This window comes from Balaenoptera ricei, chromosome 5, assembly GCF_028023285.1.
Source record: "Balaenoptera ricei isolate mBalRic1 chromosome 5, mBalRic1.hap2, whole genome shotgun sequence".
Lineage (NCBI taxonomy): Eukaryota > Metazoa > Chordata > Mammalia > Artiodactyla > Balaenopteridae > Balaenoptera > Balaenoptera ricei.
In genome coordinates, this window is record NC_082643.1 from 137,493,668 (window position 1) to 137,637,846 (window position 144,179).

Below are 144,179 nucleotides of genomic sequence, written 5' to 3' on the forward strand. Positions count from 1 at the left end.
TGGTCTTGCATCTATTTCCTTTAACAAGCCTTGCTTTCTGTGGTTCAGGGTCTTTATCACACAGTCCGCTTTGCCTATAACACTCCTCATCCAACTTTCCCTTTACCTGGTTAATGAGCACCCATCCTTCAATATCAATTCATATCACATCCTTAGGAATGCCTTCCCCAACCCCCTAGACCAGATCACATTGGGGTATACTGCCTTCTAGCACTTGAGATTTACCCTAATTCTTAATAAGACATTTGAGCAATCAAGAAAAAGTATCTATGTCTTCAACTTCGTGAAGCACAGGCAATACCAAATGTTAAGTATTGTATTTCTAGCACCCATCTCTTTGCTTGGCATGGGGAGGTTCTTGTGGAATTTTTCTTGAATCAATAAACAAATAAACTTTGACTTTAATGCCTTGAGTAACAAATTCTTAAAGGAACATGGCAATGTGGGAGTGAGAAGTAAGCATAAGTTTAAGGTGGAATTCAGAACATGAAAAAAAATTTTTACGGGATATTTAGATTTTAGGAAATGGAATACATAAAGATAATAATGACATATTGTTATATAATTACAATGTTAATTACTATGAGAAAAGTAAGATCAGTTTCTCTTATTTTTAAGAGAAGTTAGAATAAGAGGAAAACAACTGGCTTGCTCATACATTTCTTAGGGTTATACTCATTTATACTTATTAATTTAGTTTATTACAGCTAGAGGGGATTTCAATTTTTATAGTAATTTAACCTGAATTAACACCTTTGAAATCCTGTTTCATATCTTTTTTTCAGAGATTAATAAATCTTCAAAGCTAAAAACTTAAAGGGTACTGAATCCTAATTATATTTTTATTTCTAAATTCTTTCAAACACGAAACATTTTAAGAGCATAGTTTTTAGTCAATGTCTGCTGGTGACCAGGTGTTCTTAGGCTTAATACTATAAAAACAGTAAAATCACTATGAAGACCTGACCTTCTAAGTCAGATTCCTAGAAAGTCTGCACATATAATTTTTAGGGCATGTGGAGGCAAAAGCAACAGTACAGTTATCCATGACCTGCCCACCCATCCCAGGAAACATCATCATCTCAAATTTTTATAAATTAGACACAGCCTAAAAATTCCAGTAGAAAATTATTAGAAGTAGTTCAGCTGCAAAAGTCATTGTGAACCTAAACCAGCATGTTTAAGAGCCTAATGAAAGTTTAAAAAAATTATTAGCCATACATATTATCTAATTTTTCCTACACATTTTTGTTACATTTCCATTCATATTCATTAATTTTAAAATAAGTATATCTACATATCACATGGTTTGTATTTCTTTTCAAAAGCGTTTAAATTTAACAGGTGCAAAAGTTACGTTTCCTTTTTTATTGTTCTCCCAAAATATGTCATCAGGAAAAAGTGCTACTTAATCTCCTGTGTCTACCTCAAAGAGAAGTTTGGTCATCAGAAATATAGATTTTCTTCTGCTCTCCATTTCAGACCATTATTTGTTTTCAAGTTAGTATTATGAAAAAAGATACCTTATCAATAACATAGGAGCCCAAATACATTTTCATGGGAAGAGATCATAGTAGGTCATTTGCTCATTTCCTCTATTCAAGACCCACCTACCAACATGAACTGGGGATGTAGAAGTGGGGAGAAAGAGAGAACGAACAGGAGAGAAGAGAGTCTGAAACTCTCCAGTTTTCTTATATTCTGAAAGTAAGACATTTCACAGAATTTCACAGAAGCTAATGGATTGCTTAAATTTAAAGGTACTGTAAACTACTTCGAAAAAAAGCTTATCATGAAACCTAATGAATAAAAGTCATTTGTTCATTTAGTGAATGTATGAACCTAAACCACTGAGCACCTATTATGCTTTAGTCAGTAAAAGACAACAAAAATTTGCAAATCCAGGCAGAGAAAGGAATCGAGCATCTCGATTACAATGGTGTACAGTGAGTTCTACAAAAGAAGTGCATCCCAGAAGATGAAGATGGTCAGGGCTCAGGTCCTGAACCAGCTTGGGGAAAGTTTCTGGAAAAAGTGACTTTTGAATCTCAAACTTGAATGTTGGGTAGAAGTATGCTATGCTGGGTATAGGAGATAGGAATGGTAGAAGAAAATATAATTCCTGTAGGAATCCGCAGTATGTCAAATGAAATGATGGCATATTTTCTTTGTTAGACTACTAAAAAGACATTTAATGTTGTGGCAGAGAACGTGGAAGTGGTCACTTGTACCTGGAGAAAGAAACATGGCAGATTATGGAAAGCCCAGTATGCTATACAGAAGTATGGATTTTACCCACCCAGAAAAAAATATTAATAATTACTAGATGTGAAATCATAGAGGGCTTTTTTTAAACATGTACAAATCTTTTTTTTAATAAATTTATTTAATTTATTTATTTATTTTACTTACTTATTTTTGGCTGCATTGCGTCTTCGTTGCTGCGTGGGTTTTCTTTAGTTGCGGAGAGTGGGGGCTGCTCTTCATTGCGGTGCGCGGGCTTCTCATCGCGGTGGCTTCTCTTGTTGCGGAGCACAGGCTCTAGGTGCGTGGGCTCAGTAATTGTGGCTCACGGGCTCTAGAGCACAGGCTCAGTAGTTGTGGTGCACGGGCTTAGTTGCTCCGCGGCATGTGGGATCTTCCCGGACCAGGGCTCGAACCTGTGTCCCCTGCATTGGCAGGCAGATTCTTAACCACTGTGCCACCAGGGAAGTCCCCATAGAGGGTTTTTACCATATTTGTGTTTCAGAAAGAACATTCTGGGGAAACATGTGAAAGCTGAACTATAGAGAGACAAGAAATGAGACTTTTGTTAAGAGGCGGGAAATAAGAAGACCGAATTAGGACAGGTGAAAAGAGAAAAGAGAAGTTGCTAGATATTTCAGAGCAGAGGACAGATGGATGTAGGCCATGAGGAAGAAGAATGTCTACAGTGTTTGCTGAATCCGCCACCACTTTCAGTTTTTAGTATAGGACATTGTTGTGAAGTGGGATACTCCAACAAATTCACATAATGAGTGACAGATAAATCCAATCATTAAAACCAAAGCCTTCAATTTAATGGAACGGACACTGCTAAAAAAAAAAAAAACACAAAACAAACAAAAAACAAAAACAACAACAAAAAACACAGCATGATTTTTACTAGGTAAACTATCAAATGTTTATTTAACTTCCATTTCAAATGTTTTCTACTAAAAATATGTACAAAAATATATATACAAAGGTTGAAGCAACTAGAAGCATGACAGGTATACATATACATAAATACAATTGAAATTAAATTCAATGCAACATTGAGTGACATCATATTGCACCAAAACCTATTCCATACAAAAACACATGCATCAAGAGTTTCCATCCGATGAAATCACACTTATTTCATAGTATCCTACCACTTACACAAATAGCCTGTAAACACCATCTGGCAGTGTGATTGCTGTACCAGAACTCTCCCCGGAGGGAAATCATTAAGCTGTAGAAAAATCCATTTTATTTCACATATCACATGCTGGTATAAGCATCAGTGTCACAGAACCCTAAGAAACAGCACAATCCACAGATGAAAGTCCCTTTGCACCATTTATATTTTCATAGTTAAATATCTTAGTACTTCTAATATGGTTGGAATGCAGATACAGAAAAGAAATTTTGCTCTTTAAGAATTTATCAATATAAGATATTGTGCAAAATTTGTATAAAACAGACAATCCCATTTACTGAGTTTCATTATCACAATGCTAAGATGAAGAAACCCCACCAACCACAGATGAGGACCATGTAGGATGTCGGGCCTCCCTCTCTCTCAGCTGAACTTCTTGTTCCTGTATTTTAGAGCACCAGCCCAAACGCACCTCCCCCTACTCACAATGAATGGTCCAAGGTCATGATGAACCTGTTCCAGATCCAAGTTAATGGATATATCTGGTCTATAAATTACAATCTAAGCACAGATCAAAGAGACAGCTGCCAGCACAGCCCTTCAGAATAACCGGACTACTTTCCCACTGGGCTAAATTGATTGCGTTGGCGCATATTATTGATGCTTACCATAGGCTATGAAAAGCATTGAAATACATTCATATATAGTACCTAGTAATATGTTAATGAACATTACAATACATATGGATTTTTCTGCCCCTTGATAGTTGAAAAAGAAATTATTGCTACCAGGTCAAATTTTAACACAAAGCTCACTAAACCCATGTTAATAAAGTCAATACAGATATACAGACAATAAAACAACATGAAAGATTCATCATGAGATGAATTCTGAGTCAATAACTAAAAACCATCTCTACCAGTACATCACTACCATCTAATCTGCTCTATGATAAGTAAAAACCAAGCTCTTTGAAACCCAGAGTCAGATCTTTGTCAGAAAATTAGGACAAATTAAGTTCTCGAAGCATTCAGTACAAGAGGCCATTTGTCTTGCCTCTTTGTGACTTGCACTTATTATAAAACTGCAGGTAGTCAACATTTAGCATCAGTGAAAGAATTCTATCAATACATGTTTGTTCACCAGTTTGGCGTAAAGAGAAGACACTGCATTACAGGGTAATAAGCAATTTTTGTTTGTTTTTTTTACAACACATCTGATGCTTATGTTCGCAAAGTTTCCCAAATGCTGAAAGGTACCACTGAAAATTCATTACTATTGTGCTGCAGTCCATCTACAAAAAGACAGAAATTTGGGGCAAATGTCTGTGTCCACAGTAAGCAAGAGTAAGGTGATATGCCACTCTCTGAACACAGATGGATACCGTCAAAAGATGAACCCTGTTTTCAAGATAATAAGTGTCAATAGTTAAGTTCTAGATTTAAAGCAGTAGTAACAACATTCACAAGGAAAAACCATAAAGTAAAAAATTTCTCCAAAAAGAGGATCAAAATAATCCCAGACTTAAAAAAAAGAAGAAAAAAAAAAAGAATCCCAGACTAGTTAAAATCTTTGCAGGGGTCTTGTGGTTTGTGTGCTAACCATAGTTATATATACTGTTTTTGCTTCCAGAGCAATTTAAAAGTGCTATGTGGTAGTGTCTGAAGTAATTAGCATACACAGTAGTTTAACGTAGATCATTTCTATTCTGTTATAAGCATACACTCATTTGAAACAATCTGTGTTTTACTTCTCCAAAGTATTTTTACTTTATATTCCATTAGTCAGTAAGTGAAAGTTTGGAATGAAGGAGAAATGCTAGGGAAAACAATAATTCAGACATGCTTTAAAATAAGACAGCTCAAACCTCGGACCAGGGAACCACATTGCATCGCCTCCTGGTGCGCTACGAATGTGCTTCAGAGCATGCGCAGGAGAATGTTAATCAGTAGGAATAAGCGGGCTCTAACTTCACAATCCTCATTTCAGTCAGGCCCATCACAACCCAACCAGTTATACAGCTGTAACATCCAAAGGCCTAATCTGTTTTCCCACAAGATGCTGTACAAAATACCCTGTTGCACAAAGTACTCAAAATACAGTCACTGCTGCAAAAGAGATTAACTGTGCATGTCTTTTTTTTTTTTTTTTTTTTTCCTCTCCAGTTTTCAACATGGCCTTTAGAGGCTTCAACAAGAGGTAATAAGGATTCAGGAGGCAAGTCTTTCAACCAAGAAATTAATTCATTTGAAAGTCATACTTTTAAAAATAAAATCAGTAGTGTATATGTTGAGGGAAAAAAAGTATGCTCACTTTCAAAACAGTGCACCCATCTGTATGGGTCCTAGATACCTAATGCTCCACAGTTTCTTGAGAGATTATCTATAAAACTGTTAAGGCACTTATTGATACTATAAATGTACCCTTGATCCAAGTAGCCAAAATACACACATGTAACAGGTAACTATTTGGAGACCGTAACCATCCTCCACTGATATTTTAAAGCCAACGGTAACAGAGAGAAGAGAGCAGGGACGCACAAGGGCATAACCGAAGTGGTAGTTTCAGGCTAAGAATATCAAGTAATTGTATAAAATTAAGACTCACTCCTATCTTGAAAATATCATGTCAAAAAAATAAGACATAAAGGGAACCATTTGATTAACTCAGAGGAGACAGAGAACTGGTTCAAAAAGATCAAGTTATTATCCTGACGCGATCGTAGGGAAGGGCAATTATCTCACAACATACGGAAAACTGGTGAACTTTCTCTGAGACCATGACGTACACCTCTGTGAATTTGTATCAGACCTAAAAATAGACCAAGCATTTATTTTGAGACTCCAACTAATTTGAAAATGCGACAAAAAGAAGGATTATCTCCCAAAATTGGCTATTAAAATATCTTTTTAAGTACAGTACTAATAATACCTAGAGGTTACACTTTCAGGTATTATATATATTGAGATAAATTAAAAATACTGTTTATGGGAAAATTAGCCTAAAATACATTTATAGGTAATAATTCTTTTACCTATATATAAATAATGTAAACAGAAGCTGCCAAGATGACTCTATCTACTCTAATTTATATCCACCATGATCTTCTTGTCAGTCACACAATGCCATGCTTTAATTCCTGACTTTGAATGGTTACGAAAGTAAATGTAGCTCTGTAAACATTATCAGCACCAACATACAGTATATCACGTAGGGTGAAATGAAACAAGGTTTTATTTAACTAAAATCAAATTTCTTGACTTCTCTGCATTCAAATTTCAAATCTCTATATATTTCTTTCCAAACTAAGAAAAGGAGCTACAATTAAAATCCCATTCATTATTTTTCTATCATTCAGAATTGACACATAAAATATGTCCAAAGCGAAACTCTCTCCTTATATATCACATATAATATGTACTATGAGAAAGCCACTTAGTTATATAGAGATATTTCAATTAACTCGCAACTTTATTACTTAAAAATATATCCTACAAATACCCCATGCCTATTTCTAATAGATAAAGTAATGGGAGTACTTTGACCTTTCTCACAGGGACAGATGCAGATTTTTTTAGGGCCAGAAGTATATATAATTTTGCTAACCTTCTTCAAGAAACATAATACAAAATTCCTAATGCAAAATTAGGTACAGGACCTAGGAAAGGGCATGTCTAAGTAAGGGGCACTGAAGCTTACATTTCATTAGCTTTTAGGGGATTCACAAGGGCATAACCGAAGTCCCTGTGTACAGCAGACAGTTAATTTTTAATATTTCTCTGATTATATTGCATAATAAGTTAGACCAAAATATCGTTCCCTCCAATCACATACTACCTTTCATTTCCTGCTACTCTGACCTTTAGTCTTCTATCTTTTCATAACCCACTCCTCAATTATAAGAAATCAGCTATAGGTCAAAGATGCTCCCTTTCTCAGTTAGCATTACATTCATCTCAAATAGAGATAATAAGTTTCCTGAAGACTGATTCAGTTCAACATAGAATTCTATTGAGTTATGTAATTATACTCATGTTAACCATCTGTTGATATATCAAACAGCAATTGGGGAAACAACTGTACCAGACACATAAAACAATGTAGAAACTTGTTTCAACTTGCATACCTTAGTGTTAGAGAAACTGCCATGAATTGGAAATGTAATTTAATAATCTGCCCTAACTTTGTGCCAGCAGAGGCAGGGGAGATACGGTATAAGCACGTACGCAAATGTGTGCATACAGACATCTAACGTTTATGTTTGGCACTGGAGTCAGCCATCTTTTCTAGGGCAAATCTTTAATCTCCTAAAGAAAGATAAGAAGAGGGTCTACTCCTAGCTGACCAAGACACCAGTTATAATAGTCAGTTTTCTTCATTCAATCTTAGAAAAATCTCAGAAAACTAGTCTAATATTTTTTAAAAGGGGTCAAAAACGTTTACTGAAATATTCATAATTGTGTAAGGAGAATCATTCCATTTCTCCTAGCAAATTGTTTTAGCTTTGGACGTCTTTACTAGATCTACTAAATTCATATTTAAATACTTGAGAATCTATGTACCAAAAGAGCAGAACATTTGAAAATAGTATATTAGCCATCGTAAACTATATTGGCTACTTTTATAAGTTTTTTTTTTTATAATAAACTGATAAAATGTATTTAAACATTTGAACATGCACACTGGTACAAATGTATCACATCTAATAGTTCGATATATGAGAAAAATATATATGAGAAAAAATTTTCCTAAATATATGAGATAAAATTACTTAGCATAAAAATATATATACATATAAAAGTGTTTAGGAGAGTTTTCAAACTAGAATCTGCTTGACATAATATCATTCCAAATAAATGTTACGACTATTGAATGGATGATTACAGAAGCCCTGTATCTTGTCATGATGTATCCTAAGGATAAGTAGAAATACAACTTAATCATCATCGCTTTAAAAAAAAAAAAATTACTGACTGACGTTCCATCTGGTTAAAATGGTATTACAATGGCATTAGAAATTTAACAATGCAAAAATCATTTTTTAAAATGATGAAAATAATAATGAATATGTAATCTAGTTAGCTTGTATAATGACATATTTAAAGAGAAATTAGAACCAAAACTAAAATAACTAAAATGAGGAGACCTATCTTCCACTTTTGATATAAGCACATTAACCTCAGGAATAATCAGTAACTATACAAACTTCTCCATGAGACTTCACCATTTTTTTTTTTCATTAGGGGAAAAAAACAATTCCAGGAGAGTTTGCTGGTTTAGATTACATGGGCCTAGACTGTAAAAAAGAGTATAAAGGAAATCTGTTTTCACCTATAGCAACAATTTAGTGGGGACAGATGTAGACAAATGGATATAAGATGTACAGACTACAGATCAAATTCTGAAAATCCACGGTAAGAGAAAAAGGCAGGAATTTTTATAAATTCACTTAAAGACCCAAACACTACGTTTGGCTCAAAAAATTTCAATCTCAGATATATATTAAATTGAAATTTAATTAACTGAAATTTAATTAACTGAATTAAATTTTGAAATTGAAATTAATGAATTGAAAATTAATTAATTGAAATTGACTCAAATTATCATCATTTCTACTTTGATCAACTGTCTATGAACTCTATATTTCTGCTCTTAATGATTTTAATCAGTGTAATTCTTCCAAAAATCCTTCTTTTCAAATGGACAAAAATTACAGAATGAAAAAATTCTGGCCATGACTATTTACTCTGAGACTTAAGTAAATAATGGTTAACAAATTTCATCATTATATTATTCTTTGAAAATTCCACAGTATTTTCTAAACCCAGCATAGTAATACCTGTCTGAATATATACATTTCATGTACAGTTTCTTTCAGTGAATTTGTTATCAGTTATCTCTTTTACTTTGTCAGGAAATTACTGATAAAGCCTAGAGAGAGAAATGGAAACATTCTTAGAAACATGAGTTGTAAATCTTATTTAGCAGTGACATTTCTTCCTTAATTTTTATGTAAATATATGTCTTTTCCTAATTGATCTGGACAGTTTTGTCCAAAGAGATATTTTAACAATATAAAATGTATAAAGAAAACGTAAAACTGTCAAAATTCATCACCATGTAAAAACAGCTATGAGATTTTTAAAAAATGTTCAGAAACACTAACAATGTATGTAGAACTATAGAGTTGGGCATAATATTTTGGGCATTTTCTTTCTTGGTGATTTCCGTCTTCTGTTGATATTGTAACTTGAAGATTTAAAAATGCACATATTTAGATATATTTATCAAAGAGTAAATTATTAGTGAAACACATGATCATGCTTAAGAGGATTTAATACCAAACTGACTATTGCTTTGCTCTAAGAAAGGCGTTACACCCTTTCCTGATCAATTAGGCTGCCATGAAAACAAATGGCACGTAACTACGGAGCTTCCTGATAATGAGTGAAAAAAATCCTAACATAATAAATTCTCAAGCATTTTTTTTACTTAAACATAATTCCTGGATTTGCCTCATAAACAATAGCCCCTAGAAACTCTTCTTTAATGTATTCATCAAAATTCGGCATACCCCTAATTTTTTTTTTCTTTTTCAAAATGCTCTGGGTATAATCCATTAAAACATGAATGATATCTAAGTTGATATCTGTGGGAAGCAATGCAATGCCAATGTAAAATAAATTTCTTTCTTTCCTCTGTCCATAATGATGACATACACTTTTTTTTTCCCCAGAAGAGTAGAAAACAATTTTCACAGTACAGTTATCTATAGTATATAAAAATTGTTTTTACAAAACCCATATTAAAGAAAACATCTCAGTTTTCAGTCTGAAGGTTCTTAGCCATAAGATATGTTATAGAGAAAGACCACTAAAGTAATTGCCGTTCTGTAGTCTTTTTCCCTAACCTCAACAGGTAGGTATCAGGGACTCAATGATCATGTGAACTTACGGTATAATTGCATATCAGCGTTCTACAACTACATGGAGTAATAACTAAATTTCTTAGAAACCAGTTTGAATACACTGGAAGACTAAACAGAAATAACCGATTCCTTTAGTCCATCTCCAAAGTTGCAATCCTCTGGATTTTTATAAAAGGAGTGAAGATCCATTTTTTGTTTCAGCCCTTTGGGCAGAAACAAAGCCAAGGATAGATTGCCAAGACTTCAAATGCATTAATTTATAATTTATGACAATCTTCTTCTGGTACAACTTCCAGTATTATTTGTAATGTTCTGGTTGTAATGTCTACAAAGAAATAAAGAAGAGAAATTTAAAATGCACAGAAATCAGAAATGCATAAAAACAGCAAAATGCAAATTATTTGGGATTGAATATTGAAAACTCACAATCGCCTATCTCATAGAGCACTTTCAAGAATTATTTATTTCATTAGAATCCTATCATGCTCAATTAATTTATTAGTCACCTCTGTAACTTCCCATGATGGCTTCTCAGCAAGAATACATTAATACCGGGGCTTCCCTGGTGGCGCAGTGGTTAAGAATCTGCCTGCCAATGCAGGGGACACGGGTTCGAGCCCTGGTCTGGGAAGATCCCACATGCTGCAAAGCAACTAAGCCTGTGCACCACAACTACTGAGCCTGCGCTCTAGAGCCCGCGAGCCACAACTACTGAGGCCACGTACTGCAACTACTAAAGCCTGTGTGCCTAGAGCCCGTGCTCCGCAACAAGAGAAGCCACAGCAATGAGAAGCCCGCGCACCGCAACGAAGAGTAGGCCCCGCTCGCCACAACTAGAGAAAGCCTGAGTGCAACAACGAAGACCCAATACAGCCAAAAATAAAAATAAATAAATAAATAAAATTTATTTAAAAAAAATAATACATTAATATTTTGCGTTCAAGTAAGGACTTTTATTCCTGAACCAGGAGGCTGAAAATATTTTGAGACAATAGGACCAAGATATAAATAAATGTTCAAAAATACACTTCATACTGAGTCTAAAATTGGTTTGTTGTTTTTGCACCTATGAGAGTACATCCAACTCCTCAGCAAAATCAGAAGAATCAGAATATAATTTCCAGTCTCAAACTTGTAGTGTATTATTGAGCAAAACATTTTATCTCCTAGGGCCTCATTTGCCTCCTCTATAGAATGGCGGACTTGGGAGTGACGTCAGCAAGACGGAGGGCCGGGAGGTCCCCCACCCCCCAAAACAAGCAAACAAAAAAGAAAACCAAGAACAATAAACAGTTACAAATGGAAGAAAACAGCTCAGGGAAAGCTCTAGACAACGAAGAAGCAGCAGCAAAAAAGCTGGCAGAGCTCAAACATCAAGGATGGCCACATACAAAAGCAAAGGAAGCATTTTGCCCCCATCACCCCATCACCCCATCCCCCAGTCGGGAGCTGCTGGGCACCAGGAGGAGTCGTCTCAGGAAGGTCACCACGTGGGGAGAAGGAGAGCAGAAGGGCCACAGCAAGCCTCGCCACTGTGGATGTCTGCAGCTTTTGGTGCAAGAGTCTCTCGGTCTTCAATGATGTTGACCCTGGCTGATGGAGCAGCCTGTAGTGCCCCCTCTTCTGGATCTACTCCCAGAGGCTGGAGACGTTGCTGAGGTGAGACCTGCCCTCAGGGGTCCCAGCTGTCGCTGTGCCCCACTCTCACACATTGGGTACCACAGCACATCTCCATATAGGACACCAGAGCGGCCATTGCTCTTTGCCCACCCCAGCCCCAGGTTGGGGCCTTGCTCCACCATTACCAAGGCAATCGCCCTGACCTGAGCCGTGCCTCCTGGGTCCCAAGTCATGCTTTGGCTGCCTGAATTGGCTGTTGCCCTGGGCCTCACCCCCCTGCCCCATCCCAGGTCAAGACTCTGAACTGTCATTGCTGAGATGAGTTCTTACTGCCTCCCAGGTTCCAGGTTCTGGCTCTGACTCATCATTGCTAAGGGCAATGCCACTATCCTGAGTCTCACCCCCATGGCAGGTCTGGTCAAGGCTGAGACCCTTCATTGCTGCTGCCTCTACCCTGAGCTCCACCTCTATCCCAGATTGAGGCTCTTGAACCATCTTTGCCAGGGGTGCTACCACTGCCCTGAGCCCCGCCCCTCAGATTTCAGGTCAGGACTCTGACCCATGGTGGCTGGGACCAGGCTACCACTGCCCTGAACTTCACCCCCCATTCCAGGTTGCGGCTCTGAACTGTCATTGCCAGGGCCTTGCTGCCACTACCCTGTACCCAGTTCCCTGAGTCCCAACACACAGCTTTAACAAACAACTACCGGAGTTGTACTATTGCTATCCTGTGAGCGCTCCCAGCGGGCGGGGGGAGGGCTGGGGCAGAGGTCAGTCTTTGACCTACCATTCCCAGGCTGTGCTACTACTGCACTCTGCCTTTTCTGCCCAAGCCACCACTGCACCTTGTCACCCCAGGGCCCTCGTCACTGCCGTATTCCCTCTCACCAGCACAAGTCACAGTAGTGAGCCCTTGAGACCCAAGTACCAGTTCCACAGGATATCTGCACATGTCCATGCCCTAGACACCTGTGTCACAGCCACAGCACGTGTGCCTCTGCTCCAGGACCCTGGCACTGCGGTAGTTCCATGTGTGCCTGGTCCCCGGACCTCAGTTCCAATACTGCTCTGAGAACTCTGAGTGTCAGCACATCAGACCAGGCACCAAGAGGGGTCTCCTCAACTAGAGGCTCCTCCCAAGAGCAAAAAAGTAGAGGAGAGCAGGAAGATGTCAGCAGCCTTAGCCTCTGAAGATACCAATAGCCCTACCTGCCACCTATAGGTCCTCTGCAGCCTTAGCCATATAAGAACCCCACAGTCTGGCCAATTTCAGCCTCAGCCAGTGGAGTGGCATGGAGACTACATCACTGTGCCTTCTCGGGAACCAAAGACACTGCATCTCGGTCAGCAGGAGCTCTAACAGCCACCTCCAGGGGAAAGTCTTTCCCTACTGAAGCCAGTCTGAAAAGACCGGAAGAGGTGACTTCATCCTCAAATGCACAGATATCAACACAAACCCATCAGAAACATGAAAAAGCAAGGAAACATGACACCACCAAAGGAATGCAATACTACTCCATTAACTGCCCCTAAGGAAATAAACATCTGTGACTGATCTGAAAAAGAATTCAAAATAATGATTTGAAGGAAGCTGAGTGATATGTGAGAGAACACAGACAGATCAATGAACTCTGGAATAGTATATGAACAAAATGAGAAATTCAAAAAAGAAATAGAACTCATTAAAAAAAAATCAGAAATTTTGGAGAAGAATACAATGAATGAAATGAAAAATGTAATAGCTTTGACAAGTAGGCTCAATCAGGCAAAAGAAAGAATCTTGGAGCTTCAAGACAGACCTCTTGATATTATCCACTCAGAGGAGAATAAAGAAACTAGAATAAAAAAGAAGAAAGGCTGCATGAACTGTGGAACATGATCAAAAGAAAAATTATCCATATTATGGGAGTCCCAGAAGGAGAAGAGAAGGAGAAAGATACATAAAACTTATTTAAAAATATAATGGCTGAAAACTTTCAAATCTGGGGAGAGATACAGCCATCAAGTTACAAGAAACTCAAAGATCCCCAAACAGATTCAACCCAAAGAGGTCTTCACTGAGACACATTATAATCAAGCTCTCAAAAATCAAAGACAAAAAGGGAATCTTGAAAGCAGCAAGAGATAAAAGAATCATCACATATGAGGGAATCTTGATAAGGCTATCAGCAAATGTCTCAGCAGAAATCTTACAGACCAGGAGAGAATGGGATGATATATTCAAAACACTCAAAGAAAAAAAACTACCACCAAGAATACTTCACCCAGAAAAGCTGTCATATAGAAATGAAGGAGAGAAAGACTTTCCCAGGTCGACAAAAGCTAAAGGAATTTGTAATCATTAGACCTGCCCTACAAGAAATGCTAAATGGAGTTCTTTAAGCTGAAACAAAAATATGCTAATTAGTAGCATGAAAATATATGAAAGTATGAAGAAGAGGGAACACTTCCAAACTCATTTTATGAGGCCAGCATTACGCTGATACTAAGTCCAGACAAAGACACTATAAGAAAAGAATATTACTGACCAATATCCCTGATGAATACAGATGCAAAAATTCTCAACAAAATTTTAGGGACCCAAATTCAACAACACATTAAACGGATCATTCACCATGACCAAGTGGGTTTTATCTCTGGAATGCAAGGATGCATTCAACATAGTACTAAGCCAGAGCAATTAGGCAGAAAAATAAATAAAAGGTACCCATATCAAAAAGGAAGAAGTAAAGTGATCTCTGTTCACAGATGACATGATCTTATATAGAAAATCCCAAAGACCCCTAAAAAACTGTTAAAAATAATAAATAAATTCAGTAAAATTGCAGGATACAAAACTGACACACAAAATCAGTTGTATTACTATACATTAACAATGAATTATCTGAAAAAGAAATTAGAAAGCAATCTCATTGACAATAGCATCAAAAAAATTAAAATACCTAGGAATAAATTTAACCAAGGAGGTGAAAGACCTGTATACTAAAAACTATAAGACTTTAAGGAAAGAAACTGAAGAAGACACAAACCAATGGAAAGATACCCCATGTTCCTAGACTGAAAGAAGTAATATTGTGAAAATGTTCATATGACCCAAAGTGATCTACAGATTCAATGCAATCCTGATCACAATTCCACTGACATTTTTCACAGAAATAGAAAAAAACTATCCTAAAATTTATTTAGAGCCACAAAGTCATCCTAAGAGAGAAGGACAGAGCTGGAGGCACTATAATACCTGATTTCAAGCTATATTATAAAGTTATAGTGATCAAAACATTATGGGGACTTCCCTGGTGGTCCAGTGGTAAAGAATCCACCTATGATGCAGGGGACGCGGGTTCGATCCCTGGTCAGGGAACTAAGATCCCACATGCAGTGGGGCAACTAAGCCCACGCGCCCCCAACTACTGAGCTCGCGCGCCTCAAGGAGAGAGCCCGAGTGCTGCAAACTACAGAGCCCACGCGCTCTGGAGTCTGCGTGCCACAACTAGAGAAGAGAAAACCCGTACGCCACAACTAGAGAGAAGCCTGTGCACAACAGTGAAGAGCCTGCGTGCCGCAACTAAGACCTGATGCAGCCAAAAATAAATAAATAAATAATAAATAAATCTTAAAAAAAAAACCCAGTATGGTATTATCATAAAAACAGGCACATAGATCAGTGGAACAGAATGGAGAGCACAGAGGTAAACTCCCACATATATAGTCAACTAATTTTTGCCAAGGGTGCCAAGAACACACCATAGAGAAAGGACAGTTTCTTCAATAAATGGTATTTGGGACAACTAGATATCCATATGCAAAAGAATGAAACTGAACCCCTACCTCATGCCAATCACAAAAATTAACTTGAAATGGATCAAAGATTTAAATGTAAGATCTGAAACTATAAAACTCCTAGAAGAAAACATAGGGGAAAAGATCGTTGATATTGGTCTAGGCAATGATTTCTTGGATAAGCCACCAAAAGCACAGGCAACAGAAACCAAAATAAATAAGTGTAATTGCATTAAACTAAAGAGCTTCTGCACAGCAAAGGTAACAATCAATAAACTGAAAAGACAACCTACAGAATGGGAGAAAACATTTGCAAACTACACATCTGATAAGGGACTACTCTCCAAAATATAAAAAGAACTCACAACTTAATAGCAAAAAAGAAAATAATCCAATTTAAAAATTGGCAAAGGACCTGAATAGATATTTTTCCAAAGAAGCTATACAAATGGCCAAGAGGTATATGCAAAGGTGTTCAACATCACTATTCATCATGGAAATGAAAATCAAAATCACGATATCACCTTCACCTTAGCAAAAGGATGGCTTTTATCAAAAAGACAAGAGATAACAAATGGTGAGGATGTGGAGGAAAAGGAACCCTTATACACTGTTAATGGGAATGTAAATTAGTATAGCCAGTGTGCAAAACAGTATGGCGGTTCCTCAAAAAATTGAAAATTGAACTACGGTATGATCCAGCAATTCTGCTCCTGGGTATGTACTCAAAGGAATTCAAATCAGTATCTCAAAGGTATGTCTGTACACCCATGTTCACTGCAGCATTATTCACAGTAGCCAAGATAAGGAATTAACTTAAGTGTCCATCAACAGATGAATGGATAAAGAAGATGTGGTATATATATCACATCTGGAATATTATTCAGCCATAAGAAAAAAGGAAATCCTGCATTTGCAACAACATGGGTGGACTTGGAAGACATATGCTAGGTGACATAAGTCAGACAGATAAAAACAATACTGTATGATATCACTTATATGTGGAATCTAAAAAAAATGAACTTGTGAAAGCAGAGAGTGCTTACCATAGGCTGGAGGGTGGGGAAATTAAAGAGATGTTGTTTAAGGGTACAAACGTACAACTAGTAAATATATAAGTTCTGGAGATTATAGTCAATAATACTGCATTATAAAAGTTGCTAAGAGACTAAATCTTAACTGTTCTCAACAACAACAAACGATAAAGATGTTTACCATGATAAAGACATTGTAAAGGTGCTAGCTAATGCTACTGTTTTATCTACTGCAATATATAAATATATCAAAATCAACACTTCCTACACCTTAAACTAACACAATGTTATAGGTCAATTTTATCTTAGTTTAAAAATTAATTAATAAATAAAGAAGAATGAGGGTCTTGGACTAGACCAGTGGTTCTCAAAGTGTAATCCCCAGACCAGCAACATTAGAATCACCTGAGATATTAGAAATACAACTTTTGAAGCCTCATCCTAGACCTACTGAATCAGAAACTGAAGGTAGGGCCCATAAACCTGTGATTCTGATAGACGCTAAAGTGCAGGGGTCACTGGGCTAGGTGATTTCTACGGTCATTTTATCTCGACAGTCTTAGAACTCTGTGACTCCACTTTCCTGAGATATTAGTTCTTGTCTACCTCTTATCTCTGTAATTGGTCTCCACAAAACCTCTTCAAACTGCTACTGGTCCTGAAGCCCCTGGTGCCTATTGTCTTGATGGTTTTCAGAGCCACGTCATCTCTCACCCAGACAGGCCATCTTTCTCCTCTTTTATGACTTGTCACCGGTAAGAGTCCCTTCCAAGCAATATTTAATGCCACTAAAAAAGGTACGTTTTTTCATCCTTTATTTTCTAACAGTGTTCCCCAAAGTTGTTTTCCTCAGCACACTGATTTTTATAATATACATTCATTACAAAGGGTCCAGCATCATTCTGGCAAATGGTAAACTCTACGTAAACGTTTCTCAAACGAATTCTATTTTGTCACAGCCTACTCTTGACATTGAGATGTACATGGAGCACAGGGGGCGCTCAAGAGCAACTGAAGTTCATGTCTACAGAAAAGGGAAATGATAGAATTATCCTAGAAAAATAGACTGTGGAAAAGTAGATATCAGTCAATAGTAAGGGCGTTGTGGCTTCTGCAGGCAGAGATGGAGCTAGGACTAACTGATAGCTTTAAATAACAGGAGTTCTGCCACGGTCAAATGCAAAGCAGTGGGGTTAAGGGGACAAGCTCTGCAGCCCTTCCTTTCTGGAGAAGTCCTGCAGTCGCTACTCAAACTAGTCTCCATAACGACAGCCTTTCTTGAGTGTGTGTGCGTATGCACACGCGTGTGTGTGAGTGACTATTTACGCATGTCTACTGAGATTTTTTTTTTAACTTTTTTTTTTTTTTTATGCAGCATCTTCTCCGCCATGCCCCAAACAAAAGCCTTTTCCAAAAGTGTGTCTCTGTATTCTGGAGCCCCCAGCCCTCGGCTTTCTTAGACATCTTACTGACCCATGTCACAACACTGCATGGGTTCCAGACAAAGAGAGAGCAACTTAAGAGATCCTGTTGCTTCGCTCGTGTGACATTCTCCTTCCTGAAAGCTCCATTTGGATCTTCTATTCAGTAGCACTTTTGGGGCCAAAGAACCTCTCTCCCGGTTCTACACACCCAGTAGAACCTCCACGCTCAGTCAGCCCTGTTGACAGTCCCTTGTGTGGCTTTCTTATGCTCTCTCTTGGGATCTCGAGATTTAAATAATTTTCATCGTGATGGAGGTTTGAGCAGAGTGACTGATTTGGGCTCTGAGTGGCTTTTGGAGTCCTACCAACTTTTCCCACCAGGTCATCTACAGCCATGGGGGTCACGGAGCGGTACTCAGCGGACCCAAGTAAGCCTCTGAGGAAGCTTCCTGCTTGCCCAAAAAAGCTGCAGAGCATGTGGTCTCCAACTACATCCCTACCCATATAGGGCCTTTGGCTTTGGGGGTAATCACCCCCTGATAATATTTCTTTAAATAAAGTCGAGCCATTGAGCCTGCATTTGGTGTTTTTAGTTATGTATGCTATAAGGCCAAATAGCAATTGAAATATTTTTAGCTTTGTCTTCCATGTTCAGTAGTTGTTTTTGAAATCCGCTGAAACAACTACTGCCCTTGCAAAATCTGATTTACCCAATCATACCTGGTACAAGCGTGGGAACTACAGCCAAAATGGAATAAGCCTATGAAACATTAGCACAAAACCAAGCTTCCCCAGAAATCATAATAACAGTATCTATGCTTTTCCTTTTTTTTTTTTTGAAAAGCCTTCGAAACCTTTTCACATGCATGGCCCCATTTTACCCTTACAGTGAAGATGGTTTGGTAAGAAACGCAGGCAAGCTTAACTCATGTAAAACATCGCACCTCAGTCTTCGTGAAGAGTCTGTCAAATGCATGCGGCAGCTTTTAGTGAAGCATCATAAGCAAACTGATCACAGCACACTGTATGCAGAACATGCTTTTAGAATTCTGGTTTTGCAAAATCCGTGTCCACCACGATGGACAACAGTCATTTTGCTGGTGCTGCCCGGTATGATTCTTTATAACTAAAGATTCTGTTTAAATACAGCTGTCCTCCACATCTCGCCCAGAGCCAGAGGGACCGACTTCCAGACACCCACTCACTCCCAGCTGTGATGGGGTTGGACGGATAAAGAGAGGCAGCCGAGGAAAACGGCTGCGGGGAGCCCTGGCTGGGGTTTGCCGGCTCCAGCATCCCCATGAATTTGAGTATGTCAGTGGGGTATCGGTCCCCTCTTCCTTGGGTGAGAAGCTTGTGTTTCTATAAATAAATAGATCCAGACGAACTAAGCACTCCATCACACATGGGGGAAAAAAGCTCTCTGCACATCCGACTATTCCCTTAAGAGCACATTTTCTTTTCATCCCAGGAATGCTATCAAATGAAGCGTGGTTCAATACTGGCATCCTGTGGCCAGAGAAATTCATCAAATCTCTGAAACTCTCAGCTCCTCGGGTTCTGAACGTTCTCTGGCTATCTAAACTCAGCAGCCTGTCTCCGTTTTCTGAACGCTGTTCCGTGACCTTTTTTAATGGATGCCCCCCTGAGAAGATGTATTTTGATAAACTTATCATTTCACAGGGATGATCTGTTCAGGGATAATCGGGTGAAAATAAGCGATCAGACCAAGGCTAAAGAACGTTCCCCAGCAGAACAATTTGATGTTAACTCTAGACACTGCTCCATGCAGGGGCTCTCTGGCTCCAAGTTTACAGAGTTTCTCCCTAACAACAAGGAGGCAACTGGGAGAAGAGGACCCTGCTGTGTTGTGTGTCTGTGTGTGAGTGCTTTGTTTTGGCCAAAGGCTAGGAAAATACTTGCTACGGCCGCAATAAATATTATGAATTTTCTCTATTTTACTATAAGAATGATGCCTAAGAGGAAAATCAAACAAAATTACAGAGGATTGTTGCTTTTCGCAAACTCCCTCGAAAGGCAGCTATAAAGATAAAGGGTTACAATGATCGCGGTTTAAAGGCAGAATTGCCACGCTCCCCGGTAAGACTCAAGGGCGTTGTTGAGAACCAAATAACCATTATGGGACTGCTACTTGCTGCTACTTTCACGAATGGCTAACACTACGTTTAGAGTCCTTGGAGTTGTTCAAAACGCCATTGGAGACAGAAAAATAACAGAAAACTTCAAAACTACGTGAGCATGGAAAAACATCAAGGAAGGAGCAAGCATGAAACCCAGTAGTTGATATGTACCGGCAAAGAAATGGAAGGAAATATGCACATGTTAGCAGAAGGAAAGCATTTTTAGAGTTGGCTGACTGCAAACAGGAAGGACAAAATGCCTACTAAGTGGGAAAGAACAAGGAATGTATTCTTTCATCATGGTCTCTCTCACACTATAGTCCAACTCTAGGGCTACCCACTCTTTCTTCCCAAATTCTCATGGTTTTCCATGCATTCAGGGGTTTTAATTGTCTCTAGCCAGGATCTGAGATGGACACAGACACCCCCCCACCCCAGTGGTGAGTACTAATCTACCCTTAACATTGGTAACGAGCAATCCTAATGGTAAATACTGTTTAACAAGACTTGGATTTGTTTTTCAGCAAAGGCTCTCTATGTATTGCCTACAACAGAGAAAACGTAACTAAAAATATTCTACCGAAAACCAGTGTGATCTAACAAGACACAGAGATTAAATACCCTGCTAGGCAATCCGTGTGCCTGTGTAAGCCTTGAAGAACCTAACTTTTATAGTAACACTTCTTCTGGGAATAGTGTTGCCAGCTAGGAAACAAAATGCAGGTATAAATAGTAGTATAAGGTCTAAAGATGTCAAACACCAATTAAAAGCTAATAGAGAGTAGTAGCAGAAGGCTATTTTAAATGACTAGCTTCTAAATGAGTTTGTGTAGCACACTAGAGATGCAATATGTACACAAAGTTGTTTGTTTTTTATTTTTAGTAACACTGACATTATATATTAATAATTTTACCAGCAATCTCCCTGAACTTTTTACTGGGCTTTAAAAAATTAATGATGGTAAAGTAAGTAAATTAAAATGAATGAGAAGAAAAAAAGTGGATTTCTAATCTCACCAACCTCACCAGCAAGAACCTATCTGCTCCTCTGGATAAAGTTCTCCCTCCCTCTCTTCCCACAGGTACTCAACCTAAAAAGAGCATGAATTTGAAGTCCAGCATAGGTGGGTTCAAATCCCAGCTCAATGGTTTAAAATCTATACACTTAAATTCTCCATCTCCCTGCACCCTGGTTTTCCCATCTGGGTATAGAAATCAACCAGTTCACACGTGGGTCTTGTGGACGATTGAATGAGATGATGCGAGGAAAAGAGCTTCACTGGCAGAGCCCCTGACAGAGGCTGTTCCTAAGCACCCTTCCTACCTACTGATTTTACTGTATTTTCCTCTCCCCCAACTCACCTGGTCACCAAGCTCTGTTGGTTTTTCTCCTTTAATATCTTTCACTTCCTCTTGGACCCTGCCAACATCACCTGCGCTCAGACCCTCCTCAGTTCTGTCAGGATTACTGCGATAACCACCAACCTCTATTTTTGAGAATGTCTTCAGCCTCACGCTCTCTAATCCATCCTCACTGCCCGCAGCCCCCCACCAGGATGTACTTTTATAAAGTACAAAACCGCCTGATTTGGAATTCTAGGTCTTCTACTTAATATCTGCATGACTTGGAACATGGGATTCTCCCATACCATAACTCAAAATCTGTAAAATGGGGATAATTTTTCCTGCCTCACAAAGTTGTTATAAGAATTAAACAAGGTTATATATGTGCTAACACGTAGAAATCACTCAGTAATTATCAAGTTTCTTCTCTTGATTCTTTTTTTTTTTTTTTAATATTTACTTATTTATTTATTTGGCTGCACCGGGTCTTAGTTGCGGCATGCGGGATCTTAGTTGCCTGACCAGGGATCTAACCTGGGCCCCCTGCATTGGGAACACGGAGTCTTAACCACTGGACCACCAGGGAAGGCCCCTCTTGATCATTCTTGCTGTTCTTATGACCCTCCATGATTCACCAATAGGGTGGTGTTATAATAATGATATTTAAGCCCTTGGCAGGCTCTACCTAACTCCCCACCAAATCTCATATCACTCATTAAGTAGTATGTTATCATACAGAATCAGTAAACTATGCTCAACCCAGGATAAAAACAATTAAGTTAGTAAGGGATTCGGAAGAACAATTAGGTCGTTTACAGAACTGCTGATAAAATTCTATCGAAAAATTTGTTCTCCTAAGAAGTGATTAAAGCAACTGAAACTCAATATCCTGAAAGGATTCAGTGGCTCTACCCTAAACATCCTTCCCGCCTTTTCTTCTACCATTTCTCATTAGAATACAGTAATGTATTCAAACTAGCAATTTCCCCACTTATATTTTCAAACTTTAAGGTATGCATGTTACATATGTACACATAGATGGGTTTTCTACAACATGGTCTCTCAAAAGGTCCCGAAACTGCTTAAAAGTCTTACCTGACATTCTTCTAAACCACCTGGGTTTCTTGTCCCATATAATAAAGAGATAGTAGGCAGGGACCCCGGTCAGAGTGATGGTGAAGCCAATCCCTGTACTAAATGGGTCTGAATAAAGGGAAAGGGCGACCATGAAGAGACACGTGAAGGAAAACAAAGCTGGGATGAAGAGCGGCACCTGGAACACAGCACAGAAGAAAATCACTTCAAAGGTGGTTCAAGAGACAGCAGGTGGATTCAAGATGAGCACATCAGTCATGTGATCAGGTGATAACACCTTGATCACGTGACCAAGTGACAGGCACCATCCTACCATACCTTCGTACCAAAATCTCTTGCATAGGGCACAGAGACTATATTAAACACACTCCTTTAAATTAAAAAAAAAAAAACAAAAAACTTTGGGTAGAACAAAATCTAAGGATAAATAAGTGTGTTTCATTAGAGATGTTCTGTTTGAATTATTTTACTAGTAAGCACTATGTTTTACGATTTATGGTTTTGATTGTAAAAGATTGGTTCTTTGATAATTATGATTAGAATCCACTTTAATGTAGAGCCAAGAGCACGGGCTGCTTGTTACATGTTAAAGCTCTTCCGTGCATATTGATTTTCTGTTGGAGATTCACAATAAGAACTGACAGGGATAAAACAGGCCAACTCCTATTCAACCACTAATAAAGATGTTGCCGGCATTAGGCAATGAATATAATTAGAAACGAATTCTGACAACATGACGGGCAACATTATCTGTGTTATTTCTTAAAAGCAAATACATAGTACGGACGAATCAGTCCATGAACTTTCAAGGCTAGAGGCGATGAGAAGCATATGTGTCAGCCCTCCCAAAAGGAAGCACTTAGCTATGGTAAATGGACCTTCTATTAAGTGGTATATTCACACATCTTCGCTTTCGCTATGTATTTCACATTTCTACTCCTTCTGGAGTGTACAATGCAGAAAAGGGGCAATATAACAAGTCATAACATTTAAGAACACTTAAAATGCCTTTTTGTAAAGCAGCATCCTTTTTAAAGTTTTAATTAGTGATGATTTCATACATATCTGCCTCACCCTTTCTCAGTATGGTTGTCCACAACTGTTCACCATTAAAAAAAAGAAGCAGTCTCTATTTTGAACATATCAGGTCATTAGACACATTCATGAAAAATCAATATAACAAACATTGTATATTAATAGCCCCACTTTTCAACAATGTGACCTACAAAGTTCAGTACATCACAAACAAGCCGATGAGCTATTTTTCCAAAGTAAAATAAATCCCATATGAAGGCATGACCTGCAAGAGTTAAACATTTTATTCCAGAGGATTCTGCCCTCTGCCCAAGCTCCTCCTCATCAACTTATGACAAAGGGAGGACCAGGTATTAGGAGGAAGATTTATGTAAACCCATCAAGATTGCTGAGGTTACCTTGAAAGGACGATGCATATCTGGGTGTTTGTATCGAAGATAAATCAGCCCAGCAACCGCCAGCCCAATAAAAAGCCACCTGGCAAAACTGAGGAAATTCAAAAGACTGTAGAGGTCCCCAGAGAAGAGCATTATCATTGTCAAAGGGTGCTGGTGGGGGGGTGGGGAAAGGAGAGAAAAATCATGCACAGTGAGTTAAAAGAGAACACACGTGATAACAAGCAACACCATCACTGCACATTATTATTATCTTTTCCAAACAATTCTTTCTACTGATAAACGACCATTGCGATTAACACCTATACTCAACTAACCTCCTAGCTATATATCTAGCTTTGCTACTCCCTCTTTACACACACATATGGATGCATTATTTTTAGCTGTTTTTCATTTGAGTTAAGAGAACGTGCTTTCAAAGAGCAAAACACAGGACACTCAGTGACTCAAAATTTACAGACCCAGAGACTGAGATGGTCGGTAAATAACTAACAATAAAAGTCAAAAGCGCATCCAATACACACATTTGCAGAAAGCTCTGCGAATGGTGTCTGATGAGCCCCTGGCCATGCACACACAGGAAAGACAGCCACCTCTAGAGACTGTGTCCTCTCCTGAGTGCAAAACGTTGACCTTTCCTTCCTCCACACTTCCTCTCCCTGGGTGCTTGCCACATGTGACCCTCAAGACCGCAGAAAAGAATGAAGCGCGGAGATCAGCATAGCAAGTCTCTACAGCTGCACAGACCAAGGACAGCCTGACTGATAGCGCAGGCTTAAAATGAAAGCCCTCTTCACCAATAATACATTCTGTTCCCACAAAATAATACATTCTGTTCCCACAAGTGAAGTAAATTTCCAGATTCCACACAGAGTACCCCTCCCGCCCACCGGACTTACAAAGAAATTTCAAGGAAACATTCTGAAACAAATGAAACCCATGGGGGGGTGGAGATGGGGTGGCGGTGGGGGAACAAAAGTGTTCAGTGCATTCTGTGGTGCTCCTGACAGCAGGAGATTGGGAAAAAAAGTTACAAAATAGTAGGTAAAAAGGAATATAACATTGCCAACGGGGATCTGAGGACTTTTACACCTTACACAGTCTTTCACATCCCACGTTTCACAAATACTTTTCTCTGCATAAAGAATCGTACAGCTCAAACTTAAGTTTTGGTGCTTTTATTTCTCCCATTTAGGGTTGCTCTCAAAATTCTCACTTTTGAGCACAGAATCCCTGCACTGTCTAGGATTCTGTCGACTTTTTCTATAATTTTGTATGCATTTCATTATAAGGGGCCTCTGATGAGACATCTGGGCGTTTTGGGACTGTAGCTTTTAGCTCCACTTTCAATAAGTAGAATTGGGACTTATTACTCGACCTCCTTTTCTGCGAGGCTCTCTTGTCAGTGACAGGAGCCCAGGCAATCATTTCCCTTTGATCTCACAAATTTCTACAAAGATGAAAAAGAAGTGACGTGTTATTGCTCCAAAGCCTCAAATATGCATCAGATATACTGGAGGAAGGGAAGCGATGGAAAAGATCCTGTCTCTGCAAATCCACCAGGATACACATAGAGCCAATTTAGCAATGAATGAGAACAGAAAGCACGAGCTAAAATCAAGTCTGAAATCCCCTTTGCTAAGCTGTTCTTTGAGGTTACATCTAGATACACATGTTACTAGGCATTACCAAAACAATAACAGCTGGTACAGGAGTGTGCTTGCGGATGTGAATCATGGAGAGGATTTCCGGAAGGTGACCCTCCCGAGATGCAACATAGAATAACCTGACAGGAGAAAAACGTAGAATTAATCATTTCCAAGGGAGAAAAATCCAGAAATCGAAGAGAAAGCTTGCATCTTCTTCATACCAAATGGTTTGCCATTTCTTAGGCGATTACTTCCAATTTTATAAAATCTGCCAAAATGTTAACGTTCCTTTGAGAAGAAGCAATAGCAACATCTGACTCGGCATAGCTCACCCCACATATAAACAGCTGGTGGTGAATTCAGTTCTAGATTTCTAATACTGCACGCGTGTTATCAATCCAGTCCAACTCAACACACACACAACATTCACATTTATCTGATTGGGTTTTCATCAAATTAAAACAAAAGGGACTTCTGCATCAAACAAAAGGGACACAGATAGATGGTGGGATGGTGATGTCTGGTGTCTCTTGCTTTACTTTTTTGCTTGTCACCTTTAGAGAAACAAAAATTTTATTGCCAGAAATAAAATGCTGTTGTTAAACTCTGTAGACATGTGTTAAAACAGCAACAACAAAATACCCCTTCATCCCTGGCTTCAGAGTAGGCTATGAGTAGACAAGCAGTGCCCTCTAATGGACAGAATATGACATGCTGTTGATACTTGGAGGAAGATTTCAATCTTGCGTTTCCCTTTAAAAACAGCAGGTTTAGCAACCGCATAGCACAGGGAGATCAGCTCGGTGCTTTGTGACCACCTAGAGGGGTGGGATAGGGAGGGTGGGAGGGAGGGAGACGCAAGAGGGAAGAGATATGGGGACATATGTATATGTATAGCTGATTCACTTTGTTATAAAGCAGAAACTAACACACCATTGTAAAGCAATTATACTCCAATAAAGATGTTAAAAAAAACCCAGGTTTAGAGGCACTATTTCTTTTCTTTTTAAACTTATCCTTATCACATCCCACCTCAAACACAGAAATGCGTTTCTAGAAATGCTTGAACTCACTCACCTGGAGACAGCAAACACACCACCATTCATGGAACCAAAGCAGGAGAGGGCAACAAAGACTGGAACTGCTACTGAGAAATTTCCCAGGAGCCGCTCAGAAAAAGTCTAGTGAAAGACAGAAGGAAGCAAATTAATGCTTTGCCAGAAAGTGGAATAAAATGAAACAATTTAGGCCAAACTCGCTCTACGACTTTCTGTTCACCTGGTGATATGTGTGTGTTTTATAATCCTTTTTTTGGGTTAGGGTCAGACTAACACCTTAGAACAATAATCAAAGGCAGGTACCATGTCCTTGCTTGTTGCAGAACTATGGGCAATGGTCTAAACAAGCACCTTCCCTCTACTTCCAAAGAGCAATGATCCATTGATCAAATCTTTATCAACTATGATATCTACTGTCTCTGACTCTGGTAAATAAAAAAAAACTCAGTACAGAAGTTCTCCTTTTGGAGACAGAAATCCTTCTGTATAATACCTTCTCTTTCGTCTGGAAAGCCACATTTTTACAGCAAAGTACCAAGGTACACTGAGAAGTGTTGCAGATACCTGTTTCATATACCAATCCCACTGTTATGACTTAAAAGCGTGGCAAAAAATAATTGAGGACTTAATCGTGTATATTATGGATATGAACAGTTCTGAAAACCTTTTGCCCAGAATAATCACATCAGCTGAATCTCTGTTTACGAAGTCAATCCCGCCCTCTCAGGTATCTGCCAATTCGTTCTGTAGTTTCCTATTAAAAGGCTAGAACAGCAACACAAGTCCAAGGAAATCAAGCTACAGAAAATATAAAAGTTAAACAAAACTTCCGACATTTCCTTTTGTTCCATGGCATGTGCAACATTGCAAATTTTCATGAAGGATATATTTTCAAAAAAAAAAAAAATATATGTGGGATTCTTTACTTGTCCTTGATGCAGCCGGTGCTATGTAATTAATGGACCACATTACGCTCAAAGACTAAGTGCTGCCCTTTGTCTAGTAAGATGAGATGACGACCTGACATCAGGAAGCTCTGTGCATTTGGTTGTCTGGTAGAAGTTACAGCAGTGGGCAGAGTCTTTTTTAATACAGTGAACTCGTACATAGGTTCAAATGAAATGAGATAATTTGTTCCCTGTGGACGTTGCTTATATGAGGTAATAGTGACTATTTTAGAAGGAACTGACATCTAGTGATGGGAAGTTCTTTTTTTTTTCACCCTTCATTGTTATAAGGTCATGAATGAGTGCTCTCTTACTAGCTAAGTTTTTATACCAAAAAGTCTGTGTCACAGAATAGCAGTCCCATAACATGACCTTTGAAAGCAAAAGATGATCCTGAAGTCAAATAAATTTTGGAAAATGCTGTAAAATTATGAGTATCCACGTCTTAGGGAGTTAAAATGCACATTAGCTTCTCTAATATTCTGAGAAGTACTCTAGCAATGACATCTGTTTAACTTTGAATAACTCAGTATTTCCTCAAATTAATAATATCCTAGAACTTGTATTCAAAATGATATATATACTAGAAAAAAAAATGTTATGTGGTCCATTTGGAAATTCTAAAGTGGTACTTTGGGAAAAAGATTTTAAGTTAGCATTTGAAAAGCGTCTAAACAGGGAGGAGTACAGAATAAATTGCAATTTGCATACCCCCAAAATGCATTCATTTAAACTCAGTAACTGCCCACCTGCCTTTAAAGACATGTTGGAAGAATAATGACTTCTATTCAACATGTATGTGTGGAAATATGTTTTCAAGCAGGCATATGTGGAAATGTTTTACATGAAATTAACAGTACAGAGAAATCACATAGGAGTGTAGCTCTATCAGTTAAATGGAATATGCTAAGGTATGTTCTAAATTTTTAAAATATTCATTATCATTCAGTTAAAAAAAAAATTACTGGATTTCGAAACACTTTCTGCTGGAGGGAACTACTATAAAATTGCATCATTTCATTAACCTAAATTCAAACTGGCATTTCCCCAACTCAGACTTACCACTGCCACTGCCTTTGAAAGCAACAGCTCCTGGGCACTAATGGTCGTAAAGTAGGCCACATTTGTTAGCACATAGCCAACTGTGACGACCGCCATGGATATACATATGGCAAGGGGGATGGTTCTGAAATGCACAAAGGAATCGCTTATCAGTCATCTTTTGTTAGTCATTTCTCTGCAAGCAAAGAAGATAACAGCCTCATTCAAACAAAGAACAAAATCGTATGGATAACTACAGGCTCTGTTGGGTATGTATAAACATTTCATCAGGGTGAAGTACCACATATTCCTTTGTAATTTAATAAAGTCCATAAGGGGAGGTACTACATTTGTCTTGTCTACTGCTCTACCCCAGAACATATGGGTCTGTCCAATTCTTGTGTTCCGTAAGTCCTAGAGCAGGGTTTCACAAACTTGATCATGCATCACCCGGAAGGCTTGTTAAAACACAGATTGCTGAGCCCACCTCAGGAGTTTCTGATTCAGGAGGATTTGCATCTTTAGCAAGTTCCTGGGTGATTCTGATGCTGCTGGCCAGGGGACCACACTTTGAGATCCACTGTCCTATATATATATGCCTTTCAAATACGAATTCACTTGCCTTGACACCTTTCTAATACTAGTTTCCCAAAAGATCTTTCGCATTCAGTGTTTTCCCCTTCAGTAATTCCCCTTGCCATCAAATACGTGCACACTTTTGGAAGCATGACAGCAACATATATCTACCTTTCTAAATGACAGTAATAATAATTTTGTACATAACACAAAAAGCGCAGAAGTGCTCCCAATAATGCCTTTGCACTGCCCTGCTGTGAGTTCAAAGGAAGCTCAAGATCATGAGTATCTATTAAAGCAACAGCACAGATAATCCCATGAAATTAGAGGTGACATGCTGGGAAGTACATATGACTGGACAGTGCCGACACTATGTGGCATCAAGAAGTACCCGGCACAAATACAATGTTATGTCTTCATTTAATGCACTGGGAAAGCCAGGAAGTTACTGACCCGCATAATTTGATTCCATGTTACTGATACACATTACTTGCTTAACATAATCACTTCTTCAGACTGTTTCCAGTTCAAGCAACTTAAACCTTCGGCTCCCTGCTCAAAGGCTGATGGGTTTTGTGTTTTGTTTTGTTTTTTAGCCATAGAGCTTATCAGCCTTCATGAAGCCTTAACCCTGCTGGGTGCCACTAATGAAGACCTCCATATAATTTCTTCCCAGATGAAAATGCAGGTCCGAACCAGGAAAAAAAAAAAAAAAAAAAAAAAGGCACATCCTGCCTCACTCCCCAAGCTGGGTGTGTTGAGCACCAGCTCATTACGTTGAATTCTCTATCCCCTGTTGAGAACAGGCAAACCCAGCCAGTCAGCAACTGCCATTCATTATGCTGCTTGGAGCCTGACACTTCCCCTGGTCCCCAAAGCCTTAAGCCTTGATGGGGAAACACATTGACCTCTAAAATCCTGGCATCCTACTAGAAAAGGAGCAGATGTTCCCCTTCCCCAGTGTGAAGAGGGTCCTGTGGAATTTTCTGTTCACGCCGTACCACGCATTGCTCCTTGTGATTGATAAATGCTAAACGTAAGCAAAGGAAATCACTGGGCCAATTAAGTACAGAGGGGTAAGTGGCATAAGGCATATGAAAGATGAATTGATGAATTCTGTTTCTTTGAAAGAGAGGTGATAGATCAGTGCAAAGGGGTAAGAAGGGGAACACAAAAGTATATAGGCAGCTTTTCAACCGCTCACTGTATTATCAATATTTTAAACTTGAATCCTTTAGCTCTAATAACATGCCAAATGGGGTTTTGAGTTCTTTCTATGGAGGAGAGAAGCAGAGAGAAAGAGAGGGAGAAAGACACTCTCTAGAGATCTCCTCGCAAGAGTAGGATTAAGAAATGCAAAGGCTCTGCTAATAAAAAGTGAGGTGATTTATCGTTCAGTGCAGTGAAGTCACCTAACCTGTCCAGGACAGGTAGTATTGTCACGTCGCATGATACTGTCAAAGAGCACAGAGAAGTCACTCTGAAATTTGACTGTGGCCCTGCCAGCAGAGAATCTAGCCTCCCAGCCCAGCTCTTTTAAGGCAGCCTGTGTTTCCTGCCCGGAGATTATGGTCTCTCTGAGGGAGGATTTCTAAACTGACTTTAGCAGAAGGGACCTTTACAAAATTTGAAACTTCCAGGTTAGTTTTCCTTTTGTTCTTCCTCAGCTTGTCGATAACAAAAAACAGCAGCAGCAGATGCTGCTATGTACCCACCCTTTTATTAGCTGCTTTACATATTTGCCTCATTTTATCCTTGGAAAATCCTGTGAGTTTGCAGCACAATCACCATTTTATAGATGAGGAAATGAAGTCTTAGTTCAAAAAACTGTTCAAGGATACACAGCTGGTAAGTGGAAACCCAGAATTCAGCTGCGGATCTAGCGGATCTTCTTCAGCGGATCGACCCTGAAGTCGAAGCATTTACACCACTGAAGTGTATTCTCGCTCATGCATGTGGGTCCTCAAACTCTTAACTATTCATTTTCAGAGAAATTATAATTATTGAATAGAATCTTTATTGGAAAGCTCTTAGCAAGGCTGTATTCCTCATGTATTCACTGAAAACACAGTTTTGTGTAGTATGAAGGAGGGGGAAAGACGTATTCCATGATTTTCATAATTTTTCTGTGTGATATGAACTATCATGTCAAGTGAATGCTTTCAAAAGTTTCAATATTTTGGAAATACTAGTTTATTTTGAATTTACAAAACCACAGAGGCACACTGAATAAACTTCCCTAGACAACTGTTACAGAAAAGGAGGAAAGGTAAGCATACGTATCAGACAATATGAAACAGATTATTAACAGTTTTACTATCAGCCAAGTATACTATATAGATACTAGAGGGAAAAAAAAATCAAAGGAGCTTAAAATATAGGATAAAAGAGAAAAGGGGGTCTAACCTTGAAATTCACAGCAAGCCCAGTAATTCCTCTCTAGGTAAAATTAAGCCACGGGAATTGAAGAGGATGTGGCCAGATGGCCAGTAGAGTAGCTTCTGTCCTTAAGGTTCCATTTCACTTTAACAAAGGGAAGGAGAAGGGCTTGTGGCTGCCTTGGCATAAACAGCAATCATTTACCGAGGAAATCAGTTGACTTGTTCAGAAGGGCTTGGCACTGTGTGGGTAACTCCTGGATTTCAAGCAGCAAAGCTTAAGAGCCACTGGGTGAGCTGATAAGAGCTATTAGGGCATGCCAGAGCAATCTTTCCGGAGGCTTTAGATGCACAGGGCAGATAAACACGGTTGGTAATCCAAGATTAAGGCAAATGGCACATGATAATAAAAGGAATTACGGGAACTGGTAGGCCACTGACATTTCAAAGCCCCTGTGTAATTTCGAGGTATCCACCAATTCTAAGTGCAACAAAAGCATTGTCTTTAAGCTGAATAAAAATGACTCACACCTAGGAGTTGTAATCTTTCTCAAATGTTGTGTATACTTTTTTTTATGATTAACAAGATACCCATGTATTGGGAAAAGTTACTTAATCCTTAAGAGCTTTTTGTCATTATACATAGTCTTTTCAATTATGTATTGATGAGAAATAAGCATTAAGTAAGTGAGAATCTGATATTTTTCTTAATTGCAAATGGTCTTCAATCAAAAGGTCTTGGATAGTCTTCTTTCCTTCTAGGTTTATTTTAAATTGGCATCTGTAAGCAGTCTATGCAACACATGGATAAGTATTTGTTTTATTGGAAATTATTAAATGGAAGTCTCTGGAACATCTGCTTAGAAGCACTCTCATTCTAAGGATAGAGCTCCCCAGGAATTTAAATGGTCCCAACAGTAATGGCAGGTAGCTTATATTTGTATAATCTACAAAGCACTGGCAAACGCATTTTATCTCCAAATATACACATTTCATTTCAAATCCTTTGTGGAATAAGATAGAATATGAACAAAGGACAAAATCCACAACAACCCACTGAAATAGGAGGTAATACCACCATTTTCAAACAATGGAACCAAGGCTCAGAGAGGTTAAGTGACTGGCCAAGGTCACAAAAGTAGTTAAGTGAGAGAGCTGGGTCTTGAATTCAAATCCTCCATCGCTAAGTCCCACATTCCTGAAATATCCTGTCTGTGATATCATGGCTGTTTTGTGCCTACTTTAACTCTAGGTACAAAGTTCCTAGGATCCTTACATGCTGACAAACATGTACTCTATTTTATATATATGATACAAATATCAGAAGGCTGATTGTTACAATGTGACACATTTTAAGCCAAGTACGTTTTACTATGCACTTAATAGTCATCATAAATAATCTTGCAAATGATGGAGCATGGGATGCATTTTTAATATACTTTGCAACTATATGGTAGAGCATCAGCAATGATCATTGTTTCCAGTGCTTTATGTTGGCTAAAAAGGCTCCTGCCATGAAAACAGAATGAGTAAACCTAGCTTCAGAGAGCTGAGGACACATGAAGGTCACAAGGATTTCTGATATTCAGGCCATCCGAGTAATTCTGTAGTCACTTGTATTTAGGACATTCCTAAAATTGTTTTATAACTGGCGCAAAGTCTTCTGAGATTTATGTGAATCAAAATAAGTTTCATACATTCCCCGGTGTGGATACATCCACTGGAGACCACAGAAATCATTGATCCTGGGGCATCCAAAATTGTCTTTGAGCCATGGGACTGGGCATGATGCCAGTTCTGCTAAAACCTTCACTTGTGTGTTCTGGAATCTTCTAAGAGAAGTGCTTGATACTTCACATTTTCTATTTAAAAATCATTAATGTTTTAACACATGTATTTTGCATTCAAGAAAAAGGAGGGAGGGGAGAAAAGAGGAATTAAGAAGGGCAAGAAAATGACAAACTTCTTAATGTGTGAGATGCAAATAAAAAGGAAAACAGGGTTTTTCAAAGAACTTTTAAATTTTTTAGTAAATTGTTTATACATAATTGAAACAAAGCCATGATTCATCTCAACATAAAGTATTTAAAATTATAAATGAGTATTTCTTGATTCTGAGTATTTATTTTAGAATCATACCTATTTCACATTTTCTTTATAATGACCCTGTAGAGACCTCGAAAGCTTTTCTCTAGATCTGACCCAGAACTGACACAAGTATCTCTTACTTCTCTCTTTTTGATCTACCAATTTATTTTTGCAGGATTATCCAGTTTACTTTATTACCACTGCTGTTAATTTTATTGTACTCCTCAAACTTCAGTCATGTGTTACAAACCAAAAGATAAATACTAGTATATCTCAAAGAAAATCTATCTATATTTTTCACTCACGTGATTTTTTTCTTCCATACATTTTTACATAATTTCCCTGATTCTTGCTCATCTCAAACTTTCCAGAGACACCCCCCTGCCCCCGGGCAGGCATGAAACTGTACTATCTGGCTATGTGATTTCTGATATTTCTAGCAGGGACTGAATTATAAATAAGGGTTCTTGATTGTTTTCCGGACTTGAAACAATTAGATTACAGATGACTGGAACCCTATGAACTGCCTTGTATGTTTTCGGTGATTTTGTCCCCTTGTCATTTAGTGCTATCACTGTATCTCTAGTTGTACATCGTGAGTGGGAACTGGACTGTTAATAACACTATAAGAGAAATGCACTTGAGGAGACACGGCAAATTGGGGGGGAAGGTGTGGGTTGTCACTGAAAGAAGAAAATGTAGCAAGAGGAAGAGTACATTCAATAAACCTATTCAGAAACATTCTTAAAGGTCCATGGTTCATGTTCTAACTTAATGACAATTTCTGGGCCAAGGCTGAACACAGTGATGTGACAAGCAGATTGTCACATAAAGGTACACAGTGATCCCACTGATTTCAAGCACTAAACACCTGCCCTCCGCTTCTTACTATACCGTGGCAAGACTATGGGTGTTTTCACTGAGATGTTTTAAATTTCAATACCACTGATGTCTAATCTAAATCTCACCATTCTCCATTGTCCACAGATGAAGAACTCCATAAACAAAAAGAGAAGACAGAGGGACCTGTAGGGAGATGTAAGAAATGAACAGACACAGATTAAAAGACTGCAGCCTGAAGGAGGCTCATGGAAAAAACATACACAGTTGCATGAAGGAGATAGAAAAGTGCAGCAAAACCACGTAGAAAAATGAACTGAAATGGAAACTTATAATTCAGAAACATAGGGTCATAAGCAATCAGAAGCATGAGTCTAAGCGTTTTCAGCCCTAATAATACTTTATTTTTTCATCCAACTAGCAGAATAAATTCCTGCCTAAATAAAATTATTCAGCAAAATGTAGCTTGGGGGTAAATTTTCATTTGCTTGAATTTCATACCAATAAAAAATCTGCATTGTCTGCATCTCATTTGTTCTCATTTTCTCAAGATTTAGAGTGTGTCTCCCAGATATATAACAGTTATCCATATTTATCATGGATGAACGTAAAGAAATTAGTAGGCAACTTTGAGTGCACAAAAATAGAAACAAAATTGGTTTTTGATAAAATGTTACCAAGTAAATAACTAAGAAAACAAAATATTTTAATAACAATAAATTACATTTCACACTAATGTTCAGCTCTTATTTTTGTTATATTGTTTTTACAGTATACTTTTTAAAATGCTATCATTTCCCTCAGGATTTTGTCTAAAGGACTCTAAGGTGATGCAACATCTCAGTGAACCTTTTATTGCTTTTTTTTTTATAACAGAGTTCCTGAGATTCAGATATGCATGGCTGAGAGAATGAAGTACTCACCACAGTTTTGTGTTCCTCTTTCCAAAGTATCAGTCATTTCTGAGAAGAAGCTACCCAGATAGACCACATTCTTCCAGACTCTCTGGTATCTAGGTGGGAGTGTGACTCATTCTTATGTGTCAACTGATGTGGCAGTTTCAGGCCAAGGGGGTTAAGAAGTGGGTTGCCTTGTCTGCCCCCGACCCTTTCCCTAGTTGCATAGAGGATCTACAGAGAGGCAGAGCCACAATGTGGAAGGAATCTGGGTCACAGAATCCACATGAGGAAGAAAGTCCACCACTCAGCCAGGGACACCAACAGTGGACTACAACATGACCTAAAAGCTAAACTTTCGATTGTTTAAAGCCATTGAAAATTTGTGGTTTGCTTGGAGCAGCTGGCATTACCCTAACTAATAAAAGAATGAAGGGCCTCATTATATCAAGACTTTTTGTAGATCTCAGTGAATTAGTTTACATGAGACAAAACGGGTCCTCATTAATTTTTATTTCATATTTTTTTTGTTTCGTAAGAGATCGGTATATGATATAAAGTCTTTAAAATAATGTCCCAAATGAGATCAAATTGAAACACTTACATTTGCTAAAGTTAGAACAGTGAAAATTCTATTATTCAAACTTCCCAGAAACAGAGCAAACATAGACCCCATCGTTCACTATTTTGAAATATAAAATCTCCTGCACATTTGACAATTGCCTCCGATCCAACAAAGATCAAAGTATAATCGCCTCTTGTTTTGGCCAAAGACACATAATAAAACAATGCAATGTTAAATAAATATACTCTTATGCTAAGAACAAGGCAAGGTAAAATAAATATACCCACTTTCGTATAATAAGTGGGAATTAGAGTCAAAATTCCCTCAGGCCATAAACACGTGTCTTAGAAGGAACTGATAACACTTCTCCTACTATAAACCCATAAATCAAAACCAGTCACATTTCTGACCAGCTGCACGGTAAGAAATGGAACAGGTACACATGGCGACATTCAACCCTGACAAATGAACTACTGCTTCTACCACCAAAAACTGCCTTCAATATTTGTGACCAACAATGACAAGTCTAATTATTAGTAATCATTTTACTTTGAAATCTGGTAGTCAAGGAGACACCAGGGTAATATGGGAATCAGAATAGAAGGTGGACAATTGATAAGATTAGCGGCTAACCTGTTCTCACTCACTTGCACCAGATCAGTCCTCTTTTCCTTGTTTTATGTATTGATATACAACTGAAGGGATCCAGTGCTTTCAAACAGTTTTAACATCACTCCTCTAGATGCTACAAGTCAAATTATGTCTTTAAATACTTTTTCTGGACTCAGTGCTGGCTTCCTAAAGTATGGTTTTCAAACTCTATGAACTGGTTTCATAAAATGCCTATCTATGAATGATTATACAGGTATGTATGTATGTATGTATATATATATTTGATCCTACAAAGTTGAAAATAATTTTTCACTGCAACAAATCCTATGTATAGGTAATTGAGGGAAACATTCATAGTAGGAAAGGTATAAGGTTGATAGGGGAGCCAACAGCTATGTCCTGGCTTTAATCAAAGTGGTAAATCCACATGGCTAGGCCCCAGAGAACAAGACACAGGAGCTTAATGGAGCTGCAGAGAAAGGTGAAGATGAAAAGAAATTGAACTGATGGGTTAAATACCTTTCCAGTTGAGAGAGATGATATGTCATTGTCAAGAAAGTGATGATGGTGACTCCTGCTTGGAACAGTTGACAGCTCCCTGCAAAGGTCACAGAGGCCCCCAGAATGGCAGAACTTCCTGTACGCTCCCCTCTCCTCTCCTCGGGCTGTCCATTTACAAAGATTCATATTCCCAGCAGAAATGGAAATTTCATTATCTTTTATCTTTCGGCTCAAAAGTTAAACCTTTCAAAAAATAAGGTTTTGTGCTTCATTTTATATTTGCTAATGCCTTTTCTTAGACTACAAGGATTCATAGGCAAACTTCTCCCTAAGGATACTTTTGCAAAGTCAAACACAACATGCAATGGTTGAGGGACTACCTGTCCCAGAAAGAGAAGTGATCCCCGCATTCACCCACCCTGTAATTTCCCTTCTCTTTCATATTTTCCCTCAGCCCCATCCCCAAATTCCTATAACCAAGAGAAAAATGTATATGTACCATCCCAAGTGTAAGTTTTCTTTATGCAACATCTTGTCTCTGACGTTTTGCCTTCAGTGTTTGTTTTCATTTCATAGAATTATGAACATTCTCTGGACTCCAATCTGAAAGCTGGGTCCAGTAATGTTCCAGTCACTGGCAGGAACCCAGGAGATCACTAGACCTCTCTAGGCATAAACTTCCTCCTTAGTTAAAGAGGGTGCTGAATTAATGAAATCTAACGTCCATTTCTCTTGGAAGTTCATTATTCAATCACTTTAGCAAAGAAGGCTGATCTTTAAAGACTGTTTAACAGAATACTTTTAAAACTTAGTTAAGTCCTTACTCATGTAACAGAGCATCCTAAGGAAGTGCCTGCCTCTGTCTTGTTCTGTCGCTCAGAGGAAAAAAATAGAACACAGATTTTACCAACTCTTCTCCTGGGTCTTGAGGTTATGATCCTATCCTCAATCACGAATACCAGTACATCATAGTACCTTCATAGTATCAGCCTGGCTGAAAACAGTGATCATTACAGAAGAGCATTTAAAGGACAAGTGGTGAGAGACCTTCAGAAAGGCAGAGGAGTAAGACGTGCAGATCAGCTTCCTCCCCACAAATACATCAGAAATACATTTACATGTGGAACAACTCCTACAGAACACCTACTGAACGCTGGCAGAAGACTTCAGACTTCTCAAAAGGCAAGAAATTCCCCACGTACCTGGCCGTGTGGCTGACAGGGTCTTGGTGCTCTGGCCAGGTATCAGACCTGTGCCTCGGAGATGGGAGGGCTGAGTTGAGGACATTGGTACGCCAGAGACCTCCTGGCTCCACGTAATATCAAACGGTGAAAGTTCTCCCAGAGATCTCCATCTCAATGCTAAGACCCAGCTCCACTCAACGACCAGCAAGCTACAGGCCTGGACACCCTATGTCAAACAACTAGCAAGACAGGAACACAGCCCCAACCATTAGTAGAGAGGCTGCCTAAAATCATAATAAGGTCACAGACACCCCAAAACACACCACGGGATGCAGTCCTGCCCACCAGAAAGATGAGATCCAGCCTCATCTACCAGACACAGGCACTATTCCCCTCCACCAGGAAGCCTACACAACCCACTGAACCAACCTTAGCCACTGAGGGCAGATACCAAAAACAACAGGAACTACGAACCTGCAGCCTTTGAAAAGGAGACCCCAAACACAGTAAGATAAGCAAAAGGAGAAGAAGAAAAACACATACAGATGAAGGAGCAAGGCAAAAACCCACCAAACCAAACAAATGAAGAGGAAATAGGCAGTCTACCGGAAAAGGAATTCAGAGTAATGATAGTAAAGATGATCCAAAATCTTGGAAATAGACTGAGAAAATACAAGAAACGTTTAACAAGGACCTAGAAGAACTAAAGAGCAAACCAACAATGATGAACAACACAATAAATGAAATTAAAAATTCTCTAGAAGGAATCAATAGCAGAATAACTGAGGCAGAAGAACGGATAAGTGACCTGGAAGATAAAATGGTGGAAATAACTGTCAGGGAGCAGAATAAAGAAAAAAGAATGAAAAGAATTGAGTACAGTCTCAGAGACCTCTGGGACAACATTAAACACACCAACATTCAAATTATAGGGGTCCCAGAAGAAGAAGAGAAAAGAAAGGGACTGAGAAAATATTTGAAGAGACTATAGTTGAAAACTTCCCTAATATGGGAAAGGAATCAGTCAATCAAGTCCAGGAAGAGCAGAGAGTGCCATACAGGATAAATCCAAGGAGAAACATGCAAAGACACATATTAATCCAGCTATCAAAAATTAAATACAAAGAAAAAATGTTAAAAGCAGCAAGGGAAAAACAACAAATAACATACAAGGGAATCCCCATAAGGTTAACAGCCGATCTTTCAGCAGAAACTCTACAAGTCAGAAGGGGGTGGCAGCACATATTTAAAGTGATGAAAGGGAAAAACCTACAACCAAGATTACTCTACCCAGAAAGGATCTCATTCATATTCGACGGAGAAATTAAAACCTTTACAGACAAGCAAAAGCTAAGAGAACTCAACACCACCAAACCAGCTTTACAACAAATGCTAAAGAAACTTCTCTAGGCAGGAAACACAAGAGGAGGGAAAGACCTACAATAACAAAACCCAAACAATTAAGAAAATGGTAATAGGAACATACATATCGATAACTACCTTAAATGTAAATGGATTAAATGTTCCAACCAAAAGACACAGACTGGCTGAATGGATACAAAAACAAGACCCGTATATATGTTGTCTATAAGAGACCCACTTCAGACCTAGGGACACATACAGACTGAAAGTGAGGGGATGGAAAAAGATATTCCATGCAAATGGAAATCAAAAGAAAGCTGGAGTAGCAATACTCATATCAGATAAAATAGACTTTAAAATAAAGAATGTTACAAGAGACAAGGAAGGACACTATATAATGATCAAGGGATCAATCCAAGAAGATATAACAATTGCAACTATTTATGCATCCAACATAGGAGCACCTCAATACATAAGACAAATGCTAACAGCCATAAAAGGGGAAATCGAGAGTAACACAATCATAGTAGGAGACTTTAACACCCCACTTTCACCAATGGACAGATCATCCAAAATGAAAAATAAATAAGGAGACACAAGCTTTAAATGATACATTAAACAAGATGGACTTAATTGATATTTATAGGACATTCCATCCAAACACAACAGAATACACTTTCTTCTCAAGCGCTCATGGAACATTCTCCAGGATAGATCATATATTGGGTCACAAATCAAGCCTTAGTACATTTAAGAAAATTGACATCGTATCAAGTATCTTTTCCGACCACAACGCTATGAGACTAGATATCAATTACAGGAAAAAATCTGTAAAAAATGAAACACATGGAGGCTAAACAATACACTACTTAATAACCAAGAGATCACTGAAGAAATCAAAGAGGAAATCAAAAAAATACCTAGAAACAAATGACAATGAAAACATGACGACCCAAAACCTATGGGATGCAGCAAAAGCAGTTCTAAGAGGGAAGTTTATAGCAATACAATCCTACCTCAAGAAACAAGAAACATCTCAAATAAACAACCTAACCTTACACCTAAAGCAATTAGAGAAAGAAGAACAAAAGAACCCCAAAGTTAGCAGAAGAAAAGAAATCATAAAGATCAGATCAGAAATAAATGAAAAAGAAATGAAGAAAACAATAACAAAGATCAATAAAACTAAAAGCTGGTTCTTTGAGAAGATAACCAAAATTGATAAACCATTAGCCAGACTCATCAAGAAAGAAAGGGAGAAGACTCACATCAATAGAATTGGAAATGAAAAAGGAGAAATACCAACTGATACTACAGAAATACAAAGGATTCTGAGAGATTACTACAAGCAACTATATGCCAATGAAATGGACAACCTGGAAGAAGTGGACAAGTTCTTAGAAAAGCATAACCTTCCGAGACTGAACCAGGAAGAAATAGAAAATATAAACAGACCAATCGCAAGCACTGAAATTGAGACTGTGATTAAAAATCTTCCAATAAACAAAAGCCCAGGACCAGAAGGCTTCACAGGTGAATTCTATCAAACATTTAGAGAAGAGCTAACACCTATCCTTCTCAAACTCTTCCAAAATATAGCAGAGGGAGGAACACTCCCAAACTCATTCTACGAGGCCACCATCACCCTGATACCAAAATCAGACAAAGATGTCACAAAGAAAGAAAACTACAGGCTAATATCATTGATGAACATAGATGCAAATATCCTCAGCAAAATACTAGCAAACAGAATCCAACAGCACATTAAAAGGATCATACACCATGATCAAGTGGGGCTTATCCCAGGAATGCAAAGATTCTTCAATATACGGACATCAATCAATGTGATAAACCATATTAACAAACTGAAGGAGAAAAACCATATGATCATCTCAATAGATGCAGAAAGAGCTTTCAACAAAATTCAACACCCATTTATGATAAAAACCCTCCAGAAAGTAGGCATAGAGGGAACTTACCTCAACATAATAAAGGCCATATATGACAAACCCACAGCCAACATCGTTCTCAATGGGGAAAAACTGAAACCATTTCCACTAAGATCAGGAACAAGACAAGGTTGCCCACTCTCACCACTATTATTCAACATAGTTTTGGAAGTTTCAGCCACAGCAATCAGAGAAGAAAAAGAAAAAAAAGGAATCTAAATTAAAAAAGAAGAAGTAAAACTGTCACTGTTTGCAGATGACACGATACTATACATAGAGAATCCTAAAGATGCTACCAGAGAACTACTAGAGCCAATCAATGAATTTGGTAAAGTAGCAGGATACAAAATTAATACACAGAAGTCTCTTGCATTCCTACACACTAATGACGAAAAATCTGAAAGAGAAATTAAGGAAACACTCCCATTTACCACTGCAACAAAAAGAATAAAATACCTAGGAATAAACCTACCTAAGGAGACAAAAGACCTGTATGCAGAAATCTATAAGACACTGATGAAAGAAATTAAAGATGATACAAACAGATGGAGAGATATACCATGTTTTTGGATTGGAAGAATCAACATTGTGAAAATGACTATATACTACCCAAAGCAATCTACAGATTCAATGCCATCCCTATCAAACTACCAATGGCATTTTTCACAGAATTAGAACAAAAAATTTCACAATTTGTATGGAAACACAAAAGACACCAAATAGCCAAAACAGTTTTGAGAAAGAAAAACGGAGCTGGAGGAATCAGGCTCCTGAACTTCAGACTATACTACAGTAATCAAGACAGTATGGTACTGGCTTAAGAACAGAAATATAGATCAATGGAACAGGATAGAAAGCCCAGAATAAACCCATGCACATATGGTCACCTTATTTTTGATAAAGGAGGCAAGGACATACAAGGGAGAAAAGACAGCCTCTTCAATAAGTGGTGCTGGGAAAACTGGACAGCTACATGTAAAAGAATGAAATTAGAACACTCCCTAACACCACACACAAAAATAAACTCAAAATGGATTAAAGACCTAAATGTAAGGCCAGACACTATAAAACTCTTAGAGGAAAACAGGCAGAACACTCTATGACATAAATCGCAGCAAGATCCTTTTTGACCCACCTCCTAGAGAAATGGAAATAAAAGCAAAAATACACAAATGGGACCTAATGAAACTTAAAAGCTTTTGCACAGCAAAGGAAACCATAAACAAGACGAAAAGACAACCCTCAGAATGGGAGAAAATATTTGTAAATGAAGCAACTGACAAAGGATTAATCTCCAAAATACACAAGCAGCTCATGCAGCTCAATATCACAAAAACAAACAACCCAATCCAAAAATGGGTGGAAGACCTAAATAGACATTTCTCCAAAGAAGACAGACAGATGCCCAACAAATACATGAAAAGATGCTCAACATCACTAATCATTAGAGAAATGCAAATCAAAACCACAATGAGGTATCAGCTCACACTGGTCCAAATGGCCATCATCAAAAAATCTACAAACAATAAATGCTGGAGAGGGTGTGGAGAAAAGGGAACCCTCTTGCACTGTTGGTGGGAATGTAAATTGATACAGCCACTATGGAGAACAGTATGGAGGTTCCTTAAAAAACTAAAAACAGAACTACCATACAACCCAGCAATCCCACTACTGGGCATATACCCTGAGAAAACCATAATTCAAAAAGAGTCAGGTACCACAATGTTCACTGCAGCTCTATTTACAATAGCCAGGACATGGAAGCAACCTAAGTGTCCATCGACAGATGAATGGATAAAGAAGATGTGGCACATATATACAATGGAATATTACTCAGCCATAAAAAGAAATGAAATTGAGTTATTTGTAGTGAGGTGGATGGACCTAGAGTCTGTCATACAGAGTGAAGTGAGTCAGAAAGAGAAAAACAAATACTGTATGCTAACACATATATATGGAATGTAAAAAAAAAAATGGTTATGAAGAACCTAGGAGCAGGACAGGAATGAAGATGCAGACATAGAGAATGGACTTGAGGACATGGGGAGTGGGAAAGGTAAGCTGGGATGAAGTGAGAGAGTGGCATGGACATATATACACTACCAAATGTAAAATAGCTAGCTAGTGGGAAGCAGCCGCATAGCACAGGGAGATCAGCTCGGTGCTTTGTGACCACCTAGAGGGGTGGGATAGGGAGGGTGGGAGGGAGATGCAAGAGGGGAGAGATATGGGGATATATGTATATGTATAGCTGATTCACTTTGTTATAAAGCAGAAACTAACACACCATTGTAAAGCAAATATACTCCAATAAAGATGTTTAAAAAAAAAATAAAAAAATAAAGGACACGTGGTCTGTCCATCCTTCCAGATTCTAAAACAATGTCTGTAGATCAGTTCAGACCTCCGGATGCCATATTACATGGACCATATTATCACAGACACTCATATTTTATGCCTTTAGTTTTTATCAAAACTGTATTGCAAATATATTTTTAAAAATCATATGAATTTTAGGAGGACATCTGTAGTAATATTATTAAGGATATTGTCCTTTATCAGAGTCCTTCATAAAAAGTTCACTTCACCACTGTTTATCAAATATCTTCTTTATGCTAGACATTATTATAAGTAAAGTGATAAAGACATCAGCTACAATCAAAAACTCACTCTCTCGTGGAATCTAAAATTCAAACAGGATCAGACACGGAGCTCTCTGCTCTTGTTCTTCACGTGATCATCTCATTCCTGTCACTTAGGCTCAAATCAAAAGTCTCCTCCTCAGAGAAATCTCCCCTCCTTCTCTAAGTATGCCCCCCGACCCCTGTACTCCTCATTCTCTACTATTTTTAATGTGAGGAAAACAAAACCAAACATTTTCTAACTTCAACAGTCTTCTCAAATATCTTTACATATTCATGCTCACCAAATTCTATGGAGAAATTAAGGCTATTCAACTGAGCACGTAATGTGGCCTGAAAGTATTTCCTCTAAATCTCTAGGGCAAATATTTTTGAGGGGAGTTGTCAGGACAGTTTGCCACCCTTAAGGATAATTTCTGCTTTTTATTAGCTTGTAATCACACATGGAAAGAGTTCCTGACCTCTTCGGCCTCTGTTATTTATTTATCTATTTATCTTTTGCTTTTTTATCAACGCTTTATTTGTAGGACATGTTTTATTTTATTTGTAGGACATGTTCTAAAAGAAATAGTTCATTAAAACAGGGAAAGAAGATAACTACTTTGGAAAATATAACTTGGGATTAAAATAATTAAAATAGAAGTGTGTTTATAATAGCGGTGAAAAGACTCACAAAACTTACCAAATTTAAATTACTTCAACCAAACTAAGCTATCGTCGTTTTGACTCTTCCTTTTACATTATTTTCACAGCTTTGAGATAAATCTGCACAAACCTCCCAAAAGAAGACTTTAAAAAAATAAATAAATGGAAGCAGTGAAGAGGAAAAAGGAAATAAAAGGTTAAGAGGCAGCTTTAACAGAGAAAAGGAATGTTTATTCCACCAAAACCTCATGTGAATTCTAAATTATTAAATCTCTGAGAACACCTGATTTATGAACAGAATAACACGGCCCCTAGCCAAAATCATTTTTAATAAAAAGCAGGAAACCTCCTGAAGTTCATCTCAGATTTAATATCAAACACAGCAGCCATACATGAACATCTCCCCATAAAACACGAACAAACACAGCACGGCACAGTCAGCTGGCAGCCAGCGGCAGGGAATCAACAGTACAAACAAACAGGGTGTCGGAACCATGGAAGGGATCAGGCTTCCCAACCTGGGGGGAGAAGCCAGTGGAAATGGAAAACAGAGTAAAATGATGTCACTGAGGAAGGAAAAGGGCACAAGGGAGACTCATTTCTAAACACACAATAGCAGCTGACTCACTCTTGGTCAAAGCACTGAGGTTCTTGATTGACTATTAGGTTGAGAGAGCAACGCAATTGTGTCTTGAGTTGATTTCTGTGCATACATTTGGAATATACCAGATGAATTGGAACCAGCATGAGAAAACAAATGCTAGAAATGACATAATCCAATACTGCCATTCTCATTTTGTAAGAAAAGTAGCAAATGTCTAAGAGATGCATAAAATATGATTTAAATATTTTCCAACAGATGTTTGGTTCAATCATAAGAAGGATATCAAGGAAAAAACTTATTCCGTCTAATGTATGTTGCTTAGGAATTGTGTTTATTACCATGTTAATAATCTATGTGGCAAAGGATTATTTCTCAGGAATATAAACTCAACTATTTGGATACATACATGATAATTAAATTCATTCATGTTTAATCTCTTACAGGGCAGTTTCAACAATTACAAGGATCATAAAGAAATAATTTTTTGCATGTTTCCATTGATATTTCTACTAATATTTTGGCATTTGGTATTTTGTTTAAAAATATTCAGGAAAATAGAAAATCATTATAAAAGGTGCTTCATTAGTAGAGCTCAGAGGTTAAAAAAGAAAGGCTGAAAGGGGAAAAAAGTAAGACTAATATTATCGGAAGATACCTTGTAGGTTACTTTAATTAGTTAGTATTTTTAAAATCTGACAGAAGTAAAAGAAGAAACCAATTAACCATAATATAACCAATATACAGAAGTCAACAATTAACCATAGTACACAGCAAAAGAAGTTTCTGGACTACAAAGGATTTAGTCATATATGCAGAATATATCTTTACACGGTACAGATTATATTATGAGATAATACTACCAAGATAATTTGAAAAAACTATGAGCTTTACATTTCAAAGCACTGTATAGATTCTCTTCCTATGCATGAAAAGCTGAGAGTAAAAACTGTCTTCATACAAATATGTTATACTCAACGTTGATTTATTTAGAGAAAAAGAATAATACTTAAGGCCACCTTTCCCTCCAGATTAAAAAGAGTATTAAAACTTTTAATAATAAAAATTTTATAGTAATTGGCTGATATATCAATAGAAAGATAAGTGGAGCAGAATAGATTATCTTGAAATAAAATCTAGTATATGACATAAAAACTTAATACATAATATGATAAGTTTAGTAAGTATTATAAACTAAGTAAATACCATAAGCTAAGTGGTATTATGACTGTTAATAAATGATGGGATATTGGGAAATTTAGGGGGAAAATCAAGAGCTTACACTGGATGCATCACACTCAAAGAAATCCATTCCGGATAAGATTAAAAGTTTAATGGGAAAAGAAATCAGGGGAAAACAAACAAATAAAATATGAGTGAGATTTAAATGATCTAGGGATATAGAAAGATTTATGGTATAAAAGCAATATATAGAAAAATTTTTAAATGGTTACATTTAAATGTAGTAGTTAAATTTAAATATCTTACTTATTAATTACTATATTTAAATTCAAAGTTCTATAAGCTGAATCATAAAGAAAAATGTAGTTACATGAAAAACTGATGAAATGTTTACAAAAAAATATAGGATATAAAGAATAAGTGCCCATAATATACAAAGAATTCTGCTGAATCGTGAATATTCATGCCCCCAAATGGCATCCACACACAGCTACTAGACACGGGAAGAGTATTAAGCCTCATAGGTGATCAAAAACTGCAAATGAGGTACAATTTTTGCTTTCAGTTAACAAAGATTCTTGTTAATAATGACACAGACTGATTAAATATTCTTAATTATCACTATTGGCAGAGGAAACTGATATACCCATTTTGTAAAGCAACTTGGTAATACAAAAAGAGACTTTTTAAAAGTTCATTGCCTTTGACATAGTAATTCTCTTTCATCTATCTTTCTAAGAAAATCATTGAATATGTACAAAGATTTTTATATTAAATGAGTAACACAGCATTATTAGACTAAGAAAAATTGGAAACATTTTCAATGCCTAACAGGAAAACAAGTAAATAATGGTGCACCTACCCGATGAAATATTATACCACCATTAAAAATGGTGTTTACTTAGATTTTAAAGATCTAGGAAAATCTAATGAAATGACATGAAATGAAAAAAGGATAGATCTAGATTAATAGAAAGAGCTAGAGCTAAGCTCGAGATACAGCAAATCTAGATGGCAGAGCAAACTTTAGGGTACCTTCAAACTGCTGGGGATGCAGCAATGAATGACACAGGAGAAACTGACAATAAATAAGCAAACAAGTAAATACATGCTAAATATAATGCCAAGGTTACGAAGAAAAATGCATGTCATCTCAAGTAATATAATGCAATACACACATGCATGGCACAAATACACACATATACACACAAATGTGAAAAAAATGATCAATAACAATGAGTACTTTCATTTGATCTGATTATGAGAAGATAGGTGACTTTAATTTTCTTCTACATACTTTTGAATATTCTAAACTTTGATCATCTAGTATTATTAAGAGAAAGGGGGAAAGGCTACACATTGTTATTGAAAATACTGAAAATCATAACGTTTTCCTTTGACTTTTCCTGGTTGGGTACAGAAGCCATAGAAAGTAATTTTCCTTTCTATCTCTCGACTAAATCATTTGACTACAACTAGAGATGGAGAATTGTGTCCTAGCCATTTAAAAAACGGAATAAGCAAGGTGTGTCTGTTAGGAGAACTATGAGAATGAGATAACCAGGATATCTTGTGCTCCTAGGTGCCCCTGGATCAGCCACGTAGAGTTGTGAGGCCAGGCTGAGAGGTGAGGGACTTTTGGGAGGAGTTGCTACAGAAGTGGCAACAGCAGGAACAGAACTAACACTACCTTTTAGAGAACAGGAAACTGCCGCTCTGGTTAGTTACTGAGTTGCATCATAAACTTGACGGTTTGAATGCACCTACATATCCAAGCGGAAGCTCTCTCGCTCGCTGCCGTTCAGAGTTCAGGCTGTGGCTTGGCAACAAGACAAACAGCTTCCTGGCCCAGACAGAGACATCACTGAGTTCAATTTGCAGCTGCTTTCCCCCCACCTTTGCTACTTGCTCCACTCCTCCCTCCTCGGCAAGAGTACACGGCATTATGAGGATCAAATAGCTAAACACATACATTTAAAACACATTTAACCTTTCCTCCATCAGACCCTGAGCAGCTACAAAACAGTCTTTTAGAATCATGACCTCCTCTTGCTATCTATCTCATTCATTTCTTTTGTCATTTTCTGGCTAAAAAAAAAATTAATTGCATCTTCTATCTCAATTTCTCTTTTGCCTGCCTCAGGCCAGAATATCGGAAGGGAGATTTTGATTGTTTGACAATATCAAGACAGGGAAATTAAATATTGCGCCCCCCCACCCCGCCCCAGAGATAGCAGAACTATTTTAAGAAGCGGTCTCTCTGTAAAGATGTTAGAGAAAATAAAAAGCAACTATTTCTTGAGAAGAGCCTAACATTTTAGCATTTCCTAATCATCAAATTTCTATTTTAATCTTGTAACTAAAAGACCTTCAATAAACGACCTGGAATAGAATACTTAATTCAAGTTAGCCTGGGACCTCTTTCATTATGTGTGTGAATAACAGTTTTAGAAAGTCGAATGCAGGCAAATGTTAATGCTTTTACACGTTTTTAAAAGCAGTTTTGTTCTCTTCTCCAATGACGTACAGGTCACTCCTAATGATTACATTCTCCTCCCAGCTAATTTCAAGGCTACGATCTCGCCCTAGTCATCTCTCTCAGATGTGTATTCAAACAACATTAAGTATTTAGAAATAGTACTGGAAAGGGTTCAGGATTTTAACTCGTAAATATAGACAAATTAATCTATCTCTATGACTTTGATTCTTTTATCTTTACAAAGAAAGGGTTGTAAAATTTGATGGCCACTTCCCTTCCAATTCTAACGCCCCAGGCCTTTGTGATTTATTTTCTCAAGGTCAAGTTCATTGTGTTGTTAACTGTGACAGTCTAATAAACTAGGCCACCCCAATGCCAATGTGTGAATGGAAGAAGGTAAATGGGTGGAGAACTATTTGTACACAGAGGCAACATGAAAATTGAAACAATTTAGACCTTTAGAGACATTATTACATCCTTGGCGATCTATCCTTGAGAGAATGACGATGATGGTAGAATGTTGGGGAGGAAGAAAAAATGGCATCACGAAAGGCCAACAGGTGAGACACTTTGGATGAGGTGGGATGTGAGATGCCTATAAAAAGCACTGTGTGATGGGTAACCTACCAGGTTCTAGAAATGACTGTTTATAAAGCCATGAATTATAATCTTTAGTCTCTTTCTCATTTTATGATATATGACTACATATTATAAGCCTTACTTTTTCACATATTATGAAATATTTGAGTGCTATGCTATAGACTTAATTTCATAAACTATCTTCCATATAATATTGTATATCTCACCATGTAAAACAGTGGCCTTTGTATTTCATCACTGCATTCTCAACTAATTTGCATTGGTATTGATTATTATTAAGCTTTTGGCAGTTCTATTTGTTCCACATTTAAAATTTTAAGAAAGAGAGAGAGAGAATACAAGAAAGGAGGAAAATTAGAAGATGGCACAGTAGTGAACAGTCAGTTGGGAAAATCATTTGATTTTTAAAAGCTATGAGCTGGTCTCCTTAGAAAATGAATGAAATACTATATGTTTTTGAAAAACAACCTCCAAATTCAAAGATTAGAATTGCCTAACTCTGAGACTGAGATAATTTCTGCCTCTCATGGCGAAGTGTTTCAGAAAGTGTGTCTTTAACCTTGTGATAATGGATCGAAAACCCAACACTTAGGCAGGACAGAGGAGAAATACTTTGCCCAAGTTTACAAATCCTCATCTGATAATCCCTATTGGATTACAAATGAGCTAATGACATGATGTTTGATGACAACAATAAAAAGTAAGTTGACTACCATTAAATAAGCATCTACTATGAGCAAAATAATGTCAGACACGTCAGTATATTATTTCTAATTCTCACCAAAACTCTGCAAGATAAGCATTAGAATACCCACTTAACAGTTGGGTAAAGGAATGCATATACACTCTTGAAAGTTATTACCAAAATCTCTCTCTCTTTCTTTCTAACTCTCTCTCTCCCTCTCCTTCTCTCTCTCTCTCTCTCTCATTCTTTAGGTAGGCAGTATAAAATTATAAATAAATCAATAATTCTAATTGGATTATTGGAAATGTCTTATGCTTAAAGTAGTAGACCTATCAGAGAAGATACCTTCCTGCATAAGTAATTCCCTCATAATATATGCTTAGACTCTTGAGAAAAATAAACACAGTAAAAGGTTACTAGGAACATCCTGTACCACTTTATAGACCATTTTATACCTTCTGTAGGCATATATGATAAAAATAGTAAACAGGATCTAGGATTCATCATCAGAGATTACTGATCATCCTAACAAGTGTATTAGCATCTATACTCCTCCTGGTACACGCCACATATCATAAGATCCTGTACTTAAGGTGACCCCACTGCATCAGATTCCACAGCTTGGACTAACCCTTGATCTTCAGATCTAATAATTAAGTTTCCACATAGAGAGGTGCCAATCTGGCTTTATCCCTGCCCCCCCATTTGTCCATCCAAATTTCTTATCATTTTCTGAAATAACTCGAAAAACTTTAGTCCTGTCTAATCTCCAAATCATCATGAAATCTAGAAACTGGTCACAGAATCCCTTCCTCTGTGTCTGTGTACTTGACACTTTTTCTTCCTGAGATAGATCTTATAAGTTTAATCCCTTCGCCATGCTCCCAAAATATCTTCTACTTGTCAAACTAGGTACTTGTGTGTCATCTACAAGAATCATAGAACGTACTAGAGTTAACAGAAAACTCAGAATTTGCTACTCTACCATTCCTTTTCTGCAGATGAAAAATCAGCAGCTCAGAGGGGATAAAGGATGTAGCTAAGGTCACAAAATTAAATATTTTCAGAAGCGGAACTAGAACCTTACTCACTTACTCCAAGTTCAGAGCTGTTTCTACAGTACCAGTGTGAATCTCACTGTGGCTGGCAGTGCCAATTACCTCCCAGCACAACTCTTGTCCTGTACTGGTATAGCTATTTTCCTCACCTCCTTATGCCCCCTTCCCCTGGAATATCAAATGTTTGAAGGTCAGCTTTTTTAACACATCTTATTTAAAATATTTCGAAACTCTGACATAGGATTTCTATTTGACCTTAAAAATCTAACTAAGGATTTTTGGATTTCCTTTATCTTCCTAGTATGTGATACCCTCCCCAACAATATAGACCTATGATGTAGTATATGCTTCCCCACATTGATTCCTATATATTCACTAACCTAAAAAGAGAAACTTTATATTACAGAACTAGAAGCAAACTTAGGCAACGGTCTCTCCCTTTTCAACCTGAATATCTAAAGAACTGTGGCTAAATTATAACCCCTTCTATCTCTCTTTTGAGAATTCCAATGCTTAACCAAATTCTCTTATGTCAACACATTTGAATATAAATTTTATTCTAAAATGAGCTCTCTTCTCATTTAATCTCACTTGCTCTTTTACTGGCATGGAGAATAAATGATACCACCTTTTTCATTCATTCATTTGAAAAAAGACAACTCTCTATATTTTTGGAGAGTTATGTGAAGGCTATGTTGACTTACTCCTTTTCTCTAAGCAGTTTGTTTAGTCCATATCTTTAAGCTAGGACAGTTATTCCTAGCTTAAGAAATTCTAAGAGAATCTTAAGATTCTATTATTCTATTATTATTCTATTATAATTCTATTATTCTATCTCCTAGAATTTTCTGCCACGTAATTTGTCACCGTGTCTGACTCTAGCAATGGTTCAAGTCCAGGAAACAATTACGTTTTCCAAGATACTTGCTTTAATTAAAAAGAAACTTATAAAAGATTGAAATGTGCCTTCTTGCACTGTAACTCTCTTTAAACTGTATATACGTCACAAAAAGAAAATCCACTGATTGTGCCATTGGGGTCATCATCTTCCCCAAGCACTGCTTCACATACACCAAAAACATGCAACATACCCGCACCCATCCCTTCCCACGGGCTCCTGGATCAGGTCCTAAACTCTTGTAATGGAAGCTAAGGCTCACCCCATGCCAGCACCCACATCTTAACTACCCCTGTGTCTTCTATTCCTCTTCACAATCCTTTGCTTTAGCTACAGCAGTCTACACAGGTTTCCCTGAAACCACTGAACAGCTCCATGGCTTTGTGTATATCCATCCCCTATCTGAGATGCCTTCACTTCTCTAGTCTACCTTTCTAGGTTCTGCCCTTCTCCCAACTTCCTCTTCCACAGCCAAGTTACTTCCTTAGTCAGCCATTACACCACCTTGCATACCCATGGATCATTTCTACTCTGCCTCCCAAAGAGAACAACTGGCATTTGAAAAGAGCTCTGATGGATGGATCAAGAGGTGATCGTATCAAGCAAAGTAAGTCCGAAAGAGAAAAGTACCATATGATATCACTTATACTTGGAATCTAAAATATGACACAAACGAACTTCTCTACGAAACAGAAACAGATTCACAGATTTAGAGAACAGACTTTGTGGTTGCCAGGGCAGTGGGGGTGGGTGGAGATTGGAGGGATGGAGTGGGAATTTGGGATTAGCAGATGCAAACTGTGATATACAGAATGGATAAACATCAAGGTCCTACTGTATAGCACAGGGAACTACATTCAATATCCTATAATAAACCATAATGGAAAAGAATATGAAAAAGAATGTATATATACACACACACACATATATACATATACATATGTATAGGTGAATCACTTTGCTGTATACCAGAAACTAACGCAACATTGTAAATCGATTATACTTTAATAAAAAAAAGAAAAAGAAAAGCAAAGGTCTGGAGCCAGACAAACAGTCCATGTGTTATGTCTAACATGGATTATAGTCCTAATCTCCTCACGTACTAATTACATGGCATGAGAAGTGAATTCACTTCTATGCACTTCCTCAACTGAAGAATGGAAATAAAACACATCATATTTTCAAAAATAATGAAGTGCTACCCCGTCATCCATCTCTTACTCAGATAACAAGTATCATTTATATTTTTAAATTAGACAGAAATTCATAAAAAATATCATTTGGGCCTAAACTAACACTTGTATTCTCCTGTTTTGTACCAATTCTATAGCTTCTTTCCTGGAAATAAAAATTAAAATTTCAATACATGATACCAGCCACTCAGGTCAAGACCTTGTTCGTCAGATTTCATAAAGGAGTTTCTTGGTAAGATAGTGAGCCTAAAAATTGGCGACTGAAGTGGAAATACAAATAGTCCATCCATTATAGCAGCACCATTGGCCAACAGTGTGACGAGGGCAGTATGGGTGTGGGTATGCAAATATTGGTTCAGAAGGAAAAAAAACCTGCCAAGAAATTCATTCTGATTATGATGCGTGAGCATATTACCACCTGAGGGAGGTTAGAGACTATTAAATAAAAAGCAGTTCTCATCATCTTCTGAACCTTTTAACTACCAATAATTGGGTACTTTGCTGATGGTGCAGAACAACTTTTCAAATTGATTAATAAGTCATGTGTGTTGAAAAGGCACCCCCGTTCACAAAACAATTATGCTAATCCTCTCATTATGTCCAAAGATTATGAAATATTCTAATCTTTGAAGAACATAGGTTTGGGTTGCAGATGGGTTTGTATATTACTTGTCAGGCTCATTAACATTTTTGATTTTCACATATTTTATCCTCACAACCCCCTGAGAACTGCAATATAGGGATTATTACCCTGTATTTAAAAGGGGTAAACACAGATTCAGAAGCAATTTAGAGGTTTGCCCAAGGTCAAACATCTAGTTAAGAGGAGACAGCATTAGAATGTTTATTTTCTGAACAAGTGCTATTTTCAAAGACTCAGTATTTTTATAGTTCACAAAAGTGAAGGAAAATGTTGCTTTACTGGAAAGTCTCAACTTTACTGGGTTCATCTTAGATGTTTACATTATTGGTAATACAGCTTTAGCTTGCACCTATACGAATTCCTAAGTGGCTCATTTTCCTGAGGTGGTCGGTAAGCTGAGTCAGTGTTTGAATATGACTAGAACTAAATTATCAAAATTACTTCAGTGCATGGCGAGCACATAGATAACAACCTAGACGCATCTTGTCTCTGCCCATAAGGAACAATGTGGGATATTATTCTATTTTTGTGAGAATCTTAAACAACTTTGTTTCATGAATGAATGAATACCATGCAGTATTCCATGAACTAGATATTAGGAGGGTCTAAGAAGTTTTCCACCAATTATAACCCAGAATGTAAAATTTAGTTATGAGCCGCCTGTTGGGTACAATCATTAACTTTTGAATCCAGGAATAGCGAAGGGTAGCTTATTTGCATAAAGCAGAATATGGAGGAGGGGACCTACTAAAGTGTGAACTCAAAAGCAGGAGACAATCTAATGACTGACTTATTACTTCTAATTGCAGGATGTACTTCCTTTCCATTAAGAGGATTCTAACTCTGCAACCTCTGGTGTAGGAGAAATTAAATGGCATTTGGGTCGTACCTATTTAGTCAAGACAATTGGCCCACCCTATTTATGCCAGGCAGCCAACAATTTATCAAAGTTTGAAATGGTCATAGAAATTAGCAGGTTGGGGGGCGGAGTCAAGATGGCAGACTAGGAGGACGTGGAATTCACGTCTCTGCGAATCACCTCGCGTCACAACTAGGGCACCCACCAGGCACCAGTGGGGGACCATGGACACCTAAGGGGACGGGAGGAACCCCCAGCGACCGGGTAGGACGTGGGACGTGGGGGGAGTGAAGGGGGAGGAGAAGTGGAGGTGGGACAGGACTGGTGCCCCTGGGGGCGGCTGGGGGAGGGGGAGGGATCCCACGCCCGAAGGGGGAAATTGGGGAACCACTGGGAGGACAGAGGATCAAAAGGGAGTGTGGCCAGGTTTCCGTTGCCCACTTGGGCCCCCAGGAGCCTTCTGAGATCCCAGGCCTGATCCTCTGCCCACCAAGGCCCCCTCCAGCCGTGCAGGTACTGAGGGAGTGGGAGGGAGGGAAGGGGGAGCAAAAGTAAAGGCCGGACCTCCGGGACCGGCACCACTGAGGGACGGCTGGGGGAGGGGAGGAGTTCCTACACTCAGCGGGACCCATACACAGTTAGCGGTCCAGCAGGAATGGGGAGACCCTGGGGGAGAACTGGGGGTGAGGGGGCATGGAGGAATGGAGGGGAATGCAGCCAGCGCTTTCCCTGCCCACTTAGGCACAGGGGAGACTGTTGGGCTCCAGGACCTAATCCTCTGCCCTCGGAGCCTCCCTTCTACTGAGAGCCCAAGCCCCACCCCTACACCCCGACCCAGGGCCCCACCTCTACACTTGGAGACCCTCCCCTGAGACCCCCTCCAATGCACTGGGCCTAAACCCCACCCACACAGCCTCACCCAGGGCCTTACCTCCAAACTCTGGAACTCCACACTCCAGAGGTACCCCTTTGGACATGCTGCCTCTCCGCTTCCGGGCAGGTCCTAAGCAGGGGGCCCTGCCCCACGCTTGAACGTCGCCCCTCCTAGGCCCCACCCCCCAGGGCCTTTTCCAGCTACGTGGGTCCTGAGAATACACCCCCCCACCCCCCCCGCCCCCCCACCGCCTAGATCCTGTCCCACCCAAAACCCCACCCCTGCCTAACTTCCACCCCTGCCTAAACTCCACCCCCCACGGCCAAGGATTTTTTTTTTTCTTTTTTCCTCTTTTAGATTGGGGTTCGGTTTTACCTTGCTATTGATTCATTGTTGTTGATTCATTTATATTTTTATTTTTTCTAATAAATCTTTTATTTTTCTAATTTTATTTCATTCCTTATACTTTGTTATTGTTCTGCTCCTTTTGGCCTGTTCCCCTTTTTCTATTTTCTTTTTTTCTTTTTTCTGTGTGGTTTTGTTTTACCTTGTTGCAGTTGTTTCAATTATATTTTTATTTTTCCTAATATATTTTTTATCTTTCTAATTTTATTTTGTTTTTTATTCTTTGTTATTGTACTGCTCTTTATTTTCTTTTTTCTTTTCCTTTTTGCCATGTCATGTGGCTTGCGGGATCTTGGTTCCCGGGCTGGAGGTCGGGCTCAAGCTCCTGTGGCAGGAGCTCTGAGTCCAAACCACTGGACTAATAGAGAACCTCAGGCCCCTGGGAAGATTAATCGGAGTGAGGCCTCCCGGAGGTCCTCATCTCAGCACCAAGAACTGGCTCTATCCAACTGCCTGCAAACTCCAGTGCTGGACGCCTCAGGCCAAACAACCAGTAAGACAGGAATACAACCCTACCCACCAAAAAAAAAAAAAAAGAAACGACAAAAAAAATGTTACAGACTAAAGAGCAAGGTAAAAACCTACTAGACCAAATAAATGAAGACAAAATAGGCAACCTACTTGAAAAAGAATTCAGAGTAATGATAGTAAAGGTGATCCAAAATCTTGGAAACAGAATGGAGAAAATATAAGAAACATTTAACAAGGATCTAGAAGAACTAAAGAGCAAACAAACAATGATGAACAACACAGTAACTGAAATTAAAAATACTCTAGAAGGAATCAGTAGCAGAATAACTGAGGCAGAAGAACAGATAAGTGAGCTGGAAGATAAAATGGTGGAAGTAACTGCTGGGGAGCAGAATAAAGAAAAAAGAATGAAAAGAATTGAGGACAGTCTCAGAGACCTCTAGGACAACAGTAAACACACTAACATTCTAATTATAGGGGTCCCAGAAGAAGAGAAAAAGAAAGGGTCTGAGAAAATATTTGAAGAGATTATAGTGGAAAGCTTCCCTAACATGGGAAAGGAAATAGTCAATCAAGTCAGGAAGCACAGAGAGTCCCATACAGGATAAACCCAAAGAGGAACATGCTGAGATACATATTAATCAAACTATCAAAAACTAAATACAAAGAAAAAATATTAGAAGCAGCAAGGGAAAAGCAACAAATAACATACAAGGGAATCCCCATAAGGTTAACAGATGATCTTTCAGCAGAAACTCTACAAGTCAGAAGGGAGTGGCAGCACATATTTAAAGTTATGAGAGGGAAAAACCTACAACCAATATTACTCTAGCCGACAAGGATCTCATTCAGATTCAATGGAGAAATCAAAAGCTTTACAGACAAGCAAAAGCTATGAGAATTCAGCACCACCAAACCAGCTTTACAACAAATGCTAAGGGAACTTCTCTAAGTGGGAAACACAAGGGAAGTAGAAGACCCACAAAAACAAACCCAAATCAATTAAGAAAATGGTAATAGAAACATACATATCGATAATCACGTTGAATGTAAATGTATTAAATGCTCCAACCAAAAGACACAGACTGGCTGAATGGATAAAAAACAAGACCCTTATATATGTTGCCTACAAGAGACCCACTTCAGACCTAGGGACACATACAGACTGAAAGTGAGGGGATGGAAAGATAGTCTATGCAAATGGAGGTCACAAGAAAGCTGGAGTAGCAATACTCATATCAGATAAAATAGACTTTAAAATAAAGAGATAAGGAAGGACATTACATAATGATCAAGGAACAAATGCAAGAAGAAACCATAACAATTATATATATTTATGCACCCAACAATAGGAGCAACCTCAATACATAAGGCAAATGCTAACAGCCATAAGAGGAGAAATTGACAGTAACATTATAATAGTGGAGGATTTTAATACCCCACTAACACCAAGAGACAGATCATCCAGACAGAAAATAAATAAACACAAGCTTTAAATGACACAATAGATTAGATAGACTTAATTGACATTTTCAGGACATTTCACCCAAAGGTTAAGAATACACTTTCTTCTCAAGTGCACACAGAACATTGTCCAGGACAGATCACATCTGGGGTCACAAATCAAGCCTTGGAAAATTTAAGAAAACTGAAATCGTATGAAGCATCTTTTCCAAACACAACACTACGAGATTAGAAATCAACTACAGGAAAAAAAGAGTAAAAAACACAAATACATGGAGGCTAAACAGTGCACTGCTAAATAACCAAGAGATCACTGAGGAAATCAAAAAATACCTAGAAACAAATGACAACAAAAACACGATGATCCAAAACCTATAGGATACAGCAAAAGCAGTTTTAAGAGGGAAGTTCATAGCAATTCAAGCTCACCTCAAGAAACAAGAAACATCTCAAATAAACAACCTAACCTTATACCTAAAGCAACTAAAAAAAAAAAGAACAAAGAAAACCCAAAGTTAGTAGAAGGAAAGAAATCATAAAGATCAGAGCAGAAATAAATGAAATAAAAACAAAGAAGACAATAGCAAAGATCAATAAAACTAAAAGCTGGTTCTTTGAGAAGATAAACAAAATTGATAAACCTTTAGCCACATTCATCAAGAAAAAAAGGGACAGGACTCAAATCAATAAAATTAGAAATGAAAAAGGAGAGATTACAACTGACACCACAGAAATACAAAAGATGATAAGACACTACTTCAAGCAACTATATGCCAATAAAACACACAACCTGGAAGAAATGAACAAATTCTTGGAAAAGTACAACCTTCCAAGATCGAAACAGGAGGAATTAGAAAATATAAACAGACCAATCACAGGTGATAAAATTGAAACTGTAATTTAAAAACTTCCAACAAACAAAAGTCTAGGACCACATGACTTCACAGGTGAATTCTATCAAACATTTAGAGAAGAGCTAACACCTATCCTTCTCAAATGCTTCCAAAAAATTGCAGAGGGAGGAACACTTCCAAACTCATTCTATGAGGCCACCATCACCCTGATACCAAAACCAGACAAAGATATCACAAAAAAAGAAAATTACAGACCAATATCACTGATGAACATAGACGCAAAAGTCCTCAACAAAATACTAACAAACAGAATCCAACAACACATTAAAAGGATCATACACCATGATCAAGTAGGATTTATCCCAGGGATGCAGGGATTCTTCAATATATGCAAAACAATCAATGTGATACACCATATTAACAAATTAAAGAATAAAAACCATATGATCATCTCAATAGATGCAGAAAAAGCTTTTGACAAAATTCAACACCCATTTATGATAAAAACTCTCCAGAAAGTGGGCATAGAGGGAACCTACCTCAACATAATAAAAGCCATGTATGACAAACCCACAGCAAACATCATTCACAATGGTGAAAAACTGAAAGCACTTCCTCTAAGATCAGGAACAAGACAAGGATGTCCACTCTCGCCACTCTTATTCAACATAGTATTGGAAGCCCTAGCCACAGCAATCAGAGAAGAAAGAGAAATTAAATGAATACAAATTGTAAAAAAAGAAGTAAAACTGTCACAGTTTGCTGACGACATGATACTATACATAGAGAATCCTAAAGATGCCACCAGAAAACTAGTAGAGCTAATTAATTTGGTAAGGTTGCAGGATACAAAATTAATGCACAGAAATCTCTTGCATTCCTATACACTAACAACGAAAGATCAGAAAGAAAAATTAAGGAAACAATCTCACTTACCAGCACAACAAAAAGAATAAAATACCTAGGAATAAACCTACCTAAGGAGGCAAAAGACCTGTACTCAGAAAACTATAAAACACTGATGAAAGAAATCAAAGATAACATAAACAGATGGAGAGATATACCATGCTCCTGGGTTGGAAGAATCAATATTGTGAAAACAACTATACTAGCCAAAGCAATCTACAGGTTCAATGCAATCCCTATCATATTACCAATGGCATTTTTCACAGAACTAGAACAAGAAATTTTACAATTTGTATGGAAACACAAAAGACTCCGAATAGCCAAAGCATTACGGAGCTGGAGGAATCAGGCTCCCGGACTTCAGACTATACTGCAAAGCTACAGTAATCAAAATAGTATGGTACTGGCACGAAACCAGAAATATAGATCAATAGAACAGGACAGAAAGCCCAGAGATAAACCCACACACATATGGTCACCTTATCTTTGACAAAGGAGGCAAGAATATACAATGGAGAAAAGACAGCCTCTTCAATAACTGGTAATGGGAAAACTGGACACCTACATGTAAAAGAATGAAATTAGAACACTCCTTAAGACTATACACAAAAATAAACTCAAAATGGATTAAAGACCTAAATGTAAGGCAGTCACTATAAAACTCTTAGAGGAGAACATAGGCAGAACACTCTATAACATAAATCACAGCAAGATCCTTTTTGACCCACCTCCTAGAGAAATGGAAATAAAAACAAAAATAAACAAATGGGACCTAATGAAACTTAAAAGCTTTTGCACAGCAAAGGAAACCATAAACAAGATGAAAAGACAACCCTCAGGATGGGAGAAAATATTTGCAAATGAAGTAACTGACAAAGGATTAATCTCTAAAATTTATAAGCAGCTCATGCAGCTCAGTATCAAAAAAACAAACAACCCAATCCAAAAATGGGCAGAAGACCTAAATAGACATTTCTGCAAAGAAGATATACAGATTGCCAACATACACATGAAAAGATGCTCAACATCACTAATCATTATAAAAATGCAAATCAAAACTACAATGAGGTTTCACCTCACCAGTCAGAATGGCCATCATCAAAAAATCTACAAACAATAAATGCTGGAGAGGGTGTGGAGAAAAGGGAACCCTCTTGCACTGTTGGTGGGAATGTAAATTGATACAGCCAATATGGAGAACAGTATGGAGGTTCCTTAAAAAACTAAAAATAGAATTACCATATGATCCAACAATCCCACTACTGGGCATATACCCAGAGAAAACCATAATTCAAAAAGACACATGTACCCCAATGTTCATTGCAGCACTATCTACAATAGCCAGGACATGGAAGCAACCTAAATGTCCATCAACAGATGAATGGATAAAGAAGATGTGGCACATATATACAATGGAATATTACTCAGCCAAAAAAAGGAATGAAATTGAGTCATTTGTAGTGAGGTGGATTGTCCTAGTATGTGTCATACAGAGTGAAGTACATTAGGAAGAGAAAAACAAACACTGTATGCTGACACATATATATGGAATTTTAAAAAGTGGCACTGATGAACCTAGTGGCAGGGCAGGAATAAAGATGTAGACGTAGAGGACGGACTTGAGAGCATGGAGGGGAAGGGGAAGCTGGGATGAAGTGAGAGCGTAGCATGGACATATATACACTACCAAATATAAAATGGATGGCTAGTGGGAAGCAGCCGCATAGCACAGGGAGATCAGCTTGGAGCTTTGTGATGACCTAGAGGGGTGGGATAGGGAGGGTGGGAAGGAGGTTCAAGAGGGAGGGGATATGGGGATATATGTATACATATAGCTGATTCACTTTGTTATACAGCAGAAACTAACACAACATTGTAAAGCATTTACACTCCAATAAAGATGTGGAAAGAAAAAGAAATTAGCAGGTTGATAATCAACATATGCAGGTAAAAAATATTGGTAGCCCAGTGAAAGAGGTTATAGTAAGTTTCTCATTGTATTTTACATGAATTATATCTGTTTAAAGATATTATGGAGGAGATTCATGCATTTGGTGAAAAGCTAGATTATACAGTGTCCAAGGTCCTCCTCTAGTTCTGAAGTTCTTTAATTCTACTCACTTGTGGTCTCTTATTTTATGGAAAATTAATGGGATCAGAAACACAGGGTAGAATTAAATCAGCCACTATTAGTGCTCCTAAAACACGAGTTTATGAGTCTAGACTCAAAACGTAAACTTCAATAAAGCTAAAATTCAAATTTAGAAACAACTAATGTGAAAGGACGTAAAGCAGTCAAAAGCACTGACCTTCAAATTTTTGCCTCATAATGGGGTTAGAATCCTTAAACTTTTTAAAAAAATATCTAAATGTCTTCCACAAAGCACTTGAAGGATTAATATCTGTCTTCTTTGATTACTGCCTGATAAAATACTATAACATAATCCTGTAATTTCTGCATCACTTATTTGACATTTCAGCCTTACAGGAACAAACTGTGTTTGAGCCAAACGTATTTTTTATGCATATGTGAAGCTGAGAAATGCAAGAATTTTGATCCCAGAGTACATCAACCTCATGTTCCATCAGTGAGAAATTTTTAAACTGCACAAAGGCAGAGTAACTTGGTGACCTTGTTGTCTGAACATAGAATCATTTCTTCTCTGTGTCATCTGGACAAATACTGATCTTTTGTCTGCCTCAGTGGCTCAACCACTATATTTAAAAATGGATTTACCAAACTTTTCATATATATATATATTTCCAGAAGAAATGCATAAAATAGAGTGATTTTAATTTAGGTTTCAATTATTTCAACAACTGAAGAGAAACACTGTCACATATTAAGATAATCCTAGCAATGCCTTGTTGCCATTAATAAAGAGATGCCTCATTTTGCCAAAGAAATCTTTGTAAATTTTGGTATAAATTCAATTTTACAAATTAACCTGGTTAGGAGACGTCATTTCTAAGAAGTTCATTTGGCAAATTCTTTTTGCAAATTAATTCTGCTTAATAACCCCTATTTTTTTCTATCTACATTTATCTACAGTGAGATAACTGTGAAAACTAGTTTGCATACCTTAAGAACATATATCCCTTGAGTATTTGTAAAAGACACTTTGAAAATATTCTAAGAATGTAGTAGATAACATTACTTTTTAATAAAAAGATCACAAAACATAGTATTACTGTAAACTACACATGTATACATTGTATGCTATTTTCTAGCAACTGCTGCATTAGAAAGCTAGAAAGCATATAAAGAGGAAAATTTGCCTCTCATAGAAAACTGCATCCTTAAAATGCCAGTATGCAAGATAAAAGTCTTCAAGTCAACTTTTAATATTCTGTCATGCAACTTTGCTATGGCACATTTGGGCAAGATTTTTAAATTGCTTTGTATTGCTGTGTTTTTAATCATGTTAACAGTTTTATATGTCCTATAAGCAATAGGCCTTATAAAACAGTAAAATATTATTAATAAATGCCTTTACTCTGGCTTAATATAAGTCAGTGAGGATTAAAACATATATGCTATGAATTTAAGACTGCGCCATCTGAACTGAATGTAAATAATGTGATAGTGGACCATTTATGAACCCCTCTGAGTGATCACAGACCTTAAAGGTCTTTGGGCATTTTTCCCAAACCAAATTTCTCTTCTTCTAAGTTATCATTGGTGCAAGGTGTGATGACTTTCAGGCATCAATTAATATAAACTGAAAGCAGGCAAAGTATTAATTAAACATGACACTCTGATTATTTAAACCTTCTATTAAAGTTGATTATTCACAGAGTGTTGATAGCCTGGTCTTCAACAATGACGGATGATATCAAGGTTTACTGACTCCCTTCAAGTCTAGTGTTTCCAACTATTCAGAACAGAAGGAATAAATGAAGTGAGAAGAACACTGGAACGAGTCTGATAGACAGACTGAATAATCTCAGACCCCCAAGGTCAAAGTAAAGCAATTCATTTCTTGGCTTTCATCAACACGAGACATGATTTATCCATCTGAGACGAGGATTACAAACATTATACATCTCAATGATATGTTCTTCGCACCGTGTAACTTTTTGAACAGTGATAGATGGCACAGTTGCCACAAACTTAATGTCATAAAGCAAAACTCATTATATTTGCAAATAAAAACACTTTGATTTTTAAGAACAAATGTACACATTAGAAATTATTACCACTACACACTTCATTTGGGGGGAAAATAACATTTTAAAATTCATATATTCCTTGGGATTCTATCACCTTCATGGTCCAAGCTTTGGATATCTGTGCTCCTCAAAATACTATTCTTACTCTAATATTTATTGTTTGTGGAGCAAGTTACCATGCTATAAATAATTATTAAATGAAATGCTTTTATATTCCTATAAAATTTCAATGATAATCACTGTGTTTTCACATAAAAATGTTAAATACCTCCTAAAGGGTAACTACTCCCATAGATCCAAAGCTACTCTTAGAGAAGAAAACACAAATTATAAGACCGACCATGGGAACACTTTTTAATATTACAAATGTAACCACAGAACAGGAATTTTGCCCAAAATTTTAGGATTAGTGCTTTACAAGCTTTAAAGAATAGATGAAACTTAAGAATAGAAAGAAGCCACAAGCTAGTTATTTGGATTGCATTCATCTCCCAGTTTATCTCCCACTTGTTACGACATTAAGGAACTGTTCTGTAAGTCATACTCATAATAGCACTTCAGAAATTATTCCATAAGGTAATGTTAGCTAATTTGAAAGATTTCCACTGAAATTAAATTATATGTAAAGGGTAGCCAATTTTGATCATGAAACCTTATTCCACATCCTGTATATTTTAACTCACATTGCTATTTTCACTGATCTAAATTAATGATCCCTTTTTCTATCAGGTCACAATTTTAGGGAAATTTTATTGCCTAGGTGGAGGAGAACAGCAAAAAGGGTTGTATCTCCAGCTGATGATTCACTTCACCAGCTGCTGAACGCTGCCCGTTACAGCACACCTGGACACATGCACCCGTGACTGATGGGCAAACACATTTATCTTGGCACGTCACAAAGGAGATGGAATTATAATTATTCTCCCTTGTATCTAAAGGTATTTTGGAGCCGTGTCTCCCTACAAAATAATACAAATTACACATCTGGACGAGGTCCACATAATTTTACCGTCTGTTCTCTATATTCGATCATCAATATTTCCCAAAGCATTCTCTGTGTTTAAAAAATAAGATTTAGCTTTAAAAGACCTGGAAAAATTATCAACATTTCAGGGAAATGCTATTTTTAAAATTAAGACATTGAATAAATTGCTCAAAACCCTGAATTTCTTTGGTTGATAAATACATAGTACAAATTTAACCTTTACTTTCCATTAAGGGGATTTTGGAGATTTCTCATATTCTGATTTTGAGAAAATAAATGTGTTGTCTGAGTTTTACACAGACTTCTCCATGCAAACATTGAATATCTGAGTACCTAACATAAAAGAACCAAAAGGTATCAGAGGTTTCTTTCTTCAAGTTGTCTTGGCAGTTACTCATTACCTTGACCTAAAATTCTAGAGATTGGTACTCTCTCCTGAAAAGTTCCTAAGTTTAAGAGCTTAAAATATAATTTTAAATTAAAATTATTCTAGGAATATTTAATGAAATTTGCAGAATCATGATTTCCAGAAAATGACAATATTTCATCCAGTGTAACCAGTGATAACAATCTTAGTCTAACACAACAGGCTTCAATATGGTGTGAAAATTTTTTTTGCATTTCTTTCACAAACACTGAAGAAAGAGAATTGTTTAGGATACTGAAACTTAGGAAACACTCTTATGGGAGTAACATTTTACCTTGCTCCTAAAATAAGGATATAATAATAGTAGCAACAACCAATTATGTAGAGATTAAAAAGTAACAGTCACTAATCTACGTACTCATTACCACAACCCAATGAAGTAGGTGTTATTATTATTCTCACTTTTTGAGATGAGGAAATTTCTTTGCAACAGCGGACAACAAACCCCGAATCAATACATCACTGTTCTTTACTATTTGTATATCTTGATCATGAACATTATCAATGTGTGAAACTAAGCCTCTTAAATTAAGAAGAAGAAAGAGGGAGAGAGAGAATCCTTGACTGGCGTACCTCTCTGGCAGAATGCATCAGAAATTCAGATCAAGCTAATAATGGCATAGTTTGAATATGCTTAATATGCACAATAGTATAATTGTACATATTGAAAACAAAATCTATGCTTAAATTATTAAATAGCATTAAATGAGAATATGAACTATCTCCATGCCACTGATGTACCATGTAATAACTGTTACATTATAGGTCACATCCACAGACTTACAGTTTGCCATTCTTTTCATAAGAAATATTCTCTGATATTGGATTTTAGTAATTGGTCTCTTTAAAATGTTTGTAGACTTAAAAAAGACAGTCATAAACCATAGTAATCTCTTTCACACAATGGAGACTCAATAAATACTTTACATAAAATCTAGTAAGAGGAGTCTTTCCTCCTCGTTGCCACTTGCACACTAATTATTCGCAAAAATAAAAAGGCAGGGCAACCCATTTATCTCTGTAATCAGCGGATTTAGAGTCATAATGTAGTTTATCATTTCAGAGCAATGCTAGAAAGAACTAGTTCCTGGTAAATGTATGTTCTCTACCACAATTCCAGGTATAAATATGAAAACACTGCTAGAAATTTATCATATTTCTCAATAAAATAACCATTTCACATGTTTAAATTACACAGTGATTTGCATAATGGTTAAATCAGATAGTATGAAACACTATTTGAACCTCAATTACTGGTTTGCGTATTATTCAAAATTCTGACAACTCTGGTACTTGGCCAGATCTAATCGGCTGCCAATATACTTGCTACCTGAATTTTAGTCTACCTTAATTTGAATTGTCAAACCTTAGGCATGTTCTCTGAAGTCCAGGCTACTTCATACTGACTCACCTTTGTACTTGTTTCCCTTTCTTGGAAGTTTGTCCCTTCCTCTCTCTTCTCTCTCCCTCTCTCTCCCTCTCCCTCTCCCTCCCTCTCTCTCTCTCTCTCTCTCTCTCTCTCTCTCTTTTATAATTACCTAAGGAACCTAAGGACTCATCATTTGAGTCTCTATATAAGCAACATCTCCCTAGATAAATATTTCCTCCTTTCATCTCTGTCAAATGGGGAAAATAATCTACTATGGTACCAATCACACCATGTTAGTTATTTGTTTACACATTTGACTCAATGACTAGACAATGGAATCTTGAATACATCTTATTCATCATGTCAGATGATGCACAATAGTTGGAACATGGTATAGATATTTCATAAAAGTCAGATGAATTAAATAACTCTAAAATTCTGTCTTTATCTTACACCGTACTACTTAAAATTTCCCTTTTCTGGCTATAGATTATGTGATTTTCCTGTAAAAAGTCAAGTTTTAGACAAATCATAAAAATAATTCATTTTTCTAAGTTCTAGGTTAAAAATAATTCATTCTGAAACATTATATAAATCATCATCAAATCACCTAATCATCAAAAGGATGATTTTTACCAATAACAAAAAGTAAAAGCAGTCATCCAGCTCCCCAAATTTACAAGTTCCTAGAATATTCTGCAGTTATTTATAGGCTTTCATAACTACTTGTTCATTAATTACATTATTCTCTTTAATTGGATAGCTCTGAAAAAACCCACATGAATTACTAGAAATAATCAGCTTTTGGAGTTCACATCTCATAGCACGTTTGTGAACAGCCAAGAGTCCATTTTAAGTTGTATGTATGTTTTTATGAAATGAGTTACCTAAAATATAACTCTATTCTTTTATGCTTTCAGGTTATCAGACAATTTTATATTGGATGTAGAATATACAATAAAGTTATTTACATCTAATTTATGATAAAATCAAGTAAGTTTTACTGCCCAAGAGAATGATGATGGTGAGAAACCTAATTAGCCCTCACTGAATTCCTTCTTTAGGTCCACTTTTTTAACCATACAACCTTACATTTTATTCCTTATAAATATTTCAGAGTAGTTATGGCTACTTACTTTTCAGGATTTTCCACTTCTTCAGTGACAAAGTTGAGATAAAACCTAAAAAGACACACATGAATTATAAACCATTAATATATTTTATGATCATCACCCAAAGTTTCAAGTTTTAAATATTTAAAATCAAACTCAGAATCATAAAAACTTTACAAACAAATAACCTAAGATGAAAATCTCCAGCACCCAAAGCTCCCACAATTCATTTTTCTATTAAGCAGTATTTATGGAGCTCTTTTTTATTTCTTAACTTTTTCATAGAGGTATAGCACACAAACAGTAAAGTCAACAAATCTTAGTATACAATGATAAATTTTTACATATGTATACACCTATGTAACTGACAAAAGGATCGAAAGGTACAACATTTCTAGCACCCTAGGAGGTCCCCTCAAGGCCCTTTGCAATCATTATCATCTCCACCTTCCTGTGAAGGCAACCACTATTCTGATTTCTACCAATATAGATTAGCTTTGATCGTTTCATTACAATAGACTAATAATATTTGCTTGTATAACTATTATACAATACTTATTCTTTTGTGTCTGATTTTTTTGCTGTACTTTATGTCTGTGGGTCTCATCCATGTTGTTTGTTGTATGGAGCAGTAATTCATCATTCTTTATTGTTGCTTTTCATTGTATGAATGTAACACTATACACCCTACCACTGATGGACATTTGAATCATTTCCAATTTATAGCTATTATGAATATAGATACCATAAATATGCTTGTATATGTTCTTTTGGGGACCATGCAATCATTTCTCTTGGGCATATACTCAAGAATACGATCACTGGGTCACAGAGTAGATACATGTTTATAGTCAAACTATTTTCCACCATTTTTGCATTCCTACCAGCAATGTATGAGATTATCACATGTCAGTCACTGGGGAAATAAAAGTAGAAAATCTATAATCTTTCTCGTCAAGGAGCTCATAGTTCATAGAAGGGTCCATAGAGTGGTGTGATACAGCACAGAAGGCAATGTTAGAGCACGCCCAGGTTACCATGGAAGCCAGGGGTGAGGTCTAAACCAGACTGGCAGGTCTTGGAAGGTTTTTGAGAGAAGGCATCACCCAAGCTGAGTCTTCAAAAATGCTTGATGTTTAGCCCTGGTCAAGTGGCGTGAGGACATTCCAGGCAGAGTACAGCACATGAGCCCGGGGGTGTGGGAAAGCGCTATATGCACAGGGGTGTGAGCGACAGTTTAGTACTCTGCAGCACAAAGCGTGCCCTGGGAGTGAGAACAGAATGCAAGTACAAGATGGCCTTTGGCTTCTGGGAGTCCAGCTTTTAGTAGGGGTGATAAAAACCTGCAGGACAATAGAAGCATGATAATAGCATTTCTTAGTTTTAGGGAATTGGCTTCTGGATATGAACACAGAAGGCACAGAGGAAATAAAAATGGGATAATGGATAATAAGTTCTCAATTTGCACTTTTTCCTTTCAATTCACTGTTTTCCAATATGCATCCCACCCAAATAACCTCAAGTCATAAGGCAACTTTGCCTTATGCATAATAGCAATGATGAATTTGCTTTGTGTGTGTGTGTGTGTGTGTGTGTGTGTGTATTTAGGCAGCTAATTTTAGGCCCATTGTTAGTCATTACACTAGTAAGTTGATAACGAAAGGGCAGAACACTTTGAATATTTCCCGCAGATCCTGAACACTTGTCATCTCTTACATGACAAGAAGCATTGGAGGCACACAATATTTCACTTTCAAGTCCCATAGGATTACACATATTACCCTAAATTTATGGCCCTAGAGAAATTCAGATTCCTTTCCCTCACTTTATGACGTTACTTACCCCATCCAGGCATGTCAATTGTCTTGCATCCTTGACTTCTTTTTCTAATCTAAAGTGACTTCTGGAGACCATTTAAAGCCCTTAAAGTTCTCTTTCAAGGTTCCAAGATGTAAAATTGAGGCAGACTCCTCAAACAAGCACACAGAGGTAACCGGATCGTGAAGATGGGAGAACTAAGGGATCATAATGAAGAGAACTAGACATACAAAGACCTTTCTACTTCTCCATTTCAGAGGCTTAGAAACCTTCCGCAAAGTAAAAAAGTCACATTTTCATTGTATTCCTCTATGCTCTTATTATTCCTTAGAAGATAAAATAGCTATTATATACGTCCACAGAAGCATGGTTCTATAGGGACAAATTCTCTATCATCTAAAACCAAGAGGCTGGAATATTAGCCCATCAGCCTTTAATATAATTAAGGTATCTCACACCTTAAAACAAAGATGAGAAAACCTGTCTTACTATTGCACCTTTATTCACAAATAGGCAGTTGATGTTCATGGTTGTAAAACAAAACAAAACACAAGATGACAGGCCCAAAATGGAGTCGCTTATGCTAAGCCTCGTGTCACCAAACCAAACTGTAATTCACTTAAAGTTTCAGATCTCCCAGAAATGGAATCTGAAACCAGTCTATTAGGAATTGCATTATTAAAGCATTCTGCCTGACAGACCCCTGCCATCCCCTAAATGAAAATAACTTTGTAATAACCAAGCTGTTCCATGGCTTAGTATAACTTCCTTGTTCCCACTGCCTTCTGCCTATAAAAGCCTTCTCTTCTGTGCAGCTCCCTGGAGCTCCTTTCTGTCTGCAAGATGGGATTCTGTCAATTCATATCAATTTTTGCTCAAACTCTTAACATTTTAATATGCCTCAGTTTATCTTTTAATAAAGTTCAGGTGTCTAATACTGTAAGGACCATGTTCTAAGTAGAAACATTTGAATATCTGAGAGAAAACAGTAGCACCAAAGGTGATCTAAAAAGTCAGCAGCCAAGGATATTTTTTAATGACTAGAAAGTAAGTTTCTAAAATTAGAGGTTGTAGTTACACCAGGAATGCAAGCAACAATCAATACTTATATCTGGTATATGCACTCTGAGGGATCTGATGTGTTTGTTATAAGCCCAAGGCAGTGGGAAGTACAGGAAGAAAATGAACAAAACAAAAAACCCAAAAAAAAAAAAAAACCCACGCAAAAACCACACACACACTTAGAAATATTTCCAGGCTTCTCACTTCAAAAATAGCCAGTTCCTTCTAAACAGTTATTTTAGAACTGGTCTTTTTCCAACAATGTTAAGGCGAGAAAGGAAATATTTATGAAAAAAAGAACGCAATTTCAAATATTTTGCCGTAGAGAAAAGGAAAGGGCTTGGGACAGGGTGGGAGGTGGGAAGGAGAAAGCTTCTGATTTTGGTCCAAACATTCACTCCTGTGGGAAATACACCTTTACGCTCTCTAAGTCTCCAGCCATGCGTCCATAGCCCATCTCCTCAAGTTCTCTAGAGAATGTTCATAAGATCTATTGTTCCAGCTTTTCCATGATTGTGTATAAAAGGCACTGCAAAGCTGGCAATGCATTCTGATACCCAACTATGTGAATTATTTTGAAAAGAAGCTTATTCTTTAGATTCGATTTGACACAATGCTACAAAATAATCCCAGCAGGTGCTTTAGATAGACTAAATCCACTGAGGATAGGATTTAAAAGGGAGAAAAAAGACAGACCAAAAAACTATTTTCTATCACACAATTCAAAAAAAAAAAAAAAAATCCCACCAAGCAATATTTAGCTTTGGATCAGGATATGGGACTGAAATTGATTGAGTTCCCCCGGGCCACAAGGGAGACTGGCGGACATATTTCTCTGAATGCAGACGTTGGCAATAATATAAAAGTTGTTCTGACCCAACTCTGTGACCTGGCTGGGTTAATGATTTCTTTCCCCCAATCATGTTTCTGTGAAGGAGTTTTCATCATTCTAAAAAGGTCCAGCACTCCTCATAAACCAACAGCCTGCTCTATTCAGATCCAAGGTTTGGCTGTGTCTTGTTCCTATTCAACACATAGGGGATGACTTACTAACGGATCAAGGCCTCCCAGACAACAAGGGTCTTGCTGCGTTTACTTACACCCTGGGTGGTTAACTTCTGAGGACAACAGCTGCTTCTGTCTCCTTATTTGCAATGCGCCCTACACCCTTTTTTTTTTTTTTTTTTTTTCCTTTTTTTGCATCAAAGATTGTCAGGGCCAGGCAGCACAGGGAGTGGAGGCTTATTATGGCGCCCAATTTATAATTCCACAACCCAGTCTTGTAATTCTGTCATGAAAGACAAAAAAAGGTCAGAGAGGCAGGATCACATTTGGAAAGTGCCTAAACACCCCCTGCTTTGGGAACTCTTTTAGTCTCCATCTTGTTCCATTTATATCCAGATATTAACTTTTTCCTCTGGCACTCCAAACCAACAGACTAGTTCTTCTACACACAGCTCCCTTTTTCTAAGACTGATGGCCACAGATTAACAAGCAGATGATTTCTACCTATCCACAAAGCAGCATTCAGGTAGCAGAACAGCCTGTTGGAGACATAACAGTTACTTATCTGCCCCCTACATTAACCATTGGTAACGCGTAACAGTCCATTTAAAATCCCGACCTTAATTTCCTACGCTATGATTGAACCCTCTAGAATACAAGAAAACCAACAGTTTCCTGTTCTTTAAACTAGGATGTGGACATGAGGATTCGACGGGTACAAGTATGACCAAAGGTTCATGTAGACCCCGTTTACACTGTAAACAGAGTATTGAAATATATTTCTAGGTCCAAGATGGAGTCACTTAACCGCCAAACGCCAAGCCACCTCTGGGCTCTATAATTATTTCCTTGTTTCATACTCATTTTCTATTTTTCTTTTCTTTGCTCCTTACTCTTCATCCTATAAAAACTTCCTGTCCTCCACCCCATTTTGCAGTTCTTTGGACTCATTTATTATCACCTAAATTGTCATTTTTTAATCATTTTAACGAGAGTAACATTTGGGGTTCAGCATCAACAAAACTAAAGGTTAAGATAATAAGATCATTCAAAATGAAAAGAGTCTTTATACTTGGAGAAATCTATCAGCCCTCCAAAGCTTACAGAAGTGGAGAAGATTTGCTCTACATAAAGCAGGTAACCTGAATAGTCAGCACTTAGAGTAGGGGAGTGCGTTGGATAGAAGAATATTGTTAAGATTCCGTGGGAACAGATGCATGGTACTCAGGCAAAAGAAACTTCATTCAATAGAATTAATCAAATCTCCCTCGTGACGATCTCCACATTCCACATTCCTGATTGAATACCGCCAAGCCCCCAACACTTGGCTCTAGCTGAAAGCTTTTGTCACCTCCCCACTTGCTCTGGTGTCTCTCGGTGACCCTCCCAGGGCTTGGCTGGTGCCCCAGGGTGCCAGAGCTGTGATCAGGCTGAATAGCCATAGAATAGATGATTCTGCTGCTAACCCTGGGAGCACAATTCCGTTCTATTTTTTTGTTCAGCACCACGTTGTGCTTTGGACAAAAATAAAAAGACTTCAAAAATACTAAGAGTAATGCTTACACGCAATGGCTATCAAAATATTTCGAGAATACACAAATATTTTACACTAGACTTTTTAGAGCTACAATCTTCTAAGAACTTCAAACATTTTGCTTCAAATACCATATTAAAATTTTTAGTTCCTGTACTCTCCTAATTCTCCTCTAGTGCTCTATTTCCATAATTCAGTGAGATTAACAGGGTAAAAAATATTTTTATATTCCATGCATTAGCTGGAAGGTAAGATCCTAAAAACAAAAGAAACAAAAGGAAATTGTATTTGTATTTGAAATGCATTTACATAATTTTTGAGCTAGTGTAGTTCGTTATTTTTAGACTCATAGAACATTCTCACAGCAACTGTACAACTATTAGCTCTATAAATAATAAAGAAGAAATATTGCTAGTAATTATTCCCAAACAATGAAATTTAATTGCATTACAATTATTTTGATGTTTAAGCAGTATTTTTCTACCTAATGGGATTTCTTGCAGCAGTCGCTTCAACTAAATCTTATTAGATCAGTAAAATGTAATTAGGAAAAAAATCCCACTCCTGGTCATGATTATTGTTATTCAAGTTCCTGAACAAAGCAAGACATGAATACAAAGCTTTAATGCTTCAACCAGAATGGCATCACAGTTGGACAGGGATTTAAGGAAATATACTTGTGGCACAGTGATTTTATTCATCCTTCCTGCATTTTTTTGTTTTCAAGTGTTGAGGAAATTTTAAGGAATTTGTAAGGTCCTTTAAAATGTAACAGATTATCTAGTACACCTGATTTCACTATCCTGTTTTCTCCTCCCTGCCTTTACAGTACCATTTTACCTCCTGGGAACATCTTACTTATTTCTGTATCTGAATTATTTCCTTCTCATGAGAAGGTTGAGTAAATCAATTAATCACTATTGGGTACACCTCTGTAGCTTCTGCTGGGAGGCTTTCTGACAAAGTATCAATACTAATCTTTAATTTCTTGGGGCGCTCTTATGCCCTTACTGACCCATACTTATAAGTGATTTGTACTGTTTCTCAAGACCCAGCATTTGTTTCTTTTTTACATTATCAGGTTAAATCTGGTAGTTGCCTTGACTGGAAACCTCAGTGATGTTTGTGTTAAGTTGTGTGCACGGTAATTGGCCTGGTGAAGGGAGCCACATCATCTTTCTCACTTCAAGTAAAGCATGTCACACTGGATTATGCCTGTTCACATTTGCCTAGCACCTTGCTTGGCACTTAAAGTACTTGAAGGAATTAATGAACCATCCAAATCACCAGTTGATAGCGATATCAACTTACCAGCCAGCGTATGCATACATTCCATAATAAAAAGCCAGTGGCAATCCCATAATACTTGCATCTCTTCCGGAAAAGGCATCTTTAAAGTGTTGTGTTTGCCCTACAATAAGAATAGAAAGATTTAGGACTTTTCAAAGAATTGGTTATTATTCATTCTTTAACCATAAACATGAATGGGGGGGAGGAGGGGGGTTGGGAATGAACTATACAGTTTCAGGTCTAGATTTCTTACTCTCTGCTCATTCCCAACTTTATTAATGCTGTATCCATTCTAGAGAAGGAGTCTCAAAAGTATACTGATTTCCACTAACACTACCTCACATTTATTTTAATAAAATCACGGCAAAGAGGAAAATGGCATTTCAAAAACAATCTCTTTTTTAAGCATGCCTCTACTCGTAACAGAGTTTGACCATGAAAGAAGACTAAAGGATCGTCTGTAAACTATAGTTTTTAGGAGTGTGATATAATTCTTTAAAATGATGATAATATAATGCTTGGGAAGAAATATTCAAGGGTCTATCTTCAATGAGGAGGCGTGAAACCCAAGAACCACTTTCTCACATCATTTAACTTACTTTCTGCTTTCTCCCTATAGTTCATTAGATACCAACAGGGGTTGGAAAACCCTGTGGAACAAATCTGCTCCACACCCCCAAGCTTCTTTTGTAAAGAAAGATTTATCGGAGCACAGTTAGGTGCACTTATTTACCTATGGCTGATACTATCAGTGTATGGCTAATTTTACTCTCCAGCAGAGCTGATAGTTGTGGCAGAGACCACATGGCGCACAAAGTTGAAAACATTTACTATCCGCCCATTTACAGAGAAAGTCTGCAGACCCTTTCCTAGAGAATGGCATGGTTTCCTTCTAGAAACACAAAAGAAACTATACTGAACTCTGAAATAAATAGGTTTCGGCTTCCCTGGTGGCGCAGTGGTTGAGAATCTGCCTGCCAATGCAGGGGCACGGGTTCGAGCCCTGGTCTGGGAAGATCCCACATGTCACGGAGCAACTAGGCCCGTGAGCCACAATTACTGAGCCTGCGCATCTGGAGCCTGTGCTCCGCAAGAAGAGAGGCCGCGATAGTGAGAGGCCCGCGCACCACGATGAAGAGTGGCCCCCACTTGCCGCAACTAGAGAAAGCCCTTGCACAGAAACGAAGACCCAACACAGCCATAAATAAATAAATAAATAGATAAATAAAATTTAAACTAAATAGGTTTAACCAATTTTTTGCATCAACATGTGAACTGAGCACTTTTATTTTTATTTTTTATAAATTTATTTATTTATTTTTGGCCGCGTTGGGTCTTCACTGCTGCGCATGGGCTTTCTCTAGTTGCGGCCAGCAGGGGCTACTCTTCATTGCAGTGCATGGGCTTCTCATCGCGGTGGCTTCTCTTGTTGCGGAGCACGGACTCTAGGCACACAGTCTTCAGTAGTTGTGGCACACGGGCTCAGTAGTTGTGGCACACGGGCTTAGGTGCTCCACAGCATATGGGATCTTCCCGGAGCAGGGCTCGAACCCATGTCCCCTGCATTGGCAGGCAGAGTCTTAACCACTGCGCCACCAGGGAAGCGCTGGACTGAGCATTTTTATGCATAACAGTTTCCTCTACTTTGTAAATCATAATGGGACTTTTCCTGTATATCTTTTGGATAATTAAAAAATAGAAATTCAGATTTACTTTAGTCAATTAATATTAAAAGTTAAGCATGAAAAATCTCTATTTCCCAAAGAAAATAGCAAATGAGATGATCTAAATGGGAAATGTGACTTGTTTCAAAACTGGCCTTCCCGTAAGAAAATAAAAGGCGGATGGGAGGTAGATGATATACATAAGACCCTTTCTCTCTTCACTCAAATCTCAGTTTTTGCCGGCATTGTCCAGACAACAACACATGTATCAATATAACGTGCAAGTTTTGAGACCCAAAATGGAGAATATTGAGTTATCCACTAAATGACTTTCCCCCCAAAGCATCCAATTCCCAAATATAGTTCATTTTTAAATATGATACTGTCAATTCAGAAATACCTATTTTACAAAAACATCTCTGTGTCCTCATAGAAGGAAAATATAAATACTGGAAACCCTGTAAAAACATCTGTTGCATATTGCTTTACCATGATCTATGGTCTACTTGGCCTTAAGGGACAATATTCCTAAGAGTGCAGCACTGAATAATCAATAAAAGATATCAAACTTTGTAAAGACTGAAACCCAAGCACAGATCCTGAAAAGGGCCATTTTGAGAGTATTACGAAAGAGAGGTGTTTCTAAGTTTCAGGAATATTTTGGCTGCATAACAGAAGTCTCACGAAGATGAAAGTTATTATATTCAAAGGAAAGTTTAACAAATCCTCATAAGAGAATACAGAACATACAGCTAGTTTCTGGATCTCATTAGATTAGAATAAATGCACAATCTGTATAAGTAAAATTTTTCTCTTCTTGAAGTTTCATATTAATGTGAGAAATGTGTGATAAGTTAGAGACAAACAGAATCACTGTTTTATAGTAATAGAGTAAATAAACCTGCTAAGAATACTCTCCAAAATATTTAATTTACTTTAAATGTAGTAAAATTCTCAGGTCACTTCTCTGTTAAGTGAGATATAAGGAAATATGGTCACTGATATCAAAACTGAGCAGTACCCTGTGGGGCCTTCCTGGAGACAGATCATTCCCCATGTCCCCTGCCTCTTGTTTGTAGAAAAGCTTTAACTTCTAGGCCTTCCCTGAGTTCCAAAGAGCAATTTTAATCAGAGAAGTGAGAAAATGCAGAAACAAAGGAAAGCAATCAAACAAGACAAAACAAAATAGTAATAGTTTAGCTGTAAAACAAACTCAAGGTCTTTTAGTTACTCCTCAAGGGCTATAGATAACATCCTGAGTCATACCCTTGAGTTGTTTTCCAGATACTAAAACCCCCACCAGGTGGAAGAAGCTAACTGCATGATCACAATCTTGTGGCCCCCAAACTGGCTGCAACCTGAGGATCGATAATGCTGACCTCTGTGACCTTACCTCTTACCTCCTCATCAACCAATCAGAGAATGGTGCATGAGCTGATCATGCACCATGTGACCCTCTCCCTCACACTGTCTTTAAAAAGCCTTTCCTGAAAGCCATCCGGAGGTTCAGGTCTTTTGAGTATGAGCTGCCCATTCTCCTTGCTTGGCCCTGCAATAAACACTGTACTTTCCTTCACCACAACTCGGTGTCAGTAGATTGGCTTTGCTGTGCATCGGGCAAGCAGACCTAAGTTTGGTTCGGTAACAATATCATAAGTATTAAAGGATCATTCTATTGTAATGTGAAAAAACAAATCTAAACAATCTATCATGACTTTTGCTCTCAAGGAATTTGCAATACACTACCATTTGGGCAACCTCACCTCACCTCACACACATATATAAATAAGTGGTAAAAACTGACTTCAGTCTTACATTACATCAAAAAGAAAAAAGAAAAGAAAAAAATCTTTGTTTTAAAGGATAGTATATCATCTTTTGGAACCTAAACTAGAACAAAAGAAGGGTCCATGACCCAGAGTTTCTGCACTTTCCAAAAATGGAAGAAATTCCTTACAGAAGTCTAAAGAGTTAGCTCAGAAAAGGAAAGCAGCAGCAAAACAGATTATTTTCCCTACATTTCTGATGGGTCAGATAAAATATGGGCAGGTCAGCTCTGTGGAGGCCAAGGTGAATTAGAAGAGTGAGCCCACGTCTTCCCTTCAGTGTAAGCTATAGTGTTAAACATCTTCACTGTGTTTACGTTGGCTGAGGTTGCTGGATTTGATGCAAACATTTAGCCAGGAGAGCTCTAAGCTCTCCCACAAGGCTTATTAAATGGACAGCATCAGCTCCCTTTCCCCAGCTACAGAATGACGAATTGTTCCACTTTTATTACTGTTTAATGCCTCTACCATCAGCAATGATTTTTTTTTGCTTAATTTTGGCATTTCCTTTTGTCTTGTGTAATTCTTCTCTTGCCACTTCATTAAATTTCTCTATAAATTCCCTTTCTTGGAACAGACAATATCAATGTCAACATTAAATACTTAACATGTCCAAGTTATATGTCACTCCTTTACAATATCATCTCACTTTCCTACTTATTTCCTACCATTGTGCCCATTGTTAGTTAAATAACTCACCTGGACCTCCTTCTCATCCAACAACTTCCCCTGAATCCAAGCAATTGCCTGTGCCTTCTTACCTAGAACTGAAACTCTAAATGACATCACCCTCAACCATCTCATCTTTTCTTATTTAATAGGCAAGTCTATAAGGCAAATACTCCCAGAAAATGGTGTTACATTTCCACAGAAATGCAGATTTTACATCAAAATAATGTAACAATAAAACTTACATTTTTACAGCTATCTTTATTGTCAGATAATATTTGTCTTTTTGCGAATGCTATTCCCATATCTGACTCTCCTTCTGTCAAGAATCCATTCTCAAGGTAAAAGGAATAATAACCATAAAATAATTATTCATCATTTTTCATTATTTTCCAGATATCTTTTTCTCTCTAATCTTTAATACTGTGGTTGAACTACTTTAAGTAAAAATAAGAAGACATATTTATCTGTAGTTAAAACCAATGGCTTATTTTTCTTTCCCCCTTTGCGTTTTCACTACAAATAGTTTAGACCAAGAGAAAATTCACTGATGCCTTATTTTGTTGCTTGGCCCAGTCTTAATCCTCTTGTTGCCATTCAGCTGTAAATACCAACTCAACCCCCAATGTTGCAGGCTTTCAAATCAATTAGATGACAGTACAGAGTCTAAGTTCCATGAACAGAGAGACTAATTAAGGGATTCTGCTAGTACAAGCGAAAGTTAGTGTTAGAAGAGACCAAAAGCAGAAACGTATTGTAAAAAGCATTTACTTTTCAGTCCCTACCTTTAATTAGCTGCATCACTCCAGGGACTATAATGATCAGAATTGCTGTGAGCTTGCAAAAGGTTAGGAAAATCTGGATCCGGGCGCTCCAGCTGACACTCATGCTATTTAGGACCATCACCATAGCTGCAAACAAATAGATGAAGTTAGAAAAGGTGAATCATCATTGGTATGAAGACGTCTTAGGTTGTGGCTCTTCAAAGTGCCATCCGTGAACCAGCAGTGTTGCCATTACCTGGAAGCAGTTGAGAAATGCAGAATCTCAGGCACCACACCAGACCTAAGGACTACAAATCTGTATCTCAGCAAGATCTCTAGGTGATTTTTATGCACACTGAAGTTTCAGAGGCTTGGATGAAACCTGTGAACAGTAAGAAGTTCTCTCTTGTTCTTTGTATATGTCAATAAGAGTGGACAAATACTGTAGCGCCCTAATAATCATATAAAAATACCTTCCAAGCAAATCCCGAAGTCATCACATGCAATGAGATTGTTGAATGTGACTCTTCAGCTTGATAGATCAGGCAACTCTTTCCTCGCTCAATGATTGATCTTGTGCATAGTTACCTGCCAGCTCGGCATCACACTCAAGAAGGGGCAATGTGTGAGCTGGGACGTGATTCTTCACCTTCAGGACTAGCTGCAGACAGCACTTTTTGCATTTCCTTTCCACTTTCCAATCAGCATAGTCAGGAGTGACTTTCAACCTACCCTAAATGTATAGGCTTCCCAGATATGTTTTGGAACTTGGAAAAAAATGTTACAAGGGCTGAATCCAAAAGAGTTCCCAGATGCACATTGGGTCTGAAGCCAGCAGAATTTCCCTTTCTTGGTGATACCGTCCACAGTGTCCCGAGTAGTATTCAACTATTCACTCTCCCCGCACTGTGGACCATGAGAACCTTGAGGGCAGAACAAGCATTATTCATCTCTGTCTTGCTAGTATCCAGCTTCATCCTTGGCCCAGGAAGATCATCAACATGGTTTTGTTGAATCAATGAATGAGCTGGATCCTCAGTTTTAAAAAACCACCTTCGGCCAAGAGGAATGAAATGAATGGCGATATTCTCAAACCGTGCCTCCTATACTCTGCTGGAGTGACTTATTCTAGACAGTGGATTTCAACTTTATGCTCTTTCTAAAACCTTATGCTTAGTGTTACTTGCTCCCTCCTCCACTGCCCCAAAAGCTACTTCATACCTGACATTTGTAGTTATTATCTATAAGCTTTATTTTTAAAAAGGTGTATACTCCCTAAACAAATAACAAAAATGTATGAAAATACTTCTTGGAGGATAAAACCAAACACAGAATTCTTACAGTTCAGGTTGCAATAGGAAGCTTTCCATATGTACAATAATGAGTGATCTTCATAGTTCCAATTGCCTGATACAATCATTAGCTCATTTCAGAATTTAAGAATTGGAGCAAATATATCAATACAATGTATAATAGCAAAATTTAAAAAATAACCTAGCCCCCTAAAGGAAGGCTAATTAAAGTATACCTTTTTAAGGGTTTATTATGCAGCCATTTAAAATCATGATGCAGTTAAATATTTATTACACGAAAGATTGTTCATGACGTTTTACTGACCAATACAGCAAATTACAGAGAGATGGGTAGATGATAAATTGATAGGTAGATAGAAAGATAGATAAAGACACCAAGACAGAGAGAAAGGAACGGAAAAATTCTGAATGAGTGTTTACCAAAACATTAACAGAAGGTATCTATAGATGATAGAATATTGAATAATTTTCAAGTTTAAAATTTTATTTTTCTACATGATTTGAAATAATTTTTATAATGAACATGAAGTATTAAGTAAAAAAATCAATAAAAGCAATTTTTATTTTTGAAAACAACTCAAAGATGGGAAGAATAAGGGACCATGAAAAGTTAGATAGGAGGTTACTAATGAAGAAATGTTTCAAAGAAATAATGATGAGAATGATTAGAAAGGCTTGAGCCCTGAATAAGCTACATGGGAAGCTAAGAGAAATATTTTATCTATGTTTGAAGCTGGAAACATGAAGAAATAGACAGGTCGATTGCTAATCACCAAGTGCATTATTTTATCAGTGAAAAGATAAAAGATAATTATTTTCCTCTCCCCTATACAAAGCACTTATATATTGAGAATAATTTAATGCAACTCTGTGCTCATCTTCATCATCCAGTGATTCTTTTCCTTTTTCTATGTAAATTACTCTGTGATAAATGAGTCGTGATAAGAAAGGGATTATTTTTTTAGTTAAGGAGATTCAGCACTGATCTGAAAATAATTGGGTGCATGTTCCCACCAACAACAAAAGAGCACTGTTTTCTTTTAACTAGAGCTCCTAAAACCCCAAACACTATTTTTGAGAGTACTCCACAATAGAAAAGAGCTGTTGTAAGGAGAAGAGGGGAGAAAAACGAGGAAAGAGAAAAAGGAATAGAGGGAGGGAGGATAGGAAGGAAGAAAAAGAAGAAAGGGAGGGAGGGAGGAAGGGGGAGGGAAAAGAGAGAGGCATTCTCATATTTAGAACCTCTATATATTTGGGAAGAGGAAAGAAGGTTTGTTACGTTCATAAAGAGCGTAGGCATTACATTCAATGTCTATTGAAATAGAAAAAAAATGAGTTTTGGGAATTTTATATTTTGTAAAGTTTTCTTAGAAAAATGGAAGACAAAATCAAACAAATATTATGACTGGATAATCTCACCTTGCTTTCCCCTCAGACAGCTGAAATAAAAATTCTGGTTAAGCCTGATTTCTCTCAAAGGTTTCTCAAAACCCTGCTTTATCTGAGCATCCAGACATTGCCCTCATTATTCCCTACCCCAAATTCCAGCTGAGATGTACCTCTATGACCCTGGAGGGATACAGCTTAACAAGTAACAAGGTAGCCAGTACAGAGGCACTGTGAAGGTCCTCCAGTGGCTAGAACTGCTGTTTCATCATGTGTCTTTACAGAGAAATTTAAGTCTACGTATATTGCTTATCCAACAATACTGAAAAGGGATTTGGGATTCATTAAACGCAAATTTTCAGAGTTTCTGAAACAACATCTACAATACTGTGGTTTTTATACACTATCTTTCCACATTGTAATCATCAAAGAAATCTGAGCAAGCTTTCAGCCTAGCTTTACTTCCTTTGAATAATGATTCCTAATTTCATGCATTAAGAATTACTTGTATCAATTTGGGCTTATTATTATTATTATTATTATTATTATTATTGCTTACCTTAAATGTTACCAAAATGAAAACAGAGGGACATATAGTATTTATTTATTTATTAATGATGCCGTTTCCTAAGAAATGAAATGCAGCAACAGCAACGAGGAGTGTTAAATACTGGTACCATGATTTAAGGACTGGCAAGTATTTCTTTCTGCACTTCCGTAATTCAAGTCTGTCTTTTGTTTTGCAGAGTGAGATTACTGAGCCTGGATATATTGGGTTATCTCCCAGGTTCAGGTTCTCCCTGGCTTCTGGCTTCTGACTGCTCTGTGCTAAACTGGTAAAATATACGGACACCATATGGATGCGACATGGTGAGCTAAAGTGAATTGTTCCACTGTTCTTTGTAGCAGCTGCCCGGGTCGTCTCTATCTCTTTGTTTGCATTCGTTTCCTGGATACATTAATTTCGGATAGGTTTTTAGCAATAAACAACCTTTATAAAGCAGAGAGACTATATCTAGGATCTCACTATTGGGAATTAAAATGGTAAGCATTAAATAAATATATACTGTTGTTATATGACAGACATTGTACAAGGACCTTACATGGATAATGTTGTTTAATCCTATCTCTATGAAGTGGTTACCATCACTGGTGTTATTTTTCTGATGAGCAGCTGAGAATCCAGATATTACTTAACTTGCCCGTGTTCACGAAGGTAAGGTGTAAAGATAGGATTGAAGCCAAGTAAGCTGACCCCAGAGTCCACACTTTTACCAGTCGTTCACAGATAACAATGAGGAAGTAGCTCAAAAGACACATACGATCTCACTAATATACCTAGCTCTTCCAAACTCCCGGTAACTCTTCCTTTCTGCTAAGGTTCATGTTTATCTTGGCTGGGATTTCAGGACACTTTGATTTCACATTTTATTTCTCATCCTCCTGAAGGGTATAGTTGCTGTTCTGCAGTCCTTATATATTTCAATACGACATGTATTTACCTAAGAATTGGTTGTCATGGTATCTAGTTACGGTAGAAAAGGAGTAGGGATAGCCCAATTTCAGATTTATAAAGAGCCACTCCATGTACAATGTTTGAGAAGCTAGCACAGAACTGGGCCTAGAGTTTCTTTCACGTAATTTAATGATGCCAGGAAAGTACAGTTTTAGAAAAGAAAGTACAGTACTGCATTTGTAAAAATGGCTATTTCTTTTTCTCACATCGCAATCATTAGTGTTACTTTGTTTGCTTCCCCCAATTATTCCCACAGGTTATGGGAAGAAGGTAGGGCTCTTTACTCACCTACGTAAACTAAACTAGTAAGAAAACTGAGACAGAGAGAGAGGTTGTTAGGGATGCATCTGGGACTAGATCCCACATTTTAAGGAAAGTATTTTTATTATAATATTCTGCCATTCAAGTGTATACTTAAACAGGGTCTAGTTTCAGGAGAGCAGAACCAAAAAACTAAATATCATTTCAAATATTGAACATACTTCAATGTTTATTGAAGCTACAAGGAGAGTGAAAATTCATGGAGTTCCATAGACGTTAAAGGGAGTAATGTCAGTATTGGGCTAGAGGAGAGAAGACAAATATGAATATATAAGATTTCCCCGTTCAACTTCCATGTGACTGATACATTTACCAGAATGGACAAGATTTGGGGTAAGCCAAAACTTTTCATTTTTATTAATTTGACAGAAATGAAGTAAAGTACTTTTAAAAGGGGAGGGGGTGAATTAGTATTTAGTAATGCCCCCCTACCACCCCACTCTCATTTCTCAAGTGGTTGGTTAAGGCACTCTGCTAAGTCTTAAATATGTGACTAATTTCATCCTTCCACAGCCATTCAAGATAAATTATCTTTTCACAGGTATTTTACCAATAAATAAAACCGATGCTTAAAGAGGTTTAATATTTAGCCCTAAATCACATAACTAAGAAATTATGACACTAACTTTCAATTCCAGGCAGTTTGCCTCCAGAGCCTGAGTTATCACCACTATGCTAAGATGGTTCAAAAATTCAAAAATTCAAAAATTAATGGTGTTAGATCGGAGCGAACTATTTACCTCCATCTTCCTGCTGCCTGAGAGACCTGAAGATGTGTAATCCTCCAAGTTTAACACACAGGCATTCCATTGGCTTCTCTACTAGAGAAAAATTCTTAGACCTCTTCTCGTAAAAATCAGTTGTCAATAAATATTTACTGAGCACAAACAACATGCTAGGTGCTATGGGAAGGGCTGGAAACCCAGCAGTGAGTAAGCCCCTGGTCTCATGGAATTTGAGGAGATGTTTTCCCACAAGAGTATAAACAGCTACCATTTGTAACTTCATTCTTAAAAAATTTCTGGCATTCTCCAAAACACTTTATATACATTGTCTCTTTTACTATCGTTTAATCTTCACAAGACACCTGATGAGACTGGGCACGATTTAAAGGTAAGAACACTGAGGTGCAGAAAGTTGAAGTGATGTGTCCCCAAGTCTCACATCTGTAGTATGTATCAAGGGCAAGATGAATCAAGAACACCATTACCTTTCCAGAACTCAGAAATGCCTAATTTGAGTATCTTTCTTTGTCTCCCTTCAAAGATTTCACCGAACAATTATTTGTGTATGTTCCATGAATTAAGGGGGAGAATCCAGGATGAACCTACTTAAGTTCAGAAATACATGTACCCAGCACTAGAGATATTCTATGTGCAATTCCTAACTCTTTCCTGCTAACTAACCACTCACCCCTCTACTGTCAGATGTTCATCTCTCTCTTCGTTGTTCTATTGAAATACTTCAGCCATGTATAACTACAAATTCTTTCATGGGTATGTAGTTCAATTATTCCTGGGGAGCTCTCTATCTCCAAGTAGGTCAAACTTAATCAAGTGGGATCATATTGATTCTGAAAACAGTGATTCAGTTAGTATCTACAAGTAAGTGATCATCTCCGATCATATTTAAGAGTTTGGAATGTCGACTCTTATAACAGGAAGTTAGAGTCATATTGGGCTTCATATCACTTATATCATGTTGGCCATGTTCCTCTTTTTTAATTTCCTTTTTTAAAAAAAGTTCTAATATCTGTGCCCATTGGTGAAAATGAACAACTTCCTAATTTAGAGACAATAAAGAAGACTCCTAGTTGAGAAACACTACTAATAATCAAATACTGGAAGAAGACTCTTGTGACCATCGATGGACAGCTAAAACCCTAACACTGAGAGTGACAGCTGCTAACACTAGAAAATGCATGAACACTACACACACCCAACACACAAACACCATTCCATGAGGCTAAGTGCGTTAAAATTCAACATGTTATCGGTGAGGAAGGATATTTTCTAATACAGAATCCATTTAAAAATTGGGTTTTCATTTGTAAAAGTCTCTTTTTAGGTACAATCCAGTTACTATTTTACTAACAAAGTGGTTTTGTTTGCCTATTTTAAAAACTTAACCGTCATAGCTACTGACCCAGTGCAAAACGGGCATGTAATGTCATATCAGGCGTCACTCCAACTCCTTATTCTTTTCTTTGTTTTCCAACACAAACTCGGCAATGAACTGTAAGCAAGAAGAACACTATGTGGGGAGCAGTCCCACCACATAAAAAGTCTCAAGAAACTTTGTCTCCAATGACTTTTGTAGGGATTTTTCATATTTACACCTGTGATACTCACTTATGCCCACAGCTGTAATGAGCTTGACTGCAAGTTCAGGAATTTCACACTGAATGAAAAATGGTTCCAGAAGGTACCGTCCAAAGGCCAGAGATATCACAGCAGTGGCTGCAGGGCTAGAAAAAAAAAAAACATATTTAGGTTAACTACAGAAAAAAAAATAGCATCTTCACTAAACTTTTTCTACCTTGAGGTGATATTATTCAGCATATGGAACATATTAAATAGGGAAGTCTGTGATTTTCAGAACTCCATATTTGATTAGGTTGTCATAGACATTCCAAATGAAATATTGTCTACAGTTTTGGTGGTTACTTTCTAAACTTCACATCTCCTTGGGTACAAGGCTGGGTACTGTCAGTTTTGCCCCTGCCTTCCCATATTTGACATTTTCTTAAAAATTTAGTTTATTACTTGAGATCCTGACAGAGGTGGGCCTCACAAGAAGCAATCTTCTTTCTCAGTAAGTCAACAATTAAACTCCAGCACAGTATGAATGCATTAACAGTGCAGGTCTAATGGGTTGGGGCATGGTCAGAAAAGGAACACAAAACTCACCTTAAAAAAATTAGTACTAATAAGTGTTCATTGCAAATATATGCTTATGTGCTTGATATCGTATTAGTCTTGGTTTTCCATACAGACCAAAACTTGAAGAGCCAAGTGATTATTCTTAATTCCACAGAAATATTTAGATGCAAAGTATACGTTGAAAAATAAAAGTACTCTTGTAATTTTACAAATGGAGAAAACATTCATGAAATAAAAAAATGCAATAACTTCAGGTATATAGTGAAATAGGTAACAAACCATTCTATCTTAATTTTTCAACTATTTCTATGCAAAAATTACAGATGCCTTTTCAGTTTAAATATATCTATATATGAATGTATATCTGTTAGATACACAGGCAAGTCCATGATATTACCTACTTTGTCCTGCCTGCCTTCCCTTTCAGCTTATCTTCCTTCTCATGGTTATACAACACCCATGTCCAACTCCTAACTGTCAGAAAACCAACCACCATTATGTGTTCCAACCTTGACCTGCCAGTATTAGCACGACAGATTTCTTGATTTTTTTTTCTTTTCCAAGAGAACCTCCTCCTCACCCCAACAAGATTATTTTTCTCGGTCGCCATCATTTTTAAATTTTTGACATATAAATTAAAATCTGATGATGACATCTTAGTGCTTTCAAAACATGCTCAGGATATGCAAAAACTCTTCAATTCAAGGCTCTATCTGCTCTAAGCTTTTCCTTCCTCTTCAGTGTGCTTCTTCCCACACATGGATATGAATACCCTTTGCCTGAGGCCCCTGCAACTCACTGATGGTTTCGTATACCTCAGGTCTTAGTTCAGTCTTTTGCCCAAGGAAGCTTCTCCAGTCCTCTGATTGGGTTAGATCTCCCGGAGTATATTCTCTTCCGGAACCTCATGGCTTCTCTTTCACGGTGTGTATCACAGTAGTAACTTTATATTCTCTTATGTGATGTCTTGATTCATAACTATTTCCCTCATTTGACCCTGAGATCCATGAGTACAAGGCTGTGTCCATCTTAATCATTATTTCATCTTCAGTGTATAGTATAGTGTCTGTCATACAGTAGAAACCCAATGAATATTGAATATATAGTGAATGTGTGAATTCAATCAAATGACCCCTGATGTGTGATTTTTTTTCCTTAAGATTTGTTTTTACAGACTAATTCTGACAAGAGTGACTTAATCTGATGTACAATTTTAATAGGAAGTATTTAGGTACCATGGGTGTTTTCAATGGAAGAGAAATGTTAAAGTACCTAGGTATCTTGTCACCCCTCAAGCCATTCATTACTCTGCCTATCTGAGAAACCAGTTGAGTAACGTGAGTCCATTATTACAAAGAAATATAGGAACCATTAAAAAAACTTCTAGAATATATCTAGGTAATTTCTTCTGTAGACACACACACACACACACACACACACACACACACACCCCACGAAGTAGCTCTCCTGTGATTAAAGTAACATTTGATTATGAGCTGCTTGAGAACAGGAACCATGGCTCACGCCACTTCAGGTCTCTTTAACTTGCCATTCACCATTCAGTAGCAGTTTGTGGAATGAAAAAGTGAATGCATAAGCACTGTATTGGTGCTACTACTGCAAATGGAATAATCATGCTCCTCATACTGCCAATACAATCAGCCAATACATGAGTAAAGTGGGACTCAAGTCCAGCTACATCAGGCTCCAAAAGCCTACTGTCCTGACAGGCCAGCACTCTAAATAAGTAGTGTAGTCATCTGAATGCTGAGTATGTTGTATTCAAAATATTATAACCTTAATCTTTCAGTTACTTGTTCAAAAAGAATTTAATATCTGATAGTCAGGGCACTGAAGTAAGTAGTATAAGGGTTACAAAAAGGTGAGAGACCTGGTCTTATATGCTTGAAATACTTGCAGTTTTAACAGGGAAACAGAGCATGGATTCCTAAAATATTAAGTAAGGTTATATGACTCAATGTCAAATGAGAAGAAGAGACTGCATTTTTTTTCAGAAGAATTAAGAGAGGAAAGACATACTATAAACTAGGGTGAACAGGAAATTAACTGTGGAAATGATAGAATTTAAGTTGACCTTTGAAGAGTAATATTCAGATTATCAGAAAAGAGTGGAAGGCACATCCCGGGCAAATCCCAGAGTTTAGAAAAGGAACAAAATACCTCTTTATCATTATTTCATTATAATAAATTTTAAATAATGCAGAATTGTCTAAAATGAGAACAGATTTAACAAAGAAGTAGATACTACTCTAAGCTCTTTGATAAAAAAGAGACTCCTAGAACCATAAAAAACCAAGATTAGTGTTAAGTCAATACTTATTAGCTCTGCATTTGCCACTTAGCCCCACATGACAGGATAAAGGCTCACAGGAGCTCTCAGCTGTGTAAGTTTGATAAGTTTACAGTAAGAGCAAGTTTCTCTACTTATTTATGTTAAACTCTGCAATCAGAATGTGCTAACCACGTTTCATGGATGCCATTTGCCTTCAGGATACTTTTAAACTTCTCAGGTGACATCATAAGTTTCCCACAAAGTTGGAGGAAATTTGCTGTTCAGAGTGACTTAGCATTATTTGGTTTGATTTTAAACCAGGGCAATCAGGAAGAGGAACGTATTCTTACAACAATAAACTCAAAAAAGCTTTTCGCAACTGTAGTTCACTGATTTGTTTAAGATGAGGACATGAGTCATCTGTGACAGTGAAGTTTTGTTCTTTTATAGAGTATAAAACTTGGTAACGGGCTTCCCTGGTGGTGTAGTGGTTAAGAATCCGCCTGCCAATGCAGGGGACATGGGTTCAAGCCCTTGTCCAGGAAGATCCTACATGCTGCGGAGCAACTAAGCCCATGCGCCATAACTACTGAGCCTGCGCTCTAGAGCCCGCATGCCACAACTACTGAGCCCATGTGCCACAACTACTGAAGCCCGCATGCCTAGATCTTGTGCTCCACAACAAGAGAAGCCACTGCAATGAGCAGCCCACGCACCGTAATGATGAGTAGCCCCCGCTCGCCACAACTAGAGAAAGCCTGCGTGCAGCAATGAAGACCCAATGCAGCCAAAAAAAAAAAAAAAACAAACTTGGTGACATACTAAATTGTTAGGAACAGAAGTTTCCTAGTCACAAAAACTGAGTAAACTAAGATGGCTTAATGGTGTCATCTACAAGAAGAAAAACACAAGTTCCTATAACATAACATTTAATTTTGTCTAATTATGATTTACAATCAAACAAAAGGTCTGATTTATCAAGGTAGATTTTGATGCTTCATATCCTTTTCAAGTCAGCATCTGTCCTGAAAATGTCATGGAGAATAATTGAATATTAACAAAAAGCAGATGCTTTAAAAGTTTGGCAGGGTTGGCAAACTACCGCCAGTGGCAAAATTGCATTAAACACATTAATTGAGAAAGGTATTCCATCACAGATTTTATGTCCTGAAGTAGACATGTTTACCGCATAATCACATGACATGTATATTTCTAACTACTTAAAAATAATCAAGGTGATTAAAAAATGGTATAATGAATAGGTTTATTTTTCCTTAATTTTTTTGTATGTAGATTCTTACCGTATAATGAGCAGTTCTACCCAGACTCGCACAAAAGCTGGTAATGGGCCAAAGACTTCCAGAATGTATGTGTAATGACCACCAGATTTCCTTATAGTTGTTCCCAGTTCAGCATAGGACAAGGCTCCTGTGAAATATTTATAATAAAAAGGTGAAAAGTTAAAATATTACCAAGTCATCCAGCAGTAGAATGGATACAACAATGTTTCTGTTGTGTGAGATGTTACTACATCCTTTGATCTGAATGACATCCTTTTTCAAAATTAATAACAGTCATCGAATTCCTAAGAGCCTCCAGATTCCTCTTGTAACTTCCTCACATTTGAGATCTAGTTCATTCTATTCAAACAATGTAATTTTACTTGAAATAGTAAGGACAAACTTCTAAAACAATATCATATTATTAAGAATTTTGAATCTCAAACCTGACAACAAGAGAAAAAGAGTAGATGGATGCCAATATTACTAACCTATTTTTCAAAGAACTTCACATCAAGACAAGGAATTATCACAAATTGACCTTATTATATTGAGAATCCTTTAAATAAATGATATTTCTGTGGCATATCAAAATAAGTAAGATTCATCTGTTCTCCAGAGAAGTATGGACTCAAGGCTTTGGAAGGCTTCATTTGTAGGATATGTTTTGTTTGTCAACAGAATGAATTTTGACACAGATATTCTGTTTTTAGGAAAGTTTTTCTTGCATGTCTTCGAAGTACACACTATGTATGGCTGAAATAACACATACTTTTAAAAAAGAGGTGCTATGACATATTTACATACATTAGGTAAAATTAACTATAGACCAAATTTTAACATTTAGCAATAAACTTCGCACAGAGTTGAGCAAGTTATATAATCTCCCCAAACCTCAGTTTCATCCTCTGTAAAATAAAGATCTTAATTCTCACATCACAAGGAGTTTGTGTGTTTAAATATAAAATGGGTGCCAAGGACAGTGCTGGGCCTGACACACAGAAAGCACCTCATGAAATACAGCTATACCTACTAATGTGAGCAATTAATTTCCAAGAAAATGAAAAATATATTTTGACATTATGTGAAAAGTTCTATCCATACTGCTAAGTACTCAAATGTAAGAGATAATTTCTGCCTGGCCTGCTCTGGGGACTCAAAGTGTGGGAAATTATTACTAATGAGTAAAGCTTCAGGTAGAACTGTCCAACGTGAATGTAATTTGGATATTCAGCAAAATCTTAGTGTCAGTTATTGTATTTCTGTATCACTTATTGTATTCTTGAACCTAGTACTGTATCAGAGTCACCTGGGGAGAATTTTTTATTTAAAAACAAACAAAAAACAAATGCTAAGGCTATACCCCAGACCTACTCTCTAACCAAGAGAGGCCAGACTCTCCAATAGAGGCATCCAAGAAAATCTATTATTTTAAAATTCACACAGGTTAATTTTAAAGTAACTAGTCTACAGATTGATATTTGGGGATCACTGATACAGCCTGTCTGTTTATAACTAATTGTAACTAGTTGCAATTCACTCTCTGTTGGAAACCAGTCACCATGTTGGTAGGCTGTACAAAGAAGCAGCCAATATAAAATGTTATTGGAAAGTGTCTTAAGTACCTCAGAATTTATCCCCCAAGAATCAATACCTAGACCTTTGTATGCTTTGCTGAAACTCCAGGATAGTTGCCCCAGAAGAAATGAAATTTTCATTTAAAGGTCTCAAGCTCCATAACCATTTTACCCAGATGAAAAAAGTTCAAAATAGGTTGTAAGAATCCATGTATTGACCCTGGCTTTAAAAAAAACCTGTAAATCCAATATACAGATTCTTTACTCTTAGTCCCAGAGTTCTAGGGTTCTAAGACAAAGGATTTTTTTCCTGATATTTTGCTTTGCTTCCTGTTAAGAAGGCACTCCTATCAAAACTTCCTAGTAACTTAAGTGATAAGTGCAATGCAAATATAGATAAGTAGGTTAGTACAGGAGTACTCTCCCTGCAGTTAGTAATCAAAGAATACCAACTCAAGTATAAACTTAGCTAGTCCCTTTAGCTTTTTTTTTTTTTTCCCCCTGAACTTCTTGAGATGATATACTTATGCAGAAGCATATTTTCTTAGTACAGGTCAACATGACTTCCATCACTTTAACTAGTTAATGCTCAGAGCCATCCATTTTATTATATCTGAATAACCTTTTATTGCATACGAAAATGGAATCACATAGTGCAAGCTGCATGCACACAGTCTGCAAAATCCAGGAAACTGGTTATGGTTTCTCCTATCAGACACTGATTTGTTCTGAATATACCATGTGTTGGAGACGATTAAAGGCTGAGGAAGCACAGTCATTTAGAAAGATCAACAGCTAAGTTTCTCTTTGTTCATCTATAAACGTACATGCCACACCATATGAATACCACGAACTCTTTGTAAGCTAAAATAACCCAAAAAGAATTCCTCTGTAGGTCTTTCTATACAGCTTTTGTTTTAACAAGTTTTATTTAAAATACCTTCTTCCTAATAACGGAAGTTTGAGTTCTCTAGATGAATGCTCAAACCAATGCTGAAAACACTGCAAGGCCTTAAGAATAAATAGATTGGTCCGTGTAGGACCAAGAGTTAGTACTTGGTCCTAGAGTTTGGACAAAGAACAGTATCTTTTGAAATCAGAATACACTGTTTGCCAGAGAAGAGCAGATATGTCTTAGACATTTTTCCCATAACATAAATAAAATTTAATTTTCTTGACCATTCACCAGTTTTTGTCACCTTCACAACTAACCCAGGTAGCTTTCTAGTAATGTGCCCACCTCATGAGGGGACATTTATTACCTCTTTACTATTAATTATCAAGTCAATACAAGAGATCTAGATTTTGAAGAAAAATTAATAATCATACTTCTTTTACCAGTTCTGTTTAGACTAACTCAGCAGACAGGTGGACCAATGACCTGTGTCTCTGAAGACCCAGTGAACTAGAAATGAAGAAAACAGAGCTGGGCAAACACAGCAAACTAACACCCAATTCCGATTTTACAACTTATATTGCAAAGGTTTATGGGTACTGGGGAGAGATGAAAAGTCGAAAAAAATGTGAAATATGCTCAGACCCTTGCAATGGTCTCATTTACAAAAGGAATTGAGTTATATGCCATCACACTTCTTTCCACAATAAGGACTTTTGAAAGAATACTGGGAACTGACAAGCGCATGAAGCTAAAACATTAAAAAGGAAAAGACTGCCACCCATTTGTTTTGCCAATAAAAAGTCAGTAAAACTTCTGCTGACACTCAGTTCTGTGTCTAAACAGGCCACACCGGGTTTCACTTCACAGGTGTTTCATTCAGTGCTCCAGCTGCCAAGATGCCCCAAACACAGGTAACTGAGCACGAATGCCTGGTACAGAAAGCTTGCCTGTATTTTACTGGGTCATCAAAGCGAGCCTCGACGTTCATTGCCACAGGGAAAAATCAGAAAATAATCTACCTTAGTCAGGAAAAAGCGAGCACAGCCCACAGGTCGCAATTTCAGGGAATTCAGGATTCTGCCAACAGTGGAGAGCGTGCGTGGAGAGTTCGCATACCTCCCCCCAGATCAGAAAATCTGGGGGAGCCTTGGCCATTCATTCCCTCCTTAGAAATCACCCTCTGTCCTCCCAGAGAGCACGGCACCCAGCCCCACAGACACACCCCCAGAGAAGCAGCAACACTCACCAAACAGTGACAGGACCCCGCAGACCGTCCAGACCACCAGGGACAAGCCCACGCTGCCCGTGTTCTGGAGCACGCCCTTAGGGGAGATGAAGATTCCTGCTCCGATGATGGTGCCGATGATGATGGAGACCCCTCTTAACAGACTGATTTTCCTCTTCAGCACAACTTTCTCCTGCCCAGGTGGCTCCTTGCCGCCCGGGGAAGACAGCCTCGCGTTAACACTGCCCTGCAGGTAACCCCCACTGGAGATGGTGGATGCCGCAGGCTTTCTGACCATGGTAGTGACCTGCAGGGGAAAAAAGGAGACAGAGCAAAAGAAAAAAAAAAAAAAAAAAAATTAAAAGAATAAAACCTCCAAACTTTCAACTTTGGTGTCTCTTGGGGTGACTGACCGATCTGATCTCTTCCTCTTTGCGTTCAGATCCTTTCTCAGCGCTAGTGTGCTCCCAGGTAAAAACTCTTAAGGTGTATTCTCGCCTCCCGCAATCTAATTACTCACAGGAACACCTGTGTGTTCGTTCATGGTGTTCTGGTTCCTCCACCTCCCCGACTATCTCTGCTGCTGCGGCTGCGGCTGCCGCCCTATCATTACAGCCCAGCTCAACTTCCTCATGGGCTGGTATTTAAGCTTCTGCCTGTCACACCAACTTACTCCAGCTACATGATGATGCAAATTCTCCAGGTTTGCATCAGCCACATGAGAAGGCTCCAGCATTACTCAGCTCTTTTTTTTTTTTTTTTTTTTTTTTACCACGAGCAGCAAGTTGCTCAACTGACCAAAGCTTTCAGAGAACAAAGCACACTCTTAACAGGGATCTTAACCAATCCAGAAGTAGTAAATTCGGAACAGACCTTCCCAGAGATTTCAAGCAACTCCTAGTGAGGGACAAAAGCTCTTCACTCGAAAAGAAAATGAAAAATGAAACAGGAAATGATCACTGTGTTGAAAGGAGTTTCTTTTCTTGAACGTACAAATAAAAGAGTTTATACCAACCTTTTGATCACAGAACAGATCTCAAAGCTGCACTGTTTATAACAACAGAATTTAGATTTCGTGATGCTTCCTGCTTATTTAAATTTCTTTTTATTTTTGGGTTTCCTAGCAACACGGTCAAATCTAATATTTACAAACCTAGAATGATTCTGTATAGCTGCCGTCAGTTTTACTTAACATTAAAAGATAAAAATGATTTCTTACTACCCATAATAACACCAGTACTTAAAATTGCCATCTGAGTGTGACTACTTCAAAAATTACAGTGACTCCAGAAAAGAGTCATTTTCTGATTCTCATAAGTGCTAGGTGATCTCCTAAACTAAGTAAAAGATACACTCTTCATTTGCATGTTGTTCCAACAAATTACACACACACAAAAATCTAATTTCAAAATTAAGCAAAGTTTACAATGATATAAAAACATGCATATAACAAAGGCTTGAAAAGGGATACACAGAATAAAATTGAGGGAAGTGTTAAGATTACGTAGGAATTTTTTCTAAAGTATAGCAACTATTGTTATATTATGATTATAAACTTAGAATTAATTAGAAATATAAGCTAAGATTAAAATGTTTAGTTTGCTAATGAGGACCTACTGTATAGCACAGGGAACTCTACTCAATACTGTGTAATGGCCTATATGGGAAAAGAATATAAAAAAACTGGATATATGTATATGTATACCTGATTCACTTTGCTGTACACCTGAAACTAACACAACATTGTAAATCAACTATACTCCAATAAAAATTTTTTTAAAATGTTTAGTTTGAAACAGTAAGAAAGGCAAACATTTTAAAACCCTATTAACTTTCTTAACCAAGTGTCCATAAAACAAATACCGAAAGAAAAGAAATCCTAGGTATCACTTTTGGCTGCGGTCATAGGTGGTTTTGGATTCAGTGAGAAGAATTAGATGTTATCATTATCCTGAAGCTACATTTGCAAACGCGATTAAATATGTTTCTGAACATCTGAGCAAAGACAACAGACAGAAAACTTGTGTGTGCAAGGTGGAGGTGGGGATGGAGAGGGGGTCAGGATGACACAAGAACGAAACAGCCACTAGAAAGTAGCATGGAGAAGGTTAGACTGTTTTCTGTTATGTTGGCACCTGAGGAAATGATACATCAGTGCCCTATCATCCAGATAACTGAGGCTACGTCATTTCTTGTTCGTATTATGTAGCTAAACCCCACGTCATTTCTTGTTCGTATTATGTAGCTAAACCCCACGTCATTTCTTGTTCGTATTATGTAGCTAAACCCCACGTCATTTCTTGTTCGTATTATGTAGCTAAACCCCACGTCATTTCTTGTTCGTATTATGTAGCTAAACCCCACGTCATTTCTTGTTCGTATTATGTAGCTAAACCCCACGTCATTTCTTGTTCGTATTATGTAGCTAAACCCCACGTCATTTCTTGTTCGTATTATGTAGCTAAACCCCACGTCATTTCTTGTTCGTATTATGTAGCTAAACCCCACGTCATTTCTTGTTCGTATTATGTAGCTAAACCCCACGTCATTTCTTGTTCGTATTATGTAGCTAAACCCCACGTCATTTCTTGTTCGTATTATGTAGCTAAACCCCACGTCATTTCTTGTTCGTATTATGTAGCTAAACCCCACGTCATTTCTTGTTCGTATTATGTAGCTAAACCCCACGTCATTTCTTGTTCGTATTATGTAGCTAAACCCCACGTCATTTCTTGTTCGTATTATGTAGCTAAACCCCACGTCATTTCTTGTTCGTATTATGTAGCTAAACCCCACGTCATTTCTTGTTCGTATTATGTAGCTAAACCCCACGTCATTTCTTGTTCGTATTATGTAGCTAAACCCCACGTCATTTCTTGTTCGTATTATGTAGCTAAACCCCACGTCATTTCTTGTTCGTATTATGTAGCTAAACCCCACGTCATTTCTTGTTCGTATTATGTAGCTAAACCCCACGTCATTTCTTGTTCGTATTATGTAGCTAAACCCCACGTCATTTCTTGTTCGTATTATGTAGCTAAACCCCACGTCATTTCTTGTTCGTATTATGTAGCTAAACCCCACGTCATTTCTTGTTCGTATTATGTAGCTAAACCCCACGTCATTTCTTGTTCGTATTATGTAGCTAAACCCCACGTCATTTCTTGTTCGTATTATGTAGCTAAACCCCACGTCATTTCTTGTTCGTATTATGTAGCTAAACCCCACGTCATTTCTTGTTCGTATTATGTAGCTAAACCCCACGTCATTTCTTGTTCGTATTATGTAGCTAAACCCCACGTCATTTCTTGTTCGTATTATGTAGCTAAACCCCACGTCATTTCTTGTTCGTATTATGTAGCTAAACCCCACGTCATTTCTTGTTCGTATTATGTAGCTAAACCCCACGTCATTTCTTGTTCGTATTATGTAGCTAAACCCCACGTCATTTCTTGTTCGTATTATGTAGCTAAACCCCACGTCATTTCTTGTTCGTATTATGTAGCTAAACCCCACGTCATTTCTTGTTCGTATTATGTAGCTAAACCCCACGTCATTTCTTGTTCGTATTATGTAGCTAAACCCCACGTCATTTCTTGTTCGTATTATGTAGCTAAACCCCACGTCATTTCTTGTTCGTATTATGTAGCTAAACCCCACGTCATTTCTTGTTCGTATTATGTAGCTAAACCCCACGTCATTTCTTGTTCGTATTATGTAGCTAAACCCCACGTCATTTCTTGTTCGTATTATGTAGCTAAACCCCACGTCATTTCTTGTTCGTATTATGTAGCTAAACCCCACGTCATTTCTTGTTCGTATTATGTAGCTAAACCCCACGTCATTTCTTGTTCGTATTATGTAGCTAAACCCCACGTCATTTCTTGTTCGTATTATGTAGCTAAACCCCACGTCATTTCTTGTTCGTATTATGTAGCTAAACCCCACGTCATTTCTTGTTCGTATTATGTAGCTAAACCCCACGTCATTTCTTGTTCGTATTATGTAGCTAAACCCCACGTCATTTCTTGTTCGTATTATGTAGCTAAACCCCACGTCATTTCTTGTTCGTATTATGTAGCTAAACCCCACGTCATTTCTTGTTCGTATTATGTAGCTAAACCCCACGTCATTTCTTGTTCGTATTATGTAGCTAAACCCTACGTCATTTCTTGTTCGTATTATGTAGCTAAACCCTACGTCATTTGCTTTGAGGATACCAGGTTAGGGTTTTTATCAAGCCAAAATAAATACTTTTCCCAGCTGCGTGTCTTCCAAAAAATAAAGATGGGTAGTTTTCCTCATTCAACCTTGTTGAAATGCCAAAAAAAAAAAAAAAAAAAGCTACAGGAAAAAAAAAAAAAGACGCTAAAGGAAGATTCTTCTATTTCTCTTTCTCCTCCTACGGGTCCTTCAGTCACACAATTCTCTTGATTAATGCACATAATGAAGAGAGGAGAGGCCTTTGTTTCCCAAAAAGGGGAACAGATTAGCCCTGAAGATATATGAGTTAAAAGTAGAACGCAAACTAACGCAGAGCCACAGTTCAATTTTAAATTTTGTGCTAAATGACTAAACTCATAAATTGAGAGTAAGAATGCATTCAGACAGAAGTTAGATACATTCTAAAGGAGGAAAAATATTCTTTTAATATCAAATGACATTCTCCTGCTTTGGAGTATTTTTAAAAATTATTTACGAAGAAAAGTTACTGAAGTTAGAACAATGGTCAAAAGGATTGTACTATCTATATTAAACAGAGTCACATTCAAAACCTCTGCAAAGCTGCAAAACAGTTACCGAAGACACCAGTATACCTCATCCAGTCACTCAGAAATTTACAGAAAATGTAGTTTATAAAGAAAGTGTTGAGTTACCTTCTGGGTTACCTTATAAATCAACAGTCCTAAACTTATAAATAAAAAAATTGTATGGTCTTCAAATATGTGTGTACCATAAAAATTAGTTCCAAGCAAATGCATTTATATCCTCCATCCTGCTTTAGGCCTTATTTTAAGCATTCCTGTCAAATTGGGAAACTATTCGAGTGCTATTTACAAGTATTAATTTAGTGCACAAGAAATAGCCCCCACTCCCTAAAAGCATTTCACGGAAGAAATAGATGTGATATATCGTGGTAGCTTCCCTTTTCTGGTAATAATTTCTGTCCCATGATTATAACTATGGGCATATAATGAATGACCTGGCCAAATATAATCATCTCCCCAGCTGCAGGGTATAGGAATGTGGCCTGAGCTGGGATATTTCTAAACAGAATTAGATTTATTTATTTTTTTCATCTGTCAGAAGTTGTAAAGATGTGACCCTAGAAGAACTGGAGGCCATGTCCCCTGCCATATTGAGAAAATCCTTGCAAAATAAAAGAGAATAAGCAGAGAAGACAGATACTTAGAAAGTCCCAACATCATCAAGCCCTGTTTTCATTCCTAAGGAACCCAGATTGGCTCTGGATCCTGAAGGTCTTCCTTCAATTCTATAAGCTACTTAGTTTCCTGGTTAAGTATGCTACCTCTTGCTACACACGAGAAAACAATTGCATTTGGGTGGTAGAGTTAGATGTAAATGGCATATCATTAAAACCTCTAAACTAGGGGATGGAAAAAGATATTCCATGCAAATGGAAATCAAAAGAAAGCTGGAGTAGCTATACTCATATCAGATAAAATAGACTTTAAAATAAAGAATGTTACAAGAGACAAGGAAGGACACTACATAATGATCCAGGGATCAATCCAAGAAGAAGATATAACAATTATAAATATATATGCACCCAACATAGGAGCACCTCAATACATAAGGCAACTGCTAACAGCTATAAAAGAGGAAATCGACAGTAACACAATAATAGTGGGGGACTTTAACACCTCACTTACACCAATGGACAGATCATCCAAAATGAAAATAAATAAGGAAACAGAAGCTTTAAATGACACAATAGACCAGTTAGATTTAATTGATATATATAGGACATTCCATCCAAAAACAGCAGATTACACGTTCTTCTCAAGTGCGCACGGAACATTCTCCAGGATAGATCACATCTTGGGTCACAAATCAAGCCTCAGTAAATTTAAGAAAATTGAAATCATATCAAGCATCTTTTCTGACCACAACGCTATGAGATTAGAAATGAATTACAGGGGAAAAAACGTAAAAAAGACAAACACATGGAGGCTAAACAATACGTTACTAAATAACCAAGAGATCACTGAAGAAATCAAAGAGGAAATAAAAAAATACCTAGAGACAAATGACAATGAAAACACGACGACCCAAAACCTATGGGATGCAGCAAAAGCGGTTCTAAGAGGGAAGTTTATAGCTATACAAGCCTACCTAAAGAAACAAGAAAAATCTCAAGTAAACAATCTAACCTTACACCTAAAGAAACTAGAGAAAGAAGAACAAACAAAACCCAAAGTTAGCAGAAGGAAAGAAATCATAAAGATCAGAGCAGAAATAAATGAAATAGAAACAAAGAAAACAATAGCAAAGATCAATAAAACTAAAAGTTGGTTCTTTGAGAAGATAAACAAAATTGATAAGCCATTAACCAGACTCATCAAGAAAAAGAGGGAGAGGACTCAAATCAATAAAATCAGAAATGAAAAAGGAGAAGTGACAACAGTCACCGCAGAAATACAAAGCATCCTAAGAGACTACTACAAGCAACTTTATGCCAATAAAATGGACAACCTGGAAGAAATGGACAAATTCTTAGAAAGGTATAACCTTCCAAGACTGAATCAGGAAGAAACAGAAAATATGAACAGACCAATCACAAGTAATGAAATTGAAACTGTGATTAAAAATCTTCCAACAAACAAAAGTCCAGGAACAGATGGCTTCACAGGTGAATTCTATCAAACATTTAGAGAAGAGCTAACACTCATCCTTCTCAAACTCTTCCAAAAAATTGCAGAGGAAGGAACACTCCCAAACTCATTCTATGAGGCCACCATCACCCTGATACCAAAACCAGACAAAGACACTACAAAAAAAGAAAATTACAGACCAATATCACTGATGAATATAGATGCAAAAATCCTCAACAAAATACTAGCAAACAGAATCCAACAACACATTAAAAGGATCATACACCACGATCAAGTGGGATTTATCCCAGGGATGCAAGGATTCTTCAATGTATGCAAATCAATCAATGTGATACACCATATTAACAAATTGAAGAATAAAAACCATATGATCATCTCAATAGATGCAGAAAAAGCTTTTGACAAAATTCAACACCCGTTTATGATAAAAACTCTCCAGAAAGTGGGCATAGAGGGAACCTACCTCAACATAATAAAGGCCATATATGACAAACCCACAGCAAACATCATTCTCAATGGTGAAAAACTGAAAGCATTTCCTCTAAGATCAGGAACGAGACAAGGATGTCCACTCTCACCACTATTATTCGACATAGTTCTGGAAGTCCTAGCCACGGCAATCAGAGAAGAAAAAGAAATAAAAGGAATACAAATTGGAAAAGAAGAAGTAAAACTGTCACTGTTTGCGGATGACATGATACTATACATAGAGAATCCTAAAACTGCCACCAGAAAACTGCTAGAGCTAATTAATGAATATGGTAAAGTTGCCGGATACAAAATTAATGCACAGAAATCTCTTGCATTCCTATACACTAATGATGAAAAATCTGAAAGAGAAATTATGGAAACACTCCCATTTACCATTGCAACAAAAAGAATAAAATACCTAGGAATAAACCTACCTAGGGAGACAAAAGACCTGTATGCAGAAAACTATAAGACACTGATGAAAGAAATTAAAGATGATACCAACAGATGGAGAGATATACCATGTTCTTGGATTGGAAGAATCAACATTGTGAAAATGAGTATACTACCCAAAGCAATCTACAGATTCAATGCAAGCCCTATCAAATTACCAATGGCATTTTTTACAGAGCTAGAACAAATCATCTTAAAATTTGTATGGAGACACAAAAGACCCCAAATAGCCAAAGCAGTCTTGAGGCAAAAAAATGGAGCTGGAGGAATCAGACTCCCTGACTTCAGACTCTACTACAAAGCTACAGTAATCAAGACAACATGGTACTGGCACAAAAACAGAAACATAGATCAATGGAAGAAGATAGAAAGCCCAGAGATTAACCCACGCACCTATGGTCAACTAATCTATGACAAAGGAGGCAAAGATATACAATGGAGAAAAGACAGTCTCTTCAATAAGTGGTGCTGGGAAAACTGGACAGCTACATGTAAAAGAATGAAATTAGAATACTCCCTAACACCATACACAAAAATAAACTCAAAATGGATTAGAGACCTAAATATAAGACTGGACACTATAAAACTCTTAGAGGAAAACATAGGAAGAACACTCTTTGACATAAATCACAGCAAGATCTTTTTTGATCCACCTCCTAGAGTAATGGAAATAAAAACAAAAATAAACAAGTGGGACCTAATGAAACTTCAAAGCTTTTGCACAGCAAAGGAAACCATAAACAAGACGAAAAGACAACCCTCAGAATGGGAGAAAATATTTGCAAATGAATCAACGGACAAAGGATTAATCTCCAAAATATATAAACAGCTCATGCAGCTCAATATCAAAGAAACAAACACCCCAATCCAAAAATGGGCAGAAGACCTAAATAGACATTTCTCCAAAGAAGACATACAGACGGCCACGAAGCACATGAAAAGATGCTCAACATCACTAATTATTAGAGAAATGCAAATCAAAACTACAATGAGGTATCACCTCACTCCTGTTAGAATGGGCATCATCAGAAAATCTACAAACAACAAATGCTGGAGAGGGTGTGGAGAAAAGGGAACCCTCTTGCACTGTTGGTGGGAATGTAAATTGATACAGCCACTATGGAGAACAATATGGAGTTTCCTTAAAAAACTAAAAATAGAATTACCATATGACCCAGCAATCCCACTACTGGGCATATACCCAGAGAAAACCGTAATTCAAAAAGACACATGCACCCGAATGTTCATTGCAGCACTATTTACAATAGCCAGGTCATGGAAGCAACCTAAATGCCCATCAACAGACGAATGGATAAAGAAGGTGTGGTACATATATACAATGGAATATTACTCAGCCATAAAAAGGAACGAAATTGAGTCATTTGTTGAGACGCAGATGGATCTAGAGAGGGTCATACAGAGTGAAGTAAGTCAGAAAGAGAAAAACAAATATCGTATATTAATGCATGTATGTGGAACCTAGAAAAATGGTACAGATGAGCCAGTTTGCAGGGCAGAAGTTGAGACACAGATGTAGAGAATGGACATATGGACACCAAGGGGGGAAAACTGCGGTGAGGTGGGGATGGTGGTGTGCTGAATTGGGCGATTGGGATTGGCATGTATACACTGATGTGTATAAAATTGATGCCTAATAAGAACCTGCAGTATAAAAAAACAAACAAAACAACTAATACTAAACTTTCATTGGGTTATTTGTATGGAAATATGTTAATATAAATGTTTCAGACATTACATGAAATTTCTAAAAATCTTATATTTGTATTTGTATGGAAATATGTATGGAAATATGTTAATATAAATGTTTCAGACATTACATGAAATTTCTAAAAATCTTATATGTTCTGGTATAATGTTATAAGTAATAATCCTAGTTATTACTTTAAAATGTATATCTCAGAAATAACTAATTTTCTTGTCAACTGCATTATTATGAACTTTCATCAAATCTTTAACAGTGGTCATTTTTAAGTCTTTTGTAATTTACAGACAGTTCTGGGTGTACTCTGATGATTTTGCAAATATGTTCCTATAAAAGGGTTTCATCTTCAAGAAATTCATGGAAAAGACTCTGACAAGTACAGGTTTCTGGTAACTGACTGTACTGCTGAACTGAATGAATAAGCATTTTCAGAACTCTAATGAAAAACTGATGAACTCATAAAAGTGCTAACAAAAGATCAAGATGAAAAAAAAAATGAATTACATGGGACTGAGTGAACTGATGAGGATGAGTATAATTTTTGTGACTTTCTGTCTGAATTTAAAAAAAAAAAAATCCCACAAGGACTCAGAGGCAAAGAATATACAAATCAATTTTCACTGCAAAGTAAAGGAGCTGTTACAGTGGAGGATTACTGGACTGAATGTCAATATTATGACATAGTATGAGTGTGTTTCATGTTTGGTAATTGCAGTCATTGTTGCTTTTGTTGTGGTCATCCATGTACAATGCTTGGTGTCAGTCTATTTATCTCTTATAAAAATAAAATACAGTGTGTGTGTGTGAAAAAAAAAAAAAAAAAACAGGAAAAAAAAATAATAAAACTTTAAACTTCAAAAAAAAAAAAAAAAACCTCTAAACTAGGTTAATATGGCATATTAATAGCCACATATGATAGCCCTTAGACACATATGGTTATCAGTCCTTGAAATGTGCCTATTCCAAATGGGGATGTGCTGTAAGTGTAAAATATCCACTAGAATTTGAAATCTTATTTTTTTTAAAGAACAAAAAATATCTCCTTAATAATTTTGTTATCCCTATTAATTTCTCCAGCTTCATTATATTTTTAATGTGGCTACTTAAAAATTTAAATTATATGTGTGGTCCAAATTTGTGGTTCACATTGTTTCTAATGAACAGTGCTGATCTACAAGAAAACATAGACTGTATTTCCCAACTTGGTATAAGTGGGGATTTCTTAAAAGGGACACACGAAGTACTAACCATAAAAGAAAGGTACATTGGAATATATTAATATTAAGAATTTCAGTTCATTGAAATACACGATCAAGAGATTCATGATACAAAATACATGATCAAAATACATAATCAAAAGTGAACCATAAGGTGGAAGAAGGTATTAGCACCTGGCAAAGATCCCATATCCAGAATAAATAATACATTTTTACAAATCAATAGGAAAAAGACAGATAACCCAGTAGAAAATGGGCAAGAAATTTGAACATACACTTGATAAATACATTTGATATGAAAATCTACAGTAAATGGACATCTTTTTGGAAAACAAATAGATACTGAAATGGCACTGAAAAATAGAAAAATTAAACAAATAGAAAAAATTGAATAACCATTTAAGGTGGTAATCAAGGATATCCTTGACTCAAAAAAAACAAAACAAAACAAAACTAAGCTTCATTTGATTTACAGATAAGGCCTACCAAATTTTTATGAACCAAATAATCTTTCTTAGAAAAGTTATTTAAGAGAATGGAAAAAGAAGAAACATTATCCAACTCATTTTTGTGAGTCTAGTGTAGGAGTTGGCAAACTTTTCTGTAAAAGGCCAGGTAGTAAATATTTAGGCTTTAAGGCCACACATAGTCTCTGTCCAGTGTTCTTTGTGTGTGTGTGTGTGTGTGTGTGTGTGTGTGTGTGTGTGTGTGAGTGAGTGCATGTGTATGCATTTGTGTTTTACAACACTTTAAAAATGTAAAAATTATTCCTAGCTCTTGTGTAGTTTGCCAACACTTGGTCTAGTAATACCTTGACTGCAAATAGGATAAGGTCATGCAAAATCACTGTACTAGCTTTGACAGATGACTTTGTAAATAATTTTTTATTAAAGCACAGACATGCCCACTTATTTGTATATTGTGTTTGGCTACTTTCACACTACAACGGCAGACATGAGTAATTGCAACAGAGACTGAATGGACCACACATTGGAAAATGCTTACCATCAGCTCTTTACAGAAAGTGTGCTGACCCTGGCCTAAGAGAACATACAGGAACTGCCAACCCATTTTTTTTTTTTTTTTTTGTCTCTTGCTAGTAACTCTTCTTGAACATTCAGAGCTTGCTAGTCCTACAAGATAGACATGCTACAGCCTTAGGGCACTTGCAATTGCTATTCCCTCTGCCTGAAATTTGATTTCCTTAATATCTACATGTTTCATTCTCACCTGCTGTACTAACTTCTATCACAAATAATCATTTCTTTTTCAGTTAGTTTTATTAATTTTCTCTCTACCTCGTTAGATTGTGAGTGCTCTCATCTTGGACTGAATTTTTACTTCTGCATCTTGAAATGCCTACCCTGTAATGTGTTACAGACTAGTAAGTACTGGATATGTATTTGATAATTATTAACTCCCAGAAACATAAACAATATTATTCTATAGCTCTACTGGGGAAAAAAAGGGGTGGATTAAGGGGAGAGAGGAATAGCCAAAGAGCCAAATCATCATCTTTCATAGCAGAAAGTTGATATATAACATACAAAACAATAACTGTAACCTAACAGGACACACATATTATTTAGAGATATGGACACAAAGAATAGGAGAAAAATCAGGTTCTGGGGGAATGTGTTGTGTCTGGGGAGCACCAAGAAGGGTAGGGGAAGGATGGAAAGGGATATAAAAACAGGAGCACCGATTGTGTTATAAGCCTTATAGAATAACTTGAATTTTCAAACTGTCTTCTTATCTTTGATAAAAATAAAACCAAAAAATAAAATAAAATTTAACAAAATATAGCTAGATTTGGATAAGATAACATAAAAATGGGAAGTGGTTAAAGTAAGATTACTAAGGCCTTTTCATTTGAGCATAGGAAGGTAGAGGTATTAATCAATTAGATTATATAAAGTTGTGTATTCATGTGAATAATTTAAGAGTAATTATAAAAAGGGAAGAAAGAAAGGAAGGAATAAATGAGGGAAGGAAAAAAAAGAGAAAAGAAAAAAAGAAGTGATTCATGACTCCCAAATCCAAAGAAAGGAAAAAGAAAATAGAAAAACCTCAGTTATTCCAGATTGCAATCAGGAAAGAGGGAAAAAAGGGCGAAGCAAGGGCAAGTTAAACAAAACACACAAAATTAGATGATAAAATATATCCAAATATATGAATAATATCTATAAATTTAAATGGAGTAAAAGCACCAGTTAAAAGACAAAGATTTAGATTGAATTATAAAAAAATCAACATTCAGTTGGTTCTATTTACAAAGAGCACATGAAGTTAAAACAAAACAACTTTAAGATAAAAAATTATTATGGATGAAGCCACTGTGCAAATAAAACATATTTATGCACCTGAAATATAGACACAAAATAAGTGAAGCAAATTTGATAGAATTACAAGGAAAATTTGATACACAATTGTTGGCAACATCAACACTCTTATTTTAATTTTATTTATTTATTTATTTATGGCTGCATTGGGTCTTCATTGCTGCACGCAGGCCCTCTCCAGTTACAGCGAGCGGGGGCCACTCCCCACTGCAGCATGCGGGCCTCCCACTGCAGCGGCCTCTCCCGCTGCGGAGCACAGGCTCCAGGCATGCGGGCTTCAGCAGCTGTGGCACGCGGGCTCAGTAGCTGTGGCTCGCGGGCTCTAGAGCACAGCCTCAGTAGTTGTAGCGCACGGGCTTAGCTGCTCCACGGCATGTGGGATCTTTCCGGACCAGGGCTTGAACCCATGTCCTCTGCATTGGGAGGTGGATTCTCAACCACTGCACCACCAGGGAAGCCCAACACTCTTATTTTAACATTTGTTGAATGAATAAGAAAGTTTTATCCATTGTAGCCAATTATTGATGTTCTATCCAAATTTCCTCATGTCACTATTTTTGTTTCTGTGTACCCATTTCCTGGCTTGTGATTTTACTTTATAAAGCCATAGCTGTGACTCTTCTCAGAGGACTGCCCACAGACTAATGGAGTCATTTCCCAGGTTCATAGAACAGGAAGTACCTGGGAGTTTACATCCCTTACGAGATGTCAGCCAATGACCCACTGATCTGATTATATGAAAGTCCAATATCCTTGCCTTGAGTTGAGGAAAACTCTAAGGTATAGTTTACCCTCAAGAAGTTCTTACTGCAGAATCAGGCTGGAATGTTAACTGAAAAATTGTATAACGAAAGTTGTATGTTTGCTTGTCTTCTTCCCCCTCCTTGCCCTGCTTCCTGTATTCCCTTACAAGTTTTCATGAAAGCATTTCTTTAGAAAATCACTTGCATATGATTCCTCATCTCATGATCTTTTTCTAGAGAATCTGAACTAAGATGGCTGATACTGAATATAGTCTAGAATGTAAACTCTAAGAAAGTGATAGTGTAGTTTACTCACTCATCTGTCAAATGGCAGTAAGGACCCCATAACTAACAGCAAGTAGAGCAGTCATAGCCCCTTTCAGGCTGTTGTATTGCAATTACTAAGTCTTTCACCTGAGGTGAACTGGAAAAAAACACAGCTGGAAAGGGATGCACTGCCTTGTGCAAGTTCTTTGGTATCTGAGAACACGAGAAGCATTCCTCTTAATGTCAAGAATAACTCAAAGAAAGTCCCCAGTGGTCCAGTGATTAAGACTCGGTGCTTTCACTGCGGTGGGTCTGGGTTTGATTCCTGGTCGGGGAACTAAGATCCTACAAGCCTCGAGGCATGGCAAATAAATAAATAAATAAATAAGCTGTTAAAAAAAAAAATCTTCAGAAAAAAAAAAAAAAAGAACTCAATTTGGGCTTCCCTGGTGGTGAAGTGGTTGAGAATCTGCCTGCCAATGCAGGGGACACGGGTTTGAGCCCTGGTCTGGGAAGATCCCACATGCCACGGAGCAACTGGGCCCGTGAGCCACAATTGCTGAGCCTGCGCGTCTGGAGCCTGTGCTCCGCAACAAGAGAGGCTGCGATGGTGAGAGGCCCACGCACCGCGATGAAGAGTGGTCCCCACTTGCCGCAACTAGAGAAAGCCCTTGCACAGAAACAAAGACTCAACACAGTCATAAATAAATAAATAAATAAATAAATAAAAAAGAACGTGAATTTCTAAAAAAAAAAGAATAACTCAAAGAAAATTTTTGTTACCATTATTTAATATTATCTATGAGGTATTAGCCACTGCAATTAGACAAGAAAAAGAACTTAAGTATTTAAAAATAAAAAAGAAGAGGCAAAAATGCTATTTTATGATTAATTACCTGTAAAAAACAGAACATTCAACAATAACAATAAAAAATTCCTACCAGAATCAAAGAATTTATAAGGTAATTAATAAAAACAAATAAATACAGAAAATCAGTAGATAATAAATATATATATCTACAAACAAGTTAAATGAAATAATGAAATCAGTTATGCCATTTATAATAACAATGATAAATTTAAAATCAAAGAATGAACTTAATAAGAGATTTGTAAAACCTATATTTTAAAAAGATCAGCTTCACCACATGGAAAACTATGTCATGTTCTTGGATAGGAAGACTAATATCATAAAGCTGTCAATTTCTTAAATTAATTTATAAATAGAACATGATCCAGAGGAAAATGCCAAGAGTTTGTTTGCTGGTTTTTAAGTGATTCTGCACTTATACAAGAATACTGTTTTTAATTCTGAAAAATAAGAGCATTAAGGGAATACTAGGTTATCAAAATATACTACAGTTATTCATTAGTTAAAATTTGTGGCATCAGTACATTAAAAACCGAGTAATAGAAGAAAATACAAAGCCCAGTATTGACCTAAATACATTCAGGACTTTATGATAAAAGTGTCATCTCAAACTACAGAGGAAAATATGGACTATTCAATAATGATGTGGGGGAAGCTGGATAACCATTTAGAAAAACATAAAATTTTATGTTTTACACACCAGTTCTACACACCATATAAGAGGAATAAAATCCTAATAGGTCAGAGGTATAAATGTAAAAATAGAATCATAAAAGTCCTATAACAAAACATGTTATAGAATTCCTTTAGAATCTAGGAGTGCAGAAGGTTTATCTAACTGACACAAACTCCAGAAGTCATTAAACAAAATGATAATGTTAAGAGGATACAAATTTTAAAATCCATGTAGCAATAAAACCCCCCCAAAACTCAAAAAATAAAATGGGAATGATACATTTCATATTACAATCAAAGATCTAGCCTCTTTAAATTTAATAGTTTTATACAAGTAAATAAGAAAAAAGACAATCCAACAGAAAATGAGCAAAGCATATGAATAAATTCTTCACAGAAAAGGAAATACAAGTGACTTCCATAAATATGACCAGATTTTCAACCTTACTCATGTTGAGAGAAATGCAATTCCATAAATCAAGAGTGTGCTCAATAATGAATAGAGCTGGTTAAAGAGACTCTTTCTTGAAGCAGCTCTTATAGTCCAAATTTGGTAATTTGAGCATCAGGAAAGATAATGATTGCAATGGATTATAGCATCCTTTCGTAAGGGTGTGTATGGTTTACTTAGGAAAGGCAGGGAGAAGGAAAAGGAGAAGAAAAGGAAAGTTCCGTAAAGAATCACCACTAATGCATGTAAAATGATTCATGGATAAGCAGAAATTTTGAATGCTTCAATAGTTAGAAATTAATCAGCAGTTTAAAAATCATGTATAACAAATGGACAAAAAGCATACTGGTAGTATTATAGGAAAGATCTGTAAATATTCAAAGAACACATAATTCATGTCTTAAGCAAACTGTTACCCAAAGTAGTAAAAGAGAAAAAACTCCCAACTCTTTAATTATACTCCCAATGTATTTAATAATTCATAATTATCATCAGGCTATCTCAGTAATATATAGTAGTTACCCTGTTTTATTTTTCATCATAACAATTTATTTTTCGTCACTGCTGAGATAGGGAATTTCCCAAGACCTAGTACATAGCACATAGAATTCCCTTGATAACATATGTAGAATTATAAAAATACCAAAAGAATTTAAGTATTTATAAATTTATCACATTAAGTTGACATTTTTCTGTACATTAAAAATCACCATAAACATAGAAATAGGCCATATCTGAAAGTTAATATTTATATTTCCAATAAGAGAAATACTTAAAGTCTAGAATATATAAATTTGCAAATCTATGAGAAAAGATAATCCAACACAGAAAGGATTTAATCAAACTATTCCAGAGAAGAAAACCCATTTGGCAGAAAACATAAAAATGTGTACCTCCCTAGGTACACAATCACTTTATTGACAAATGGTAGTAATAAATTTGACTGGAAGACCAGCACCACTTAGGAAAATCAAATGAGGTTTATATACCTAAAGCACAGAGAAGGAAGCAAACGCACTCAAGATATACCTCAAAGTTCTCAGCTACATTCTTCAGCACAGACAGAAGTTCAAGTTCACCAGTTGTAGACCATAAGATATGAATGAGATGAGTGAGGTCCCCCTGGCTTTCTGTTAGCACGATATCTACTCTCCAGATCTAGCCTGACATAATCCTGGAGCAATTCTGCATGTAAACCAATCTGAGTAAGTGCCAGGATCACCTTATCTGGGCCAGGTTTACCTCATCAATCTCAGAAGTGTACAATCTACAGTTTGATTACAACTTACCCTACGTTTTATTCCTAGACATGAACAAACCTTCTCATCCAGCCTCATAAGCCTTCCTGGGGTCAACATGGTCTCATCCAAGACAGAATCAGAAGAAAAAAACACATTCTTCTCAAATACACATGGAACAGTTATCACAGTTGACCATACACTAGGTCATAATACAAATCTCACAACTTTTCTGAGAAAAGATATCATACAGATTATGTTTTCTGACCACAACACAATCAAGTTAGAAGGTGGAAATAAGAAAATTAAAATCCAGATGAAAAAAAAAATTATTGGTCAAAAAATAAATGGTAAGCAATTTAAAAATCCTTAGAGATTAATAAAAATGAGAGTACTATACCTAGATTTGTGGAGAATAGTTAAGGCCTTTCGAAGAGGGGAATGTATAGCCTTAACTACTCACATTAGAAGAGAAGAAAGATTAAAAATTAAAGAGTAAATGTCCAACATAAGAAATTAGAAACAAACAATAAGCCCAAAGAAAATAAAGAAAGGAAATAATTAAAAGTATGAAATGGAAGATGAAGATGAAATAAAGAAGTCAATAAACTCTAAGTTGGATCTTTGACAAGTGACAAAATAAAAGCTAGCCTCTGGTAACACAGATGGATGAAAAGGGAGAATGCACACATAATTTTATGAGTCATAATGGAGACATAATGCTAATGATGCAAGTGAACTTTAAAAAGATAGTAAGTAAACATTATCAGCAACTTTATTCAAGTTTAATTGAAAACCTAGGTGAAATGGAAAAATTTTTAATAGAAAGGTAACCTAACAAAACTAACCTGTGAAGACAGAGAACACCTGAACGGCAATATAATTTTTATTAAAGAAATTGAAGAGCTGTAATATGTTAACAGATCAACACAGATGGTTTTACAGGTGAATCTTACCAAAACTTCCAAGATTAGTACAGTTGGAAATTTGCTCACCCTACAACCCACCGATTCTCCCCATAGCAATTTAACTAAGAGAAAGGCTGACACGTACACTGTGAGAGGTCCACAAGAACAACTAGAAAGCAAAAATTACAAACAACCCAAATTCCCTTCGACTGCAGAATTGTTAGATTATGTTTTATCCACACAATGGAGTGTGAAAAAAAACAACAACATAGCTGCATATAACAACACAGTTGAATCTTACATAATGTTAAGTAAAATAAAGTCTCCAAACGCTTCAATAGGATACTCTTTTCATGAAGTTTAAAAACAAACAAAAGCAAACACACACACACACACACACACACACACACACACACAATTCCTAAATGGCAAGGAAATGATAAACACTTTAAAATTCAGGGTTATGGGATGCAAAGGGAGAGGATTTGAGAGTTCATATGTGTCCATGACATTATTTATAAACAAACAAACAGGTAAATAACAATAAGGCCATGCATGGTCTAACATGGTTTTGCATCTTGAACCTAGGAATATAATGAATGTAATGCTTGAGATCCTAAAGGAAATAAAAGAAGTAGTTGTACCTTCTGGTCTCCTAGTAACAAACATTAACCAGCTAATTTACACAGGGAAATGAAAGAAAAACTAACATTTTACCCCTCTCAGGTTGACAAATATTTAAGATGGGTAACATCCACATTTGGTGAGGATATGGGGAAAAGAAACCTAAATATTGATCTGAGAGTGTAAATTTACACAAGAACTTTAGAGAGCAATTTAGAAATATCTAGAAAATGTAAAGTTGCACTTGCCCTATGAGTTATGAATTTCACTTCCAGAAATCTACCGTAAAGAAATTCCCATACAAGTGTTCAAAGGAGACATGCACAAGATCTCTCATTGCAGCAATGTTTATAACATCAAAAATGTGGAAACGACCTAACTATTCGTCATAGAGGAATGGATAAACTGGCTTATTCCTATAAAATGCGATACAACTGGTAAAACGTATGAACCAAATTTGCATGTATCAACATCTCAGTGAAAAAAAGCAAGTTGCAGCAGGATACACACCGTATGATTCCACTTATGTAAAGTTTAAAAGCACACAGTACGCTTTTGCATAGCGTTCATGAATCCATTCCATATGTAATAAAAGAACAAAAAACACAAAGGGATATAACCAACTCCAGAAGAGTGGTTACCCTTGAAGAGGAAAGAGAGGGAAGGGTTACAGGAATGAAGCTTTGTTGGGATCTTTAATGTTGTATTTCTTTGAAATAAACTGTGATCTCCAGGAAACACCACATCTGTTAAATAACGTCTGTTAAGTCCAAATTGTGCACGCTGCGTTTGTTATATTATTTTCTAATTTTTCTGTATGTTTGAATGATTTCATCAATAAAATTTGATTGAAGTATATGACAAAATAATCTGACATTTCAAACTTTACCTGAAGTCCCGGTGAGCACCGTCACCTCCAGGAAGGATTCATAGTACACACCAGTAAGGGAATCACTGGAATCTTTGGAATGGTAGGATGTGTCTACTCTTGCTTGTAATTATTTTACTTAACTAAGCCTAAATTGTGACTTGAAAGAGATTTGGGGAAGAGTACTTAGCCTTCTGTAACATACATTTTTATCAGCCATCAGGGAATGCCTGAAAGTACTCTTTTGTAACAGATGATTGAGGTTATATTAAACCTAAACAAACTAAAATCATTCGTAAATGAGCAATTTCAAAACACCTAGAGTAATTAAGAGCTTTAATTTTTTGTACTGTGATTTTTTTGGAAAAGGTGTGAACTCCAGAGGAAATATTCAGAAGCAATGAAGGAAAATTATAAATATAAGTTATAAATATAAATATGTACAACTGAAATATCATGATTCTTATGGTATTTCCATTTCAAAAACTCAGGCTATAAATGAATCATGTGCTTTAATTTCAATCGTAGCATAGAGTCATCACAATATAAGTACAGGCAAGTCTCAACTTGGATTTCTACTCTTCGTGCTTTTAAGAAGCAGGAAATCTTATAATCTCTGAAAAGGATACACCCATCACCACTACTGACAGCACACCTACAATACGATTTATGTCAACATTCAGTAGTATAATTTGTTAGAGGTCCTGTACTTCATACCTTGTACCAGGAATGAGCTTATTAAAGGAATTTTCCAAAAGATACAAACAAAATAATTGCTGAATGGAAGGGAGGGTGGAATCTTTGTCTCTAACATAAACCAATTCACACATTTTATCTATTAAACAAAGTAAGTTAAAAACTGTGAATTGAACCCTAGTTAATTCAGTCATGAGTTATATGAAAATCTCACTGTGAAATTCAGGGCCAGAATTCACCAAAATAATTTCTATAAATTGGCTAACTCACTCTCACAGGTGTCATAAAGAATGATAAATAAATTGTAAAATCAAAAAATAATAATATAAAATTATTTTGCTGAAATTGGATTCTTTTCAAATCTGTTTATTATTTGAATTAATTTTGCTAAGCAAATTCTCTTTCCACTTGAACATCCTGTGAAAGCATAAAAATGAGATATGAAGTCATATACCTGACTGTATGTAGCCCTTAGACGAGAACATCCACTTTGGAAGAACCAACCCAATTCACTGACCTCTTTAATCTATGCTTCTCCCCTGTGCATCTGTCCATTTACTCCTTCCTTTAGCAAACATTTAATGAATATTTACTAGGGGCCAGGCATTATATTATACAAGGTGGGAATATTTAGTGGTTAATAATAATAATAGTAATAATAATGTGTGTTATGTACTTGGAACTGAATAACCACTTTACAATCCTTTCCTTCATGAAGTTTACAGTCTAGTAGGGAAGAAGCAGCTAGTGAATCTCTTTCAATTATAATAAACAATTAGAAGGAATCCTACGGGACGGGAATCTAAATGACAGGGAGATGGTCTGAAAGTCAAGGATGATATTTGTGAGAAAGCACAGGAACAGAAAGCACACCACACCTCCTTGTCTTGCCCCACTTGTCCAACACTGCTTTTCTCTGAACACCAATGCTGCACCCCATGGACCTCACTCAGCCTCTTCCTACCGCTTCCCCTTTCTCTCCCATGTCCTGACTTGCCCTTGATAATAAGCTCATACTTGGCCTCCATCTCCATATTTAGGCAAATATCCTTCATCCCACTGAATATGCAAAGACTCACATGAGCACACATGTGCAGTTATTTCCCTGCATCAAATAAGCAAACCCAAAGAGAAGGCAGGAATTGCTGATTCAAAGCTACCTTTTCCCCAAGTTCTTACATCACTCCTAATTCGCGATCCATTCTCTTTCCTTGCAAGGAAGAAAATGAGAGCAAGAGGGCAGGAAGGAGGAAGGAATAAAAGAAGAGAAAAAAAGAACAGAAAGAAAAACTGGAAGAGAAGAAGGAAAGGAGGAGGAGAGAAGGGCAGCAGCAGAAAGTTCATGATCAATTTTGAAAGCATAGGAGAACTCTGACATGCCTTTTTCCTCCCTCCCTTTTTCCTTCTTCCTCTTCTTTCTTTCACCTTTCTCCTTATGTTCCTTTTTATCTCCTTTGGCCATCAATACACACAAATGCACTAATTACATAACCTACATCATGCGATTAATATAGCCACAGTTCCTTCCTACATACAGATGACATTGCAATGCAAAAGTCAGTCCCTGGATATGAGGGCTGCATATTATTGAGGTCACCTTTCTGATATTGGAGAGTTTTGCTTGGTCATCTTCCTTCCAGAGAGAATGCCAACCATTGGAAAGTTATCTAGTAGCTAGTTATCCCTTAGCTACTTTCATCTTCTCTCTCATTCTCAGGCTGCCTAGAGAACCTCAAACTTCTTATTTTACCACCAGAGCAATTGGTTTGCCTTTGCCTCACTCCTAGCCCAGCTTGTTCTTACACCAAGAGACATCATTCCACAAACCAAATGGCCCATCATACCACTTGTCTCAAGAAGGTTCACCAAAGAGGAATTCTTTCCTATTTCTTAAACTACCAGGTTCTTTTTTCTTCCTGTCTATAATTTTGAAAGCATAATTGTGAATTAAAATAAAAAATAAAGCAAAAGCAAACAGAACAAATCAGTCTCAAAGGAATAATATCGAAAGGTAAAATAAGCTGTCGTAAGTATGTTTAAAAATTCTGGCTAGTACCTTATAGAAACAGTACTTCACGGAAGCAATTATAATGGAATTCTCTCCAACAAATACAAGTTTTGTTCAGTTTGTATACATATGTGTGTGTGTGTGTCTATGTATCCAAAAGTCTCTAAGATAGTAAGAAACAGTCTACTATGTGGCATACCACACTGTGAGGACAAAGAAGAAAAGAATTAAGACTTCGGTGAACAGTCAAGCAGTAGCAGAAACCTCAGGAATATAGGCACAGATACTGTTACCGAGTCCAAGCTTGCACTATTTGCTGCAAGACAGGCCAATCAATTGAGAGATGAGTTTTTGGGGCAAGAAATAGTGAATTTATTCAGAAAGCCAGCAGACCAAGAAGATGGTGGACGAGTGTTCCAAAGAACCATCTTGCCAGGATTTGGATGCTAGTTTCTTTTATAGAACAAAGAAGAGGGGGTGAGGAAGTAAAGTAAAAAGGTGATAAGTTATTGTAAATATTTCCTGGTTCCAGCGAGAGTGCAGAGGGAATCTGTTAATATCTTCTTTCCTACAGCCATTCACAAGTCAGCCTGGTCAGGATGTTTCCTGTGAGCTAAACAAAAGGTACTTTAGCTTAGCACTCAGGCAAGGGGGGCAGGGTTCCCAGAGATGGACCATTATGTCTACTTTAAACTATAAGCAGCAACCCTTTAGCGATTAACTTGTAGCCAAAGCAATAGAATACAAAGGTTAAAGTGAAAGAAACAGATTCAATATGGTGTCAGATTTGTTCTTTCCTATTACATTATGACTCCGAAAGTCAAATAGGTTGTGCAAATCAGTGTGTGTATGTATGGTGTTGGTTGAAAAGGTGGGTTGGGAGACGTGAGAACTGCTACAGCAGCCACTCAAATGACAACCATACACCACATATCCAGACGGTCCATTTGTTCTGCCTTCCCATGAAACTCTGAGTTGATCAATCTGCCAAGTTAATGAGCAAACTGCAGCTTAGCAGTCTGTCCCATCCAAGCCTGTGATGATCAAACACCACACTTGTGAAAGAACCAAAGAGGAAAGCCAGGCTAGAGCTAACCAAAAACATATATCACATCCTGGGAAAGTGTCAATGAATCTGGAACGAACACTTCAAAAAAAAAAAAAGTAAAGGAAGAAAGTATCAAGACTTGACAGGTGTTCATGACAAAGCTGAAAATGATGGGGAAGATGGTAAGTGAAACTGATGCAGAGAGAGTGTGTTGAATATTTTGAAGTAATGCAGGTAGTTATGCTTTGCTTGGGGATGACAGACTCCAATACAGCATGATTGACAATAACTTAACTTTGCAAAGCTCTAAGTTGGAAGTGAGTTTTAATTTGACAAAGCAGGCTTTTCCTTCCGTGAACGTCAAGTCAGAATGCAGCCATTTCAGTTAAATAGCCAGCTGCAACATTCAGTGCCCTTGTCATAACTAGGTATTTGACCACATTATTGTGGCTTCGATTTCTTGACAGGAATGGTAGGAAATTGGACCAATTATAGCTTTGAAGTTTGGGTATTCAATATGCCAATGAAGTAAGGGTTCGAACTGTACCTATTAGTGTCAGGTATCATTTCCTAGCAAACTGAGTCAACACTGGTTTGCATTTTAAGAAAAGGAAGGAAAGGAAGGAAGGAGGGAGGGACGAGGGAGAGAGGAAGTCATCTTTTAAATATATGTACGTGGCTAGGTGTTTTATGGTCATCTTAATTGAGAATGCCATGTGAGAAAAGCATCCAATTACAATAGCTCATGTTTCTCTGACACATTTTAAATATGAGAGAAAGAAATTGAAGTCAGCCATTTTTATGGGTTTGAGAGAATCAAAATATTTTTGCTGTTTTAAAAGATGAAGGTCAGGCAATCTATGGCGTGCAAAGTCTTTCAAGGAGAACATGTTCGGTGGCACACTTAGGAAAATGGTAAATCAGGATAAATTCATTGCTGCTCTCCTTCAATCATCCTTTTCCCTCCTTTCAGCTGAATATATTTGTTGTGTTTTTGGTCTATTGAAATCCTCCAACTAAATCCACTTTTCACTAAAGTGCCCCATAACACAAAATAATCCTTTCTTCAATGAAAATGCCTTTTCTTATACATATAACAATAAAAAAGCAATTCTATTGGAGAAATTCATATTAAGTGTGAACGGCTGATATAAGCCCAATCCTCAAAGGGGAATTTTCTAATTAAAATCAATCGATGGTACAGATAGGAAGGTTTGTTTGTTTGTTTTGGTGTTTTTCTTTATTTGCTTGGCATGGAAGCATTCAAAGCACTCACTCTGACAGAGGAGACTTTTATTCCATGTGTTTTCAAAATAATTACACAATAATTCAATAGATTTTTCTATTGGTTGCTGGCCCTTGCAAAAAACTGGCAACCTATCCTTCTGTTTGTAGCATAGTGGCATCTTCCTGATTTCACGGTACTCCTCCCCTATTACTCAACCCAGGTGCTACTGAGAACAGGTATTGATACCGCGCAGGGCCCTATGGGGCTCCAGGGTGCAAAACCTTTCTGTGTCCCCCGTTTCTTTGATTACAGGAAATAGCCTTCATTCAGCCTTCATGACCTTCCCTGAGTTCCAACGGGCAGATTCAAGCAGTTGTTAATTAGGGAAGGGAGGGGACGCCAGACCAGGGAGAAACAAACAGTCAAGAGAAACAATAGTGCAGCCTTGGGGCAAGGTCCTGGTTCCCCATCAACAGATACACACAACAATATCTTTGAGCTGTTCTGCAGGTACTGAAACCCCCTCCAAGTGGGAGAAGTTAATAACGATGGTACGCTGTCCACAAGCACGTAGACCCCAGACCAGTCGGAACCTGAAGGTTGGTGATGCCGACTCCTGCTTACCTCACCGCCAACCCATCAGAAGAATGTCCGTGAGCTGATCACGCCCTCTTTGAACCATTACTATAAAACTTCTTACTATCTCCCCCAAGTTGGGACACATAGTTTTTCGAGGCAGGAGCCCGCTGTGTCCCCCTTTGCCTGGCAAAGTAATAAAGCTCTCGTTTTCTACTTCACCCAAAACTCTGTCTCCGAGATTCGATTTGGCACGGGTGTACAGAGAAGCTGAGCTTTCGGCATCAGTAGTGAAATTTCAGCCTCAGTCACTGGGAGTTATGACGAGCAAGTCTTGTCACCGTTTCCCCCACAGTCAAGAATGAGATCACCCCGGTCATCCAACAGCCCAGACTGCTCCTACTGTTCCAAACCCACAACATGCGAGCCCAGATCATATGAATGATTTTCTGCCTCAGTTTCCCCACATATGCTCTTCAGCTGTAACTAGACCCCTACCCTGACTGCATCTCTCTGTGAGCCCTTGACTTTCCATCCCTCTCGGGAGCCAGAGCTCGGTAAACATCCCACCTACCACCTCCAGCAAACCAACACACTCAGCCCGAGTTGCTACCTGCCACATGGAGCTAACATATCCTCATAAGGCCATGAGGAACAAGTGACCTTATGGACACAAATGACTCAGCACAGTGTCTAACAGATTATGTAAAATGCCTTTGATTTCCTTTCTAAAGACAAGAAGTCATAGGAAAACACTAAGTATACATTTGTACCGGGCCCATGGTTTATTTAGTAAGTGTCAATTAAAAATTTTGATTTTAAATCCCTGAATAAAGTATTTTTGTCTTTTTGGGGCTCCTCCAAAATCTCTTGAAGAAAACAAAAACAAAGAAGGAAAAGCTCCATTCTGAGAGTTGTGAATATTTACATTGATATTAAAAGATTCTGGGAAGATATGACAGTGAAGGCATACTTTGGGATCTCCCTGAATCCCCCATATAAGCAGCAATCAAAGACCCAAAAGCCACAGATGATATCTACAACAAAATGAAGTGACAGAATCTCCTTACAAACCCCCAAATATGAGTCAGTGGCCACAAGCCATCCAAAGCAGAAAGAAGCAGAGTATCAGCAACTGTTAAGGAGAAAGTAATGGAAAGGTAAAGGGCCCTGACAGCTGGAGAAGCCAAATATTGCCAAGAGGTACTCACTGAAAAGCTGAGTAGGGCCGGCTGTAAGCAGCATGGAGACTGCAGGTGGGGACTTCCCTGGTGGTCCAGTGGTTTACACTCCGCACTTCCACTGCAGAGGGCACAGGTTCAATCCCTGGTCGGGGAAGTTCTGCATGCCATGTGGCGTAGCCAAAAAAAAAAAAAAAAGAACTGCAGGAGGTGGGCTTTGCTGCTCCAGTTCATAGGTGAGCGCCAAGGGACCACAGAAAGATGTGTCTGTGCTGGAGGATTCGGACCCACCGGACTCCTGAAATTAACCAAATGAAGCTGCCTTCCGGATGAAGCGCCCACTAAGGAGAGCCTCTTGAGAGCAGAATGTAAAAGGAAGGGACTAGAGTAGAGGGGGCAGGTTGGGAGGAAGAGCATTGTGGTTTTACATCAGGAGTTCAGAGACAGACCCACCTGTAGCATGACATTGGAGCAGAAATCCGAGGGAAATACGGAGTGTGTTAGTTTCCTATTGCCGCCGTAGTAAATTACCACAGACTTAGCGGCTCCAAGCAGCGGAAATTTATTATCTTGCACTTCTAGAGGTGAGAAGTTCAAGATCAGCCTCACTGGGCTAAAGTCAAGGTGGCAGTCAGGGCTGGTTCCTCCCAGAGGCTCTAGGGGACAACCCCTTTCCTTGCCTTCTTCCGCTTCTAGAGGCTCCCTGCTTTCCATGAGTCATGGCTCCTCCTTAGTCCAAGTTCTTTTCTCCTATTCTTCTCTCTGATCTCCTGCCCCTATCAGAAGACCCTTGTGATTACACTGGGCTCACCTAGATAATCCAGTATACTCTTCCCATTTTAAGATCCCTAAACACATCTTCAAAGTTTTTTTTTTGCAATATAAGATGACGCCATCACAAGTTTCAGAGATTAGGATATGGATGTCTTTGAGGGGACATTATTATGGATGTCTTTGAGGGGATATTAGTCAGGAAGCAAGCCTAGAAAGACTAGCCTTTCTTATGAAATGCAAAGTAAGAAACACCTTCACTTAGGTAAAGCTGTGATGGGTCATTATGTTCGCAATTCTACTGGCACTTTAAACAAGTTCCTCGGGCCTGTCAATTGTTTTAAAACAATCACTGCCCTCTGGGTTTTAACTGTGTCCCTGGAACTTGAACAGAAAACGTTTCAAAGATGAGAAAGAAGGTTTAGATTTAAGGCAAATATCTATTCATTTCAATCTGTTTCAAAATCTGCGATTTCGCTAGAGAGACTTAGGAGGATGCCAAATTGTACATCAAAATGAAAAAAAAAATAAAGGAAGATATATACTGTACATCAACTTTTCACTGTGAAGTATGATGTTAGCTGTGTGTTTGTCATATACAGCTTTTATTATGTTGAGGTAGGTTCCCTCTGTGCCCACTTTCTGGAGACTTTTTATCATAAATGGATGTTGAATTTTATCAAAAGCTTTTTCTGCATCTACTGAGATGAACATATGGTTTTTATTCTTCAGTTTGTTAATGTGGTGTATCGCACTGATTGACCTGAGGATACTGAAAAGTCCTTGCATCCCTGGAATAAATCCCACTTGATCATGGTGTATGATCCTTTTAATGTGTTGTTGCATTCTGTTTGCTAGTATTTTGTTAAGGATTTTTGCGTCTATGTTCATCAGTGATACTGGCCTGTAGTTTTCTTTTTCTGTGGTATCTTTGTCTGGTTTTGGTATCAGGGTGATGGTGGCCTCATAGAATGAGTCAAGATGTAAAGAGAACACATTTATGAATCAATGTTTTAAATGGCCTGCCAATGCTGAGCATTGATATGTTAATTTAAGTAATTTCTGGTATGATTTACAGAAAACTGTTTGCTGCCCTTTGGCCCTGCTACAAAGTACAGTAGGTGGAAATGTGAAGAAATTTTCATTCACTCATGGTCATTAATACAAAAGGCAATGCATTTTATTAAAAACTAATAATTAGCCTTCATAGTATAAAAAAAGAAAGAAAAAAATTTTAAACACATACACACATATAAAGTGTTTAAATCTCACCTAATATCCTAGGAAGGAAGACATATTAGAATCTGGACTCTGGAATCAGCCCTTCTCAATGAGACTCACTAGCCCTATGAGCTTAGACAAGTTGCTTCAACTCTGTAAACGCATTTTCCTACCTATAAAATGGGGATAAGTGATGGACTACCTCTTAGATTAGTTGTGCGGATTAGATGAGGTTATGTAATGTTAACTCTATCCAGGGCTTATCCACTGGGTAAAGCTTTCAGTAAATACATGCTATTCCTCTTTTCATTTACTTTTCCATTTCACATTTTAAGATTTTAAAGAAAATCATGTTCTCTACCTCACAGATCACTGAGAACGTGAAACACAGAGTGATTGTTGTTCTAAAATGTTGAGTCCCATCTGGTCGCTCCCTTGGTTTTTTTTTTTTTTTTTGAAGACCCTCCACTCTTTTCCATAGTGGCCACACCAATTTACACTCCCACCAACAGTGGGCAAGCGTTCTCTTTTCTTCACATCCTCTGATGATTAGTGATATTGAGCATCTTTTTTTTTTTTAAATTTATTTATTTATTTATTTATTTTTGGCTGTGTTGGGTCTTCGTTTCTGTGTGAGGGCTTTCTCTAGTTGTGGCAAGCGGGGGCCACTCTTCATCGCGGTGCGCGGGCCTCTCACTGTCTCGGCCTCTGTTGTTGTGGAGCACAGGCTCCAGACACGCAGGCTCAGTAGTTGTGGCTCACGGGCTTAGCTGCTCCACGGCATGTGGCATCTTCCCGACCAGGGCTGGAACCCGTGTCCCCCGCATTGGCAGGCAGACTCTCAACCACTGCGCCACCAGGGAAGCCCGCTCCCTTGGTTTTTAACTGATGGTCTGTGAAAGCAGTCGTCCTTATGACGGCCTGGAAGTTCCCTCAGTCCTCTCTGACAGCATTTATTACTCCTCCCCTCAGTCCATTCCTGTATCGCCTTTCCTGCCAGTCTTGGGGAATGCCAGCTCCTCCCTGCCTCCGGACATTTACCCTTGCTCTCTACTCTGTCTGGAACATTTGAGCCCCATGAATCTGCCAGCTCCCTCCTTCTTTCCAGTCTTGAGCAGGGAGGCCATTCCTGACCACGCTGGATGTAATAGCTCTTTTTCCCACACAGCGCTCCCAATCATTTTCTGCTTGATATTTCTCCAAAGCACTTACTCCCTTTCTGTTATATGTCGTAAATTACCTAGTTATCTTACCTATTATTTGTCTTTCCTTCCCACCTATAGACTCTAAGACATCAGGAAATTTTGTGTCATTTTTTCATTGCTCCATTCCCTTTGCCTAGAACAATGCCACAGAGGTGTAAGGTATTCTGGTGCCCTTACTTAAATTGATGCCTTCACTTTTTTTTTCCATCAAGGGAGAGCCAGACCAGGGTTCTGTCATTCATTGCACACTTCTAACATCATCTGAACAGCATGTTCCGCTCTATTATTCTCAATTGTCAGGCACAGTTTATGGGGCTTCCCTTACAATAATTTTTACACATACCTAGCTTATGTACTTTACCTCTTAATTCTCACAGAGCAAAACCAAATAGGACTGAAGTATCTTCTATAATGGGAAAAGCTCCAAACTTCCTATTATAATTTAATGAAATGTTTCTCTCCCTTGTAACAGCCATCTCCTCCTACTGATGCTTTACTCTGCTAATCATATATTATCCCACTTAATGCTCACAATAACTCTATGGGGTATATACTACAATCCCTATTTTAGAGATGAGGGAACAGAGCCTCAGAGAGCTTAAGAAACCTGACACAAGGTTAGTAGGTCTCATGAGGAGTGATTTCAACTTAGAGACGTCTTTCTCCAAAGTCTCTGTTCTTGGCACTTTGCTATACTGCCTCTTCAACTGTGGAAGATCTGACATCATTTTCAAAGAGTCTTGAAGTCTAAAACCACATTCTTTTCTTGTACCCTTAGAGACAAATTAGTATTTGAAGTTTATGCGCAAGTATTTCTACTCTGTACAATTTCCAATAAAGAGAAATGCTTTCCTTTTATGTTTCTGATAATATGTGAAATGCCAAATATAGCTTTTCAGCAAAACCTCCTCTGTATCCTGTCATCACTTCTGCTGATAAAGGGATGGCATAAGAATAATCAGGATATCCATTTAAGATTTAAGTTGGATCCAAGTAGAAACTCATTTATAAAGTTGACTAAGCAATAGAGCAAACCACTGGAAGCGACCCACTTTCAAAAGAATCTAGACAAAACTAAAAACAAAAAAAGGAAGGGAAAAAAAAACACTTGGGTCAACACAGATTCTCTGTACTATGAAAGAAATTAAAATAAAGGGGGAGAAAACATCCCACATGTGTAAAAAATTCTTCTGCATGAGTAATAGCAGATAGCATATAATGCTCACAGAGTTAACGTTGAATTGCCATCAATGGATTCTAGAGGGGCTCATTTTCCCGACAAATCAATGTGCATATTGCATCTTCCTAAAGAAAAAATGCTCAATCTGAAAAAGGATTACTTGGAGCCCTACCAAGGAGATTACCAGTTTATTGGAGCACAGCCTGTATTTTATTCCTGCATTTTATTGAGACTGTTATTTTAGCCTCACAAATATTTTTCAAAATCTATTCCCACCTCTTACTCTTTTGACTTTCTGAAAAGTATCAGAGCTCAGCTTCTTCACTTTTACGATACACTCTTCAGTTTAGCATATTACCTTTAACAATTATGTCTAAAATGTTGCAGCCTAATCATAACAGAAAAATACTATCGTTTTGAGTTGAATGTCTTGCATAAATTATTTCCAACAATCTCCGAGGATAATTTTTAGCTGGAGAGTTGAATCATTCTCCTATTTAAAAAAATTACATCTAAAATATACCCCTAATATTTGTCCAATTATCATTTGCTTGATGAAAGTAATCTTGTGCCTAACTGGCAAATCACTTTATTGTGTATTTCATTACTGCACTTGTTGATTAATAACTGTTTTAATTGACTAAATTGCAATGTACAAATATAATATTTGAAAACTAGGAAAAGCTAGATATTTTAAGGTCACTTTATTCAAAACCACAAAATCTACTATGAAAGACGCTTCTATTTCCTCATTATCTAGGGTTAATATTCAAAGGCATTGACTTTTTGCTCTTTTCTTCATTTATGATTGATACAGGCACCAGTTTATGCTTGTTATAGAGAATCAGTATCCCAGTCTTACTTAACTCACATTGCTCCATGTCACAGATCAGGGAGATGGGAAAGCAAGTTTTAGCTTTAGCAAAAGTCATTAACTTCCAGACCCTTAGAAACAGTGCTTGTTCCAACTTGTTAGAGAACCTTGCTTCCAACTATTTCTGCAAAGCTCTGTTGTAAAAGATAAGATTTTTGGTGGCCCTTGGCACAGTGAGAAAAGACATTCAAAACTACAGTGGACGAGGGATGAAAATTCTTAAAGGATCAATTAAGTTCAACCAGAATCTGAAATTTTACTACACCCAATGGATATTCTTATATTTTGAGCAGAATCGGGTGGCCAAACACAAAAAATGTCTTCATTAGGACCCCATTCTCAAGGCATATCTGTGTGCAGTAAAAATAGGCACCTCCCGAAAGACAAGGAACAAATAAAAATAGTTGACCTACAAATGTAAAGCATTATAACATTGGCAGGATGATTTACTCTGATCTTCAGATACTATTAATGTGTCGCAGATTCACAAATAATTCCAGCTGCAACTGTTCATTTACTCTCTTGACATTGGTGATGTCACTACCAACAATGACTTAACTAGATCTTGATTAAACTTACCTTCATTTTCATAGGCAAAACATTCTCTGACATAAATTGTACCAATGTTTTCTTAGGTCAGTCTCCCAAGGCAACAGAAATAAAAGCAAAAATAAACAAATGGGACCTAATCAAACTTACAAGCTTTTGCACAGCAAAGGAAACCATAAACAAAACAAAAAGACAACCTACAGAATGGGAGAAAATATTTGCAAATGATACAACCAACAAGGGCTTAATTTGCAAAATATACAAACAGCTCATACAACTCAACAACAAACAAACCCAATAGAAAAATGGGCAGAAGATCTAAATAGACATTTCTCCAAAAAAGACATACTGATGGCCAACAGGCACATGAAAAGATGCTCAAAATCACTAATTATCAGAGAAATGCAAATCAAAACTACAGTGAGGTGCCACCTCACACTGGCCAGCATAAAAAGTCTACAAATAACAAATGCTGGAGAGGGTGTGGAGAAAAGGGAACCCTCCTACACTGTTGGTGGGAATGTAAGTTGGTGCAGACACTATGGAGAACAGCATGGAGGTTCCTCAGAAAACTAAAACTAGACTTGCCATATGATCCAGCAATCCCACTCCTGGACATATACCCAGACAAAACTATAATTCAAAAAGATACACGTACCCCTATGCTCACAGCAGCACTAATCACAATCGCCAAGACACGGAAACAACCTAAATGTCCATCGACAGATGAATGGATAAAGAAGACGTAGTACATATATGCTATGGAATACTACTCAGCCACAAAAAAAGAAAGAAGTAATGCCATTTGCAGCAACGTGGGTGGAATTAGAGATTATCATATTAAGAGAAATAATTCAGAAAGGGAAAGACAAATACCATATGATATCACTTATATGTGGAATCTAAAATATGACACAAATGAACTTATCTATGAAACAGAAACAGACTCACAGACATAGAGAACAGACTTGTGGTTGCCAAGGGCAGAGGGATGGAGTGGGAGTTTGGGATTAGCAGCTGCAAACTATTAAACAGAGAATGGATAAACAACAAGATCCTACTGTATAGCACAGGGAACTATATTCAATATCCTGTGATAAACCATACTGGAAAAGACTATTTAAAAAGAATGTGTGTGTATGTATGTGTGTATATATATATATATATATATATATATATATATATATATATATATATATATATATATACACACACATACATACACACACATATATACACACACACGTATGTATATATATATGTATAACTGAATCACTTTGCTGTACAGTAGAAATGAACACAACATTGTAAATCAACTATACTTTAATAAAAATAAATAAATAAACTTACATTCATTCTAATTTAAGGACCATCTCATTAAGGTGATCCTAATTGCTAACTTTTTAGAGATTTTGCTATGTTCATTTAAGTGCTGGGCATTTATTTGTTCATTTAATCCTCATAACAAGAGTATGAGAATTTGTTTCAAGGGGTTATCCTAAGGTCTAATGAGTTGATATATGCAAAGTGTTTAGTTCCTGGTTCCTGTAAGAATTCCAAAAGTGCTAACCATTTAGTAAATAAAATTATTATCTACATTTTACAATTAGAGAGAACCCTTAAGTTTGTAGCCAGGCCCTTGTCCACAATTCTGTGTTCAGTATGAACTGCATGAAATTAGAAATCATATGCAGAAGAAAGGACACACCTGTCTTTGGAGTCAGATTCTCTTCCCATACGATTCTACTCCCTTGATCTCATTTCTCACTAACCTCCATTTCATGCCCTCTCTGGCAGTATGTTGTTACAGAGTGAACTTTGAGCCCCTAAACAGGCAATGTCTTACTTCTGAAACAAATTCCAGGAAAGAATATTGTATCTTATGTCTAATTGTTTGTTTCAAGGTCTCTATTTTCTGAAGCATTCTAGGGTTTACTGCACCTCTTTTCAATCTCTAACCCACCTCATAATCCCTGACCTCTCAATATTCTTCATTTTTTTCTTTATATTGAGGGGTATGCTTAGAAACACATTTTTCATTCCCCCTATTGGATTCTTAGGAAGTAGCAACGTTGTCTGAAGGTTTGGTTGTTTTCTACAAAAGCCCAATTTATTAAAATTGTAAGCTTCTAAGGGTGCCTGTATCAAGAAGCTGCACCTTTGGCTGACACGCTCCAAAAAAATGATACTTATCAAAATTATTTTAAAATGTTGATTACAATATTCAAATTCCTAAGTATACCAAATATGGCCCAATTGTGAAGCATAGTCCAAGATTCAATCTACTTCTTTTTCCTCCATTTAACGGGTCTGAAATGTAAAATCAAAAGCACAACCTCTATCATTAATAAATTGTATGCTTTGTCTAATAAATGAAGTAGAGTGTGCAATTACACAAGGAGTGCACAGTGTTCAAATAATAAATCACCTTGGTATTTAGAAAATATTGTGCCATGAATCAAAACCTTTATTAGAATCATAAGGTGTTTTATTTATGTTACATCAGAGTGACTGTGAAATATTACACAAATTTTCAATATGAAGTTATGTAAAATTTTCCTGATACTAGATTCACAACTGATACACATTACTATGACAGTCTTACAACCTAGAAGGGTCCCTACACTGCAGAGTGAGTGTGACAGATCAACAATAGCCCTTGTAGCCCATTCTACACAGAGTACTAACGGGATGTCAGGCAAATGATTCGTCTTCTCTCCCACTGCAATTTTTTCATTTACAAAATGGGTGGATTAACACAGTCCTGCCTTGTTTCTAAATTCTATCAAAAAATCTCTAAATATGCCATATAATTTTCAAAAAATTGATAACATATTATTCATAAGAATGATTTAATTTAGTCACCATGTCTACATTTAATATCTATGGTGTTCCTACTTCATAATTGAACATTAATGCTACAATGCCACACTTCTGGCAAAATTAAATCATATCCTAGTCTACTTTAAGCAGTTTTGTAATTTATCCTACTTAGAATGTCTCTGTAATAAATGTTTCCTTGATCTTTATAGAAAAATAATATCTATATTAAGAAAGCTTTAGGGAGAACATTGATAATATACAAATGTTGCACGTAACTTTTCAATTGGGCGCTTTTGAAAAATTCACTGTCTTTTTAAAGTAATTACAAAACTTAAATATATTTCAGAGGGGCAGGAATGTTTCTTTCTATTGTTAGGATGCAAATTTTCCTCCTAAATTCTCTCTCTCTCCCCTTTGCCTCTGGGCCTCTTTTTTTACTCTCAAGTTAAAAATGCTGTGTGAGCTAGCAAATACATCAGAAAGCAAACACAAATGTATCACTGTCAATCACACCCATTTTCCAAGCATGGACATTGGTGCAGTTTTTATGAAGGGTATGTTTCTTTCTAATGATCTCTGCCCACATCAGCTCTGCTTGTCCATGACCTTTGAAAATATATTCAGACAGGAGACACATTCAACACCGAAGATCAGGATGCCGGGGTGGGGGAGGGGGGGGGAAGGTGGCGGAGGCAGGGGATAATGACTTATTACAAATAACTCATTTTGGATAATACCAGAGATGTATTCAACTAGATGTTCCTGGGTTCTGATGTCTGATAACTGTGCAAGAATGCAAACATGGTATATGCCTCTGCAGTGGCTGTCAGAAACAAGAGCTGTGAAACATATTGTTTTTTTCAAGTGGACTTTTGTAATGGAAGGGAAAACATCAGGGAGAGTGGAAATCAAATTACTTTTTGCTCTTCCCTTCTAACCACTTTAAAACGGATTCAGAGGTGGTTTTACTAAGGAATTTGCTAGCATCACACAACTCCATTTTCAAAATAAAATGAACAGGGATGGTATGACTATAAACACATCAGCTACCTTTCTGGATTTGTCCTGGTTTATCTCATCACTAACTTTTTGCTGGATGTAAGACTGATGATTCCTTTTTAGAATACTTATTATATTGAAAAGCAAAAACAAAAACATCATTTGAAAGGGAAAGCCAGAAAAAAAGATCCAAGTTACGGAGTATCAAAAGAAAACCTCCATTTGGCTCTACTGCTTTTCTTTTTAAGGTATTGATCTTTATTGTTTATTTAGATGTTCAGAGCTAGGAAAAAACAATACAATTATCTAACTCACCTCCCCATTCTCAAGTAACTTTTATTAATGAAATGCAAAAATTATTTCTGCACCATAATAATTTAATATTTCCTATTATGAATGCTCCTTGATTCTGTCCCTAACATTGCTATTTATTCCAAGGAACATTCTTTTCAACAAAGTAAACCTTAAAAGTGCATAGCAACTGGAAACTTTATTTTTGAATATATTTGCGAGTAATACTGTCCAACTTTAAAGCCCTGGACTTAGGACTCAGTGCAAATCTTTTAATAGTTTCCCAGTGACCTCGGGATAGGTCACACCTCATCAAACTGATGGTATTACTTGCTGTTCAGTGTCAGGCCTGCTGAATAAATTAGAAGAAGTGTAAACTGAAATATGGGCTATGTCTTGCTAGAATGAAAATTCAGATGTTAGGTCTGTTTTTTAGTTTGATATGTACCCTTGATCTTCAGCTGCCAGAGCAACTTTGGGTGTTATGTTTTTTGTGGTTTAAAAAGTATTTACAGGTGTGAGACAACAATTCTTTTAAGCAAAATGTTAGTTTTTCACAATTCAAATAATCTAATAAATAAAATACTTTGTTTATAGACAAAGTATTGTTTTCACTGGGATATAACATCATAAAATAGTAAAAGAAGTCTGGTCTTTTATGGTCCAATGTTTAAAAATATGTATGTATATATTTATTGTTTATGTATATATCCACCCACATAATGTACATTAATTGTAAGTCACACAACCAAAAATTAATACATTGAGTGTAATTTTTAATTTTTATTCAAAGTCTGTAAACTAAACACAAAGTTTGACAACCTGCAGACTTGCAAACCACAAACAGACATTTACAATAATCAGAAATGGAGAAGTTTTTTCTCCTTTTTTCTGGTATTAATTCTGTGGAATCCCTTTAGAATATCAGAGTAATGTTTGGAGAGAAAAAGGAACCAGGAAGTACATCTGTGATCATTTTCTCCACTGCATGGGGAAAAAAAGTTTTAATAGAAATTTGTGGGAAAATATCATTGTCGATATAACAAACAGGCAGGTAAGAATAAGGAGAAGAAAGGTAAAACATAAACTAACACTGTGTTGAGATAAATCTTTATCTTGTATCACATTCCACTGGATTCACTCAAGGCTACCCAGGATTATGTCTTTATTGGCCTTCTTAATTTTTTCCCAGTAAAAACTCCCAACATATGATTTGCTAAAACCTGCATTGCTCCAAAGCAAACTATTTTTAGAAAACTACATTCAATTTAATGGGAACAATTAGAACCACAAGGCTTCCAAGAGAATTTTAGAAAACTAGTTAAACCTTTGTGAATTTTTAAAATAAGAACTCCTGTTATGCACAGACCATTGGGTCAATATTTATTTTTAAAAAGAAATATATTTGTAAAACACAAACATAATTATGCTTGGCTACAGCATTTTACATTTTCCAAAATGTTTTAATGTACTTCACCTTATTTAGTTGTCACACCCCTATATCATAGGTCAATCAGTCATTATTATACACCCTGAGCATTTGCTGTACCAATTTCTCTCCCTGCTTTCAACCAGCAGCCTCTTTTATTCTTTTCCATGACAACAAAAGAAAGAACCTGAGCTTAACCTGGTAGGGAAGTCATAATTCATTTTCTATGCATCTGTTTCCTAAATCCTAATCGAAATATTAGCTATCTAACTTTGGTCCCTATGTAAATATCTGAACACTGGTATCTTCAGTTGTAGGGGAAGACTATTCACTGTTGGTAGGGACCTATTGTTTTTGTTAAAATGCTTTAAAAAGTGAGACTACTTTATGTACATATTATATGTGCCACAAACATCTGTATTTATATATATATTTACACAATATACTATATATATATATATATATATATATATATATATATATATATATACGATCACTATTTAAGTTACAAATTCAAAAGTGTAATAGGGAAGAACAAATCTGACTCCATATTAGATCTGTTCCTTCTGCTTTAATCTTTGTGCTTTGTTGCCTGTGCTTAGTCATGCTGGCTCTGCACCTTTTGTAAAAGAATGTTGCCTATAGCCTGAAATATACAGGATAGCTTATTCTCAAGACTCTGACCTTTAAGCATCCATTCACATAGAGATAAAAAGTTCCAGAACAGAGAATAACATTTGTTTTGTTGGAGGTTTGTAGGAACATTGTGACTTGACTTAGGCAGACAGCTTTAAGAACGAAGGATTCTGACACCAAGAAGTTTGCAACAACTAACCACGCCTCTCCCTCACCTTGCCTTTAAAAGTGCTTTGCTGAAACCCTTTGGGGAGTTCGAGATTTGGGGGGCATGAGCCCCTGTCTCCTTGCATGGTCCTACAATAAACTTTTCTCTGCTCCAAATTCTGACCTTTTAGTTTGGCCTCACTGAGGCCAAGTTCATCGGGCACATGAACTTGCACTTGGTAACAAAAGTGCAAAATGGGCAGTAGCAGAATTCAATGTGATGAAGAATATTTTATTCCCAGGCTTGGAAAGATGACTTCTTGACTTTGGTATTCTACCCATAACTTGGCAGAGAGACGAAAAAAGAATTTTCATCTGAGATTCCTCAGATGCTGGCCTTATTTAAAATTATAAGCATTATCAGCTGTTTTAAATACCTAGACAAAAAAATCATCAACAGTGCAAAAGTGATTTCAAGATTTAATTCTTCACCTGGATGACTAAAAACGAAATGAATGTAAAGACGTTCAGTATATAAACAATATTGGTCAATATTATTCTAAGGGTATTACTGATGGTTGGTTGTCAAGTGAGCGAAGAGACCGTCCCAGGCGTCCTGGTCCCCATCATCCTCAGGTTTCTCACACTTAATCATGTGTCTGGGTTTCCTAGCCAACAGAAAGTAGGGACTCAAAATTTGTAATATATAGGTGACCTTACCCCAACTATCAAGCTGTACCTGTTGGTTTGCCTGAGAGCTGAAATATCTCCCAGAGGAAAAAATGAAACTCACAACTTTGTCTTTCTAAGTATCTACTAAAGCCTCTGGGACTGGGAGAGGGCAAGCAAAGGAATCCATATTCACAGATGCTTATGCCCTGAGAGAGCATATCTCACAAAGGCTCAAGGAGACGGCACAGGATGCTGGATTTCATAGGAGAACCTGAGCATCAGAGGAGAACCCATCCACATTCAATGACATGGGAAAGCACTTTGTGTGCTCCAGGCAGCAAATGAAGTTTAAGTTTCGAAGACTCTCAGTGTGCTTAAGAGAGTTGAAAGAAGTGTTCAAATGGTCATGAAGTTTTGGAAATTCAACAAACATAAGCTGTCTTAACCTCAACCACTAAAGACTACTAACTCTCTCCATCCCAACCTCTGCTCCAGTTGGAATGGTTGCAAAAGCATGTTTGGGATCCAGTAAAGTAGAAGGTGAGTTGGCGATACATTTATATTGAGTTTAATGAGATATATTCCTGTGGTTCTCAGTCATGTATGTGTGTGGTTAGGTTACTGCCAGCTGGGTGAGGCTTCCATGAACATGCTACCTCATAAACACAGCCAGTTTCATGATGCAAACAGGCAGATCCAGAGATTATATCACAGTGGGAGCAAATCCTAGAGCACCTGGGACCAGAGCATGTGGGGAGGAACATGAGATATGAGATGTAGAGAGCCAGAAGCTAGACTGTGGAAAAGTGTTCCAATTATTATAAGTTAAAATTATAAGCAGAGAATTTGATTCACATTGACATCTACCCAAAAGGAATTGACTCCTGTCAAAAATACACCTGATAAGTAAATGTATACAATTACAAACACACTATAACGATTTTCTTAAATTTTACAATCCCCCAAAATGGACATGATGGCATTAATAGGAAGTGGTGAAAACATCAATAAAAACAAATTTTAATCAACCATCTCAGAGGAAGGGTGGAATTATCATTCTATACTTTATAGAAAATGTTATAAAATCTTTCTTCTATGAAAAGGTGTTCAAAGAGTATTTAGCCCAAAAGTGGAGGAGGAAAGTAATTTAGTGGTGTGGGGATTTTTTGATGTCCTCAGCATAGTCAACTTTTTAAAATGTGTTGTGGTTTTCTAATTCTGTATCAATAGTCTCTTTCATACCTAAATTTGTACTCATACTATTGTATCCTTTTCTTAAAGAGTTTCTACAAAATCGTGTAAGTACCAGGCTCAACGAGACCTATATCTTTCCCTAAGTGGGGCATTAATAATAATTTTCCCTCATTTATATCTGAATCAGGATGCTAAATAGGACTCTACCAATAGTTTGAGATTGCTATAAAATCCCAAAGCTGAGGACTATCGGTGCTAAATATCACACACACTCTTGAAGGCCAACAGACACATCTCCACAGGACCTACCAAGGGTTCTAGCTGCTACCCTAAACATCACACACCCTACCCCAGCCTTCTAGCCTTACATAAAAGCAGACTACAACATTCAAAGAGAATGCATAAGAATCGAGAGTCATTAGTCTAGGGAGAGAATGTTACATGCCCTTCTCCTCCCCTGCAGGTCTACCTTCCAAGCCTTCTCCATATACCCCTGCCCTGAAAGGCAGCCTGTCTGGGCTGCATCAATGGATTCTCATGCTCTCTGGCTGTCCTTGGGTGCCACTCTTGGGGAGAATGTGCAGGAGATTGTGGCGAGAAAGGAGACCTGTAGCGTTAACAAGAGTTGGCTGTACCTACTGGGTGAAGAACACAACTCCTGCTGAGTGACCTTCTCTCCACACAGCTCTGTCTCCAGCTTCAGTAACCATCCTCTTCCTAGTATTTCAGTCTTAGGGGTAGTGGCTGCAAGAGGTCAAGTGTATTGAATTCTCCTTTTGTCATTCCTATATCTTTCCCACACCTTTAAAAATAGTCATTTTTTAATGCATAAAAAAATTTATTGTTTTACTTTGATCACTTTATCACAAGTTAGATTTTCAATTTCTCACCCATAAGCTTTTCCAGGTGAGTTTTTCCTCCCAATTTTTTTCTGGGAAAATGTACCAACATTGACTATATGAACTACTTCTAAGTGTACAGTTCAGTGGTATGAAGTATATTCATCCTGTTGCACAACAATCACCACCGTCCATCTCCAGAGCTGTCTATCTTGCAAACTTAAAACTCTGTACCCATTAAACAGTAACTCCCTATTCTTCTCTCCCCCCAGTCCCTGGCAAACACTATTCCACTTTCTGCCTCTAAAAAGACAACCCACAGAATGGGAGAAAGTATTTATAAATCATATATCTGATAAGGGATTAATATCCACAATATATGGAGAACTACTAAAACTCACCAACAAAAACACAATCTGATTTTTTTAAAATGGCAAAAGCCTTGAATAGACATTTCTCCAAAGAAGATATACAAATGGCCAATAAGCACATGAAAAGATGCTCAACATCACTAATCATTAACACAATGCAAATCAAAACCACAATGAGATACCACATCATAACCCACTAGGAGAAACACACACACACACACACAGAAAATAACAATACAGGTGAAGATGTGGAGAAATTGGAACTCTAGTGCACTATTGGTAGGAATGTAAAATGGTGCAACTGCTGTGGAAAACAGTATGGTAGTTCCTAAAAAACAAAAAAATGCAATTATATGCTCTACCAATTCTACTTCTAAATATGTATGCAAAAGAATTGAAAAAAGGGACTCAAAGAGATATTTTGGACATCCATGTTTATAACAGCACTGTTCACAAAGCTAAAACATAGCAGCAACCCATGTCCATCGACAGATGAATGGATAAACAGAATGTAGTACATACACACACTGGAATATCACTCAGCCTTAACTAGGAAGTAAATAGTCTCTTTGTCCCTTTAAAATTTTTTTTTAAAACTCTCCTTATTTTGACCCATTTCAAATGTGGTATCTATTTCTTACTGTCACTCAAACCAAATATATCTACACAAACTATGTAAGGGAGTTCTCAAGAAAACCACTCAAAGAGGTTAGATATCAACCCAAAGGGGAAACAGCCTTTCAAATACCTTTAGACTTCTGCTTATTCAGAGGACTTGCTGATCTTCCCTCTATGCTCTGGGGTCTCCTGTTAGAGGCAGGAGCTGAGGGGACCCAGAAGAGGTCAAACAGGAACACAGTCTCCCAGGTCAGGGACTTGAGCACAGAGAGGTCACCTGCAGAGCCTCCTAAGAGTATGCATGTGCCCCATGAGATGGCCCCCATTGGAGCTCCTGCAACTCAGGGCAGCAGAGCAGAACCCTGGAATCAGTCAAGAGGAAATGGCTTAGTATCATGTGCTCAGTTACACAAAAGACATTTTTCTCTTTCTTTTCCCCTTTTCCAAGCTCCAATGCCCTGGAGGATCCAAAGGATGTAAGAGTAGGGTTACCAGATAAAATACAGGATGCCCAGAGAAATTTGAATTTCAGATCAACAGCAGCAACAAAAAACATTAGTGTAAGTATGCACCACGGAATATTTGGAATATACTATACTAAAAATAATTTGTTGGGAGGACTTCCCTGGCGGTCCAGTGGTTAAGACTCCATGCTTCCACTGCAGGGGGTGTGGTCTTGATCCCTGGTCAGGGAGCTAAGATCCCGTGGCTAAAAAAACCCAAAAACATAAAACAGAAGCAGTATTGTAACAAATTTAATAAAGACTTTAAAAATGGTCCACATCAAAAAAAAAAAAAACTTAAAAAATATTTTTTACAAAATAAAAATAGTTTGTTTATCTGAAATTCCAATCTAACTCGGACTTTGCTTTTTGTTGTTGCTTTTATTCTTTATTTTTTGTTTTCTAAATATGACAACCTAACATAAGAGGAAGGAGACAGTGTCTCAGGGTTAGAAATTTCCCCACCCAGACCGCCACACACACAGTTTAAGGCTGATCATTAAAGGGGAGGAGAAGAGAGAGTTTTAGATCAGAAATGAGATTGAATTCTAAAGTATTCTAGACCAGACTGGACTGTTTTCCATGAAAAAGGAACAGGAAAGTTCTAGAGTCTGTCATAAGTCCCTTTAAAGGTGACAAGGAGAAAAAGGAAGACAAGTTCACATTCTTGTGCCCCACCAATTTCAGATTTGTTCAGTAAGACTACAATAAGAAAATTAAATGTCCAGAATTTGATAAAATATCCAAATGCAACCCTGGATTGTCACTAATTCTAATGTGGAGCATATCTATCCACACACAGATAACTACCATCCCTAGAAATAGATGCAATGAGTTTTTGGAATAGTGGCCATGCCTTTCTTTGAGGACAGATGCAAGAGTTTTGATGAGGATTCTCAGAGATCAGTTCAGGCTTGAGAAATACCAGAAAACTGGGATGGGGATGAAAATGAGGACTTTCCACCCTCTTAGGTAAAGCCCCTGTGCAGACATAAAGTGCCCGGCTAGAAGCTCAAATGGGAACAGCATGGATGCAGCCTTGATAGAGCTTGCTGAGGATGCTGATTCCTCTGCCACCGCTGGGGACCCCTCATGAAAAAGGGATGTCTAGAAAATGATACTTAAACACCACCTCAGATACTCAGTTTCTTCAAAAGACTGAATCTCTTCTTTTAAAATTTATTTTTAAATTTAATTCTTATTTTATACTGAACCTCTTCTTAAAGAAAGAAAAAAAATACTGTGTAAGGGTGGCCCACATCTTATGAACTGACATCCCTCTCTAAAGTGCTTGGGCACGCCATCAGAGAAGTAGGCTCATGTAACAGAATGGACAGAAGACTGTGCTCTCAAGCCTTTTAGGGAAACCAGGAAGGCACAAAAATACTGGGAATTCTGGACCCGTCCTGGGGGAAGAAACTTCGGAGCCCTAGTTAAAAATGATTGAGATGCAAGCTACGGTTCTCCTGAAGTTAATGAAGCTAATTTGGGAAAAGGAGGAGAGGGAGGTCAAAGTCAATGAAGACAGAAAGAGGGAAAGGATGAGAAATTGTTAACAGTCATGAAGATCCCTGGCAGGGCTTTAAGTGGAACAGATGATTCCTTGGAACATTGTTCAGTGATAAATTTAAAGGTCTGAGACTCAGTAAATCAGACAGGCCAACCCTGCTTTCTAGACTGAATGCTCAAAGTAGTAGATCTTCTTCTCTTGAACTAATGGACTACTCCTCCAAGGTGAAAAATAATATAGAAGGCCTACCTCGTAGGGATAGAGATAAATTAGCCTGCATAAAATTGTTGGAGAATCCCTTTCTGAGAAAGCAGCATCTAAGATGAGGAGCCAGCCCTGCAAACAGCAAAAGGGAAGAGCAACTCAGACTGAACAGCACGTGGTATGGCTTCAAAGTGAAAAGCAGCTTTGCATGTTTGAGGTACTGAATAGAAATCCATTTGGCTGGAGCACAGTGAGAGAGCAAATGGCACCAAGGAGTTAGGGAGGCATGTTAGAAGTTGAATAAGAAAGTGAAGAAATAAGTGAATAAATGTGTGATTACTATGAAGGATGTTTGCCTTTCACCTGTCAGTCAGATTTGTGAAGAAAGGATGCTCTAGGCACAAAATGAGTCGTGGCTGTTTCATACAGGGAAGAAAAGTAAAATGAATCCCTAGAACCTACAGACAGAAAAGAATTTAAAGTCTTGGGGAAAGACAGCATGAATGTAAAAAGTAGATACTGGTTCCATGGTAGAGAGACCCTTCTCCCCTTGCTCCAAGAAGGCTGATGAGGAGGGATTTCCCACCCCAGAAGCCCTGCATTTGGAAAGCATCAGTGCAAACAAAAGCTCCCTTGTTTCTTTCCACGAAACTGCAAGAAGACCATCACTCAAAACAGGTGTTAACAGATAGACTGCATGCTCAGGATTTCCTTAACTGGCAAAGAACAGCTCCTGGATGACTGGTTTTTGAGACGATGGTAGTCATTGCCATTGACAATTAGTAAGTGTCATATAGTCAATAGCGAGAAGAATTATCTAGATAACTATGACCGTAACTGTCAGCTTCTTGAGACTAAGTAGAATTAAGTCATGAAAATAGATCTTTAAATCATAAAATTTTGAAACTGGAAGATAACTTGAAGTACAAGTCATCAATCAATCTATGTCGCAAATTAGGAAAGTGAAACAAACATAAGGCAAGTGATTTACATATAGCTATAACAGGTTCAATGACTGCTAATTTAGACTCAGTAAGAGACGCAGAGACCAAGGTCTATAACAATTCTTGGCCAGCAAAATGTAATTCAGAAGAAGTGAATACTAGTTTTGAATAACCCTTTTATTTCAAGGACAAACATGTCTACATTTTTAGTATAAATCGTAACAGATACATTTTTATACTATAAATTGTTTAAAGAGGGGCAGCAATTCAGGAATAAATACTAAAATGAATAATTCTAGAGTTTGGGATTATGAAAATTTGGGGATGTCAAAATTTCCAAGCACATTTTTTAAATCCTATATCTCAAAGTATATTGAATATCTTTATAAATACTCAGCTCTCGTATTTCAATTGTTTTTGTTCCACAATCAGGAACACATTTTTCTCCCTTGAGGGTGAAGTTGTTGAAAATATATACAAACTGCTGATTTAGATAATGCGATCCTAGTAAAAAATTTATCACCTCTCTGAATCTGCCTAATCCATTTCAATCTGTAGTTCCTTTTGCAACAAAATGATGTTGTAGAGAGAATGTGGCCCCCTGAATGTTAGTTTACATGGCAAAGGGGAATTTACTGTACAGATGGGATTAAGTTGTTAAGCAGCTGACATTTAAACAGTGAGATTAGCCTGGAATATCCACATGGGCCCAATTAATCACAAGGGTCCTTAAATATGAAAGAGGGGGACAGAATATTCAATGTCACAATTACACAACAATTACACAATGTGAGAAGGACTTGAATGGCCATTGCTGGCTTTAAAGATGGAAGGGGCTAGAGTCAAGTAATGTGGGCAAGCTGGAAAAGGCAAGAAAACACATTTTCTTCTAAAGACTCCAGAGAGGAATGCAGCTCTGCCCTCATCTTGATTTTAGCCCAGTGAGATCCATTTTGGAGTTCTGACCTCCAGAAGTCCAAACAATTGGACTGTAAGATGATAAATTTGTATTGTTTTAAACTACCAAGTATGGTAATTTGTTACAGCAGTCACAGAAAACTAATATACATGACAAAGGAGTACATATAAAATGATTCAGGTTTACGAACAATATTAAATAAGTGGAGTTAAGAAAGATAACTGAATTTGGAAATTAACTTCTCAACAATTTCATGCCACACTTTCCCAAAGAGAAATCAATAAATTTAGCTTCTAAAAGAGCATGAAAGAAGCAGTATTGTAGGCACAGAATATACAACTTGTTTAATGTTATTTTACACTAACCACATTCTCTATTCTTCAGAACAATTACTTCTTTTAAACTTCTGCACTGCCTATTATAAATTTAAAAATAAAATTAATCTGTACCATTTTAGTTATTTAAGTATTCACATCAGTCACTCAATATTTATTGAGCTTTCTCTGCCCAGCTGTTCTCATAGAATTTAGAATCCATATTAAGAGGCTCGTTTTTATTTTTTTAACATAAAAAGAGTGGTACAATAAAAGTAGGAATTGTACAAATAAATCATATGGAGTGATTTGAGAATATTCTAATAAATATTCATGGGGACATTATTAAAATGATGTTTATATTCAAGACTTTAAGGAATAGGATTAAATTAGTCTGACATATTTGCAAACTTTCAAAAACTGAAAATATAGTAACAGTGCTTTTAGGAACATGATACAAATGTAAGTGCTTACTTTTTAGAAAAATAGTTTGATTTATATTTGTTTTATATAATAATAAATGTCAATCATTATTAATAAATGATTGACATTTATTACTGCTCACAATTTGAATAGTGTTACTCATAAGAGAAAACCATCATTACTCATTACATATTACAAAATCTCTGATTACTTGGGAATTTTTGCCTTCACATATATTGCATTTATTACTGGTATGCTTTATTAGAATTTACTTTGAAACTACAAAAGCAACAAATGTTTGTTTAACACACAGAGTAACATAAATATAGTAAAGAAAAACATGACAAATCTTGTCTTCTATCACTTTCTCAATTAAGATACCAATATTAAAAGCCTGACAAATGTTTTCCTTAGATTTTCTCTATGCTAATACAAACTACCAGAAATGTATTTCTAAGTATTAGAATGTGTTGTTTTTACAAAAGTGTGATCTTTTGTTATTCAAAGTAGTATTTTTCTCGCATTCATTTTCCTCTCAGTAATATTTCATGGATGTCAATATTTTCACTGGCCACATAATATTCTATAGTTTGGAGAGTAACTACACCATAATTTCTTCAACATTTCTCTATTAATGAATATTTTAGATTGCTTCCACAGGACACAGTGCAGATTCACACATCTTTTTAACTGTATCCTTACATATTTATGGTTTATATCCTTAAGATAGATGCCCCAAATCATACTATGTTAAATGGAATGTACAAGTAATATTAGTAGATATTATCAGATTACATTCCAAAAGTTGTGCAATGTAACTCACAAGAGGAACTCAGGAAAACATCCATTTTCCTATCATCTAAATAAGTGCATTTTCAGTCTTCTAATTTTCAACAATCTTATAGGTGAAAATGGAATATTGCTGACCTTTCACCTGGAAGTCTCTCAGATGAAGCATCTTTACATACATTTCTTTTCTATTTGCCTTTCTGTTTCTGTGGATGACCTGCTTTTGTCTTTTGTTCAGTTTTTGTACTGAGCAGTCTTACCTTTCATTTCCTTCTTAACTGGTAAGAGCTTTTTATATTTAGGGATATTCACACTTATTCTACCATATGTGTTGCAAGTATTTTCTCAGAAATGATTTTTTATATTTCGATATTTTTTTGTTTCTTTTGTTTATTTTATTTTATTTTTTCTTTTTATTTCGATGTTTTATAAGCATCTTTTGCTATGTAGAAAATTTTAATTTCTATATACTCAAATTTGTCATTTTCTACTTCTGTGGTACCATAATAATTTTTAATGCAAGGAAAGTACTGATTAAGTACATTACAATGGTCCTTCTAGTTTCCCATTTATTGATTCAATACTTAAAATATCCTGAAACTGACTTAAGTACCAAATTGTCTAACATTCTATTTTACTGAACATTATTTTCAAAACACAACAGTTCTGTTTTAAAATTCCTAAATAATTTCTAAAATTGCATGCTTCTGTAGAATTTGAATTTAGAGAATAGATTTTTATTTGATTATTGAGATTTACTTGAGAGTTGACATTTGCTGAGGCAACAGTGGTGTCACTGACTAAATTGCCCCCTAAAATATTATGAATATTCTATTGTTATCAGTATGAAATGTTGTGCCTGAAAATAAACAAACAAACGCACCCATGTGTTTGCCTGTAAACAAATGAAGAACTGTAGACATAGATTACTAGTTTGGGAGACAGGTAAATTAACAGGCAGGGATAATACCATCTGCAACTTGATGTGGGAAAAATATTTAGTTTTGGGTAAAATTTTTGTCACATTCTCTGTTAGCTGAATCTCCCTAAACCTGTTTCCCCTTTTTATGGTAGTATGAAGGCGTGAGTAACTAAAGTGAACTTTTTTCTCCCACAAAAATCCAAAATAAGTCTGAATCTCACAAGAAGACCCTCTTTATTAGCAAGGAGATAAATTTACAAGCAAGTTGATGGCCGGTTCCTCAGGATTATCACATTAATTCTGGCATGTGGCAGGTATAGAAACCACCCAGCTGCCAACTACCCTGACTAAATCAAGTGGTTAAGAGAGTTATTTGCAAATCTGAATGGCATTATATGAAAGATTTTAAAAATACCATAATTTCAAAAATGATTACACCATTCTATTCCATTCAATTGAAAATTACCACTGAGTGACCAGTTTTTCTCTATTTGACAACCACTATTTGTTCCTTAATGGAAAATAATTATACAAAGGAATCAATAAGAAAACAATGGATCATAAAATTATCACTTAATTGTCAAAATGATAATAGCCAATATTTTGTGTGTATTATGGAGCAGGAACCATTTTGAGTGCTTTGGATGAATTTATTTATTTCTCACAACAACCTTGAAGTAATGACATTTGTTATCCTCATTCTACAGATGAAGAA

At 37.2% G+C, this 144,179-nt stretch overlaps 1 protein-coding gene across 1 annotated transcript; it reads right to left on the bottom strand.

Moving 5' to 3' along the window:
* Window positions 1-10,567: 10,567 nt before the first annotated feature.
* On the bottom strand, window positions 10,568-95,128 carry SLC7A11 (solute carrier family 7 member 11). The gene is made up of 13 exons (XM_059924273.1): window positions 95,086-95,128; window positions 94,694-94,979; window positions 90,994-91,120; window positions 86,869-86,984; window positions 80,003-80,128; window positions 75,080-75,179; window positions 68,374-68,418; window positions 28,895-29,018; window positions 26,905-27,008; window positions 25,868-25,964; window positions 24,182-24,331; window positions 22,749-22,926; window positions 10,568-10,635 (listed from the first exon to the last, which is right to left on the bottom strand). The coding sequence occupies exons 2-13, from the start codon at window positions 94,968-94,970 to the stop codon at window positions 10,568-10,570; spliced, it is 1,512 nt and encodes a 503-aa protein (XP_059780256.1). The 5' UTR covers window positions 94,971-94,979; window positions 95,086-95,128.
* Between the last annotated feature and the right edge of the window lie 49,051 nt (window positions 95,129-144,179).

Coding starts and splice junctions, on each gene's coding strand:
- SLC7A11 (XM_059924273.1), bottom strand. CDS start 94,970: ATGGTCAGAAAGCCTGCGGCATCCACCATCTCCAGTGGGGGTTACCTG. Junction 68,419..75,079: donor ATGTATGCATACGCTGGCTG/GTAAGTTGATAT, acceptor GTGTCTTTTTAG/GTTTTATCTCAACTTTGTCA. Junction 27,009..28,894: donor TTTCAAAGGCAGTGGCAGTG/GTAAGTCTGAGT, acceptor GTCTTTCACTAG/ACTTTTTCTGAGCGGCTCCT.